The sequence below is a fragment of the Rutilus rutilus genome (assembly GCF_951802725.1).
Source record: "Rutilus rutilus genome assembly, chromosome: 24".
NCBI lineage: Eukaryota > Metazoa > Chordata > Actinopteri > Cypriniformes > Leuciscidae > Rutilus > Rutilus rutilus.
The window spans coordinates 11,001,456-11,123,351 of NC_140228.1; the positions used below are offsets into that span (position 1 = coordinate 11,001,456).

The 121,896-nt window shown below is 37.2% G+C and overlaps 4 protein-coding genes across 7 annotated transcripts; 1 reads left to right on the forward strand and 3 right to left on the reverse strand.

Annotated features, from left to right (window-relative positions):
- Positions 1 to 3,508: 3,508 nt before the first annotated feature.
- Positions 3,509 to 5,318, reverse strand: ccl20b (chemokine (C-C motif) ligand 20b). Its single transcript, XM_084399466.1, has 4 exons — positions 5,174 to 5,318; positions 4,589 to 4,691; positions 4,073 to 4,150; positions 3,509 to 3,970 (listed from the first exon to the last, which is right to left on the reverse strand). Exons 1-4 carry the CDS (start codon positions 5,238 to 5,240, stop codon positions 3,922 to 3,924), a joined length of 297 nt encoding a protein of 98 aa, XP_084255592.1. The 5' UTR covers positions 5,241 to 5,318; the 3' UTR covers positions 3,509 to 3,921.
- A 9,580-nt stretch (positions 5,319 to 14,898) lies between these two features.
- On the reverse strand, positions 14,899 to 48,010 carry map3k15 (mitogen-activated protein kinase kinase kinase 15). The gene is made up of 29 exons (XM_084399427.1): positions 47,236 to 48,010; positions 45,722 to 45,861; positions 43,297 to 43,320; positions 40,257 to 40,450; positions 37,872 to 38,040; positions 37,687 to 37,793; positions 37,389 to 37,559; positions 35,342 to 35,454; positions 35,057 to 35,216; positions 34,677 to 34,827; positions 34,475 to 34,582; positions 34,345 to 34,394; positions 34,014 to 34,109; positions 33,375 to 33,462; positions 33,135 to 33,268; positions 31,994 to 32,121; positions 31,782 to 31,912; positions 31,594 to 31,699; positions 29,970 to 30,127; positions 28,929 to 29,112; positions 26,506 to 26,683; positions 22,983 to 23,157; positions 22,720 to 22,905; positions 20,835 to 20,940; positions 20,510 to 20,741; positions 19,809 to 19,924; positions 16,730 to 16,839; positions 16,528 to 16,604; positions 14,899 to 16,304 (listed from the first exon to the last, which is right to left on the reverse strand). The coding sequence occupies exons 1-29, from the start codon at positions 47,540 to 47,542 to the stop codon at positions 16,208 to 16,210; spliced, it is 3,996 nt and encodes a 1,331-aa protein (XP_084255553.1). The 5' UTR covers positions 47,543 to 48,010; the 3' UTR covers positions 14,899 to 16,207.
- Positions 48,011 to 51,245: 3,235 nt separating this feature from the next.
- sh3kbp1 (SH3-domain kinase binding protein 1) lies at positions 51,246 to 104,196 on the reverse strand. 3 transcript variants are annotated; one of them, XM_084398370.1, is made up of 19 exons: positions 103,968 to 104,196; positions 90,561 to 90,718; positions 67,997 to 68,120; positions 67,185 to 67,226; positions 66,691 to 66,797; positions 66,422 to 66,551; positions 64,947 to 65,140; positions 61,381 to 61,456; positions 61,155 to 61,249; positions 60,802 to 60,903; positions 60,367 to 60,418; positions 57,884 to 57,955; positions 57,481 to 57,640; positions 55,902 to 55,966; positions 55,560 to 55,669; positions 54,590 to 54,739; positions 52,952 to 53,169; positions 52,527 to 52,590; positions 51,246 to 52,020 (listed from the first exon to the last, which is right to left on the reverse strand). In XM_084398370.1, the coding sequence occupies exons 1-19, from the start codon at positions 103,969 to 103,971 to the stop codon at positions 51,982 to 51,984; spliced, it is 1,962 nt and encodes a 653-aa protein (XP_084254496.1). In that variant the 5' UTR covers positions 103,972 to 104,196; the 3' UTR covers positions 51,246 to 51,981. The 3 variants fall into 3 exon arrangements, with proteins under 3 accessions (XP_084254496.1, XP_084254495.1, XP_084254497.1); XM_084398369.1 differs by having other exon boundaries at positions 55,902 to 55,969; XM_084398371.1 differs by lacking the exon at positions 67,185 to 67,226 and having other exon boundaries at positions 55,902 to 55,969.
- Positions 104,181 to 121,351, forward strand: klhl24b (kelch-like family member 24b). Of its 2 annotated transcripts, none has more exons than XM_084398382.1 (8): positions 104,181 to 104,420; positions 106,892 to 107,027; positions 108,066 to 109,044; positions 110,795 to 110,979; positions 113,029 to 113,147; positions 116,625 to 116,813; positions 118,803 to 118,991; positions 119,254 to 121,351. In XM_084398382.1, exons 3-8 carry the CDS (start codon positions 108,125 to 108,127, stop codon positions 119,452 to 119,454), a joined length of 1,803 nt encoding a protein of 600 aa, XP_084254508.1. In that variant the 5' UTR covers positions 104,181 to 104,420; positions 106,892 to 107,027; positions 108,066 to 108,124; the 3' UTR covers positions 119,455 to 121,351. The 2 variants fall into 2 exon arrangements, with proteins under 2 accessions (XP_084254508.1, XP_084254509.1); XM_084398383.1 differs by having other exon boundaries at positions 104,340 to 104,420; positions 108,097 to 109,044.
- The last annotated feature ends 545 nt before the right edge of the window (positions 121,352 to 121,896 follow it).

A 121,896-nucleotide genomic window follows, 5' to 3' on the forward strand; every position in this document is an offset into this window, starting at 1 on the left:
GAAGAGCAACTTTGACTGAAATAACCACTCGTTACTAGTGATGGCAAAATGAGGCTTCCTGAACCACTGAGACCTCACAGCCCATTGCTTCAGCCAAAGGTTCATTACTCGAAGCTTCATTCAGCATTGCTCACTAGTGACACCTAGCTACTGTGCAAAGAAATAGCAGACAAATTAATTCATTCTGAACCAGTGTCGCGGGCGCGCATTTATCATTAAATAATAATTTAATTTAATTTATCCCTCCCTCCCTCATTTATTTTATATAAAATTTATTTTTTTATAAAAAAAATTATATTTTATAAAAATACTTTTATAAATAAAAATATTTATTTGTAATGTAAATATACAAATAAATATGTATATTTATTTGTATATATATTTAAATGTATATTTTATAAAAATATTTTTTATAAATAAAAATATTTTTTTATTTTGTACTCACTGTTGATGTCTGTAACCTTTCATTTGCAATAATAAAAAGACATGATCAGACATTTGTCCATTACTGTGTATAATATAAAGTATCTTTCTCTGTCTGAATTTACTTGTCCAGAGTCACACACACAGTTAATTAATTATTCATAAATTGTTTGGATAGTGACAGTATGAACAACAACAGTGACACTGTGTTGAGTGCAGTGCTTATGTTAGAGGGAGTGTAATAAAGTACATTTATTCATTTAGCAGATTGTAGATAACAGATTAAAGTAAACTGCAACAGAATAGTCCAGAAGGAAGGATTACAATCGATTTTTTATTGAGAAACAGAATTATTTCAAGTGTGTTGGGGTTTAGACGATTCCTCTTCTTGGACAAAATCTCTCCAGCCTTGGAAAAGATCCTTTCACAAGGAACAGAGGATGCAGGGGAACGTAAAAATGGCAGTCGTACAAATGAGGACACTGATGTTTCTGTTGAGCCCAGACAGGGGAGGATTCCCTCTTTCTTGCTGTCTCCATTACCAGGAAAAAGGAAGAGTCACAAAAAGCAAACAAAACCAAAAGGGCAATCCAAATAAAAAAGCAATCCAGTCCAGGTCAAAAAATCTAGAGCAATCCAAATAATCTTATCTAATTAATATAACAAGACTATAATATAGCTAGGCCTACTATAATAATAATATAGGCTACTATAACTATTCTAACCTGATAATGTAATAATATACAGCCCTCACATATGACACAATAACGACAATGACAATGATAGTTTTCTAACTCTCTGACTCTCTGACACTACTACAACTCCTGACAACACCCACAAGGAGGCACGAGTTTCGAATCGCCTTTTATCCGGAAGCGACACTCAGACCGAACCGATGACGTATCCACGCAAACCGAGGCCTCGTTTGTCATTAGTCACGTGATTTTCACGTTAACAACACAAGCCTCGAATCGCGGCTTCATCTGGCACGCCCACTTTTTCTCGACACACGCTCCGACGCCTCGGTTCAAATGTCACATCACTACTCGTTACAACCGAGGTATGCAGCAAAGCATTTGTGAAGCCACAACACACACAACCTTGAGGCGGATGGGCTACAACAGCAGAAGACCCCACCGGGTACCACTCATCTCCACTACAAATAGGAAAAAGAGGCTACAATTTGCACGAGCTCACCAAAATTGGACAGTTGAAGACTGGAAAAATGTTGCCTGGTCTGATGAGTCTCGATTTCTGTTGAGACATTCAGATGGTAGAGTCAGAATTTGGCGTAAACAGAATGAGAATATGGATCCATCATGCCTTGTTACCACTGTGCAGGCTGGTGGTGGTGGTGTAATGGTGTGGGGGATGTTTTCTTGGCACACTTTAGGCCCCTTCGTGCCAATTGGGCATCGTTTAAATGCCACGGCCTACCTGAGCATTGTTTCTGACCATGTCCATCCCTTTATGACCACCATGTACCCATCCTCTGATGGCTACTTCCAGCAGGATAATGCACCATGTCACAAAGCTCGAATCATTTCAAATTGGTTTCTTGAACATGACAATGAGTTCACTGTACTAAAATGGCCCCCACAGTCACCAGATCTCAACCCAATAGAGCATCTTTGGGATGTGGTGGAACGGGAGCTTCGTGCCCTGGATGTGCATCCCACAAATCTCCATCAACTGCAAGATGCTATCCTATCAATATGGGCCAACATTTCTAAAGAATGCTTTCAGCACCTTGTTGAATCAATGCCACGTAGAATTAAGGCAGTTCTGAAGGCAAAAGGGGGTCAAACACAGTATTAGTATGGTGTTCCTAATAATCCTTTAGGTGAGTGTATATATATTTTGAAGAATGTTTGTAACCAGACAGTTGATGGACCCCATTGACTTCCATAGTATTTTATTTTTCCTACTATGGAAGTCAATGGCTACCGTCAACTGTCTGGTTACAAACATTCTTCAAAATATCTTATTTTGCGTTCAACAGAAGAAAGAAACTCATACAGGCTTGGAACAACATTGACGAGTAGTTCATTTTTGGGTGAACTTTCCCTTTAAGGAAAATAACAGTTGAGTGAAGTTTTGTTTAAATCCAGTGAAAAAAAAAAAAACACCTTTAGGTTGAAACCTAAAACTGGTGGCTGAGAAGGAAGTGGTAAATAAAATCCCCCTATTCTTTACTTGTGCTGTGCAAATCAGAGCATATTAGAGGCACTTTTAGATCCTTAAGTGCACAATAAAGAGCACATTTGTGTCTTAATGAAAACAGATCAGAAATGTTTTGCTGGCGTGCAACCTGTAACGACAACTCAACAAGGATGTGCTTTTACTAAACTACATTGAGCAACTGATCATTGTGAGATAAGCGACTAACAGGAACCCTAAAGCTGCACGTTGCAACTGAAATAAAAGAAGATCTGTAGAATTTCAGCAATCCAACACCGTCTGTAGTAAACTGGCTCGAAAAGGTTACCATTCTTGTTGGGCCGGTCTTGATTCTTGATCCAAACGTACATGAACTCTTTTAAACAACCATTCTTAACTTTTGCAAAATGTGCAGGTAAAGAATTATTAGACAAAATCCTATTTTTTATGCTCAAATCCTTTCACTTATAGATTGTCCAGTCTTTTACAGGACTGGATACGCTCATTTTAACTTGATGACATGCTTGGCGGTTTGTATTTGGTGTGTTATTTTATGGAAAGCCATATTATATAACCAGTCGAAGATTTTTAGGTATCCATTTCGGTGTTTTCACTCCATTGACATCTAAACCTTTTCAAAGACTGTTTGATTCCTTGATATTAATCGTGCATGTCATTTTTGAGCAAAATAATCGTGATTATCAGTTTAACCATTATCGTGCAGTCCTACAAAAATGTAATTGAATAATTAGTAACCATTCTCAATAAAATTAGCTCTAAAATATTTACTTTTTTCATTGTAGTGCTACTGTATTGCTGTGGTTCATCACAGAAATTGAGAGTGAAATAAAGGACCTTTATTTAAAAATACAGTATATACAGAAAATATAATTGAAATGTAACAGAAAACAAACAATTTATATATACAATTGCATAAAATGTTTATTTATTTTTATATTAAGTGGAAAACTAAATTTCCTACTTTGTCACAATGGCAAGACTTGAACAGAAGAGGGCAGCAATGAGTAACCGAAGGCAACATTCCAAAAATAAAGGTTCAAGAGACCATTTGTGAATGGTAGAATCTTATCAAATATATAATTCTTTTAAATATATTATTTCTTTATAAGAAACATTTAAATAGTATTTGAATTAGTAAAAAAAAACCCATAGTGAACTGAATTAGTGAGACAGTTATCAATACAAAAAGCTCTAAAAACACAAAAATACATAGCAAACTAGTTACATAGCTTGTATTCCGCCCTCTATAAATACAGAAAGTGCAATTAAGTAATGCCAATATATATATAGTACTGTAACTTTAAAAGTAACAAGTTCTTATAATGGATATCTAATGCCTGTGTCCTTCACTCTTGCTGCTTTCATCCTATAGGGGACAGAACATTTTTTCCATCAATTTATTTTTTTAAGGACACAATATAAGACTGCATTCTTTCATGTTAGTGATTGATAAGTCACTTTCTCTTACTTTAGGCACTTGACTCTGTTTTGCGTCCAATGTTGTGCAGGGTCAGCGCAGACTGATTTTCCTTTTTCGGTGTGGAAGCTGCAATGACATAACATGCCATGAACTCAAGCACCAGAGACAATATTATCCTTATTATGTCCACAAAATAAAGGACTACACAGTTTATTCATGGCATTGCAAATTCAACCCGCAAAATATACAAAGAAAGAATTTTTGCTAAATCAGAAAAAAAAAATCTGTTATAAACGCAAATGATAATGCTTTATATTTAAACTCAATATAACAAAGCTTAGGAATGCACATTCAATTTTTCTTATTTTTCCATATATTTTACAATACACAGACTTATTCTGTATTATTACTATTTGTCACAATTGGTGAAATAATCAAAACTATAATATAACACATTTTGCCTTTGTGCACTTTTTTTTGTAAAATTATATATACTCATTTATTATACAATTTCTAACTTACATAGAGTGCATCAAACATGTATGCAAAATAAAAAATACTTACATAATAGCTGCAAGATCACAGCCGCCAGTTATAGCTTGGATATCATAGCCTTTCAGAACTGCACAGCGTCTGGGTCTTTTAGTGTAACTGAGGCAGCAACTACCTGTGGTACAGAGGGGAAAGAGTTATTCACGTCTTTACACATCTACAGGCTGTGTCAAACTTTCCACTAATGTCCAAAATGACAAAACAACAGTAAACGGTATTGTAATGTAGTGTAGCATTAAGGACTTTAACATGCATTAGTTTAAAAGACAGCTACTGCAAGGGTTTCTAATTTAAATTCAGCTACAGGATAGGCCCGTAACTGAACAAGTAATGAGATCCATCTTGTTTTTGTACTACAATTGTACCCTTGATCATGAAACATAATCTTCATTTTAAAGTGATAGTAGTCCATGCAATCAATGGGTTATGTAATTAAAAAAAAAAATATATATTTTAAAGCAGTTGCTCAATATTTCATCAGCACATTTTTACAGTAAGAGTCAAATAACAACATGCTGGCGGATCATTAACGCATTCAATAGAGCGCATTCAATTTAAAAGATCTGTTGCATATTCCTTGAAAGAACTATCACTCACCTGCCTCTGTCTCCACCTGAAAAATGAGGAGTGTAACGAAGGCCAAAATCCAGATTTTTATTACCATCTTTGAACTTTGGAAGGTGTCCAGTATCTCATAAAGTATTAAAGTGTTGTTAAGAGAGTGGTAATCCACACAGAGAAAAGATCTGAAGAGCTTCTGTAAGAGTGATCCTCTTTATAAGCCCTTGATTTGGGTTTCCCCCACCTTTGGAATTTATGTTTAGGCTACTCCCCTTTGAAATTCCTCAGTGGATATGTACTGTATACGCCACTGAATGAGCAGGTGTGAGACAGTTGAATAGTAATCTACTTCCTGCTTACAAAAACCACATTCTCTGAATGGTCTGACATTAGGCTAAGTCTATGAAATAAATGTATTACATTATGCATTTCGTATACATTATGAAAATACACATTTGACTAATTTGAAGGCTAATTCACAAATAAATTAATTCCTTTAAAATCTGACTTTTTCCTGGAAAAACGTTCAGATGAAAAAACAAACAAAAAACTATTAACATTTTGTTCAAATTCTGTTTGTCCAAACCCTTTTTAAACAGGCCAATGAGGGATATTTTGTAACTGTGATGGATACTGAACCAACCAATTAATAGATTAGATAAAGATTCATAAACATTTGTATGCCTTTAAAGTTCGTGTATGATTTACATTTTAGATGCTGTCTATTCAAATTTAATTTAATTTATTTTTTTATTTGATCAGGGACAATGCACAAAAAAACATTAGTCTTAAAAAGAAGAGATGTCATGTGCCAGGTTATAGCAAAAAATGCTAATTTCCACCCGCAGTCCCTGGACAGGTTGATGTTACTTACAAAAGTTCATAAAATATATAATAATACAAAGCATTACTTCACTCACATCATAAAAACACTCTCCACTTCAGGAATCTACCCACTCACTCACTAACAGTTTACATCATTCATATCACAGTCATTCAGTGCGTACAGGTTTGATGTAGTATGTGATAGAACCACATGTGACGTAGTTAATACGTATCAGATTATCATGTTGCAACCTTGCAATCAGACAAAATTATTATTATAAACAGATTCAGTATTGCTCAAAATGAATAAAAATAGGAAACTGCAAACTCAGAATATTACGCAAACCAGCAATAATTAGATATATTTAAAAAATAAAACAAATATACTTTAAGTAGCCTATTTAATCATCTCACTTTATTAAACAATGACATTACCAAACTTACTTTAGATAAGCATCACATGTGTGTTAAATTTTGTATCGTTTTTATTGCTGAAGTATTATGGCTGCGTTTAACTTTTAACACTTTTAGACACACTCGTACCTAAGAACTTCCCCTCGAGGGAATATCCGGCGCCATTTTGAAGTGCATTCAACTTCGTTAAGTGGACGAGAAGTTTATTTGAACAGACCATCGACCCCTCTATTTTGACCAATGGAGCAATTCTCAACATGTACACTTCAGGCAGATCCATATAATTTTCGGGACAATTAGGGCCGGATTCGGGACAACAGCTTAGATTTCGGGACGTCTGGTCACCCTAGTTGGGAAGGATGCTGTAAAACAGGATAAAAGACTTAGCCTACCCTTTGGAAGAGCCATTTATAAAGCTACAAGAAGAAACGCCAGGGGCGATGAAGTGCACGTCTGCGGCGATGGTATCAGTTTGTTTCTTTCTGTTTCTATTTTTGTCATTCTCATTCACACTGCGCAGGTTTTAGAAAACTGATAAAATGTGTAAAATCAAGAGCCGAAGCATAAACCGTCCGGAATTTGGCTTAAACATGTAGATGCTCATTCATGTCACTTTTGGTGTGAAAGGGCATTTACATTTATCAAAAACATAACTTTTTTTGTTATTAAAAAAACAAACAAGCCCAGCCTAGATGAGAAAAAGTAACACAAAAGTAACGTAACACATTACTTTCCATAAAAAGTAACTAACGCAATATTGTAATGCATTAGGGCCAACACTGCATAAATGTATGAAGAGCAATCTTTTTTTCAACTATGTAGGCTATCATGAATGCAGCTGATGTTAGATAAATTTTGGATGATTTCTATTAGACACATTTTTTATATCAAAGACATAAAAAGTAAGAGCTGTTATGACTCATCTTAAATGCCTAAATCCAGAGTTACTCGACCCTTTAGACTAAAATAACGTAAGCATTTACAGTTGGTCACACCTTATTTCACTTACGAATTGGTTCATATTTTATCTTGACACCTACAAACTTCCATCAACAGTGTCAGCACTGACGTGCAGCAGATATGATCAAATATGCCGACTCAAATCAAAGATTAACTAATGGATAACAAAGTGAGTAAATAATGACAGAAATTTCACTTTTGGGTGAACTGTCTCTTTAAGGAACAGACCTATTATTAATTTGTGGTTTAACCTGGATTAACAAAACTTCGCAATAAGGCTCCGATTTCAATGGTTGCATGTGGTTTTAGTCCTTTTCACTCTTTTTGATCGACTCACATTATGCTGATTTTAAAGTGCTTCTAGTCTTACACTGAGACATTTCCATTGATTTGTGGTTCATTTTCTATAAAGCTACACTGTGTAGGATTTTCTCCCATCTAGCGGTGAAATTGTTTATGACTACCAACTGAATATTACTTTCTAGCCCCTCCCATTCCGAAGGCGTTTTAACTCCTACGGTGGCCGTATTATTTCAGATCTGCCGGCAGTCGTGAGTAATCTCCCCCATTCGTCACGGTGTCACTGAGTGTCAAAACGCGAAAGGCGAAGCTTGAATTGGTATGTCCCTCTTTGGCTAATGTATTTTCAAGATGGAGGCGCAACATGGCTGCCGCCGTTCGAGCGACTCGCTCGTATGTATTCTAAATGGCAGATTCTACGCTAACGAGAATACTTGATTAGTTGGTAGAAGTAATTACACATTAATGAGTACATATCATTTTGAAAGAACAAAGTGTTTTTTGCTAAGAATCAACTTAAAAAATTACACAGTGTAGCTTTAATGCAGTTCCTGCTGATTTGTGCAAGAAATCTCTAGTCATGCTAATTTCTTTAATTACTGAATTCTAGAAACTAAAAACAGAAAGCAGAGGACAGAGGTGATGATGCTGATGAAGCAGACATGATAGCTTTGACGATAGGCTATATTTTACTCCACAGCGTCACCAATTCCAATTACAGTTGAGGTAAAATCTTCAGAAATGAATGAATAACTTGTGAAGAAAATAGCACTGGCTAATTTTAGATGTAACCTTTTACTATTTTGAAATTATGGAAAATAATCAAATCAAAATGTGTACAGTTTTGGATTTGGGCTAAAGATATATTTCATTTGGTTTGTTTTCTCTCTTTATCTGTAGGCTATTTTGTACTTTGTTTATGCAGAAGTCTAAAAATAGCAAGGTGCTAAATATATGTCCTTCAGAACTATAAATAGCACCCAGGAAAAAATTTGAATACTGTTCTGCATATGAGAACAGCGATATGGTGAGATATATATGGAAATGTATTGTGGAAAAATTTATTTAAATACAAATACAAAATACTGTGTGAAATTTTTTATTTAAATACAAATACAGTATTTTATATTTTGAAAATACACAAAATACATGTGAAATTGGCCATCTTTCAAATACGTATTTTAAATACATGTATCTGAAATACTGCCCATCCCTAATTATATATTTATGGTAAAAATGTATTATGTATTATGGTAAATATATAATACACATTTAGTGCCATTAAATGTATTTTAGCCATTTAAAAAAAAAGTATAAACTGCTAGATTCATGCAATCAGTATAGATCATTCAAAAAAAAAAAAAAAAATATGTGTGTACATATATATATATGTGTGTGTGTGTGTGTTTGTGTGTGTGCGTGTGTATATATATATATATATTATTTTATTTTTTTAATGATCTATACTGATTGCATGAATCTAGCAGTTTATACTTTTCATATATATATGTGTGTGTGTATGTATGTGTATATGTATATGTATATATGTGTGTGTATATATATATATATATATATATGTAGGCTATATATGTATATATGTATGTATGTATATATGTATATATATATATATATATATATATGTGTGTGTATATATATATATATATATATATGTATATACAGTGCTATGCATAAGTGACTACACCCATGCTAAAGTTGACTAAAAAGAGGAAAAAAAATCATATTTTGGAAATTGAACTTAATGCCTTAATTTAAAAAATTAGGAAAAATCCAACCTTTAAGGACACCAATTTTCTTTGTGAATGAATAATGTATCGTAAATAAATAAATGTTCTTCCTTAAAATACATGGTGCATAAGTGTGTACACCCCTATGTTAAATTCCCATAGAGGCAGGCAGATTTTTATTTTTAACTATTTAAAAAAAAAAAAATTTAGGATACTATGCATCCTGATAAAGTTCCCTTGGCCTTTGGAATTAAAATAGCCCCACATCATCACATAGCCTTCACCATACCTAGAGATTGGCATGGGGTACTTTCCATAAGATCATCTCTCAATGCAAATCAAACTAGCTATTAGGCTAACTGAAATAAAACCATGCCAATCTCTAGGTATGGTGAAGGCTATGTGATGATGTGGGGCTATTTTAATTCCAAAGGCCAAGGGAACTTTATCAGGATGCATAGTATCCTAAATAAAAAAAATAAAAATAAAAACTTAAAAATAAAAATCTGCCTGCCTCTATGGGAATTTAACATAGGGGTGTCCAAACTTATGCACCCTGTATTTTAAGGAAGAACATTTATTTATTTACGATGCATTATTCATTCACAAAGAAAATTGGTGTCCTTAAAGGTTGGATTTTTCCTAATTTTTTAAATTAAGGCATTAAGTTCAGTTTCCAAAAGATGATTTTTTATTCCTCTTTTTAGTCAACTTTAGTATGGGTGTCTAAACTTATGCATAGCACTGTATATATAGAATGAAAGTCTGAATATATATAGAATGAAAGTCTGAATATATAAAACGAATGTCTGAATATATGGAATGAAAATCTGATGTTATCAGCGCCATCTTGTGTTATTCATCTACTATTTTTTATACACATTTTGAACAATGAAATTTAGTAGCAGCAATTTTAAGTAATGATCATCTAATTAACACCCTGGCGAATGCGTGTACGGGCCAAAATACTGGCAACCGTACTCAACATCGTTCTACTGGTGAAGAAATGAATTCGCTATTTCATCGCGGAAGAGTGAATGCAGTGAATTCATAAGATTCATAAATTCCTTCGAGAATGATGCATAATGTTCTTTCAGCAACTATTTGTTGAACATGACTGCCCATAAGCGCTAAGAATGTTGCAAGAATGGAAATATGATCCTCGAGATGACGTGATGTAGACTCCAAATTGTTTATGTTGTTTGGAGTATGACCAACTGTTGCAAAAAAGTCTTGTAGCTCACCAAAGTATTGGAAAATTTCAGGGAATGACATTTTTAAATAAATCACAATTCAAAAGGCTAAAACAAGCTACACATTATTCAGTGAGAATTGTCAAATGTACACTGTCTTTTCACATATTCACACTTTCACATACATTTAGACTTTCATTCTATATATATTCAGACTTTCATTCTATATATTCAGACTTTCATTCTATATATATATATATATATATGCAGAATTTCATTCTATATATTCAGACATTCATTTTATATATATTCAGACTTTCATTTTATATATTCAGACTTTCATTTTATATATTCAGACATTCATTCTATATATTCAGACTTTCATTCTATATATACATTCAGACTTTCATTCTATATATTCAGACATTCATTCTATATATATATTCAGACTTTCATTTTATATATTCAGACATTCATTCTATATATTCAGACTATCATTCTATATATATTCAGACTTTCATTCTATATATATATATTCAGACTTTCATTCTATATATTCAGACATTCATTCTATATATATTCAGACTTTCATTTTATATATTCAGACATTCATTCTATATATTCAGACTTTCATTCTATATATATATATATTCAGACTTTCATTCCATATATATTCAGACATTCGTTTTATATATTCAGACTTTCATTCTATATATTCAGACTTCATATTATAAATATAATTATTTCCTGAACGGCTTGCCATAGTATGTATATATATATAAATAATATGTATATGTATGTATGTATATATATATGATTATTCATCTTGATGCTCACCTAACCATTTGAGTGCTTGCAAAATCTTCGAAAATATCCTAAAATGCCTGCATGGTCAGCTAAATATTAACAATGACGTTATCATTTACCACCTGGATTACCATTAGAAATTTTCTACCATGAGATCATGGCTGTACAAAGTCTAGAGTCTTCTGAGGCTGGCCGGGCATGTTGTTAAACATTTGTTAAAGGCAAACGCTCTTACAAGGTTCTTTATTGGTATCTACGTTTCCATGAAGAACCTTTAACATCCATGGAACATTTCTATTGCACAAAAGGTTCTTTAGAAAATTAAAATGTTCTTCACACCAAGAAAAAACATCTCCTTTAAGAACTGTTCACTGAAATGTTCTTTGGCAAACCCAGAATGGTTCTTCTATGGATTCGCTGCATGTGAAACCCCCCTAGCTTTATCATGCAGACAAGAAGCCAGCAACACTATGAAGAAGGCACTTTGCAGGTCACTTCTTGGACATTGTTGGAGTTTGTGATGATATCTTTACATGTTTATCTTTGGTGGAAATAGCTTGCATACCAAGTTTATTTCCATGACCGTTGTTTAAATACCAGACATTTTTGTATCTTGGCTAACCTTTAAATTGATATCATAAAATGGACTGCATGCGTCACAAACAGATAACCTCCTCAGGTTTCTTTGCAACCTTCCTTCCTTCCCTCTAACTGGAACTTTATAAATTACATTTTTAAGAGTTTTGGTAAGAGTGAGCAATATTTTTCTTGGTGTTGCCTTCAAGATGCTGGGGGCCAACACAATGCATTCAGTACTGCATTCATATTTTGTTGTCTTCAGACACAAAAAACAGAAAGACTTCCAGTTATAGGCCAAGTTCTTCTGAATGCAATAGCCCATATAACTGGATGTTTGTGTATAGCACTTGTTTGATAAACATTGTGATGTTTTACATAGATATATCATATTTTTCAGTGCATGAATTCTGGCACTATCTGTGCACACGTGTTACATTGTTGCGTTTTTTTCTTTCCTCGAGTCTCTCTCCCTTTCTCTCTCTCACTTTCTTAGTGAAATTACTAAATCTCTCTCTCTCTGTCCTTACTTTTTACTTTTCACTTTCTTAAATTATACATGCATTATTCTCCGATGTATGGATTTTATGCTGCTTTATATTGCAAACTGGTACATGTTATCACATTATTCAATGCATTATAATAATCATAAACACACTGGTTTGTAGTGCAAATAGTTTTACTGTTTAATGCACTTTGTTGTTCTTCTGGAAGCCTATAGTGGAAAATGAATCGAAATTCTCAGACATTTAGATAAAATAGTTTAATTCCGTGTTGCAAAATAAGGTGGATATGAGCAGCTATAAGAGCGATTAGTATGGCTGTCAATTATAATGAAAACCTCTGTTTTAATAGTGAGCAAAAGTTCCTCCTACAGTAGTTCCCTAAAAACTAACCACCTCATTTGGATAGCTGAGTATAACATATGAGCTCATACACAAAAACAAGATGATTTCATTTCCAAATTTGATTCACTGAAAAGAAAGTTCGCATTGGTCACTCTCATTTACACGTGTTCCCTGCAGACTCAGGACATCAGTGTAACCTCAGGAAGACGTTGGACTCCAACTTTGTGCAGACGTCAAATTTTGGTTAAAAATGAAAATTGGGTTGACGTCTAAATCCAACGTTTGTTTGACATCAAGCTCCACCGTTGTGCAGACGTCAAATTTTGGTTGAAAATGAAAATCGTACTGATGTCTAAATCCAACGTTTGTTTGACGTCAAGCTCCAACGCTGGACAGACATCAAATTTTGGTTGAAAATTAAGATCGGGTTGACACCTAAATCCAATAGTTGTTTGACCTCAAGCTCCAACTTTGTGCAGACGTCAAATTTTGGTCGAAAATGAAAATCGGGTTGACGTCTAAATCCAATGTTTGTTTGACGTCAAGATCTAGCGTTGGACAGACATCAAATTTTGGTTTAATTTGAAAATGAAAATCGGGTTGACGTCTAAATCCAAAGTTTGTTTGATTGCAAGCTCTAACATTGTGCAAACGTCAAATTTTAGTTGAAAATGAAAATTGGGTTGGCGTCTAAACTCAGCATTTGTTTGCATCATGCTCCATCAAATTTTTGGTTGAAAATGAAAATTGGACCGACATCAATTGACGTCTAAACCCATTGTTTGTTTGACGTCACGCTCCGATGTTGAACAGATGTCAAAAACTAGTATTAATTCGATGTCAAAACCTAATGTTGACTTTACATCAAACAGAGTACCTAAAATTATTTGCATAAAATGTTCACATATGGAAATTTATCACTGATTAATTAGTAAATGGGTATTTTAGCATAAAGCAAAACTAAACAGCAAGGTAAAATGCAGCCTCTCTGATAAGGCAATAGCATGTTCATTGTTTTTTTGACTGATTAGTCAAGAGTTGAAAAACAAGATGAGCTGCAGGAAGTTTTTTTTCTACATCACTGATTTTATAGCTAACTACATTTTATATTTGTAGACAAAACTCTACATCATACTTATGTTAGTCTTGCGATGCAGCTAAGCATCACATTCCAAACACATATGGCTTTTAATCCGTTTCTGAAAAGTTACATGCCTATAATTTGCACATACATAGGCCTGTTTTCAAAACAGTGACACTATCTTAACCTCAAAGAAAGCCAAAACAACATTCAATCAAAAAAACAGCCAGAGGCTTCCAAGTCAAATTATAGCAGTGTGAGGCCAAGGCGGAAATGTAAGTCTTGTTTTTCCTTACTGAAAATATTTCTCTGTACATAGATCTGTTCAAGACCCACTATGAGAACCAGCGAATCAGTTTAAATCATGAACAAATCATTTAGACTATTTTCATAGTACTGTGGGTTTTTTTTTTTTAACAGACTATTGTTGAATGTAAAAGAAAAACTACGCAAGTAAATGACAGGACTGGGACTGAACTTAAGTCGAACTTGACTTAATTTGTTATCTTGTCCAATCTAATGCCAGTGAATGGTTGTGATGCTAACGATTAGTTTTTCCTTTAGCATCTGAAAAACAGATCATCTGAAGATTTTCAAATTTGATTCATTTTCCAAAACATGACGTGTTTCCAGAGAGCAGTTGAGGATGAATATATGCAAAATTATGCAAAAAGCGTATTTGTGTCACTGAGATAAAACAAACACCACTACAGGGATACCTGTTACTTTCCTTAAGTTTGCACGATCCAGAACGGGAAATCTTACAATAACAATGTTTCCGCTACTCATAAAATCAAACTTTCCATTTACCTTTTAACATTTTCTTCACATTTCATGATTTTAAATACATGTCTTTCTATCTCAGGAATGTTCCCATGATTGCAACATTTTCCATAGCTTAGTTTCCAAACTATGGCAAATATTTTGAACGCAGTTAAATGACTTGCTTATTCTAACAACTGTCATGTTACATTTAATGGAAAAACGATTTGCTGTGATCAGACAATTTAGGAACCCAGTTGCATGTCTGAACTTTATTCACCAGAAGAGTTTGGCAATCAGAGAAGCAAGTTGGCATTTTTTCTCAGACACAGCCTGAATATCCAGTTTACAAATCATTTTTAAAGTTAGAGAAAGGCATCGTCCATCATCACATCACTTTAGGCGCACACAGTAGAGAAATAATTTAAATAGCTTAGACGAAACAACCGTTTCCACTCAATGCAATGCATTAACATTGAAACACGACAGTTGAGATATAAAACAAAAGATGAACAATCAAATCAAACATAATAATCTGTGAATCCAAGACAAACACTTTTGGCGCTTTGAGTCATTGCATTTTCAGGTCATGGTTTTCAGCTCTGTATCAGACTTAATAAAGGCTGAATGAACCTGAATTAAAGCAATTACTGACACAACAGGTCTCATCATTCTTAAGAAATTGGATACATGTTTGTGGAACGTAAATTGCGGTGTAAGCCAAAGTTTTTTTTTTTGTTTTTTTGCAAGACTGGTCTTGCACATGTTTTTATAAAAAATGAAAGTTGTGCGTCGGTTAGGGTTGGGCCGATAGATTATGCCATCGTCCATCGCGATGGCTGACAGACGTCGATGTTTCACTGTAGGCATTGCCCAACCATAGCGACGGTTGAAGTACAGGTAAGTATCATAGTTCCATAGTTCCTAAAGTTGCAACTGAATGTTATGACAATGAGTTTATATTTATCTACGAACTGGGGTAATTGCATCCAAACTTATTATAATACATCTAAAAGAAGCTCCTTAGCCCTGGTCCAAGAGGTCTGTGGTCAATTTGTCCATACAGTGCCTCAAAAAAATATGTCACGTAATATTTTAAAATGAACTCAACGCATTTTCCAGACTTGTAATGCTAAAACAAACAGTAACCTATATAGACTTTCTATCATTTAAAATGGCATGATCTGAAGTCCTACATTAAGTAGGTATCACTCTCTCCTCGTCCATTGTAGGCCCAGTCCCAAGTCACTTGGAGAGGGTCATTCCTTTACAGGCAACACCTCTCTGTAAAAAGCGGAAAGTACGATCTTTCCTAGATTGAGCCGTTTCATCCGCATGGGTTTTCCAATTGAGATTCAATGGAAATTAGATGCAAATCTTGGAGAGGCTTAAAACATATACAAAAATACCACAAAAACATTAGGTCATAGCTGAAAGACAAGTAAACATGTCCAACCAGGAGAGAGCATGACATAATTACAAGTCTCTCATTATAGGGATGTGTGTGAGGATGCATTGTGCTGGCTCAGGTGTTTATTATCAGCAACTTCCTGCTGCTTTCATCCTTCTGAATTTCCCTCGTCATTATTGACCTTTCTAAGCCCTTTATTTCGGTGTCTCTGAATGGCTTTCCAGATACGACACAGCACTCCACCCCTATAGTATGCACAAAAACAAAACAAAAAATACGCATTGATCTACTACAAGTAGATAAGGTAAGTACACGTGAGGGCACGTACTGTAAAACAAAGTGCAACCTTATTATATTTATTGCATTTTAAATGTGGCTTGCGTGATCAAATAATTGAGGTCACTTTATGCAAATGAACAGCATTCACAATCAATCACTCAATTAAACGTATAAAAATAAAACCCTCACCTAAGCCTGAGACAGCGAAGGTCTTCTTTAGTCACATCGCTGAGAATGTCATTGAGCGTATAATCTTCTGCAACAAACTGTCAGAAACCACAAGCACTTGGCATGAATCTTCTGTTCGTTTATCAATGAAAACAGTGAGTCATAATTTTATATTGTGGGAAAGACACTATACACACAGCGTGATTCAGTGTTTAGTTTTCACCTTATCTATGGTCTCGGAGTCAACACCCTGCTCTTTCAGCCAGTCTGTGAGCTTTTTGTCAGGCTCGGGCTGTGCAGCAACGTGAAATATAGAAGGGGTGGAGGGTGTCTCTGATGAGGACAAAGGAAAGATGAAGGAATATTTAAGCACAGATACTAAGATCCTTCTAGACAGCATTTTAAGGCTCACAGAGTAAACAAGACTGCAGAGCATTCAAAATCAGTCACTTTGGTGCCATGGGCATTTCCTCAGATTATTTTCTCATCCAATTCTTTTAAAGGAGGCATTGCCTCCCTTACCTCTAGTGCAAATATGACAAAATATGACATTAATCACTTGTTTTTCTAAAGTAACACTGTCCAACAGTGACACCAGCAGGTAAAGTTACAGCGGGACAATGCGTCTCTCTATGATTGGCTATAATTGGTTAATCCGATAAATCCCACCTTTTGTTTTCTTGCGCTAATCAGCTGAAATTAAGCGTAGCGTCAAGCTCTCATCAGCTGACTCTCAGTTTATACACGTCTACCTATAGGAATACGATGCCTATCACTGTAGACATATACCCAGATAGCACACGTACGTAATTAAACACGCACAAATAAAAAAACCTGCATATTTTTTGAGTTATTAAACATTGTATCGTTAAAGTTGGTATTATACATTATATTGCTATCATATACTGTTGTATACCAACATTAACACAACATTTCCCAAAAATCATATTTAATCGGAGATACGAGATTTATGACTTGGGAGCAGGGAGATACGAGGTTACGCTGTCATTGATAAGAACGGTACGGACACAGACGTCGCTGCTGCCAGCAGTGTTCATCAAAGTCGGCGGTCGCGTTGAGCCTTTTGACGAGAAAAGGCTTCAATAGTTAACCAAAGCTAACGACTGTGGTTACATACATCTTCCTTAACTCCATTTTAAAGGTTTAAGAGCTACAGTATAAGTGAAGCAGAACAAAAAACGATGAGCTGACTAACGTTAGGCTGTCTAATAGGCGGAAATCTGCACGCATTACCTTCGTGGCTCACAGGCTTCCTTCTGCACCAAAGCATTACAGCTATCGATTTTTAACAAAACAAGCCTACTCAAATGTATCTAACCTAACTATTTTCACTCGTTATTGTCTAAAAAACAGACAGAGTTATCCAATGATAGACTTACTTGTCGCCAGTAGACAGACCTTTTTTTCTCCCATAAATAAAACCTGCTACTTGGGGTATTTTACATGCAAAGTGCCAACTTTGAGTCAGTGAAATAATAATAAAAACAATAATTTAATGCTGGTATCCAAAACATTTAATTCAATTCAAGTATTATATTAGATACATTTTAAAACTTCAATGCACACGTATAATAAGCCTAGTAATAATAAGCCTAGTAATAAGTAGACATTTAAAATACATCAATAACTGATATCATAGTTTAACACAGAAAAAAATCAGAGTTAAGGCTTTGCTTTACGTGTTGCTCGACGAGGATTTCTTAATCGAGACAAATTATTAAGGAGACTCCCGCCACGGAGTGAAGAAGAGGTGGAGTTACGAGGATTCTCAGGCAGTTGAAGTGTCCAATGGAGTTAAGAGATTTTCTCTCAAGCTATTTTCAACACTTTAGATTGGTTAATAATTTGTAAAAATAACAGAACCACGTGGGGACTGACCAATAGCATCGATTTGTGAAAAAATATGAAATTGATTTGGACATACGAGGTTTCAGCCCGACAGCGACTATCTGCTGTTTACTAACATCTGATAGACATCTTTAAGATGTCAGTTTAACATACATTCTAAATCATTACATCTTAAAGACATCTTCTAAACGTCTATTTGACATCTGACAGGAAACGTCCTATAGACGTATTGCAGATGAGCAAACACTCTTAAAAATACGTCTTCCATATGTAAACGCACATCAAATAGACGTCTCCGTGATGTACGTGTGCTATCTGGGTATAAGCTCCTTCAGTATTATCAGCAGCTATCGCGTTTCTCATGAGCTATTTACCCTCCTCCATCCCCAGCTCCTCCTCTCGCCAGTCAGTATGGCATTCTGATTCCCCTTGAATCAGAATAAAATCTCAAATCATGTTGTACTTTAAAATCTTGAATTAATGATATCTGCAATACATTCATGTTGGTTCTGTTCTGTTTACCCTAAGGGGGGTTATTGCTGCTCTCCCTGCTCCCCTCTTATCCATGCTAGGCTGCCATACCTCCAATCCTAACTGTATGCTAATTGTCAATCGTATTTGCCGACAGTGGTCCTGACAGAATTAATGGTATTAATGGGAAGAATAATTAAAAAGTAAGTAAACAACTCAGCCACTTAGACATCACTGTTTTATGTCCCATCAAACTCAAACTTGAAACAGCATTTTGCTTGGTGAAATTAAAGGTTCATCTTCGTGGCTGTGATCAGTGTTTACAGAGCTTGATGACTGATGAAAATAAGTTGACTATTTTAAAAAAACAGCTGAACATCAGTTCACAAGTAAAACATATTGTTTAAATTGTTACTGCCTTTATTTATTATTTTTGTAAAAAAAAAAAGATTTATAAATTATAAAACGATTTATACTTGGTTTTAATAAACAGAACATTAATTACACTAAATGTAAAAAAAAAAAAAAAAAATTGATGTTAGTAATATTTATTTAACCAGATGTCAAAAAATGTGACAACATTAAGTGTAACTAGGACATAAATTTACATTTGATTTATAAAAAACAAACATTAAAATGACTTTGAGGACTTTGCCTCCTCATTTCAGAAAACCACAGCACAACACTGTTGTGTTCTGTGATATTTAGGAGGTTGCCTATGTAGGCAGTAGACAGCATGGCGACTTGCACGTTTTTTTTTTAACAACTTGCTTTGTTCTATAAACTGGTTGTAAACAACTCCAGAGGTCAGAATGGGACATGGGAAATCAGACAGTGGTGAGTTGAACACTTTCTCTATTATCAGGCCTACGTATGATTTCAGTGTAAATAAAGACAAGAGTGAATGGCAAAATAAGCAAGTCTAAATCAATAAGTGTGTATGATTTGGTTACACAACGAACCTGCAGCAGACTGCTGTCTGATCCTGATAAGCTCGATGTCGTGTACCCGCTGTTGGAGAGTGTGTCTCAGTACCTGCTGATACTCCCTCTCTTTCTGTACCAGTTCTTCAAGCAGCCTGCAGAGGGAGGACGATGCAAGGAACACGATGATGGTTTTTCACAAATATGAAAAAAAAAGTAAATAATTAAATTGTCAATAACAATGGAATTAATTGGTAATATACTCAAAGTATATTTTTGAATATATAAAATACATAACCATTCAAAAGTCAGGGGTCAAGATTATTTATTTTTTTAAAGAAATTAAAACTTTTATTTAAGGATGCAATCTTTTTTTTTAATTGTAAACCTATTTAATTAAAAAAAAAGAAGCTATTTTAAATTATAAAATAAAAATAATAAAAAAAAACTTGTTTTTACTGTATTTTTGATCAAATAAATGCAGCCTTTGTGAGCAAAAGAGATTTCCTTTATTTAAAAAAGAAAGAAAAAATCTTACTGAGCCCAAACTTTTAAATGGCAGGGTATTTGAAGTCAAATAAAGATTTTTTTTTATGATAAGTATTTTTTATTTTAGTTCTATTTTGAGTTTTGTTTTTCAGTCCACTCGCATTCAAACTGATGTCAAAAATGTATTTTTACATTTATCTCCCTTCATCAGAATGATATTGAGTGTTTTATGAAGGAAATGCGGTGTGTACCTGCTAGTCTCCTGTTTGAGGCGTCCGAGTTGGGCTCCCAGCGGGTGCTGTGGCCGCTGAGCCTCATGGGATATGACTGAACTCAGGGTGCTGACTCCAGACGTGAGGGCTTGATCTTCCTGCGTCGTACGTGCCACTGAACCAAAATCCCCATCATCCTCTTCATCTACTTCATCTGCGTCCTTATCTGCACCCTCACTTTCCGATGCAGGCCCGAAATGTGTCTGTAGCTCTAGAGGAAAGAGAGAGAGAGATACTGTTGAAAAAGGTCTCAGTCCTCAGGTTTCTGATTTTCCTTGTTTTTCCTTGTCTCTCACTCACACACCTGGAATTAAAATTGTAACAGCTGCCTGCACAGCCCGTCTGATGATGTTGTCCATGGCAAACATCCAGTGTGGTTTAATGTGGTGGTTCCTCAACACTTTATTCACCTGAGACACAAACAGTGAGGAAAGATGGATATTAATGTCATCAAACTCAAACCAAACACAAGAGGGAGACACTGAGGCAACACAAAAATGAGGCACTAATAAGATTCTAACATTAAAGGAGTCATAATGTAGAAATTTCACTTTTCCACGAGAATCAATGTATGTTATGATTGCATAATGATTATACACTGGCCGGGAAGCCGATATTTAAAAGTGAAGCGTTTGTTTACCTCGGGGTTTGTAAAATAGGCCACGTGCACGCGCACGAAAAAACGAGATTTTGATTTCTTCCCCTTCTTGACGTCAAGACGGGGGAGGATATACCAAATATGGACACCGCAAACCTATGCCGCGGGAAGCCCGCCCCTCTCCCCCTCTCCCCCTCAGATTCAGTTTAGTTGACTCGAGAAAGATGGAGAAATCGAGTGCACACCTGAGATGCTCTGTGGGTGACTGCCACAAACAACATGCAAATGTGTTTTATCTACCAAAAACGGACGAAACTATCAGGGAACAGTGGATGAAATTCATTTTTAATGACGCTGTCCCAACAACTCTTTCAAGTGGCGTATCGTTAGGTGTGTGTGCTAAACATTTTACACCGGAATCTTTTACAAATTTGATACTATAAAATACTATAATAGAGCATTTGGGTATCCAAGGTAACACAACATTATGACTCCTTTAAGGGCTTTTGCATCGGAGGAACCTCTTCATAGTTCCTAGAACTACTGGTGAAGTTCCCGGATTATGGCGTGTTCGCACCGCAGGAACTAGGAACGATTTTAGTTCTAGGAACGCCTTTTGGAGGAACTAATTTAGCTCCTACTTCAGAGTAGGGTCTAAACCAGCACTATAGGAACTACCAGTGACGTAAGTCTACGCTGATTGGCCGAACGCATGCGAAACACCAGCACCCGCCATTTTTAAAAATGCTCTGTAAACACAGATTATAGCCTATATATATTTGCTCAAGAAACGAACATGGAAAACAGTGATAGATGGGCCTCTGAACCTTTACGCTGAGGAGAAAATACAATGCAACTTTGAGGGGACCAAGCCAAACATGATTAACTTATGAATCTCTGCTAAGCTACAATAGTAACACTGGACATCAACCACACGGCATATGCTAATAACTTTTCATTATTGTCTACTTTCTATAAGTATAACAGTTCTATCTAATAACGTATTAGACAGGACTGTTAGACACATCGTAAACTAATGAACACAGAGAACCCGAGCGCTGTATGCTGGTGTTCTCTGCGCCGAACGCCGTCAAAATGAAAGTCACAACAACAAGCGCGGCTTACGTCACTTTAGAGTTCCTACTGGCGGTGCGAATGCAACCAGGAAACCGTTGTGAACCATTAGTTCTCGGGGAACCACCCTGGCAGCTAGTTCCCAGAACTAACCGGTGCGAAAGCCCCTTCTTTATCATAAGACTTTATCTACTTTTTGAGGCAAAATATGCTCGAAGATGTTGATCACTATACAGAAAAGAAAAATCTCTTTGATGAATGAAGAAAGAGAAATCTCTTTGAAGAATGTATTTGGTCCCACATCATTTGATCAATGTATAGCTTTGTGCTGAGCTATTATGGAACACTGAAAATCCTCTGTTGGTGGCACATTGCAACAAAAACACGAGCAACAAACATATCTTCTAAGAGATAAATAGGATTTCATCAGTTGTGTATCATGCCTGGGAAGGACACTGAGATTGTATACTACAGCAGCATTAGAAAAATATACTATTTTGAGCCTAAATCCACTCACAGAATCCTGGAAACCAAACAGAACAAGCTGGATCTGGTTGATTGACGTGCTGTCAAAGTCCAGGTCCAATTTGAGTTTTGATATAGTGGTTGCCATGACGCGTCGCTCGGGGCAACGTATAAAGTCCCGTAAGATGCAGATGATCTGTTTGATGTGGTCCACCGACAACTTCAGCTCCTCCTGACCCTAAAAGACAAGGACACAATAATCAGTGCATGATTCAGACAATTCACACACTAACACACATTCACAGGGGTGCACACCTGAATGTGGTTCTCCATGAGGTTGGAGGTCACTTTATCTTGGTCCTCATTGAGGACCTTGTAGAGTATGGCGCGTCTCTCACTGTCTTTCTTCAGCAGGAAGAGGCCGGAGTCGCTGTTCTCAGAGGAAGCTGGAGAGCTGCGGTCTTCTGCTGTAGGACTCTCATCTGGAACACTGAATCACACACATTTAACACTGATTCAGTGAGAACATATTAATCCAAATAGTCCTCTACTTCAAAATATTTTAAAATGTCATTTATTCCTGTGATGGTAAAGCTGATTTTTCAGCATCATTACTCCAGTCTTCAATGTCACATGATCCTTCGGATCATTCTAAAAATGCTGATTTGCTGTTCAAGAAACATTTCTTATTATTATCAATGTTGAAAACAGTTGTGCTGCTTAATATTTTTGTGGGAAATGTGATTGAATAAATGTTTAAAAGAACAGCAAAAAACAACAGCAAAAACTTCTGAATGGCTGTATATACACTTACAAATGCCATGGTTCTTGACCACTGATTCTACTATGGTAATACAGTGTTTTTGGACATATACATGGTACTTTCAGAAGTACTTTCTAGTACCATATACAGATACGGCCATTGCAATTCGGAGGCCCATTTCAAAGAGAATGAGACAAAAAATTCTCAATGAGAAAAAAAGACAGACAGAAACAATGTGCAACTGTAATTACTTTATTATCTCTTATTTTACACTTGATAGTCTATTTATAAATGCATTTTATGTACCACTATCTCTTTAACCAGAATCACTGCTGAAATCACAACCATGACCAAAAACAGCATTCAATCTTCATCACTCTCTTAGCCCCTCAGCGAGCATATTGGAGCGCGAAATGACTAGGCATAGAGAAATAAAAATTAGAGAACAGGGACTGGATAAGGGGTTTAATGGAAATTACTTATACAATTTGAATATGAATAGAAGTTGGCTTTCCAATGACGTAGTCTTGCAAACTTGCCATGACAAGTTTGTCCTTATCCAGCAATCTCATAACATTGTGCTTGAATGACAGCAAGTGCAGACAGTTTTTTAAAGCAGAACTCGGCAACTCTAGCGAACTCTAGTCACTTCTTCGCTGATTTTCCCTTTTGTTGTCGCATGTTTTCCCCACGAGCTCCCCCTACAGCTGTGGGGCGTATATTTCACAACACTGTCGTAAAAAACTCACTTGCGGCGGCCTCCTCCCCCTCTCTACCGCTGCTCATGTGCGTTTTGTTATGATCGGAGCAAGCCAACTGTATCGTGTGGAGCTATGTCTACCGAGGTGGGTAATACATCATACACATTATATCATAGAACATTGACATGACGTAAAGCAATTCGTGTTTCGCGCTCGTTCTCGTTCTCGCTTCTCACGAGACTGCCGGGACGGTAGTCCCCAAGTTGCAAGGTTGGTTTTCCGCCTGGGAACGCTGGGGGGAGCAGGGAAAGTCACCAATATAACCAGAACAGGTTGTTTAACCATCCAAATGATTTCTAGACAGTTTTATTAAGTTAAAAAAGTTACCAAGTTCTGCTTTAATGCAGCATGGTGGATTTTATCGCAAGTGTGATTTTATCAGCCGCAGGCACGAGATATAAATATAGAAAAATAAAAAGATGGGAAAAAAAAAATGAAATAATACTTAAATACGAAGCTAAAACTGTCATTACGTGGCGGGAAATCATTGTTTTAACAGGCGAGTCATTGGGTGCATCCAAAATCGCATACTTCCCTAATATATAGTAGGCGAAAAACAGTATGTGACAAAAGAAGTATGTCCAAAAATTCACAGTTTTCATAAAAGAGGTAAAAAGTACACGGGATGACCTACTACTTCCGGTGAGATTTTGAAGTGTGCATACGATGGGCACTTTACTATCCCATGAGGCCACGGGAGAGGATTTGTGAATGCCAGTGAAGCGACGCAACTGATGCTGGTATGTCACATGATAAGGGCAACGTGGCAGATGTAGTACGTCCAGATTATATTCATACTACACACATTACTATAAAGAACATACTTTTTTTTAGCGGTCGTTAAGTAATTAATTATAAATAAGTATCTACTCAAGAGAGTATGCGATTTCGGACGCAGCCATTGAATCAAACAGTCAAATGTTTCGTTCAAAATGGCTGATCATTCAGAGATAAAGCAAGTAACTGTTGCTGAACTACATACTAGCATTCAACTCTTACAATTTCTGCCATAGATAGATATGATTAACGTAGTACAGGTAGTATACTAGTATACAGTTCTGTATTAAACGTGCCTTGTTGAGTCGTTCATTAGACCGATTAGTTCAATTACGAAATATCAGTGTGTTGCTCGGAGATGCGTAATGGCTCTACTGTGGATTTGTTTGGAACTATTTTCGTTTGCGAAATAGAGCAAAAACACAATATTCTGTTTACAAAAATAGTCTAAACTGTAAGTCATCTTATATTAACTTCTTGTTTATTGAACTGTTGTATAAAATCAATATCACATTTGCAATTGTGCTGACATTCAGGAAAAAGCAGCTCTTGCTCGTGTGCTATTGCTTAAATGGCATACTTTATTGTATTTATTGCCATACATGGACATCTTATATATTTTCATCATATCTTAAATTTTGTCAGCATTTAAATATTAATTGTATTAATTTGGCTATCAATAAATTAAAACAATTTAATCTTATGATTTTTACCAAATCTCAAATATGGATTTTGAAATGTTTTATAATTGTTATTAAAAATGACATTTTGTAATTAAAAATATATTAGGTATAAAAAAATGCATTAAATTTAGGACAGAAAAAAAAAAGTGTCACTAGTCAGCAGCAGAATGTTTATTACATTTTAGAAACAGTGTTTTGCTCATAGGGGATCTCATACTTTTTGAGCTTTCAAATATCAGTGAATTAACTGTGAATTTAATTTATCTGAAAAGTAAATGTTAACTTTGCCAGCCAAAGTATAAATTGATCTGGAGTGGTGATTAAAAACGTGATTTCGTTAGAGGAAAGAGGAAACGTGGTTAATGTGTGACAGCTCTGTGATTGGGTGTGTGCGTTGAAACCGAGGTGATGAAGTGGTCAGGAAAGTGTTCATGGGATTATTTTATGAGCAACCAGAGAGCACCTGTTGTAAAAGGCATTATCTCATTACACACACATACATACACCTGCCCAGAAACCGCGGCCCAGCACACCTGTCTCCTCATTCCTCCGTGTTAATTAAACAGCGTTTCCAAGGAGTCGACTAGCTGTCAGGACAGGCCTCAGCGCTTCATGCCCAGGAAGTTGATTTACTGTCGGGCTGAGAGCCGAAGCAGACGCGGGTACTCAAGCTCCGTAAACACAGTCACGTCATTAACATTCCAGACGCTAATCCAACGCTCACATAATCTCATACATATACACACTTAAGCAACTACAGCTATCGCTGACCAGTGCATGACCTAAACTCGTCTGGGCCGGTTTTCAGCTCTGCATTCACCTTAGTGCTCTGGCGAGGAATCTTCTGAGCTCACCTGAGGAAGTTTGAGTTGGGCGGTTTGATGAGGTTCTCGGAGCTAGAGCGTTTTTTCTTCTCGAAAAACACGTCTTGTTTGGAGTCGCAGTCTGGAGACACGGAGCCCGGTTCACTGCTGCTGCTCCCCGTGGCCTCCGTCTGTAGCTGTACTGGTAACGAAACGCTGCGGATGTAGTCTAATGGAATAAAACACACACACACACACACACACACACACACACACACACACACACACACACACACGGTTATACGTACACACACTCACATAATATAATTATATAATTATATACTACATATAATAATAATAATAAATATTTATAATAGCCTAGATAATAAAGTCAAGTGTTAGCCTATATTAGCCTAAGTATAGGAAAGTGTTAGCCTATATTTTTTATTAATTTTATAACAAAACATTTTATTGGGGCTGTCAATTCAACATGTTTTTTATATTGTTATTAACATCAATTAATTATGCCTCCTAAAGGCCATTAATAGACTAGCCTATACAATAGACATATAAATATACAATATAAATACCTACTGTATACAAATACTTAATAAACAAACAATTTATTTACGTGTAAAGACACGTTTTGTAATGCCTGTTAAATGATTAACTCATCTTCCACATTAATATAAATATATTTACATTAGGGTTTTTAAATCAGCAAATATGTGAGATTGACTGTAATTAATTAGATTTAATAATAAATAATAATAATTGACTGACAGCACCCAATTTAATTCAATTTAATTTTCCATTTGGGTTTCTATTACAATATAAAAGCACAACATTGTAACACTTTACAATAAGGTTTGATTTGTTAATAGTAGTTAACTACTACATTAGCTAACATAAACAATGAAAACATACTTACAAAGCATTTATTAATCTTACTTAATGTTAATGTAATTTCAACGTTTAGTAATACATTATTAAAATCAAAAGTTGCATCTGTTCATATTTTTTAATGGACCTGAGCTAAAATGAACTGTTGTATTTTTATTAACTAACATTATCAAAAATGAATAAATACTGTAACAAATGTTTTGCCCATTGTTAGTTAATGCATTTTAACTAACATTAACTAATGGAACCTAATTGTAAAGGGTATTTTTTTATTGTAAAATTCTAAATAGCTTCAATAGTAAGTTAAACCCCTAGAACCAAATCAACATTAAATCACTAAGAACAGAAAGGAAAAGAAAACTGAAGAGAATTAGGAAAAATATGTCACAAAGAACCAGAGCACACAAAGAACATGCACTCAATACAATCACCAGAAACCAGCAAAATATCAATGATTATGATTTCATGGTCCTCAGGAACACATAAGGACACGTAGATGGGAGACACAAACCTTGCCACACTGTTACACAGAGAATCCAAGCAGCCGATTGGATGGCGTGAAGGGAGAAGGAAATATTGAGTTGTTATCATCTGCGTGCTCCAGATGCAAAGTCTGTTCAAAATATACCTCCTCCTAGGAGGAAACTTTTTTTGACCAAACCTTAAGGGAACACGTAGCATGTATCCTTCACAGAAATGTAATTTACCAGAAACCATTCCAATAACCTTACTTGCAATAACAAATTCTTTCAAATCCATTTTTACAGACCCAAAACTTTTGAATGGTAATGTATTAACAAAAATAGTGTTTAAAAAAAAAGTTTAACCAAAAAAAAAAAAAAATGTCACCAAATATTTATGTAGGCTAGCCTATACATGTTTATGCTTAGAGTATCAAGCCATTAGCTTAGCAACATGCTAACACTAAACTATTAAAATCAACCAAGGCTTCTGTGCAAAAAGGTATTTAAGTTGTTCACTACATGGAGAGTTTTTTAAATGAGTCACTCATGAGGTTAAACGACAGACAACAGCAGGCAGCTCACTCGTATTTGGAAAAGAGCTTGTCTCTCACTAACATTGTTGTCTTCTGTCAATGTCAAAGAGAAATCTGAGTGGTTTGTAAGAAAGCAGTGTGCATGTTTGTGTGAAACACCACACTCTGAGAATGCTTTTCACGGACAGCGGGGTAGCTGACATGTGCGGCAGGATGGAAACAATTTGTGATGGTAGCGTGAGGCCGTACTGCGGGCTTTCCTCTGACCCCTCCCCTTTTCCAGGTCCTGTTGTTCCAACCCATCTCTTGTGCAAGTTCAATCTGGACCGCAATCGGCCGGCTGAGAGCAGTTCGGACCTGTTGCGAGGATCCCAGACAGCGCAGAGAACCAGGAATGCCGGGCTATGGGGGGGGTTTGGCAGCTCTGTGTGTTTGCCTGCGAGAAATGATCCATGTGCGCTCTCCCACAGACCCAAAATGCCTTACACACCATGGATATGACCAGAAGGGTCAACCCAGGTCACATTATTATCCCAGCTGTGGAAAGCACGTTAGACTTGGTAAGAGACGTTACCTGAGGGTTTGAAAGCGATCTTGCTCTTTTTGCCTTTGATGTTTTGACGCAGGAACAGATCCTTGAGCAGGTCCCCAGCCGTCGCTCGTTTATTTGGGTCCGGCTCGAAGCAGGAAAGGATGAAGGATTTGGCCTCTGACGAAAGAGACTCTGGGATCTCCGGATGGATCTTAAACATGCCCACCTGGTAGAAAAGAAAACAGAGATGAATGGAGGAGATGCTCTCAGATTAATAATTGCCTATTGAAAAGTATGAACAATACACAATATTTTACAAAAAAAACAATGCATCTCTACAATAAAAAAAAAAACATACTGCGATGATCCATATTTTTTATTCATCATTTTAAAAATAAATAAATAATTTAATATTATTATTATTATTATTATATTATATATTATTTACTGTATATATTATATTATATACATACAAATAAATCCTTTCTTGGTCGGTTACCTTCTGCTTTGAAACTAGATTATTAAACAAAATGATTTCTAAAAACAAATCTCTTAAAATAATGTTGTAATTATATATTACTTTAAAAAAATCCAATAAATTAATACATAAAAAAAAATATTACACACATATGCACACACACATTATATACTGCTTTATACAGTACCTTCAAGACACATATACATAAATAAATTATATATATAATTTCAATGTTATAATATGGTAAAGCTGAATTTTCAGCATCATTACTCCAGTCTTAAGTGTCACATGATCTTTCAGAAATCATACTAATATGATGATTTGTTTTCAGGGATTTTTTTCAGAATAAAAGTATTAATTTCTTTAATTTCTTTCCAAAAAAATAAATAAATTCTTACATATCCCAAACTTGTGTAGAATTTGCACTATTGATATATTTTAAAGTTTTTTTTTAACCAAAGTTGGCATTAACATGCTATAATTTCCATCTAACGATAGAAAAATTAGTGAAGATATATTTATTGGGAATACATATAAGTGTGAAGTATGCAAATGCACTAGAAGTATCAGCGCATTTCAATTTTTTTAATTAAATATATTTATACCTTGAACATGGCAGCCTGTGGCTCTCCCAGCTCATGGAAAGGTGGTTTGCCTGTCGCCATCTCTATGATGGTGCAGCCCAGGGACCAGATATCAGCAGGTGCCCCGTAACCTCTAGGGCCTTTATCGATGATCTCGGGGGCCATGTACTGCAACGTGCCTGGACAGAGGTTTACCAGAGAAGAGCAGAACTTCAGTAGATACGAATGTGCTGTGACAGGATGTTACACAAAATACAATAAATCAAGGAGAGAAGTTCAGAAGTGATGACGATGACAGTGGAAGGCGAGAGGGAGGACGGATGAGTGCACCTGCTCTGATGCTTCAGCAGTCACTAATGAAACACAAACACACTCCTGTCTCAGACGCTATGCTAATCTAATTACTCTCCCACAGGAGACATTCTCATGTTACCAGTGACCAGGTCTCAGAATCGCTCACCACACTAGAATAAACGCTGTCTATTTTGAGTCAGGAGATAAGAATTATCTAAGTCCTGGAAAGTCCACACCAGTGGTTTGGAAACGACCAACAGTCAAGTGTTTTTTTTTTGTTTGGTTTTTTTAAATATGGAGACCCTTTCTAAAATATAAAGGGAGTTATAAAGACTATTGTTTAAAAGTTTGGGGTCACTAAGATTTTTTTTTTTTTAAGAAATTAATTATTTTATTCAGCAAGGATGCATTACATTGATCAAACAACAGTAAGGACTTTATAATGCTACAACATATTTGTTTTTAACAAAAATATTAAGCAGCACAACTGTTTCCAATACTGATAATAACAACGTTTCTTGAAAATTAAGCTTTTCCATCACAGGAATAAATTACATTTCAAATAAAAATGTTATTTTAAACTGTAATAATATTTCACAATATTACAGTTTTTATTCTATTTTTGATCAAATAAATGCAATATGGGTGAGCATAAGAGACTTCTTTGGCAAATAATTTTTATGTCAAATTATTATAGTTAAATCAATTAATTATTAAATAAATATTTATTTTGAATGATTAATCAACTATTATTATTATTATTAATTAAATAGCAGCTATTTGTCACGTCTTGTTTTGGTCCATGTTTCATGTCAGTCATGTTTCATGTCTTGTCATGTGATTCCCTTGCCCTCATGTGATCCTGGCAGGGGAATGGTCTCCTGGAAACATATGTGGAGAAATTTTGTGGACTCTGATGACATAGGATCACAAGACTAGAAAAAGGAATCACATGACAAGACATGAAATATGGGCCAAAACAAGATGTGACGCATTGTTTTACAATTTTACACTATTTTTCTCTCAACCTTTTTCCATCGACCCCCGTTTGAAAACCCCTAATGTAGAGCATTAATACTGATATTGGAAATCGCATTCTAAAATGTATTAACGTATGCTGACAGTGTTGGGATGGAGGAGGTGCCCTGACACTGAAAGGGGAGGAATGAAATTCTCCCGGATCCTGTTTGGTGGGCTAATGATGGACTGAACTTTATGTCCAAAACCCTGACCTGGCAAGACCACCAGAATGTATGATGCGTGACACACAGCACGGGTCAAATGGAACAGGCGAGAGAGTCACACGGAGAGCACATTCTGTAACTAACAAAAGGCAATAAAGGCGAAATACCAGTAAACGTTTCTGTGCAGGGATTGACTCCAGCCAGCCTCTTGGACGTGCCGAAGTCTGAGATTTTCAACACGCCACTGTAGGTGTTGACTAAGACATTGTCTCCCTGTGGACAGATGAACGGGCATTGAACTTCTGGTTTTGATTGGCCGCAAATAAAGACCCAAAAGGTTTGTCACAGTTGTTACCTTGATGTCCCGATGAACGATTTGGTTCTCATGCAAATAACGAAGTCCTTCCAAGATCTGCCGAGTGTAGAAGATTATGGTGGCTTCTTTAAGAGGACCCCACTTTGAACGTAACAACGCTGACAGACTTCCTGTGGAGGAGAGATGATGAATCATTTTTTAAAGTAGAAAATACATATTTAATATTCTTTTTTCAGAAACCACACATGTACCTCCAGGGACCTGTTCCATGAAGATCTTGATATAGCCATCCTCTGACACAGAGCCCAGGTACTGAACAATGTTCCTGTGTTTCAGGTACTTGTGGAGGGCTATTTCCTCATGCAGTGGTTGGGAATACCTATAGTATTTAAATTTAAATATAAATATAGTATTTATTAATATTTCAAATGAGCTTTTATTTTTATATTTTAAGTTTTCTATTTAGTTTAAGTTTTAGTAATTTCTTTTGTCATTTTTACTACATTTTTAAAGCTTTAATTTCAGATTTTTCTTTTCTTTCGGTTATAGTAAGTTTAATACTTTAAATTTAAACTCATTTCATTTCAGTTAGTTGCTAAGGCAAAATTTGTCTAATTCATCTTATATTTTATTTCATCTTTATTTCAATTAACAAAAACTATTATTAGCTTTAGTTAACAATAACAACACTGTAGAGGTGATATCACTTATATGTATCTTATGGTTTAGTATTGTAGAACTACAATCAAAAAAAAAAAATATATATATATATAAATATAAAAAAATTCATCTTCCCTCCTGAAAAGACCATCTAAGACCTTTTCTCTGTCTGTCATACAGGGACCACTTTTCACAATCAAATCAATTCTAGATTGATCAAATTAAGTCCTTCCCAACATTTTTCATTTCAGTTGGAAATGCATCATATTGCTCAAAAAATCCAAAATACTGCAAAAAAATATTTTTAATAATTTAAAAAAGATGAATTAAGTGTACATTTTAAATTCATAAAAAAATATTATTTGTTAATTAAAGTTATTGTTAATCATTACATTATCATTTTTATAATTACTCCCACTCACTCACTCTTATGTCGTTAAAAACCTGTATGGCTTTCTTTGTAAGGTTGGGAACAAACAACATTGTAGCCCATTGACCTTCATTGTATGGAGATAAAAAAAAAAAACACTGAAACATTTTCCAAAATATCTTGCTTAATGTTCCACAGAAGGAAGTCAAACAGGTTTGGAACAACATGAGGGTAAATGATGACTGGATTTATTATTTTTTCCCTTTAAGACGCCTGATGGAAACACCAGCATCCATAAGCCAACATGCATGCTGAACATCCATACTGGCCTTTTCAAAAGGGTTATCATAAAAATGTCTCACCTGCTGTCTCTCTCTGGGATCTCTTTGATGGCAATGCGCACCTGGTTACTGAGGTCTCTCCCTGCGTAGACCACTCCATACGTTCCCCTACCTAGAACCACCCTGTCGCCATTTTCATTGTAGTCGTACTCGTACTATAGAACAATTCAGGAATTAAGTACATCAATCCACACAAATCCAACAAGAATCGACTAGTTTCTAGTCTAGTTAGACAAACTAGTTAGTCTTTGAAGCGTTCACCTCCAGGGTGTCCCCGTCTCCCTCTCCCTCCAGCTCGACAGCGTTTCCTGATCCGTCTGTGATCAACTCCTTCACCATGGAGCAGAACCTTCAAACAGGAGACAACCATTCCCACATCAGTTAGCAGATTACTTTTTTCAAATAACCAGTAAAGTAACTAATTTCTTTTAAATATCTTTTGTTACTTTTTCAAATAACATAAGTTATTTTGTTTTCTCATTTATTGACTGACACCTCTCCAATCCCCATGTTGAGAGAAACCGGGATTAAGTCCAGAGGCGTTGTGTGCGCTGTGTAAACATGATGGGTATTGTAGTTCTAGACTAAATGTGAGCATGCATTTACTCATCTCACTTGCACAATGATGGGTATTGTAGTTCTATACTAAATGTGAGCATGCATTTACTCATCTCACTTGCACAAAAACAGATTGAGTATTCCTCAAAATGGATAGAAAATAGTGAATTGCAAACTCAAATTTACTTTATGTATTTAATCTCACTTTATTAACCAATGTCTTTACTTCTGACCTTCAATGATCCAATTCAACCATACTAATAAGCCAACATGACTTTAGGTGAACATCACATTTGCGTTTCATTTTTATACATTTTATAGAAACTTGACCTGAACACCAACCTGCCACACTGTTCCTCTGTGGAGAAGTAGATCTGGAAGTCGTCCGAGTTATCGTGGACGTACAAAAAGCAGCAGCGCTCATCAAATTTTGAGATGCTAGAGAGTGGAAGGATGCAAGATTTGTTTCACATCTCTGAGATCATGAATAAATCACATTTAAATGGAAGAATTGCTGCTGAAACAACATATGTTCATGTTTTGGCCGATATTAAAATTGTATATTATATTACCTACAAAAACAAACACTAGAATTTTTTTTTTATAGTTTTTAAAAATACTATTGTTAATTTAACCTTAGACAAAAAGTAGAGACAGAGAGACAGAATCTCACCTAATGCCTTTGATGGATGATGCTGTGAAGTTCCACTCATGTATTCCCTTCTGTAACCAGTTCGGAAAATCAAACAATGATACACAAAATAAAAATTTTCAGCAAACATGACGTCACATAAAGCACTGACCGTCTCAGAAGGGGACACGTGCCATATTGAAACATTCTTCTCGTCAGCTTCACTGTTAATGGACACATACGAGGGCTGGTACACTTTAGTCGGCTCCAGAATCAACACCTGCGAAATGGAAAAAGGGACGAGTGTATTAAATGCCGTTCGGCCGATTCAGTTGTGGTCCTGGATAAGACACTGATGCCAGGCGGTTTAGTACCGGAAAACGGAGGCCATTTGTGGTTCCCTGTGTGGCCTCCACGATAATGTCCATCCAGAAGTTGAGTCTCTCTCTTTGAGGAGAATGCTCAGTGTTCTGCTTCTTAAAATGCTGAATCAACTGAAGGTTTTGGACGACTGATCGTAGGTACCTGAAAGATTCAATTAATGCGAATTGCATTCAAGCCCAATTTTGCCATTTTAGAAAGTTGAGCTATGAAAAGAAATTATGAGTAGAAGGAGGATGTGGCCAGATTCAAATTCATATTTCCAGCATTTTGGCGAAATGCATCTGGACACAACTGTTTGGCCACAGCTCCAAATCTATTTCTTAAACTTTACATATAGAATAAATATTCTACAGGTATATTGTATATGTACCATATGGGTGGTTTGAGTTTGAAGAGTTTCTCTGCGGCCTGGACAGCTTTGGGGATGTCATTGGCAAGCATGCCGACAGTAAAGAACTGCCCCACATCCCAGTAGTTATTCATCTTCTCCAGACTGCCTTTACGGCCCAGCAGACTGTTCAACCTCACACCTGAGAGAGAGAGAGAGAGAGAGAGAGAGAGAGAGAGAGAGAGAAGGTGATAAGGAGGGAGATGTGCTCTTAATGAAGTGAATGGACTGGGAGAAACAGGATACAGGAAGTGTGCTTCTCCTCACCGATCTTCCTGAGCTCTATGGAAGTCTCAAACTGCTGTCCGGACACTATAAGCAGCACTGCCAGATTAATGCCTGAATACAGAGTGGGCTGCAGCTCAAAGCCTTTTCTATACCTACAACACACACACACACACACACACATACACACACACACACACTACACATTAACATTTTCTAAAGAAATGTAAAGTCACCACCACAATAATACAGTGTCATAGGTGGACGCCAGTGCTTTGCTATGTACTGTAATTGCTACGGGTTTTTAGTAGATTTAATGTGGATGCTAGGTTGTTCTTGGTGTTTTAAGGCGAGACACGGCAGGCAAAAACATCGTTTTTTTTTACTGGTCAATTTTGAGATTTGGGGATATTTGTCTTCAATAACATGTCTTCTTTCAGACTTGTGTTGAAAAAAAGTCCGAAATACACATTTAGGTCTTTATTTTATTACACTTTGTCTGTTTGCGTCTGTAGATTTCTCATAAATTCAACAAAAGTTCCCGTTCTTAATCAACGTGCTGCTCCGCGATCTCTGCCGTCAGCCTGTCATCAGAAGCACCGTTAGGAAGCTCTCTCTCTTGTGTACAATCCTGTCGGATCCAAATATGGTCATTTCCTTTTTATCAGCAACCAATCGTGAAAGTAAAAGGGCTGAATGTGCAATCTCATTGGCTGATGAAAAATCTTTAAAGCCCGTTTTCTCAAAATGACTTTTCTCTCATACTCCAAGGACGAAATCTCCACTTCAGTAGCACCTATATACACCAAACTTTCCAGACTTGTACCTAGTTATATTATGAAGACATTTACAGAGGGATTTGTAAATATATTATTCCTAGCCTGATTTATATAACATTTTATTCCAAAAAACATGGCGAAATTTTTTTAAGGCTATTGACAGTATTTTCTGATTTACAGGATAACAAAAGTAGATATCCATAAATCCCTCTGTAATTTTTTTCCCATCTAATATGTGAACACAATGAAAAAATAAATTTTAACCTGGCTTTATCCAATACTCAGATATCGTTTTTTAAAATATATGCAAATTAGTGCATATTTGATTAGATATTAGCTGATTTGCATATTTAAACATTAAATTACAGAAAACTTGTAATACATTTTTTTCTCATCTTAATGTAGGTAATCAACTGGGAAAGTTTCATGGTGATATCTGCTAGTTAAAAAATTTACCCTATTCACCTGTAGAGTCTCGCCTTAACCCACTTAATGCAATTATTAGGGTGTTTTAGCACATTTAAGGCCCCGATATACTTCAAGCGAAATCGAAAAACTTATGCAACGTCATTTCGAAGTTTGTTTGGAGTCAGATGTCCGTGGGTAAAAACATGAACCCACTGGAGAGCCGCTTTGAATAGAAAATGAAGTTGTACTTCGGATGAAATGAGACACTGACACAGGTTTTCATGTTTAATTAGGCAAAGGCAAGCTGTTTGCTTTTAACAATCTACCCCTAAGCAAAGAACGAAAGAGAACTTCGGCTTGAGCATATTGAGGCCTTTAATGCGGCTGCTAGGGCGATCTAGGTATTTTGTATGCATTTTATGCAGAGGCAAGAGTCTTCTGGCTGTTTTTTGTGCATTTAATGTGTCTGCTCTCCTCAGTATTTTTAGCACATTCAGTGTTGTAACTAAGGTGTTTTTAGCACACTTAATGCGGTTGTTAGAGTGTTCTGTGTGTTTCAGTGCATTTCATGCACCTGCTAGGGTAATCTGGGTGTTATTAGCATATTCAATACACCTACTTGGGTGTTCTACCACATTTAATGCAGCTGCTAATGCATTCTGACAGTTGCTAGGGTGTTCTAGGGTTTTAGCACATTTAATGAGGTTGTCAGGGTGTTTTTTTTTTTGCATACTTAAATTGGGTGCTAGGATGTTCCGGGTGTTTTAGTGTAAAATAATGCAAATAATGCAGATATTTGTTCCAGAGGCCAACCTAAAGGATTTCCTTCATTAAAAAAAAAAAAAATAAAACAACATGAGTTTTGAAAAGTGAGCTTCGAGCAGCTTATTTCACACACTCACCACTGGATGGCGTTCTCTCTGTTCTTGGTGTCCTTGCAGTCAGAGTCGAGGAAGATGTCTTTATAGATGCGCCCACACAAGCAGAACATATCAGGTGCAGGGTGCTCACATGACTGAAGAACCTGCAACATCACACGCAAAGCCTGCTCTCGATCTCCAGGGCTGTTTCGTCTGCGTTCGCACACACACACAAATATAAATGTATTTGTTCCTGAGATCAAACGCTGTATAAGTTAAATGTCTGTTTGCCAAGCATATGAATAGGAGAATATACCACACAATGCAGATTTGTGGTCACCTATTGAGCGCAAAAGCATAGTGGAACTGAATCATGGGCTGGATGGCCAAGTCACAGGTGGGCAACATCTCAATGGTCTGTACCAATTTAACCATGGCATCATAGTCCTGAAAACACGAACCAATGACCATTAACCATCTGTAAAGTTTTTTAATGCTTAGATGTTTTTGGTTTATAGTATTTACCTGTATATCTCTGTAGGAGAAAAGCAGGTTCATTACAATGTCCTGAGTCAAAACCTCAGTGTTGTCGATGCGGAGTTTGATCCGGGTAAGCTCCTTAGCCAGCTCCTCACCCTGGTATTTATCTCGAGCTTTTCGGATGTCGTTCAGGAGAGTGTCTTTGTAAGAAGCACTGTCAGGGAAGAATTTACTAAAGGATTTAGTGTACACTGATAAATCTGCAGGTACTATAACCCTCAGATATACTTTTAAAGGGTTGCTTCACCCAAAAATTCATTAATTTCTCACCCTCATGTAGATCCAAACCCGTAAGAGTTTCGTTCATCTTCAGAACAAAAATGACGATTTTTTTTTGATGAAATCTGAGCACAAGAAGTTTGTTCTTGCACGTCAAGCAGGTTCGGTTGAGCTTCTGTTTATGTTCGCTGATCAATGTTTATATGTGAATAAAAGCTAAATCTGTTCATCATATAAAGCGATCGAGTCTCTTCAGAAAATCTGGACTAAACCGCTCAATTCATATGGATTAGTTTCTCTTTATGAACTTTTCAAGCTTCAAAGTGGTAGTTGCATAAAGCTTTCAATGGAGGGACAAAAAAGCTCTCAGATTTCATCAAAAAGATCGTCATTTGTGTTCCGAAGATGAGCGAAAGTCTTACGGGTTTGGAACTACATGAGGGTGAGAAATTAAAGGGATAGTTCACTTTGAAATAAAATTTTGGTATGTTTTAGCTTACCTCAAGGGCATCCAAGATGTAGGTGTCTTTTTTTCCGCAGTAGTTTCAATTTTGATATTTTTAGGTCAAACCGTTCTTGTCTGTCAGTCATATAATGCAGGTCGATGGTCACTGTCTCAAAACACAAGCACAGAGTCCAAATTAAAACAATTCCCCATCATAAGTACACATTGATGGCCTAAGACACGAAACGAGCGGTTTGTGTGAGAAAACGAACAGTATTTATATCGTTGTTATCTCTTGAACACAGCACACGTCCAAATGATCTGACGGCGCGGGCGGGTATAGATATATACATAGATGTCGCCTTGGCTACTGCAGTTCATTGGAACGAAACCGTAGCCAAGCGACATCTAGTGTATACATCTATACCCGCCCGCGGGCGGGTATAGATGTATACACTAGATGTCGCCTTCGCTACTGCAGTTCATTGGAACGAAACCGTAGCCAAGGCGACATCTATGTATATATCTATACCCGCCCGCGCCGTCAGATCATTTGGACGTGTGCTGTTTTCAAGAGATAACAACGATATAAATACTGTTCGTTTTCTCACACAAACCGCTCGTTTCGTGTCTTAGGCCATCAATGTGTACTTACGATGGGGAATTGTTTAATTTGGACGATGGGGAATTGTTTTAATTTGGACTCTGTGCTTGTGTTTTGAGACAGTGACCATCGACCTGCATTATATGACTGACAGACAAGAACGGTTTGACCTAAAAATATCAAAATTGAAACTACTGCGGAAACAAAGACACCTACATCTTGGATGCCCTTGAGGTAAGCTAAAACATATCAAAAATTAATTTCAAAGTGAACTATCCCTTTAATGATTTTTTGGGTGAGGCAACCCTTTAAAAGTAAAGATTCTTTATTGGCATCTATGGTTCCATAAAGAACCTTTAACATCCATGGAACTTTTTCATTCCACAAAAGATTCTTTATAGTGGAATAAGGTTATATAGATTATTAAATATTCTTCAAGTTAAGAAAAAAAATATTTTTAAGAACTGTTCACTGAAAGGTCCTTTGGGGAACCAAAAAAAGAATCTCCTCTGGCATCGCTGCGAAAACTACGGTGGCAGAGAGAGCTCTTTTTTTCAGTTGCAGCGCATTGAGCCCCCTGTAGAAAACACATTTTTGGAACCATCTGATGCATCTAAACATCATGCAACAACAATTAATTTGGTTCGTACCTTAAGTGTTCTTGGCCAGCTAAAAAGTGGGTTAGCAATAGTCAAAAATCTATTTACACGAGACTAGTGTACTTTATGTAACAGGGTGCTGAAATCATGGCGCTACAATCTGCGGGAGTTCTAAAATTTGATACCAGAGCTCTGGGTGAAATGACACCCCGATGCTTGTTAGAAGCTACTGTAGTTCCTAATAAATATTGCATGCACCTGTGCATGTCTGTCCTGATGATATTATCTGACTGCTACATCCCATTTGGGCTGAGTCCCATTTCTTCAATTCAGGGACAACGAGATGTGGTCAAAAAAAAAAAAGTTTAACAATCACAAATCACTTGATTTATGTTCAGCAAAAATGTCATGACATCGTTGCGTAACTCTGTAAAGGATCTTCTGAAAGCAAGACCGTAGAGTGGGCATCCTGCCAAGAGTGATCATAATGTGAGCAGTCATACCAAGACGTGACGTGAATGTCTTTGAGTAAGTTGACAAAGCGGTCCACCAACGGGACGCACAGAGGTCCAAGAAGGTTGTCCCAGTTGGGTTGCATGTACTCCGATGCTCTACGCTGAGCCACGTTCTCACAGCACAAGTACTCGTTGTTGGGCGTCATCAAGTAAGGGATGAAATAGTAGTTTCCACTGGAGGCCTAAGAAAGAGAAACAAATTCTAAATCTGTGAAAAAATGCAATATAGACCTATTCTTTGCAGGTAGGAGCAATTTAGAGACCACTGGAATATGAAGTCTGTACATCTGTAAAAGTACAAACTGTCTGTCAGAGGTGACTCTGTGTTAGTGATCTCAGCAGCTGCCAGCCAAGAGATGTGAAGTGCCAAAGGAAATCTTGTTGACACCTTTGTGATCATGTACTGTCCCAGATTTCCAGAGTGAAATGGAGGTGGCCGAAGCACATCTTAGCAATCTGCCACATCAACACCTCAAATGCAAGGGGTCACCTAAAGTCTCTTTCAAGTTAAATGGTCCCCTTACACTTCTAGACTATTTAAACTGTTAGGACTGTGTTCTAATCATAGCAACTGAGCACATTTTAAATTCTCAGACTCTTCAGCTAAAGCATTGTGATTTTTAAAATGGGGTCTAAGGGGCCATAAGGACATGGAGGTCCAAAAAACGACCAAACCTTTGGATCCACTTAATGAAAATGATGAAGCATTTAAAACAAAACAAGCTGTTTCTCAGCAAGACATAACTCACTGACTTTGATTCTTTTAGTGATAGAGACAGACATCAGTGGTCACTCTCATACCAATACATGAATATGGGATTTTCCCAGCATGCACTAGCACACTCGCAGTACCTACTTTGTTCCTTAGGCTGGAGCCCCTGTACTCAGGAGGCAACTGGACCCATGGGAAGCCTATTTTAACAGGCCTTGCAGCCTACTCCAGGTAACACACGAGATAGAGAGAAAGAAAGAAAAGGAGAGCAAACAGTGAAGGGAACTGAAAGGAAAAGAGAAAAAGAGAGTGACAGAGAAAGAATATACACTACACTGCACAGTATGAATTGAAGACAGGAAAATAAAGGCGGAGTAAGACAAAAGCAAAGTTCTTCCAAAAAATTCTGTCATTTACTCACCCTCATGTTGTTCCAACACTATTCACTCTTTTCCATGCATTTACACTGAATAGGGAGTTGACTTTTCAAGCTTTCAAAGAGATGTAAAAACTATAAAAATATTAAAGATGTGGTTCATACAACTCATGCTCTGTATGAGAAGCCATTTAGAAACCGCACAACACCTTTGTGTGAGGCACTATAACTATAACTACTAAAAAAAAAAATGTGTTAATCGAAATAAAGCTGAAATGAAATAAACTATAAATATTACATAAAAAACTTAAAGGGGACCTATTATGCCCCTTTTTACAAGATGTAATATAAGTCTCAGGTGTCCCCAGAATGTGTCTGTCAAGTTTCAGCTAAAATAACCCACAGATCATTTATTATACCATGTTGTAAATGCTCATTTTTGAGTGGAAGAAAAACCATGCTTTTCCGTGCATGTATCTTTAAATGCAAATGAGCTGCTGCTCCCCACCCCACTTTCCAGAAGAGGGCGGAGCTTGTGCCTCGGGCACTCTGCCAAAAACTAGAACATCTGTTTAGTTTTGATGATCATCTCTATCACGGTCACGTGACATTGCAGTTCTTCATCATTATGAAAGTTTATTATCTGCATTAGTTTGAAAGCCATGTCAGTCTAAACTTCTGATATATGGTTTTCTGAGCGCACACATCCGAAGCACTCGCACAGAAAGCTGTCTGTCAGACCCCGCGTCCCGTGAGTATTAAACTACGTTCTCTTTCATGTCTTATTGCGCTTAAACTGTCAAATACATACAAGGTTATGGCAAAGACACTCAAACTGATATAAAAATAATGCTAAATAAAAAATTTTTTTTTTTTAAAACATAACAAAATTAATAAAACTGAAATTAAAATAAAAACTGAAAATATAAAAATAAAAGCTAATACAAAATAATAAATACTATAAAAGTATGTAAATAATACTAAAATAACACTGGTGTGAGGAGCAAACATAACACACACGCAAATCCTAGCTTCATCCTTACTACGTTAATGAGTGGAAATTACTCTTTTCAATTAATTGGCTGATCCAATTCATTTGTCTTACTCTTTTTACAATTTACTCATGAATTATTATTCACACAGTGATCAAGTTACTGGAAGTTAATGTCATCCGAAAAGAATACAGATTTAAATTTCACCTTGTTCCTCACACAAAGCCATCACATGACACCAGAAGCCCATGAGACATATGGACCATTTTTAGAGTGTTTTTGCGGGTTTTTGAAGATTGAAAGCTTCACTCACCAATAGAAAACAGAGCAAAGAAAGTCACGTGAGTTTGGAACATGAGGTTGAGTAGATAATGTCAGAATTCTTGGGTTAACGATTCCTGAGAAAGATGCCTGAATAATTCCTAATGAATATCAAAGAGCAAACATTGAATTTCATTTGTGTTCACAAAACTGATGTTAAGAAGTTAACACACTTTTGCTTGTTTCTGGACCATTTCGGTGAATCGCATAGATATAAAATGCTGATATAAAAGATCAGATTCCGCTCTGTATCCAATAGAAGAGGTTTATATTTAAAGACTAACACTCAACGACCAATCTCCTTTTTCAAAACCACTAACTCAGAGTACCATGACACCTTGAGGGCCCTTATGGGTTCATCAGAATCCGCAATAGTCTTCACACCTGGACACGCCGACCCATCTGAACCTTGTGTCCACTCACATTAGTGTACTGTGTGTGCATAAAGAAGAGTTCAGGAAAAGATCTGCCCACCAAATGAAGTGGAGGATATATTTTCGAGCCCTGACACAGAAGAGCATGTAAACGTATGTCATAAGAGCTCCAAAAATAGTCTCATACACAAAGCTCTTGGCACACCAACAACGGACTCCAAACCTCATCAGATTACATCCTTTTGATACTTACTGTGTTTTTCTGTGCCACCATGTCCTATGCAAGAAAAAAAAGAAAAGAAAATAATTACTCCATTTCCAAAAATGCATGCATACTAAAGCCATAAGCCTCAAGAAACAGTGAATTTAGAACAGCTAAGGGGTGTTGTTAGGCACGACGCAGAGCAAATTCACTGTTCTAAATTCACTGTAAACCATAACTTCACAGGGCGTATTGTTTTATAAAACGGTTATTCTACATACCTGACAAGGTTTCATAAAATAAACACACAGAAAACTCTTCCGTTAAGCAATATAGTTCTTCAGAACAAGCAACACAGAGACAAAGTGGCGCAGTAATATTGATGTAATGCGGTCACAGGTGTATGTTTGTAGAGACATTTAAATGGCTTTGAATGTGGCTCAACCAATCATAATCAAGGACTAGGACTGTCCAGGACTATCCTATATAAGTCCCAAGTTTTGCAGTCATGTCATTTATTGTACTTATTCCATGACTGATGGGCATGTGTTGCAGTGAATGAAACCGGACTGAATCAGTTGGACACAGCAGCGTGACAGAACTTTAACAAATACACAAACAGATCGTGTGATGCTCCTCCCCACATGTGATTGTCATCATTTCAGTATGCTAGAACACATGCCTTCCAATGTCTCTGTGGCAACGTGGCTATGAGCAGCTGTCCCGGGCAGATAGCATTCCTGAGCTCGAATACAGACCGTGTTGTTCAGGCAGCGCTACTGTCCGGTGCCCAGAAAAGATAAACTCCTTCCTAAGCTGAGAATAGCAGGTCAGGCCCTGCAGCCTAGTAGTGGGCGGCCTCTTTGTTCAGATGACAGAGATACTAATGTAAGAGCCTGAGTTAACTAATGTTAACCTCCCATCAATCCTTGCTAGTATTTGTGTGGTGGCACTTAAGTTATGATGGGAATGTAATTCCTAAGCAACGCAGTCGGATCATTTCCACAATGACCAACTCAATCTACCAAGAGCAGTGCAAACTAGCGTCTGGTTTAAGACATGCTTTTTGGGCCATTATGCCATTATTTACCACCCCCCAACTTAGGAATTACATATTCCTGTCATAACTTTTTCTAAGTGCCACTACACAGATACTAGCAAGGATTGATGGGAGGTTAAACTTTCGAGCCCTCAGGCTCTTACATTCTCTTTTAGTATCTTTGTCATTTGAACAAAGAGGCCGCCCACTACTAGGCGACAGGGCCTGACCTGCTATTCTCAGCTTAAGAAGGAGTTTATCTGAAAGGGAAACTCATTTAAATGCATATGCAATACAGTCAGCCACAAAAATCCTGAAAGCAGTTTTTTAACGCCAAAAGAGGGTTTGCACTGGTGCAAGCTATTAGTAAATCTGTCCCAAAGTCTCTTTTTGTGGACATTTTTTAGGTGAAAAGTAGTTAATTAAGTTAATTTAATATATATATTTTCAAGAAATGAGCGAAATAAGACAAAGCCTCTTTTTGTGGATGTCTTAAAAGGGGAAATGTTTTTGTTTTTTTATTAATAAATAGGATTTTCTTTAGGGGTAAGATTGTGGTTTTGGATAATTCTTTGTCTAAAACATCCGTAGTAATTATAATTAGCTTGATTTAAAGGTATAGCACTTAATTTTTCTGCAATCAGCAGCACTAAACAATGGCAGAAATACTTACTGTTACCAAACAGGTTTCCAATCTTCCATTGTTTATACAAACATGTAGTCCTACCTCAGACTCAAACTATTAATGCAATCAATATTAATTAATCCAGTATTACTGGAAAATCAGACTACATATGGCTTTCTTAAAATCATTGAACATCAAAAAAAGTGACACACAGCACCTTTAAAGGTGATATATTATGATTTTTTATTTTTATTTTAGTGTGTAATGTTGCGGTGAGCATGAAAAAGGTCTGCAAAGTTATAAAGTCCACTCCAAATGGACTTATACTCTATATCAGTGTGTACTGTTTCTGAACCCCCTGAAACACCATGGTTATAGTCTTGAGTTTTCTTCCAGGAACGTACACTTCACAATATCCCTCATTTAAATAATTCCCACCAAGGCATATGCAAGATAAATGGGTGAAGCCTGGCAGAGTTGTGTTGAAACTTGCAGTAATGATAAGGGGAGTGGCATTTCCGAAACATGCTCGAAGCGGTTGACCAATCATAACACACTGGTTCAGCCGACCAATCAGAGCACATTGCACATTTTTGAAAGGAGGTGTTTCATAACGACCAAAACTAAACCAAAACTAAACTGACAGACTGTATTTTAAAACATGTGAAAAATAAGGTGTTTTTTGAACATTCAAGCATGAAACCCTATTCTAGTAGACCCTAAAAACAAAATCAAAACTTTGTTAAAGGGCATAATAGGTCAACAGAAGTCTAGGTAAACAAACTGATTGTGTGTGTGTTTAAGATTCTCACCTTAAGGGATTGTGCCGTGTCAGGGTCCGTGTCGTGGTAGAGGATGACATTGTTGGCCATGTCAAAGCTCTCACGCACACCGAGGTGATAAAACAGGGATGGCTGTCTGAACACATCGCTCATGTCCACAACTGCAATGTCTGCAATCAATCAGAGACACAGTAAGCCCTCTGGGAGACCATAATGCAGAATCCCACTATAGTACACTCTAGTTTTGCATACATTGGGCATCAATCTCAGTGCCTGTTATTTAAGAAACATTTTTATGAGCTTCTTTTTGTTTATTATGACTGTCCATGACAGCACACACTATAAACTCTTTAAATAACCTTTTGTCTGTTTAAAGTTAGTCCTAAGGGCATATTTGTTCTACTATATATGGTTATATTTGTTCATTTCCAGTCAAATAGTCTGTGCTTACTCTGTTGAAACTACTCAAACATCTGAAATCATGTTTAAAAGCCATGCACTAGTATAAGTTCAAAAATACAAGACCAGACTTGATGTAGCCTACTGTATGCATGACTCACATTCTTAGTAAAGAGGAGAAGAGGAAAATATAATAACAAGAAGACTACTCTATAGAACTGTATATATTTCTTCATTGAAAATTGCTGCAAATGCTGTAGTGAATTCTGCATGCACAAAAGGGCACGGCATCAAACATCCCCATTTTCTCACCCTCCTAAAGCTCATATGTAAACATATTTTGATCACCCAGAGTAATGTGTGCAGCCATGCCCACGAGAGAGAGAGAGAGAGAGAGAGAGAGAGAGAGAGAGAGAGAGAGAGAGAGAGAGAGAGAGAGAGAGAGAGAGAGAGAGACAGAGACAGAGAGAGAGAGAGATACTTCATACTAGACCTAGCGAGTGAATTCCAGGAAAGGAATGTGCTGGAGGCAGAAGATCCCAAATGCACACCTAATATCCCTTGAAAGAGATTGCCATGACCTTGCTTTTAGTAATAGCCTTCCCATAGGAAAGCCCATTGATCCCTAACCATAACATCACATTATATATATATATTAAAAAAAAAAATTCATGGTATTACTTATATTCACTTTTTAAAATTAATTTATGTAATGATTATAAGAGAGCAACTGCACGTTTTTGCATATGTACAGCACCACCATTTATTTATGTATTATTTATAATTTTACATATTTCTTTATATTGATGTTTTATGAAGTTTTGTTTATAACTTTTTCTTTTTGTTTATATAATATTATTTTATTTGCATGTATTTGCACCATTAGTACTATTCTTACAAATAATTTAATTCAATTGCACACCCATGCTCTAAATCTTACATGACCAATGCCAATGAGTTTCTATTCTTAGGTGCACCATCCTGCAGGGCTGAATGTTATCTATGGAAGTCATGGTCCAAGAGGCTCTCCAAGAACTGAACTGGGTGTGCCAGATAAGAGAGACACCCAAAGGGTAAAGTGTTGGGGGGCTCTAGAACTATAGCCTCGAGCACCCATGCCTTAAACCTGCCTTGCAGAGCCTCACCTGCGTCATAAAAGGTATCAAGCACTGTTGTCTCCCCAAAGTCTAATCGTCCAAAAGTCACTGTAGTTAATATGGCACTCTCCGCGTCGCAGGCGCGCTGGAGACACTGGAGCGCCCCGGATTCCGGGCTGTTCGCGGCCACTGCTTTCAGTCCATCATTCAGCACATAAACCGCTCGCAGGGACCTCTGTTTGGTCACCGGACTCGGGCTGGTCACATCAGTCCTCTCCACGCCTGCAGACATGGAAACCGCTGCGGTGTGGTCGCCACCAGTCTCTGATGTGGGTTGATTGGACATGATCTCCATACTGCGAGTAATTGTTTTGTCCCTCTGCGCGTTCCTCCTTTTCTTTGCGCCGTTAATCAATAATGAATAACCAAAGTGTTGTGCGCACCTGTGGCACGGAAAGGCGCGTGGCTGTGACGTCCAGCGTCTTGCGATTCATTAAAGCAGCGCGCATCACTAAATATTACAATCCGGTCCAGTTTTATCTCGTTTGCGCCAGCGGTTGTGCAATTATACAAAATGCAGCTCTTGTGAATTAACGCGGAAAGTGCAGATAGTCAGACTAACTTAAGGCGCACCGCGCACTCGATGTCTCCAAAGACAGGCATTGCCATCCTATTTGAGGAAGTCATTCCTCCTGCCCTCTCTGCAAACTGATCCGATCATTTCCTCAAACGTCTGTCCTTCCGTTCAGGCGTAGCCTAAGTATATTTCATAAGAGGAACGTCTCGCGGTTGTTGCTGCATGTACAGACTCTATTGAATCATCTGGAGCAGATGTCTAAATATAAAACTTGTCCGGGTTGATACGCGCATGGCAAACAGAGCACCGCCACCAGATCCATATAGCCCAGGGCTCCAGCTCGCCAAACTGGTTTACTTTCTGTTGTTTTCATTTCATTTCAGAATCGAGAAACTGGAAGTAAACAATTCCAATACATTGCAAGGCTTCATCAAAACTTTTCCCACGCTCACTTACATTCAAAAGAGTTTAGTAATTTTTCCTCAATTATGTCATTTCCATCACGTTTGAAGTGTCGAAATGATGAGGTGGAAATTGCATTTGACACATTTAAGCAATAAAGCGACCGACTGCTTTTGTTTCGCTATTTTAGCCTACACAGAATTAATATTTTAGTAATTCCAAAATTACGCACCATGAAAATATTCTGTAAAATATTCACAAATGATAGGCCTACCTTGGTTTTCTTTAAACGTCACAAATTTCACATTTTTCACATTTCACTTCAGTGACACGGATGCCTTCTTGGTAAACAAATAGACTACACGGTTTTAAACTTAATAGGCGCAAAACGGCAACGTGACGTCATAACCGTGGTGACAGCAGTAATTGATGTAGCCTAAATTATTTTCACACAATAAATATTGAGATGTTTTATTTTTTGTTTATTTCACCATCAATTTATTATATTTTTAAACATGATAATTTTTTTTTTTTTTAAATAGGCCTATTGAACAGCATACAATATGAATTGCTGTCAACTTATTTTCTAAACTCCAACCCAGCAACCCTTTTATTTTCAAATATGCATTTATTTGTATTGTCATATGTAGCCTACTGTCTTCCTTGTCTGTAAACAAATGAAATAGATGGTGTGTGGTATATGGTGTGTGTGTATATATATATATATATATAATCTGTGAGTGAACGTATTATAGTCAAACATAAGTTTGCAAATATATTTAATTCTTTGAATTATTATGATTTTATTTATTTTTTTAACAAGTTGGGTCATTTTACCTCAAACTTTGCCACTAAGTTAGTGGTCAAATTGTAAATGTCAAAGATTTTTAAGGGATTTGTTGATCTTGCCACTCATATGAGGGTCTAGAGCGGTTCAGTTTCATTTTCATTTGTTTACAGACAAATAGACAACACATCCGAGATCATGCAGAAGGGACATACTCAACATGATTAACATATCCTTTAAACAACCCCTTACCTGTCAGGGATCACTGGTGATCCCAGATTATTTTAGTTCAAAATATGTTTGAGCTTATATATCTCAATATTCTGGTTAATTTTGAGTCTTGAACTATAAACTCTCAAGTGTTGGCTTTCTAAATGTATGTGTGTTATGTTTCTATTCAGAATTACTTATGAGCAGTAACCTTTTTATTTTGGGCATTTCATGTATGCAGCACTTGCCAAAATTGGGGGTGATGGGGAAGGGGGCACACAAATAAAAAAAAAAAAAGAAAAAGACTTGAATTACAACACAGAATTGTTTCTTCACAAATGCTGTCAACATACATTGACAGAAATATACTTGGGAAAACTGGTGGTTGTGGCGAAATGCCGAACTACTAGTAGTTCCTCATTCATACAAACTTTACTCTTGTAGACAAACGGTGTGATGAGAGGGTTCAGAATGATGTATGTTTTGTTTATGAATAAAATCTGCATGCTTTCAATTATTCTACCTGCAAATGTACTGATATTGTATCTTTTATACATCTGCATTATCAAATAAATTAGAAGTATTAAAGAAATATAATGCATAATCAAATGCAAAATATATATTTTTTTTAAATGATTGACCCAAACAACAATTTACATACTGGATTCTAAAACATTTCTGAGGTGTGCTCACATCTCCTGGTTTTGTGCATCATTAGTGATGTGACCGTCCTTAGAGACACAGTTATCTGCAAGCCTCAGTGGCCAGCAACCAGGAGACCTGATCCTCAATTACCAGATCAAATACCATAAAGGGCAGCGGATGCCTATGGAATGATATCAGTGAATGTCTTAAATGTGTTTGAGAGAGGGGACCATATAGCTGCAGACGGTCAGCGCTTCTGAGGGCCGTCTGAGTGTTTGTTTGTATCTGAGCTGCTTGATGTGTGTGATCTTACCCTTAGCAGCCAAACTTAAAATAACCTTCATCTCATAAAACATCTCACATATACATGACAGTGACCCCTATCCAAAAAGATGTACAAGAATTTAAAATCTGATCACAGATCAGCTGTTTGATGCTTGGATGGAGGCTTCTGACTTATTCTAGAAAGGGAAATGAACTTTCCGGTCATTATATTTTCTATTGAATTATATTGGTGGGTATATTATATTTGGTGGGTTAACACAGATGACCAAGATGAGAAAAAGGTGTAAAGTAATGATTATAGCATTATATTTAGATTTATTCCCAACACATGAAAGGTTGCATTGATGAGCACTGAGCAGATGAAAGATCGTCTGTTGATCGCATGAATGAAGTGATCTCATCATTGCAATGCAATTTCTGCACTCTCATGAATGCTTTCACCAAATAACAATGCAAACACGATGTAAATACAGTAAGAGATTCGTTGTGCAGTGTAACAGCATCATTAATTTCATAACGAGTTTTGGCAAGTGTCCAGATAAACTCGTGCTGTATGATTGACAGCTTGGGCGATTAGAAAAGGGAGCGTTCTTTGATCGCTTTCTGTATATAATTTAATCAGTTTAAATAAGATTATTTTCATCCTACTAAGAGAAACGATGTGAAGTTGATCGCTTAGTCACTAGCTTCATTTGCTGATGCATAAACCGTATTGAACGATTTTGAGAGAAAGATAATCTATCTGAACTTGAATAAATTCTACATCAGAAATCACTGATCACAGGCATTAGAATAAACATGGTTACTTACATGTTTGTGGCGTTGCTGGCAGATCCATGTCGTAAGAGTCTGTTTGCAAAGCCTGCGTCGAAATTGTGACTACCAAATAATCCACAGTGAAATGCACCGAATACAAACAAATAATGCACTGCTGAGACATTCACATTGTTAAATTCTCAGTTCATAACCCCTTTAAAACATGTCCAAGTCACTGTCTATATGATTTGGAAATTATTTTTGTAAATTTTGTTTATATAAATTCTGAATAATAATTTTTTTATAAACCCAGGCAATAAGATTTACATAGGCAACTTGACCCTGGTGCACCACCTAGAGGACATAAGCATATATAATAAACAAAGAACCAGAAAATCACTTTTTTGAAGTATCTTTTTTTAATAAAATCTGCACACATTATTGTATTTAGTACATTAAAATATAAAAGTATATATAGAAGATTTCAAAGAAAACAACCGAGTCAAGAAAACAAAACGTGAGTTTTCTCATTGTCATCACCAACGTAAAAGAAATAGGAAAGACTACGCTCCAAATAAACAAGGCCTCAATGTGGGTTTGCTGCATGTGGAAACCGCAAGGGGTGTGAAATCAAACGCATCTTTGCATATAAAGAAAATAACAGAAGGCCTCCAAGTCAAAAGAAAAGAACTTAAAGTGAAGAGTATTTAAGTAAAACACACTGCTTTCTCCTTCATTTGATGTGTTCTTTGACTAGCGTTCAGAGGCAGTACTAGAGAGGGTGATGGGGTAACTGTGTCACAGTTGTGCAGGAGACCAGCTAATCCCCATGGCAACCGCAATCACCCGTCTCCAGGTGTGGGTCATCGGCACCCTTTAATCACATGACCCACCGTAAGGCCACACCCGGGCAACGGGTCTGTGAGTCAGCGCCCAGTCTGAGCATAACACGCAAAATAAGCTTCTTAAAACAACGAAAGCTGAAAGAGTACAAGTGATTTGGGGGGGTAAACAGTTGTTTTCTTTATGCAATTGTTCTGATACATTGTTCTTTTTTTTGGCACAATCTACTCGGACTGTGGTGTGGAACCTCAGCCGGATCCTTCATCTGATACATCCAGCATGCTTGAGTTCATTTGGACAGGGATTTCTTAATCTGCTCCACTTCCATCTAAAACAAAGCATAAAACAAAGAGGAGTCAGTTAAACAGAGCCATAGGAAATATAAACAACACTTCACATCTTAAGATTTAAGATTATTTTCCCCTGGTTTCACAGATCTTGTATTGAAAATGTTAAGCACTCTGTAAAGTCTACTCCAGCACATCCCAAAGACTTTCAATGAATTTAAGGTCTGGACTCAAAGGTGCCAACTCATGTGTGAAAATGATTCGTCATGCTCCCTCCCAACCATTCTTTCACAATTTGAGCCTGATGAATCTTGACATTGTCATCCTGGAATATGGCCATGATGTATCTTTCTACATGGTTGTTTAAGAAATGAAAATCTACTCAATTAGGGTTAGAAGAACTGTTGCCAAACATTTAACATGCTACTGTAGAAACATAACAATAATCACTGCAATACTTTTTTGTGGCCGGGCAGTGTATGTTAGGCTGGTTAATATTGCTTTATTGTGTTGCACCTGGTTAGTGACTGATCTAATATCCCCTCACCTGCAGTGAAATACGAATCCTCTTCTCCTCATCCAGTTCACTCACCAACTGCTTGATTTCTTGTCTGATAAAACAAGTTTGGGAATTACACACATTTCACATCCTTCTAAAAAGACATCAGTCAATCAACTCATTCATCCCACATGTCATCTCAAACATTTCCTTCCATACTTCCATACACTGATTAATAATTTCCTTCTCTTTATACTTTCCCTCTTTCACTACTTCACTCCATCTGTCTTCCATCAAACCAGGGTCCTGGAGGGCCACTGTCCTGCAAAGTTTAGCTCCAACTTGCCTCCCTGGAAGTGTCTAGATTGCCTAGTCAGACTTTGTTTGATTGGGGTTGGGGCTTAACTCTACAGGACAGTGGCCCGCCAAGAGCAGGACTGGACACCCCTGATCCCCATCCCGTTGGTTCATACTTGTGCTGGCTCTTCATGAGCTCCACGGTTCCTTTCAGGTCTCGTAATTGTGCTTTGAGCTCCTCCAGCGTGGAACCCTGTTCATTCTTCCCTCTCGCATCAACGGAAGGGGAATGGGGCCGCAAACCAGCGGCTCCCTGATGGAGAGAAGCCCCACTGGACCCAGAAGAGGATGGAGGGGCACTTGGTTTAGGGGGTAAAGACGATTTCTCAGGAGCCTGTGGAAAACCCCCATGAGATATCAGAAAAAGAGCTTATCAAACAATCACTCTTGGACGTTTGTCTTCCATTTCGGGCCTCAGTCTCTCTTTGTGTGTGTGTGTGAGTGGCACCTTAAAGTATTTGGACACTTGAAGGGATAGTTTACCCCAAAATTAAAATTTTATCATTATTTACTCACCCTCATGTCATTCCAAACCTGCATGACTATTTTTCATCTGTGAAGATATTTTTAAGAACAGTTTTTATCCATACAATGAAAGTCAATGGGGTCCAAAACAACAAATGGAGTGCTGCAGGACTGACATATTTTTGGAGGTGAAAACCTAGAAACGAGTTAGCATTTAAGCACTTCCGGCTCCATCATACAGTGGGTTTTTGCTTAAATGATTGAAATAAGGCCTATGGTGAACACAAGCTCAGGATATTTTCATGCTTTATTCTATAACATAAAATACATCAATAACAGCCTCTTATGATTTTTTTAAGTCTTGAAAAAGGCAGGTGTCTAAATGGGACTGCAGAAGTTACTGGGGACATTAAACATCATCACACCGAAAAGGTAAACTCATCTCTTCTCTATAATCTGCTTTTACAGACAGACTGTGTTTATAATTGTTCTCTTGCAAACTATTTTAACAAACTTTTTTTGTATAAAGACCGAAAGTGTTGTTGGAAGCTTAATATTGGTGGTCATGTGACCAGGGTGTAGTTTGTTTATAGCTTACGTTTTGTAATTAGGCTTCCAAGATTAGATTATCATTTAAGATCTTCAAAGATTGAAGATTATTATCATGATGAACAAAATGTGAAAGAATCATAAACTTTTGTTGGTCCCAAAGCTTATTTTCTGCAATAATGCAAATTCCAAATTCCCATAATGACATTTTTCATTTGGGGGGGAACTATCCCTCTAAGACACACTTCAAATGTAAGAATTTTTAAAGAAATCATTTAAAAGTGTGACTCAAGTATCCAAAAGTAATATTTTTGGTGTCTGTACATAAAAATGCTTGACAAGGGTGCTCCCTTGAGGTAGGACAGGGATGTGCATGCAAAAGGAGAGGTGGGTGTAAAGGCCTCATTATACTTCTGCGTCGGACATACGCCGGAGCCTATACGCCGTAGGCAACGTGTTGGTTTTAATTTATACTTCTGTGTCGTTGTCCGCGTTGACGCGCACCTGGGGAGCATGAAACCCCGAGGGAGGGGTTCTGGCAGACCAATCACAGCGCTTGTGTCCGCGTAGAATTGACGCGTTGTTACATTTTTGGAGAGGTGCACGTCAGGGTACGCCGAAGGGTACGCGCGCTACATACAGCCTACGACGTAGCTACGGCGGCAGTTCGACGCAGAAGTATAAAACAGGCTTTAGGGGGTGGATGACTGGGAGGAGGGGGGGGGGGGGGGGGGGCTTACTGTTATGACTGGCACTGCCTTGAGCATCTTCTTGGAGTTGTCAAAAGTTTTGGGAGTGAATGAGTCCTGCTCTTCCTTTCCCATCTCCTTGTCTCTCCTCTCCTCCTCTGGAGATGGGAAGTCCAGGAGGTCAGGACTAGAGAGAGAGGACTAGGAAGTAGAGAGATATTTAAGTGATCATGACCAGATAACCCATAGACAGGCAGAGCGGGGGGTAAGCCCATGTGACGTTCACACATAGCAAATGACACAATCATATCTTACGGATTAACACTGAACACCTGTAAAAGTCACAAATCTATGACACTTTGTCAGTTGATTGCATCTGATAGGCGTGAAAACCCCCCAAATGTAATTGACCTGACACTCTGATTAGTAAAAAATAACAACAAACAAGCGTGTGGCAGAGTTATTATAGTTAACAGAAACTAAAACCATAAAAAAAAATGTAATGTCCAATGCCCATGTCATTTTGATGTACTGTAGAATACTGACAACAGTTGAATTGATATTTTGGTGATTTTAAGTTGTGGTATTACTTAACAAAATTTCAATGTTTTCCAAACATCTAATGCCAACATCAAATTGACATCCAACACCAACATTTAGTCATGAGGTTCATGAGAGTCCTAGTGCTAATGTTGACACAATGTTAAATTATAACATCATTACACTTTGGTATTTTGTTGGTTATAAGTTATGGTTTTAAGCAACCAAAAGTCAACGGTGGTCCAGTGTTGGAGGCTGACAAAAAAACAATGTTGGATTTTGACGTCAACCCAATTTTCATTTTCATCCAAAATTTTACGTCAGTGCAACATTGTCCTTCGTCTTTCTGATGTTACATTGACTTCCGGTGCCCACTGGGTATATATAGATATAAAAAAATATAAAAAAATAAACACTAATAAAAATAACAAAAACACACAACATAATTACGGAAATGCACAAATAAAATCCGTGGACTCACAGACGTGAAGATTTGCGATCGTGGCCGCCGGTCCATCACACGGGGCCGTGATGCGGTCGGGTGGTTCAGCTTCTCTGTGGATAAGACGACGGAGTCGAAGTCTTCTACATCTTCAGTCGAGAGTCACACGAATACAAAGATAAACACACGGGACCACATATATATCACGTGTATATGCATCACGAACACAGGAAAAAAACGCCAGACCATCATCTCCAGAATGGAAACGAATGAAATGAGTTGGACAGAGAGCTGTTTTAATCTTATTAGATATAGATTATTATAAGTCTTATTAGTCATGAGTTATTCTGGATTGAATGGCAGCTCTGAACAGGGACTCACCGATATCTAGGGATTTGTCTGCAGAGCCTCGGTCAGCTGCCACACCGTCAGTCTTCGCACTGTCACTACTGTACAAAAGATATTTAAACCAGAATGAGCTTTAGTAAAAACACAAAAATAGCACGAATGTTCTTGGAAATGACAACAAAATGGAGTAATAATGTGATAAGAGATGAATTTCTAATACAGTATGTAGCATTGGAAGTCTGATTCATTCTAGTGAACTGGTTCATTTGGATGTTTCTAAATGAATACATTCAAAAAACGAAATGACTCACTGATTCACTACCAGAAGTAATTTAAATGGTTATAAATCAATCCATTGAAAAATGAAATGAGTTACTGATTCATTTGAATCACTGAACAGAATTAGTTTGGATGGTTTTAAATAAAATGAATCCATTCAAAAACGAAATGATTCACTCATTCATTGGAATCACTGCACAAAGTAATTTGGTTGATTCAAAATCAATCCATTCTAAAATGAAACGACTCACTGATTCATTGGAATCACTACATTTGGATGGTGCTAAATGAATCCGTTTAAAAATAAAATGTTTGAGTCTTGAGACTCAGTCATGTAAAATAGGGTATTTTTAATTGTATTATTTAGTGTAAATTCATCTGTTAAAAGATTAATGTTATCTGTTAATGTTTAATTGTGGCGCTAATTGAGTTCCATCTTTGTGCCAAATAAATAGTGTTCTTAGTGTAAAAATTAAGAATGTCATCTGATAGTCTGATACATGATAAGATATCATGATGCATTGGTTTTGGAATCGAAAATCTATTCCAGTTCTGGAATTGGATACTTAAAAGGCAGGAATCAGATACTTGTTATAAAATCTAAATTTAAATTCCTCTTATCGAAGATAATATATCGCACGATGAAGACTTACAAGAAGACTCGCACGCTTTTTTCTGTTATATCTTAAGTAAACGTAAACAGTTGACAAAGAAAACGCATGTGTAACAGTATATTGGATCCGTGCAGCTCTTAAAGTGACAGCAGCCTGATATTCCTGCTGCCGTCGCTATAATAACGTTAATAAAACAACAAAAGACAAAGAGAAAATGAACTTGCTGTTCTTGACTGAGTAACTTTTGTAAGTATATTTGCAATGTGTGCTTTATTTATAAAGTGCAGTGTTATTTTACATTTAATTTAGTTTTTGTACCAGAATCTTCTTAAAACACTGTTTATTTCAATTGTGTCTTTATTCAGTTGTGCGATTGCTAATTTGTTTATTTGCTCTTTTTTATATTAGTGAGTGTTTAATTGTCTTTAATGCTTGAAATTTATGTATGTATCTATGGTATTTCAAAAAGTTCCTTGTGTAAGTGTTCTTTATCCTGTCGATTTTTGTTCATGGTATTCAGCTACAATGAAAAGTTTTGCAATAACACTTAGAACAAATGTATTGGAATCAAAATTAGGAATCAATAAGAATCGGAATCGATAAGCAGAACCGGAATTGTTCAAATTAAAATGATTCAAATAATTCTAATGATGCATTAGGGTATGATTAATGTGACCATTTATGTGTTGGTGATGCTAGTATATGTGTGTGAGACTGACGGTATATTGGGTACAGCTGGTCTCTCAGGTCTGTCTGGGCGTTTGGGTGGCAGGGATGACGGTCGATTCGACATGTTGTTGTTCTTCGGAGGAAGAGGCTTCTTTGGGAGGAAAACCGGGAGGGACGGCTTTGGAATCTCACCCAACTTCGACTCTTCACCTACATGTAATAACCATCATCATCACTGACATCATCATTACTAAAGGGTATAAAATGTCATACAAGGATGTTTACAGGAAACTAAAAAGGGGATTGTCAAAGCAGAGATAGAAAATGTTATAACACAAGCACTATGTCTATCTAAACCTTTTAGAGGAAGGCAAGTTTCGCAGTAAAAGTTCTAAATAACAGAATTAGAATTGACCAAAGCAAATTAAAACAATTCTGAAAGACGCTACCAACCTTTTTCCTCAGCTCTCTGTGGGAGAGATTCGGGCCGTTCTGGTGGAACCTTTCTTGCCTCTGTCTTTTTGTCTGGGGATCAATACACACAATATGAGGGTTCAACAGCCGACTCACTAACATGCACAAATTGAACATCTAGGATTCGAAATCCAATTTAAACATGGAAATAAAAATAAATAAATAAATGAAACAAAGAAACGTTACAATGTAAAATGAAGAAATGCATAAGACTCTGCACTATTTCTAAGTCACTAATCATATAAACATATTTGTGACACTGATCATGTGACTCTTTGTACAGACAGTCAGATGTTCTTGCTTCCATTGAAGCAGAAGATGCTCTTTGGATCATTCTCAAATCATGAAGGAGAATATGATCATCAGGTTTTACACAAACCTGTGGAGTTCATGCAGCTTGAGTGCTGCTGTCACTGAAGCAAAAAGCACATAAAAGCAAAAGGGTAAAGTCAAGAGTATTGCATTGTGGTATACAGTTATCCCACAATGCAGTAGTCTTGACTTGACCTTCCATTTCCAGTGAGACAAATGTCAGATTTACTCATTTATTTCTGTCACAAAAATAACATGGTCATGTGAAGTCTTATTAAACAATGTAGCATGCAACAATTTAAAACAGGTTTTAAAATACTATCTATTATATTATGTTATATTATTATATTATGATTATATAACTATTTTACATGACTGAAACAGTGTGAAATCCATGTTAATATTTATAATTCAACTTTTTACTCGAATTGTTATGCTGATAATATAATTTGTGATGGAAAAATAAGTATTTTCATTAGCAGTTTCAAACTTTGGCACCCAATCAAATTTAATTGCTTAATGTAGGCCAGTAAGGCTGCGCGTGTAAACCTCACTCCCCTGGCCTCAAGAGGCGTATTAGCGACTGACACTAGATGCTGCAGTCTTTAGCGCCATTGTTAGCGAGCCCGCCTCCCACACCAGACACCCCAGTTCGAATCCCGCTTGGAGCGGGTCAGTAAGACTGGTTATACAAGCAAAGCACTGAAATTACATGAACACTCAATTTTAACAATATTGCTTGATATAAATTATAAATGATATAAAGACAGTACAATTCACATGGGATAATCTCACAGCATAACAAGCAGCTGTACAAAATATGATTCACCAGTGTTTTGCCAGTTTCTTTCTTTTAATTATTTTTATAAATGTATCCACTGTACATCCGACTGACTGCACTGTATTCTTCCTTTTGATTCTAAACTGAACTCAAATGGGACTGAGAACTGGGTAAGAGAGAAACATAAACCACTTAATTGGGGAACTTGAGAGATGAAACCAAGCTGATGGCCTGGGTCTGTGGTGGAGTAGTGAGTTTGACGTGATTAAACCCGAGGTTCTGTGGGGTGCGGACTGGATTGATTCCATTCCTAGAGCTTCCGAACAAATGGTTTTTTGGGGTGCGGACTGAAGGGGCAGTGAACCCGAGGTTATCCCGTGAGTCAGTCCTAGAGCTCCTCCTGTCCGATTTTAGGGAAAAATCGGGTCCATTGGAGACGTCCAATAGATAATTGGATAGATAATAGATAATCACAGTAAAACTGGGAGTTGTGAAAAATTATACACCGGTGTTTTGCCAGATGAGAAGTTTATCTATGTATCATCTTTTTACTCTTTTAATTGATTTTATAACTGTATCATATATCTCTTTTAATTTCTTTTATAACTGTTTTAATTTTCCTTGCTTTTATTTTGTGATTATTTTAATTCCTTTCTGTAAAGCACTTTGAATTGCCATAGTGTATGAAATGTGCTATATAAATAAACTTGCCTTGCCTAAATTGGTTGATAATGCAAAAATAGTCAAATATCTGTCTATCACTCTTCCATATACTAGTGTTGGAAATATAACTACTGCATCATTTCTGTGTTCCCTCTAGACTTAGCCTTTGTTTCTCCCTCCAATTTCATGGTACGTTAATACAAAGATTACGTGGGCCGAGTTTCAAAACCTCTGAAGAGAAGCTATAGGGAACTCTTGCCTATTTATATTTTAAGTGATTTCTGAGTAAGCTGGTATATATACTGTACATAATGTATATACATTCTATATATCCATGAACACGTGAACAATATTATGACAGAGAAGATCATTATGATAGATCATAATGAAAGATTCCAATGATCATTAAATAGACAGCTGATAATATAATATAATATAATATAATGGATTTTTTTTAATCCATTTTAAACTGATACATTGTTTTCATGACTTCATAGGACCACGTTGCATGTTTAATTTAGTGACAGAAATAAATTATTTTTGAATCCTTCTTGCTTACATTTGTTACACAAGAAATGGAAAAGGGTGAAGTCGAGAGTAATGCATAGTGGGATACAGTACCCCATGTAGAGCACTCTGCCTGTATACTACACATTTTTACATCTGCAGAAAAAAATGCAGAAAGAAAAGGAAAGGAGTTTGTTACCTGTGACCTGTTTAGTGGTTGGTGCTGCAGGAGGAGGTGGTTTCTTAGGTCTCTGTAAGCACACACACAGTTAAAACACACAGTACACCTATTAAAACACACATGTGTACTCATTAACACACTGATCGCCCCTTTTAAAACTCATACTAAAACACAAGCATTAAACATACACATTTGTTCTATTAAAAACACAATCCCTTCAGGCCATACAGCAAACATCAAAGGACATGCTGCTCAATCAGGCAAAGGGTAAGGAGGTAGGCAAAAATACAGGGCAGAGGGCAGCGTGTGTGTGTGTGTGTGTGTGTGTGTGTGTGTTTATTCCACCACAGCTCTCCTTTCGCACAGAGACTGAGGCCCGTTGACATACAGGACGGGAGCTCACCGTTGAAAACGGCAAAAGTGTGTCAAAGAGAGACAAAAATAAGATCTCACCTCTTTTTCTACCTCAGGAATGAATAACTTCACAAAGTTGTCTGGAAACACTCCCTGTTTGCCGTTCAGCTCTCCAACCCACCAACCAGCGTCTGCACAATCCTACACACAACAACAAACAAGGAAAGCACACATTTCAGCAGTCTATCTGTGTTCCAATCAAGCCTGACATGATGTCAGTAACAATTTGTCAACCACAACGAAAGCAGAAATGTCAATCTGAACATACACTATAGTTATCTGGAGAGGAATTTTGAACCAATGAGATTAAAATGAATAACTATTATATATATCTCATTAGTAGCTCATTTTATTGGTTTTAGAACAATTTTGTGTTCAATCACCATACTCACCTTATTGACAATCGCAACAATATCTCCTTCTTTGATTGAGAGCTCATCTTCGTTCTGAGCTTCATACGGGAAAATTACTTTGCAAAACTCCTTTGCTGTAATTTAAATGTTCACAGCCACAAGTCACATCAAGAAACAATTATGTCGTATTTGCATACAATTTGAGTATATGGACAATCTAGTCATTGAAATAATCCACAGAACAGCTATGATCTAATCCTGTTACCTTTGGCCTTGTTTTCAGGCTCCGCCTTCATGGTTTCCTGGGCAACAGCTGGAGCGACTTTCTTCACCATCGGAGGCTGAGGAGAATCAAATACTTAAATTAAATACTACTTCGAATATGCCATTCAAAAGTTTAGGGTCGGTAAGATAAAAATAAGATAAAACATTTATTACAAGTCGAAAAGGTAATATTGTGAAATATTACAATTTAAAATAACTGTTTTCTATTTAAATATATTTTAAAATGCATTTATTACTGTCACGACAAAGTAGCCATTTTTCAGCATTATAACTCCAGTCTTCAGTGTCACATGATCCTTCAGAAATCATTCCAATACGCTGATTTGGTGCTCAAGAAACATTTCTTTTTATCATCAATGTTGAAAATAGCTGTACTGATTCATATTTTTGTGGAAACTGTGATACTTTTATCAGGATGATTAGAAAGTTCAAAAGAACAGCATTTATTTGAAATAGAAATATTTTGGCAGCATTATAATGTCTGGACTGTCCCTTTTTGATCAATTGAACGTGTCCTTGCTGAATAATTAGTTTAAAAAAAGTCTGTATTTTAAAAAATATATAAATATAGATTTGTGTAGTATATTATACATCTTTATACATGTATGCTAAAGTTAATACATGTTAAAGTAATTTAATATCAATATTAATTCATATTAAAAACAATAATGCTGTTGAGTATGCATGGCAGTCAATGAGGGCAACTAGAGCATTGTTCCAACAGTCTCAAAAAAATAAAATAAACTGAATACTGAAACTGAAAAGCAGAATTAATCAAAAGCTATTGTATATTATATTATATTATATTATATTATATTATATTATATTATATTATATTATATTATATTATATTATATCTATTGGGAGGCCATAAGGAAGTTGTCAGGGGCCCAGTGAATTCAAACATACGTGTGTGAATAGCATACTGTCCAATTGACTCTGTTTATCTGGCCTCTTTCCCACAGGGAAGCCACAATCCTTCCACAAACATGGCAGGGAATCAATCCAACCTGACACACAACAAGCTCTTTAACATCCTGCACTCCCAATGTGGCCTTAACACACACATTTGCTGTTCACTCAGAAAAAAAAAAAACCCCTACCCACTCTTCCTCCTTCTCCCTCTCTTCCTTTTCCTCTCATTTAGAGCAGTCATGATGGAGTCGGACTAACAAGTTCCATGTGGCACCCAAATGTTTAAACGACATAAGAACATCATTACAACATCTGGCTGCACTCCTCTTCTCAAAGGCCACATATCATCTCTGTGAAGACCCTATGTTGACTTCCACCCCGGAACACCCATAATGCCCTGTCTTGAAGCCCAAATCACGCCACATGAAACGAAACACATCTCGGCGGTCGTATTTAACAGCTCACTTCTAGCGAGGAAGCCACAGTTTTAGCATCGTTAACATACTGTAGAAAGACGGACAGATTAAGAAAGAGTTGCAGAGAAAAATATGCCTTATTTACCTTCGTCTTTGCTCAAAATGACAAAAACAATCCTTCAGAAATATCCGGCGTGCATACGTAGGACTGTGCGCGCAAGTCCTGCCTGCAACAGGAACCTACAACAAGCTTTCAGTCTAACCACGGTTCACTCCCCCCTGAGTCATGACAGTCTCTTACAGTCTTACAAGCCCTACTTCTGCTTTACAACAGCCCTTCAGTCAGGAAACCACTCAGAGAGAGAGAGGAAGAGAGGAGGATAGGGGTGGACATGGAAAGAGAGCCGTGTCAGGGTGTGGTAAATTTGTATGTGGGCAAACCTTCAGCTTATAAACGACACTGCATTTCCATATTGCAATAATCACTTGCCTTGCAAAGAAGAAAATTGTCTCTGTATGTAACAGGTGGAAGAGTTAAGCACTGGAATGTATAATAATAGATCTGAAGAGATTTCCTTTTCTTTAGGACTAAACAAAGTGAGTCTGAGAGACACAAAGTGCGGAAGACGTCCCATAAACGCTTCTTTGACAATAACTTCCTTTCTTAGTGACAGAGAATACCGGCCCAGCTCACACACACACACACTATATATATATATATATATATATATATATATATATATATTTATATATATATATTTATATATACACATACACACACACGCACACATCACATGACCTCATATTTATATATACATACATACATACATATATATATATATATATATATATATATATATATATATATATATATATATATATATATATATATACACACATACACACACACGCACACATCACATGACCTCATGTTGCATGTTTAATTCAGTTAAATTAATTTTAACTATAATTATATAATAATAATAATAATAATAATTAATTATTTGAAATTTAAATTATTAAATTATTATTTTGTATTGTTTATCTAAGTTTGTGTAATAATGTGTGGCAGTGTAAAATTCGGTCATAGGAAAAAGAAGATCGAGTTGAACACATTGCTTTATGGGTACAATAATAAGGGCAGATTACAGTGTTGTTAACCAATAAATAATTATTTTATATACATTAAAGTTTTATAAGAAATAATTTTTTGTTTTAATTAATTAATTTATGAAGCAATTTAAAAAACAATGTAATGCTACTAGTGAATTTAGTTAAAGATTACCATTACATGGGTGTTAGATAATTGCAAAAATAATGTAAATGTGAAAATATGGGAAATTATCATGCATAATTAAATATTTAATACCGGGCAATAATCAATATGTTACTGATATGTTGCGCATAGTATTAAATCAATACACACTACTGTTCAAAAAGAAAATAATTATTTTAATTAGCAAGGATGCATGAAGTGATCAAAAGTGACTAAGGACATTTAGGTAAAATTTCTTTTGAATCAGCATATTATAAAGATTGGGAAATGTATTATTATCATGCATAATTAAATATTTAATATTGGACGATAATAAATATGGTACATATACACACACACACACACACACACACACACACACACACACACATATATATATATATATATATATATATATATATATATATATATATATATATATATATATATATATATATATCCCTAGAGTACTCTAAGCATATAGAAAGTTCACATGAATATGGTACATACTATGTACTGCAGAAATATTATGCATTGAATGGTAGTATGCTATTTCACACATAACTATTAACTTCTTAACTACACAGACTCACACTTCTGAGCAAGAACTTGGCAGAGAGAGACAAACACACAAAATAATCAGTTTCCACAATAACACAAACCCCCCCAAAAAAGAAACGAAAGGCATAAATTAAATGTGGGACTAATAAAGAGAGCCAACGATGGGTAGAGGAAATGAGGAAATGAGCAAAGGAATACATGCCACTCTCAGTGGGACAGGAAGGCAGGAAGGTTTTAATGAACAAGAGACTGTGGGGCCGAAGGCTGAGTGAACGCAGGGGACCGAGATAGAGACGGCCTGACTGTAATTACTGAGGAAGAGAGTCGTAAAATCTGAGAGTCGCACATCCACTTTTCTTTTGCTTCATTAAAACAAAGATACCAATATTCCAAACTCACCTTCTCCACCTCATTGTCCATATCCACGGATCGTGGGCGGAGCCTGATCGGCTGGTCTTTGAAAATGTCCCCGAAGCCGAACCCCCGAACCTTTTTGGGCTGAATCTCAGAACTGGAGGACACACTGCCAGTGTCAGACCGTAAACTACTGGAGTCGCCGCCATCACTCTCTGAGCCGGTGCTATCCTTTATACCTGCAAATACACAAACACGTTTCAAAGGAGAACTGAAAGCATTTGCATGCAGCTTTGAATACAGCATTCTTCACAGCTGGACTGTTAGAGTAGATCGGTCCAGGAATCCTTGCTGATAGTGCTGTGCACGCTTGTGCATTTCAGTAGGTGAATTTTGGTAAATGAATCCTGACATTTCGCTGATATAGGTATTATATGTAAATGTTACAGCTAAAACGAATGTTAATGAACACAATTTATTTATAAAGTTTAATTTTACTATAGAAATATACACTACTGTTAAAAAGTATTTTTTAAAGAAAATAATACTTTTATTTAGCAAGAATGCATTAAAGTGATCAAATGTCACAATAAGGATAAATAACTGTTTACAGATTTCTTGAGCACCAAATCAGTATATTATAAAGATTTCTGAAGGATCATGTGACACTGAAGACTGGAGTAATGATTCTGAAAATTCAGCCCATCACAGGAATATGTATATATATTTTTAAATGTATTTAAATTGTAATTATGTTTCACAAAAAAATCTGTGAACTTAAAACAGCAACATTTGCGCATTCATTTATTAGGCCAGGGATTCCTAAACTTTTTTTTTGCCAGCCGAACCCCTTTAAAATAAAATGTTTCGTTTAAGTACCCCTGAGATTTTAAATGAATAGTTCAATAAGTAAACAACACATTTGCATGTTCACAGTTCTCTGATGCTGGCTTATGGTCACATGGCATGCAGCTAAACAAATAAAATAAACTTCTTCTAGTAAGTGATTTATCTTAATTGTTTTTTTTTATTATTTTATTATTTGTGATTGGTTAAAAGCAGAGAAGTAAGTGAATGCTAAGATGCATGTAACATGATTGATTAGATGTGGCTGGATATTTTGTAAAACTTATTTTATTCTTCCATGTGTTACAAATGTTTCACCACTTATCTAAGTGACTTCATCAGCTGTTGGGAGGAGGTGGAGGTGGAGATTTCCCCACACTTAACCTCATTACATTCTGTAACATCACAAGCCTCACAAATCACTGTGGGAGTCGCTTGCTTAATGATGTGAATCATGACCGTCATGTTTCAAGTTCATCATCTGCTTGTTTGCTGGAAAATCGTCACTTCAATAAGCCAATATGTCTTCAATAATAAGAAAAACATGCTCCAAAATATATTCCATTCTTTTCTATCATGACCTGGATCCCTGGGAATTTTCACAGACATTGGGTTGGTAAGATGAGGAAGCATTTTCAGATGTGGTCAAGAGAGTATGTGGTGTAGAGACTGACTGGTTCGTGTGCTGCGCGTGTCTTCCTGTGGGGTCAGATCCTCAGCATCGCCCAACAGCTCCTTGGTGAAGTTAGAAGGGAACATCCCAGTTTTGCCGCTGAGAGATCCCTCCCACCATCCCTCCTCCACCTGAGCAAGAAAACACACACAAAGGTAGTTTTAAGAATTAGAGACTCCATATTCGGTAGAAACGATCTGTGACATGAAATATATTTATAATGTGATGGTCATGTATTTGTTTTAAACTACAGTCTTGTACATTACTCACTTCTCCCAGAATCTCAATAACATCTCCGATCTTCAGTTCCAGTTCATCTTCATTCTGCGGAGTGTAGCTAAAGGTAGCTTTGCAGCGCCTTTTTCGGATTGCCTCACCTGTTTACATGACATACATGTGGATAAATTATGTGTGAGTTGCCTATCTACCTATCTATCTATCTATCATCCATCCATCCATCAACAAATAACAAAACAGAGCAGCACTTACACATTCTAGCACTAGGTGTCGCTCTTCTCTTAATTTATGCTAGACAGTTAGCAACACATTTTACTCCAGTGCTGATCACTATACATACAGACTTGTATGTAGCTCATGAATCAGCAGCCTCTGACAATACTGTAGATACTCAAAGTTTTAGTTCTCTACAGAATGGAGAAACTGGGCATCCCAACTCTGACCTATCGATATCAATATCTTGATGCCATAATGCCGAAATATTTCAATACTTTATACTCTGGGGAAAACCAATGAGACACACATACTGTATTTTGGTTCACGTTTTCTTTGGAAACCAACATCTCTATCTGAAAAACAAATTCAAGTCACATGAACCAACACTAGTGCTGTTGTCTGAAAATCAGGTGATATACGTACATTGAGGACTCTTAACAGAATGTTTCTTTGTTTCAGAAACCAGATATCACATTTAAATAGAAAACAGTGAAAATAATATCCAGTAGATATATTTTTTTAAATATATCTCTATGACCCAAATTATTTACTTAAGTAAATAATAGAAAGTGTACTATTTTGATGGTTATATTTTCATCCATCTTTTTTAATTAAGCATTTTATCCAAACTGATCTCTGACCACTCAGAGGATTCACAGTGGCACAATTAAGACTATATGTGATGTTTATGTAATTGTGTCTGTGTAAAGGTCATTTAATAATGTATAATTGTGTGCCGTCACACGCACACACAGGAAGTGGTAGGAGTAAATGGTTTCTGGTCTGAGGAGGGTAATACTGTACTTACTCTCAAAGGCCCAATCAAACACACACACACACACACACACACACACACACAACAACTGGTCTGATGGACAGATTCTGGACCCATATGGGTGACTTGGCACATTTAAGAAGGATAAAAGTCTTTTTTATACATTTAACTGTCTCTCTTTTCATCTGCGAGAAGCAAATCTGAGCCAGATCTCTGTTTAATTGAATCTTTGATCCACAGAAACTTTGACCAGCCCCCAAATCCTGTCCTGTGAGACATGAGGGTGTGTTTGTGTGGGTGTATTGTGCTGAATAAGCACTGGTCTACTTTTCAGATCAGATGTGCTACCTTTCTTAGCGGGTCTGAGGATGGGTTCTGATTTCGGGCTGGCGCTGCCATTGGACAGGTCTGATCTCGATCCGGCCAAACTGGACTCCTTCTTCACCTCCTTTTTCGAGTCTTTCTTTATCTCCTAAAATAGAAAAAGGGCATTTAATGCAGAGAAACCATAGGGGGAGCACTGGTCCATTCTCATTCACTGTGTGTGTATATGAGTGTGCAAGACAGAGACAGGCAGACAGAGAGGCGGTGATAGGCTTCAGTGCAGCAGAGCGGGGCTCATTTCCTGGATGGGCCGTAGAGTGACTCAGTCAACCCCTAACACACACACACAGCTTTAAAACACTTCTCCATCTGTCTGTACACGTCTGTTAGCAGAAGTAGCAGCTCTGTCTGTACTGCACTTCTCTCTCCCTCCACTAGGGCTGTCAATGTTGTGAAAACATGGTTTTATGAATTATACAATTCAAATAATTGTGACTAAGTATTTAATTGTCTATTTAGTTCAGTGAAGCTCACATTAAACTTGTAAAACTAAACTATGATTTAGGTGATCAAGGTAGAATTACTACTGATATTAAATGAAAAAATATATAAATGTTAAATATTAGTATATATTTTAAATACAATTTTAAGTGTTTGTTTTATTACATGTATAATAATAATAATAATAATAATATTATTCTGGAATCAAGCTCACCTGGATATTATAATATTTTATCATAATTATTTGTGGTGTTATTATTATTGCATTGAAATCATATTATTTTACAACAATATGGCCTGGTTTCACAGACAGGGCTTAGATTAAAGGGATAGTTCACTTTGAAATTAATTTTTGATATGTTTTAGCTTACCTCAAGGGCATCCAAGATGTAGATGTCTTTGTTTCCGCAGTAGTTTCAATTTTGATATTTTTAGGTCAAACCGTTCTTGTCTGTCAGTCATATAATGCAGGTCGATGGTCACTGGCTCAAAACACAAGCACAGAGTCCAACTTAAAACAATTCCCCATCGTCCAAATTAAACAATTCCCCATCATAAGTACACATTGATGGCCTAAGACACGAAACGAGCGGTTTGTGTGAGAAAACGAACAGTATTTATATCGTTGTTATCTCTTGAAAACAGCACACGTCCAAATGATCTGACGGCGCGGGCGGGTATAGATATATACATAGATGTCCTTGGCTACTGCAGTTCATTGGAACGAAACCGTAGCCAAGCGACATCTAGTGTATATATCTATACCCGCCCGCTGGCGGGTATAGATGTATACACTAGATGTCGCCTTCGCTACTGCAGTTCATTGGAACGAAACCGTAGCCAAGGCGACATCTATGTATATATCTATACCCGCCCGCGCCGTCAGATCATTTGGACGTGTGCTGTTTTCAAGAGATAACAACGATATAAATACTGTTCGTTTTCTCACACAAACCGCTCGTTTCGTGTCTTAGGCCATCAATGTGTACTTATGATGGGGAATTGTTTCATTTGGACGATGGGGAATTGTTTTAATTTGGACTCTGTGCTTGTGTTTTGAGCCAGTGACCATCGACCTGCATTATATGACTGACAGACAAGAACGGTTTGACCTAAAAATATCAAAATTGAAACTACTGCGGAAACAAAGACGCCTACATCTTGGATGCCCTTGAGGTAAGCTAAAACATATCAAAAATTAATTTCAAAGTGAACTATCCCTTTAAGCCAGTATTAGGCCTTAGGTCAATTAGGACATTTAAGTAGCTTTTATAAATGTGCTTTAGAAAAAAAACATTACTGGTGTGCATCTTGAGACAAAACAATGGCACTTGACATATTTTAAGATATATCAGTGCAAGTTGCTTTCAGTTAAAACAGCTCAAACATGCATTTTAGTCTGGGACTAGGCTTAAGCCTCGTCGGATACCGGGGTATATGTCTCTGCCTTGAATTCTTCACTTTCACACAGCGTTTAACAGAAAGGTAGTCTGAAAAAGCCGTTGCTTTAAGGAGGATGACCTAGTTGAACTTGATAGTAGTTTTTAATATACTCCTCATTCCAAATGTGCTCATCTTCCCTGAACTCGGCAAACTGTAATGGTCAAAAAGGTCATTACCTGTGCTGATGTAAAAATAAAGTGAACCCACAGTGTGCTGCGTTTGTAATGGAGGATATGAAAATTACACTGCAAACTGAACATTGACTGAGTTGGTCATAAAACAATATATGATTGGCAATATGCGATAGTAATTTAAAGAGCACAATGATTGCTCTAGCCTCCTCATTCTCTCGTTCTGCACATAGGAATTGTGAATGTAAGGTATCTGACTTCATGGCCTGTGTAAAGGTTAAGAGAACTGCTGAGAAAGATCTCAAGCATCTCTTGGCTCACAAAGCTGTCATCCTTTCTCAATTTCCTGCATGTTATCTTTCTCTGCTCTCGCTGCAAGTTCTTTCTGCGTGTTTTACTCTCTCGCTCACTCTGACATGGTTATTTATTTAGAGGAATAAGACTATCTGCTCGCTGGATGCTTCATACTTCATCAAATTGTCATTCTGCAGGTGGACAACATCATTAATCTCAACTATATTTTCAAGAGCACATCTTACATTTTTTAAATCTGACTCATGTCTCTACACATATCTCTGGCTCTTATTAAAGACCAAATTGGTTTAATATATGCAATTCTTTTTTCTGTGGTGACATATTTCCTTCTGAAACAAAAAGGTTAAGCCAGAACATATCAAAAGATATATCAGGACATAGCCTAATAAATAATATAATATATAGCCAGGTCATATCCAAGGATAATCAATATTTTTGTTGAATTTGATCAACTTTTAGGTATAAACACATATAGATGGCTGGATTCATGGTCTTTCATTCATGGATCTCATTAAACTCTTCATTAGTAGAACAAAAAAATAAAAATAAAAAAGTCTCTCCCATCAAAATTAATTCAAAACATCATTAACTCCAAGTAAACGCAAAGGTGCTATATTTTTCAGCTAGTTTATGTTTCAAAACTAATAGATGTGTTTTAAAAAGCTAATAAATTGTTTTATAAAATGGGAAGACGCATCAGAATTTATCATGATACACAAACAGGAAGTGTCTCTCACAAAGGAAAATGCGATTTTATTTTCTGAATAATGTGCAGAAATATTCAATTTAAAAGTTATCAGCCACAGAATGAAATAAGGTTACAGTAGTTAGCTTTCTTTATGTCGACTGCATGATTGCGTGAGAAAGAGATGGAGAGAGAGCGGTGAGCAGTCTAGGCGTGAAACGAGAAGGTATCAGAGAAAATGCTGTATAAGAGATATCCAATCATAAAAATCATGCATTTAACATCCATGCGCACAGACCACAAGATTTTCCTGACATCACACAATTTAGATGTCAATTTATATCTCTATACAATGTTCCCTGATGAAATCCAGCTGATATTTTTGCAATGTTTATGGTTTATGAAAATATACTCCTTTTACATTAGATGTTGCCCACAAATATGATGCTTAAAATAGAACGGAATCAATATTTTTGGTCTGTTTTCATGGAAGAGAAAGAATGGAAATTTTAAATGCATGTGATGTATTGGTAAAAGCTTTAAATTTGTCCCTAGAAATATGAGGAATATAGGTAAGACAGAATGCTATGAGAGCTAAAAAGAATATTTACACGTACACACACACACACACACACACACACACACACACACACACACACACTTGCTGAAAAGTCAGGGGATAACCAGACAGATCGAAAGGACAGAGCCCTCAACAGCAAATAAGAGTTGACCTTGAGCAGCACATCACACTGGATCCTGTAAATGTCCGTATTGTGTTACTTGTGTGTGTGTGTGTGTGTGTGTGTGTGTGTGTGTGTGTGTGTGTGTGTGTGTGTGTGTGTGCGCGTGTGTGTGTGTGTGTATAGACACATCTGTGTGTATACCAGAAACATTCTTTCCAAGAAAAAACCCTGAAAACAAAATTCCATTCACTCTGCCATAACTGCCTTATCAAGTTATTTATGATGAGAAGAACACACTTGCAACCGTCCTGCTGAAAAGACCAGAAGGATTTCATGCTAGTTCAGACTGGTTTATGATGATTAGTGCTGGTTTGGTGTGAGTTTAGCTGGACTATAAAATGTTTAATATTTGTGTATGCATGCATATCAATCAAATGGAGCTCAACAAAGAAACTGAATGGAATCATTCATCATACTATCTATGGACATCAAATGTAGGCATTAACAACTTTTTATATTAACTTGCTTATATTCTAATCACTATATTTTAAGCTATTCTTGAACACAAATGTTTAGCATACACTATATAGAATTTAATCTGCCCTGTTAGCATTGGGTTGTAGCCCTAGCATTAACTATTAGTATGCTAAGTTCTCTCAGTCACTGTGATAGCACTGCAGACAGGCGAGCTCATTGATTGATGGGTTGTCTCCAAACTCCACATCTCACAAAGTCCTACTGTTCGAATCGGATCAGCCGGTGCCAGCCATCAGCATGGAGCTGATGAACTCTGAAAACATCTGAATACGTCACAGTGTTCAGAAGCAAAGCGAGTGTTGCTGCAAGTACTGTTGAGTGTTAAAAGTACAATCATCATTAAAACAGAAATGCGTTTCTGGATAGAAACTGTTTTTTTTGTGGCTGTTGGAGCTTCTCCCCAAATAGGTTGACCTGATTCTAACCAATACCACACTTGGTTTTGGTTAGAGATTGGTAAACAAGTTATTACAATGTAGATGCAGCTCCATCCAAACTGATAAAAGCATGGATGGAATGGCATGGCATATGTTTAATGGTCTACCTGCATACCTTATGGTGTCGCTTCCATGGCAACTTATTAAAGCCAGGCCCCTAGGGGCCGAAGTACAGCTGGAGATCACATAGTGGGTCAAACACTGAAACTTGAGCAAGAAGAATAGGGACGATCATGCAGACCCATAAACACATTAGGAATGGGTCACAATGGCCGACTAGTCGCCCAAAAAAAACAGTTTGTCTAGATTATTTTGGTAAAACTTAAAAAAAAAATTTTTTATTAACTTTAGTTAGTGTATTATGCATCACAAGTGCATAAAGGTATACATTACATTTTAAAATATATTAAAACAGTTATTTTGAATTGTTATAATATTTTACAATATTACCGTTTTTTACTATATTTTAATCAAATAGATGCAGCCTTGGTGAGTCTTCTTTAAAAAAAAAAACAGTAGAATATGCACAATTTAACATGAAACTCTGCTGCCAAATGATGTAAAAGTATTGTTCATTGTTACTTCATGTTACAGCTAGGGGTGTGAATCGTCACTGGTCTCACGATTCAATTCGATTACGATTATCATATCAACGATTCGATTCAACATCACGATGCATTGCATCCTCACTTTTCAATATTACTGCACATGCCTACATTTTCATCAATGAATACAAGCAGTCAGATATATGAACTCCCTTTTTATTTATCTGCTCCAAGAAAGTACAATTCCTGAATGTAGAAAACATCGAAACACAACTTAAGTCTGAACACAGCAGACGACAGGACCATTCAGAACAAACACTTGTAAATACTAAAAGCGCATGAAACTGTCAAGTGTACTTAAGTTACAATAACGCTAACACACACTCAAACACCCACACACTCGACTCACGTAGCCGCGCACACGTGCACACACACACACACTTGTGCTAATGTACATGATCTTGGAAAAGTTGTATACTTAAATTCATCCTCTTTAATGCACCGCTGATGCAGCCAAACACATGCAAAGAAATCTTTGGCCACTGCATCACATCTCGTGCTGTTTTTTGTGGGTTCAGGTCAAGTAAGTGTTGCGTTGCTCTATTGTGTGATATTTGAATGCAAAGAAACCTGTTTGATCAGGGTCAAGTGACTCCAAACTAGCTTGTTACACAAGGCCTCCTAAAGATAGATTAATCGACTGGTCGTTTAGGCAATCCACTAACTTGTTGATTTTTGAAAATACATAGTTTAACACATCACTAACATGCTAACAAGCTGCGTTTTTGCTCAATGATACCTTTGGATAGCTATATTAAAACCATATTCATGTTTAGTTAAAACTTTCTTTGCACATAAAACAAGATGGTGACTTTTTGGTAAATGGTAACCATTTAAGATGGTAACTGTGGTGTTTGTAGAGGGGACAATCACAACTCGTTGTTTTTCGCTCATCTCGCTTTACGGCACGCAGCTGCAAGGCTCATTTTTAATATACACTTCCTGCCAAACTCAAAGGCTTCAACTGAGCTAAAGTCAAACCACAGTTTGTAGTTGCAAACTTCTGCAGTGCGCTCCATCAAACGATACTGTATGCACAAACACAGACATACAGACCAGACAAGACGAAACCTTTTCCTTTTAAGCTGTAAAAATAAACTTGCCAGCAGAAACAGCAGTTTTGCAATGCATCGTGGGAATAGCAGATGCCTAATCAGACTCACCTGACAGAGAGAGTCTGGGTTTATCAAAGTAAGAGATTAGAAGCGGGCGTTCACATACTTGCATACTTCAGGCCACAAAGAATTCAACTTCCACCACATACTGACTGACTAGTTGTGTATGAATCTCAAACATGGTTATTCTTTTAATACACTGACACACACACACATTGACCTCATACTCGGGGCTGTCACGAGACTCCCTTTCACCAACTTCCTGTTCGCAAGAGCATTAACAGAGCTCTGAAAGTGTGTGTGTGATCTACATTCCTCCCTCCCCCCCGCTCATTGGTCTGCTCCAGATGGTCAATGGTAGCTGGTTTCCACAGCGTCCCATCATTCCTTGGTCTTCCACTACACAGGGAGGAGGGAAAAAAAGTCATCATGTGCTTCAGGGAATGACAGGCTCTCTCATACACAACAGTGTAGACGACCTTGGTAAGCTAGCGCTGCTCTTTGATCAATGCCACGGGCCTACTCATGCTGAGAACCAGGCTGCACGATGTACGAAAAATGTATTTATTCCCATAAAAACTAATTTCACGTTGGAAGACAGAGGAGGTGAATAATGGAAATGTCTCCCGTGCACCACCAAAAAATATCTGAACAGCTGTTTTAACAATGTTTATTCCATAAAGTCTGTTATTCGCGCTGGTTTGAACAACACAGAATACATAAGTAGCAACAACAATAGGGTCAGATACTGTACTTTAAAAAAAAAGTACCTTAGACTGATGTTAAATTGAAGCATCTAACATGTTTAAATGACTTGCGCCCTGGGCTTGGCAAAAAGGGAACGAAGATTCAACAGCGGCTATAAAAAGATGCAAGATCACGTCCACATCAACTGCGGCATTAGGAAAGGGTCAAATGTATATTTCAGCTAGCAAGCTAACTTGCAGATACAATGTGCAGTCTTATATAGGTACAGGTAAATTGATCCAATACTTGGATCTTTAAAGATACAGACACTTCACATATAAATAACAAGGTCATGGCTAAGATGGTTGACTTGTTTTAGTTGATTTAGTTAGCATGCTAACAGTGTGCTATACTTTAACTGTTAGACAGTTGGCAGTGTAAAATCCTCTTGAAAAAGTTGTTTAATTGTTGGCTCAACTGCTTTTGATGCTCCTCTTTCTTTTCCTTTCCGTTCTATTCAGAATATAGGTATACATATGGGACATTTACCAACGTTCTGCAAATTTTCATAGGTGAAATCCAGATATTTCAATAGAAATACATGCAGACAGGACTTTCATGTGAGGGCGAAAGATTTCCCTGCACAGATTTCACAATAGGTTCAATAAGACACAATAGGTTAAATTTGCTATGTTGATCAAAAAAAAGTTGCTTGGTTTGAAAGTGACTTCTGTGCGAGCTGTGCTGTATACATTGCTGAACTATTGACTAGAGACAATGGATCTTTTTTGCCTGCGAAATTTCCCCCAAAATAATGTGACCGAAAGGTCCTTAGCAACCAGTATGGTGGGTTGGAATTCGTCAGTATCATGACGAGACTGCAGTGAAGTGCAATTCTGACTAGAATAGAAGAATGGAGCAAGAACAATGAATGATGTAAAATTCCACAATCCAGCACACCACCTAAACCTCCCTCTTATTTTAAGATGTTAAATGCTCAACAAACAAGTTACATCAGCAAGTGCTTCAGGATGCCAGGATACAGAATTCAACGTTTCAGGGTGAAACGCTTCATTGGCTGTGACACAGTTTCATGAGCTGCTGCCCCCAATGGATTATTAGTGCAGTGGAGCGAGAACAGAGACCCACGCTGAGACCCACTCATACAAAAGTACAGATAGGTAGAAATGACAATCACACATAAAAAAACTATATGCACATACATGTAGACACATACACACATGATTTTAAAGGATTTAGTTTAGACAGCTCAGGCACCAAGTAAAATGTAAAGCACCTCTATGGAGATAATGAAGATCCATCCATCCATCTGGCAACCTTCCAATGGGACAGTGAGGATATACAACTTTGAAATGAATATTGCTACAATAATATTAACAATAAATAATGCCAACTGTCTTTGTGAAAAGTTGCAAAGACAACAACATAGAAATTAAGAGACTCATTTAGCTCATCCTCTTGAATATATTCCAAATACTCAATGCCATGAATCATGCAAAGTTTGGCAAATCCAGTGATTAGTTGTTCTGCGTTGTGGACCATCTGACACAATATCTGAGCAGATTGAGCCTGTTCTGCTGAATCATAAATGTTCTGGAGATGCTGGACTAATGGCAGTTACAATTGAATGATAAACGTTAATATATATTAACGTTACCCTTGTTCAAACCCCTAGCTGATGAAAACAAAACACAATTTTTTTTTAAATGCATAAACAAAAAACTATTTATGTTCAACAAGCACTATTTATGCCATTTATGCGATATGATGCAATCCAAAATATAAAATGAAAATAAAATCTAGTAATATAACAACCAAGAAGGAGAGGGCAAAAGTGAGATAGGAAAATGAAAGGTTAAAAAGTAATTTATGACAGAACATAATCTCCTTTTTTCAATTCAGAGAATAGCAGATTATCTGATCTTAATTAAAAACGTGATACTGAAACAATCCTTACCAGCTGTGTCGAATTGAATCAGAGAGAAAAAAAAAAAAGAGGGAATGAAAAGCAGGATGGCATGAGTTCATCATTGAGCGCTTGTAATGCCTGTCTATTCAAAATTACATCGCTCATTTAATCACAAGAGGCTAAATTATCGGCCCATTATCACATCACCAAAACAGGAAGCTGGGATGCACGAGTGACTGAACCAATCTGCCAGAAAGGAAGCCCCCCGTACAAGAACTGACCGGCCCACTGGTGTGCTTGCAACTGTTATTTATCAGCACTCAGAGATCATGGTAGAGCACAAATCGACAGACAAACAGGATAAGGGTGAGATTTACTTGTGGCAGACCTCAAACAGGAAACACCTGTAGATGCCAACATGCTTTCTTGTGTCTCTTTCTCTTAAAGATAAATGCACACTTCCACTTATACATCACACGAGAATGAGTCAGATGGTCCACTGCTTGTCTTTGACTAGTTAAGTTGTTGATTAAGCGTGGTTGAGTTGAACGTTTAGCGTGCTTTAGAGACATAACTTATCTGAGAGGGTTTTAGCACACTATGATTTAGCATGCTGAAACTGAAAGAGAAGTTCAAAAACAAACTAAAAGTAAGGTTAAAACAAAGCTAAAAGGATTCCTTTTAAAGCACATCCTAAAACAAATTGACAAAAAGACATTTAAACCAAATGTAAACAATACATTAACTAATGTACATGAGATGCCCAAGAGCTAAGAACTGCACTTTGTTTTCAAAAGTCTGGTTTGTAAGTCACAGCTGCTCAACTGCATTTTTGCCCAAAGTTGACCATCCAATGCTCTGATAAGAGATTACGTAAGATTATGAACTTCTCAAGTAAACAGGGTGTCTGGGAATGAAGCTAGACAAAATTCAACACATTTTTCAGATGCTTATTTCCTGACACACTATGAGTGTCTGAATGTTCATGCTCACTTTGTCACAAACCCTGCGGGAAGAAAAGTCATTACAGAGATGCTCAATTGTTTCTCCTGGAAGATTAAGTAAAGGGAATCGAGTTTCTTGTTTCTCAGATTTTTCTCCTGACAAAAATAAAATAATATATATATACAGTATATATATGTAAGACTGGAAAAACTGGAAGAAAATTCACCCAAAAATCTATATGGTTTAATGTGAATAATTAATTTATCATACAGTATTATACATGTTTGGTATAATTTGAAATGTCTCAGTGCGACTGGTACAAATGTCTCATCCCCAAAGAAGTAAATCAAAAGGTAATAAAGTTCTTAAGAGTTTAGAGACAACTTGCACACAGAGGAGGGTGTGTCTTCCAGGCAAATGGCATTCTGCTCCCAAAAGGTGTAAACTCTGAATGCAAATGTTTCCATGTGAAAGAAGTTTCTGTCTATATAAAGAAATGCAACAAGAGGTTCAGGGTGATTCTGTAACTCAGATCAGCCCATAATGTTTAAGGATCTCAAAGACTTCACCATTATGTATTTTTCAAAATGTTGTGTTTAACCTACATCTTTTGCGACTGTAGGGGGCTAAATGGTTACTTTTTAACAATAGCAAGCGTGTATGCGGCATTGTTGAATTGCTTTAGCCATAACCTCTGGTTATCTATCAGACTGGCGAGATAGGAAACGGCCGGCGCGAGACTCTCTGAGCGACATAGATTCCTAATGAACGAGTAAAATATGAACGTGTAAAATATAAAGTAAAGAGTTAAATGGAATAATCATTGCTAAACTATTATATAATTGACCAAATACCAATTGGGCAATCTAAACTAAATTCGAGGTTGTGATAAAAATGGAGTCAGATAAAAGCTAAATGGAATTAAATGACTTTGCCGTGCGGATATAGCCTATATATAAAGACAGAGACCTTGAAACGTTCTATCATAAACCGCCATTGGGCCGATTTGCTAAAATCAATTTTTTCCTCATTATTGTACACACAGCACCCCATATTGACAGAAAAACACTGAATTGTTGACATTTTTGCACATTTATTAAAAAAGAAAAACTGAAATATCACGTGGTCCTAAGTATTCAGACCCTTTGCTGTGACACTCATATATTTAACTCAGGTGCTGTCCATTTCTTCTGATCATCCTTGAGATGGTTCTATACCTTCATTTGAGTCCAGCTGTGTTTTTTTATACTGATTGGACTTGATTAGGAAAGCCACACACCTGTCTATATAAGACCTTACAGCTCACAGTGCATGTCAGAGCAAATGAGAATCATGAGGTCAAAGGAACTGCCTGAAGCGCTCAGAGACAGAATTGTGGCAAGGCACAGATCTGGCCAAGGTTACAAAAAAAATTCTGCTGCACTTAAGGTTCCTAAGAGCACAGTGGCCTCCATAATCCTTAAATGGAAGACGTTTGGGACGACCAGAACCCTTCCTAGAGCTGGCCGTCCAGCCAAACTGAGCTATCGGGGGAGAAGAGCCTTGGTGAGAGAGGTAAAGAAGAACCCAAAGATCACTGTGGCTGAGCTCCAGAGATGCAGTCGGGAGATGGGAGAAAGTTGTAGTAAGTCAACCATCACTGCAGCCATCCACCAGTCGGGGCTTTATGGCAGAGTGGCCCGACGGAAGCCTCTCCTCAGTGCAAGACACATGAAAGCACACCTGAAGGACTCCAAGATGGTGATAAATAAGATTCTCTGGTCTGATGAGACCAAGATAGAACTTTTTGGCCTTAATTCTAAGCGGTATGTGTGGAGAAAACCAGGCACTGCTCATCACCTGTCCAATACAGTCTCAACAGTGAAGCATGGTGGTGGCAGCATCATGCAGTGGGGGTGTTTTTCAGCTGCAGGGACAGGACGACTGGTTGCAATCGAGGGAAAGATGAATGCGGCCAAGTACAGGGATATCCTGGATGAAAACCTTCTCCAGAGTGCTCTGGACCTCAGACTGGGCCGAAGGTTCACCTTCCAACAAGACAATGACCCTAAGCACACAGCTAAAATAACGAAGGAGTGGCTTCACAACAACTCCGTGACTGTTCTTGAATGGCCCAGCCAGAGCCCTGACTTAAACCCAATTGAGCATCTCTGGAGAGACCTGAAAATGGCTGTCCACCAACATTTACCATCCAACCTGACAGAACTGGAGAGGATCTGCAAGGAGGAATGGCAGAGGATACCCAAATCCAGGTGTGAAAAACTTGTTGCATCTTTCCCAAAAAGACTCATGGCTGTATTAGATCAAAAGGGTGCTTCTACTAAATACTGAGCAAAGGGTCTGAATACTTAGGACCATGTGATATTTCAATTTTTCTTTTTTAATAAATGTGCAAAAATGTCAACAATGGGGTCAATATGGGGTGCTGTGTGTACAATAATGAGGAAAAAAAAAGAACTTAAATGATTTTAGCAAATGGCTGCAATATAACAGAGTGAAAAATTTAAGGGGGTCTGAATACTTTCCGTACCCACTGTACACTGTAAAAAATCCAACTCACAAAAAGTTAAACTAATGATTATCTTTTAGTTAACTGGACAATTAAATGCAAAAAAGTTGTCTTAACCAGTGAAAATAAGTTGTTTCAACAATTGTTGGACTATCTTAGTATTAATTGTAAATTCGATTTGTAAATGCAAGTTAACAAGCATGCAAGTTGGGTTGGAGGTTGGAGCATGCGCATTGTAACGACCACGAAGTTGGCGCATGTGCAATGAAGCGCGCCAACAACGAACAGACTGGACGAAGGAGCCATTTTAAGCATCTGCGTGCGAGACCGTAACGGACCTACTCACAGCCAACGTGTTTCTTCTTTCTTCAGCTTATTTACAACGCGAAAGCCATCGTGTTATGTAAGTATATGTATTTATATTGAAGTCGTTTGTAAAAGAACATGTATCCACTTGACCGCAGAGCCCTGGTTATGGCTATTCATTTTTTCACGAGCAAGCTTAACTCTTAACTAACGTTAAGTCTCCTAACTTAAGTAACGTTAACGCTATTCAGCATGTAAACTGTTTAGAATATAACCTGTGTAATCGTAGTAAGTTAGGAACAAGTTCGAAATCGCCACTTATTATTTTAAACTAGCTTTGACGTTATAATGCACTATGTAACATTTGTGCAATACACCAAATAAATATTTTAAAGTCGACTCTTCATCTTAAATTTAAATTCACACACCCTTTACAGTGGTCTAATATTTGAATTTCATGTTTCAGACTGAGCTCAAAGTGAAAATCTGCAAAAAAAAATTATATGTGCCCTTCCGGCTTTCTCACGTGTTTCCAGACTAACTTAACGTTACTCGACCGAGTCGACAAGACTGCAAACGTCTAATTTAAAGTAAGTATAATTTTATGGAGTTGATTTAGATTTGATATTATTAACAAATACATGCAGAAAAATCTATAAATTTGATCGAATTTGCAAATGTATTTTGCAATCCACAAACATGCATTGATTTCAACTTGTGTCTGCAATGAATTTGATCTAATTCAAAGTACCACAAATTGTGATACATTTATACAAAATAGAATATTTCTATTCACAAACATGCCAATGTTTGTACAAATCTCTGCACATTTATTTAATTCTGAATTTCACAGACACAAGTTGAAATGCTTTTGTTTGTGGATTGCAAAATAAATGTGCAAATCCAGTCAAGCTCAAAGTATTTGTATTTGTAATGTATTTTTTTCAACAGGAAAAGAGGAGGATTAGGGTTAGGGTTAGAGTTAGGGTTAGGGTTAGCATCCCTAAAGGCCAGTCTGATTATTCTCTGGAAGAGGAATGGCTCATCTTGGTTGAGGAAATGAAGAAGAAAATCACAAATAAAGTGTTCATCAATCAGAAAATGAGCTTGACTTTCTCCCTCTGACAATTGTGGAAGTAGTACCAATGGTATCTGAAGTGCTTGAACGATGGCCTGCCCCATTTCTTCCAAATGAGGTAAAATAAAGAAGATTGAAATTAAATTAATTGGCTGTAGATTATCTTTAATACAGGTTATTGTTGTGTTGCTTGTAAATGTCTGTTGTAAGCCATGTGAAGCCAGTTAAACAATGTTACAACCAAGACCTGTTTCATTTCTATCACCAGTTATTGTGGACCTCCTCGAGACATTCAGAGCATCAACACACTAGGACACTACACAACTCCTCGAGCTACGCAGAGCAAGAAAGGGGGCATTTGGAACAGACATGGAAGATCATCTCAACAAGCTTGTTCAGCAGGTAACTTGTTGATAAACATCATGTGTCAAAGATAGTTTTAAAAACAGATTTATCAGAGCCGTTTGCTATTATATAAAGAACACTTTCTGAAGATATTTTTGAAGGAATATGACAATGTATGCCAAGTGTACACTGGCTGATTAGACTGATTTTGGTCCTGAACTTAGAATACTGCATACAATACTGATTTCCTATTCAACACATCTAATTTTATTAGGTGGTTCATTAGCAGAGGCTCTATGACTTCAAACATACATGCAAACTCATAAAAAATTTAAATTAATAACAGCGCATTAAAGAAATTTGGTGTTGTTTTGTACCCATTTTTTTTTTAGACCACAAATATTGTGACTCAGAAAGCAACTGTCCTGGAAGGTCTCCCATGTTTCTCAGTGAAGATTCCTCTGCACTTTTTAAAAACATGCCTGGTGAGTATTTTTCATTACTTCAACAGATATACAACATCTTACCACATGACCATGAGTGACTAAAAGGAATGTGAATTTTTGTGTTAACAGCAAACAGATTGTTTTGATGATTCATTGATTTGATTCAAAGTATTTTTTTGCAAGTACAACATGATTTAGTCAATGATTGGGTATGCAATTTATTTCAATTAACATGTTTTAAATTATAGGCCAGATCATTATCATTTACTTAGATTTATACCATCTTATAGTTTTTATTAGCCTGGTTGACACCAAAACCTTCTATTGAACAAAATGAGCAAACGACTGAATGAACAAACAAACAACTGGATCAATGAATAAATCAATGAACAGTAACAGATAGTATAATATTTGCTAGCCCATTGTAAACCTTCGTTGTATCTGAGAGTGGGTCTGGGGAAGGTTCATTCACAGCCCTTTTCCAAAGGGGCGTCACCAACGGACGTCGCTCAAATGCCTCTGGACGCAACTGGATAGACCTAAAACCAATCAGAGCGATCGTCATTGTGTAAAGCCCGCTTCAACATTTGTGATTGGTGCCTCTATTTGGAAAAATTGGAAATGGGCTTGAATGGGCTCTTGGCCAGACTGACTTGCAGAGCAAATCTCAAAGTTCGTCAAGGTTTTCCCAGGCTAAGTTTTTATTCTTCTATGTGAAATAGCTTATTCAGGGCAGTACTAAATTGAAAACGAGACAATTGTTATTTGTGCGTATTTGAGTGCATTTACTTGGAGATTCTGCAAGTGGGATGCAAACTTATGAGCACATTGTATAGGATTACTTTATGGTTCCTTAATATATCTTTTTTGTTGTTTGTTTTTGAGGTTAGTGTCAAGTGATATTGATTTATTCTTTATTATTAGGACAAGACTCCAGAGGACAGACAGACCAGAGGGATGAAGGTGGGAATCCTTGTGGTGATTGAAGATGATGTCCCCCCCCCAGCACACTGCCTAGTGTCACAACATTTGCTGTTGTGTTGGAGGAGGTGATTGTACTGAGAGATGCTCCAGACTTGCAGTCTGCACTTGCATACCTGTTTGGCCTTTTGTTTGCCTTGGACTTTGAGTACCCAAAGCAACTGAAATACATTTTGAGAAGGTGTTCATGAAGATGGCTACTCATTGCTCTGCTAGGATACAGTCCCTAAAAACTAAGCTATTACATAAGCATTTAATGTTTTTGTTTAAACTGTCAACTTGAGGCTATGATAAACATTGTGCAACTGTTTCAGCACTTTCAACACAAACGTTAACTTGCACTTATAAATCTGCTCATTTTGTAACATTTTCAGTGTTAATTTAAAATGTTAAACATTTAAAAGATATAACTTAAAGTATTTAGGACCATTTGAATGTGAGAACATGTGTTTTATTCTTCTGCCTACTCTTTGCATTACTTTTTTAATGATAATGAGTATGGCTTAAGTGTTAAACATTGTTTCCATTTCCAGACCAATGTGTTGCTGCTGATTTAAAATAAAACCTGGACCAAAATATCAAGCCTGTAGGTTTAGCTTTATTTTTTAACCTTGTAATAATGTTGATTAAAACATTTTTAGTCAACCGAACATACTTTATTAAGTAATGTGAAAATAACATTAAAAGTTGAAATTTTATCATTTTCTAAGTTTTTTTAACTATACAAACTCAATCAGCTGAACAAAAGATCTTAAGTTGGGAGACATGTGACCTTACTCAGTGAATTGAGTTAAGTGAACTACTTTGTTTAAAAGTTGAGTAAACTCAAAAAAGCTGTGCAGCAAGTTGCCTTACAATTTTAAGTTATGTCAACTTTTCTTTTTTTACAGTGTATGTATGTATGTATGTATGTATGTATATATATACAGTGAGGAAAATAAGTATTTGAACACCCTGCTATTTTGCAAGTTCTCCCACTTGGAAATCATGGAGGGGTCTGAAATTGTCATCGTAGGTGCATGTCCACTGTGAGAGACATAATCAAAAAAAAAAATCCAGAAATCACAATATATGATTTTTTAACTATTTATTTGTATGATACAGCTGCAAATAAGTATTTGAACACCTGTCTATCAGCTAGAATTCTGACACTCAAAGACCTGTTAGTCTGCCTTTAAAATGTCCACCTCCACTCCATTTATTATCCTAAATTAGATGCACCTGTTTGAGGTCGTTAGCTGCATAAAGACACCTGTCCACCCCATACAATCAGTAAGAATCCAACTACTAACATGGCTAAGATCAAAGAGCTGTCCAAAGACACTAGAGACAAAATTGTACACCTCCACAAGGCTGGAAAGGGCTATGGGGAAATTGCCAAGCAGCTTGGTGAAAAAGGTCCACTGTTGGAGCAATCATTAGAAAATGGAAGAAGCTAAACATGACTGTCAATCTACCTCGGACTGGGGCTCCATGCAAGATCTCACCTCGTGGGGTCTCAATGATCCTAAGAAAGGTGAGAAATCAGCCCAGAACTACACGGGAGGAGCTGGTCAATGACCTGAAAAGAGCTGGGACCACCGTTTCCAAGGTTACTGTTGGTAATACACTAAGACGTCATGGTTTGAAATCGTGCATGGCACGGAAGGTTCCCCTGCTTAAACCAGCACATGTCAAGGCCCGTCTTAAGTTTGCCAATGACCATTTGGATGATCCAGAGGAGTCATGGGAGAAAGTCATGTGGTCAGATGAGACCAAAATAGAACTTTTTGGTCATAATTCCACTAAATCACATTGTGATTTCCGGATTTTTTTTTTTTTTTAGATTATGTCTCTCACAGTGGACATGCACCTACGATGACAATTTCATCTTCTAGAATACGTTTTAATAAGTTTTGGGAGATCACGTTTTAATAAGTTTTGGGAGATCATTTTTAGTCCATCTCTGCAAAACGGACTTCAGGGTTGGAGATGGACTAAACTCCAAAAACTTAAAACGTATTCTAGAAGATGAATTCTTCAAATAGTGGTAGAAGAGGATGTGGTGCTGGTCCTTCAAGAGTCACTCTCAATCTGTCGGTCTATAAAGCCTATAAAAAAAAACAGTCTTCATGTATTTCACAACACTTCAGCTTGTGATTCTTATTAAGAGGGGGTCATTTTTTAGGATTCTTTACCTAACCTAAGTCTCTGAGACCCTGACACCTTGCACTTCTGGAGACTCCAGGTAGGCTGCAGTTCTGGAAAATGGTGGCGCTGGAGACTAAAGGGTTCCTGATGGTTTCACACTTAATTCTTCACCATAATTCTTCATTCTTTTGCAGTTAACGTGTCTTTTCTTCTCCACCTGTTTTTGTCTGACCCTGCTGACCCAATGAGCATTTCACTGTCCAATGGTCATGCCTTAACTGCAATCTCTAATATTGCATTAGTATTGCATTCTTCTCATGGGGATTTAATAATTTTTGACTTTTCAGTCTTTGTTAAATCTCTTTTTTTGGCTTATTTTATCTGTAATAGAAAACTTGCCTAATAATTCTGCACCCCTGAAAATAAGAATTTTTTCATTTCCAGCCTTCATGAACAATTATATATCACTTATAAATGATTAAATACAAAATTAATAGTAGTTATTAAGATTAATATGGTTTGGAATTGGCAAAATATTCCTGGAAATAAAATATGATCAGAAAATCAGCGTGCCTAATAATTTTGCACGCACTGTATATATATATATATATATATATATATGTGTGTGTGTGTGTGTGTCAGTAAGTGTGTGTATGTGTGTGTGTGTGTGTGTGTGTATGTATGTATATGTAATTACTTTTCACATTTATCAAATAGATGTAGTCTTGGTGAGCATAAGAGTATTATCTTATCTAAGAATATTTTCTTATAAAAACAATTAAAAAAATCTCACAGACCCCAAACATTTGAATTAGCTATCCTCCTGAGATATTAAAGAAAATATTAAAGATGACGTGCTCACACAATGTGTTTTAAATTATCAGATAGCTAGTGGAAAAGCCCTCCAGATTGCCATCCATCTTGAACTAAAAAGCAACTGTCATATGAGGTGAAGAAAATGTACAACAGAAAATGTCGCTACCTGGGATTAGCGCCATCATGGAACAAACTCTGGAATGTTTGCATAAAGTGCGTGAAAATTGAAGATCGGATTTATATATATATTTTTTGAAACATATGTATGAGGTCAAAAATAGATCGGATAGCAATCATTAATGTAAACAGACCAAAAGAGCAACCTTTGAGCAATAAAACAGTCCTCAAGAAAGAGCCTAAAAAAAACCCAGCATGTTGGCTCATCTTGCTTTTGCTCAAAATGTTTAAGGTCATCAAGGTGCTGAACTCTGAACACGGTGGATGAATTAAGTTAGCGTAGACACAAATATGTACAAATGTTCCAACCTCGCTCAGCTGCTTTAAGACCACTGCGAGCTGTATGATGTGCGTGTGCTCTGAGCTGTTCAGGTGGAAATCTGACTCCCACACCGTTTTTACTGATACCCCAACTCAGCACAATCCAAACCCACAGAGAGAACATAACAAAACTGGCCCTGCTTTAGTATGAAGGGACCATGAATCGCTTCTGAAACACTCCACTGCAGCCAAGATCTGCTGTTTGCGTTAGTGTTTTTGTTCTGAAAATGGGCTTGGATGTGACGTGTAGATACAGTTGATCATCCATATGTGGGTGTATGGTTACTATGCAAACCATTCTGAGAATGGAAATTTCCCTCTAGCTTATTTAATGGCCATTTATTTGGCAAACTCCATTTTAGCATGCTAAGAGAATACAACACATATATGCTAGCAGTAAACAAGCTTAGCTAACATATGTGATGCAATGTGATAGTGATAAATAAAAGCTAGCAGGCAGATTAAATGAGAGTAACATTAATCTAACACTCACATTCAAATGTTTTCTCATTAAATATACAACAAAATCACATGAAAATGATCTTAAATGTGAAGTACATTTGGGTATGAGATATTTTAAAGAACTGTTTTTGTCTATATACTGAAAGTCAATGCAACACTGGACACTGCTGACTTTCATTTTATGAAAAAAATATTTTCTGTGTTCCACAAAAGGAAGAAAGACAAATTTAGAAAGACGTGAGGGTAAGTTTTCCTTTTTGAGTGAACTATCTCTGCATAATTTTTATAATCAGCTTCCAGTGTGTGAAGAGAATCTTTTTGTCTGTAAGGAATGACTTCTATGATGATTGTTTTAGTGTCTTTAGAGTGACTGCTTGTCTGATACGCTCATTGGTCATGCTCAAGCTGAGAAAAGCGTGTTAAAATTGCACCCGTAGACTTTCTCGCGTCTCACTGCACCTACCCTCCCCAGTGCCATCAGAGGAAGTCTATACTTCCCTCTAACCATAGAAGAGGAAGTGACCTCACAAAGCTGCAGTCTCACTGCATAAACTGCATAGTTTATAGTCCTAAAGTACAGACAAGCTAAAGGTTGTGGGATCTGAATAAAACTAATCTACAGTATCTTGTGCTTTTTAATCAATATAAAACATAAAAAAAAAAAGGTCTCAATTCAAGACTATGAATTTAGATGAATCATATATAAAATGACTCAAAAGACTCAAACAACAAGTTTTTGAGGACAGACAGAAAGAAAAAAAAAACTTTCCTAAAATAGTATGGTGCTTTTAAAAAAAAGAAAAGAAAGGTTCTTTCCATGCCAAATTTGATTTACGTAAAACTTTCAAAACGAACTAATAAACAAACACTAAAAGAAGACATTAGTCTTAAGGCCTCATTATACTTCTGCGTCGGACCTACGCCGGAGCCTATACGCCGTAGGCAACGTGTTGGTTTTAATTTATACTTCTGTGTCGTTGTCCGCGTTGACGCGCACCTAGGGAGCGTGTGAAACCCCGAGGGAGGGGTTCTGGCAGACCAATCACAGCGCTTGTGTCCGCGTCGAATTGACGCGTTGTTACATTTTTGGAGAGGTGCACGTCAGGGTACGCCGTAGGGTACGCGCGCTACACACAGCCTACGACGTAGCTACGGCGGCAGTTCGACGCAGAAGCATAAAACAGGCTTTAGGCCATTTAGTTTCCAAAATCTTTAGTTTCTTTTTTTAACTACTTTGCAATCTTTTCTTTTCATACAACAGAAAAGCAGCAAATATGTTGTTTGCGTTTTTAAGCTCAATTCATTAATTTAAAACTCGGATTTAACGATTCATTTGTATCATCAATTAAACATATTTTTGCATTAGGAATTGTGATTTGAGACTAAATTTAGACTCATACACAACTGACTTGATTCAGACTTCAAATGACTCAAAGACTTAGCCAACTTTGATTAGAGTAAAACTTCACGTTTTCATTTACATGTGCATATCATATGAACAAATAAAGACTAAAAGAAGAAAACTCTGCATCTTGCAATAGGATTAAAAAACTAACCTGCATAAACATAAAAAAAAAAAAAACCTGTTAAACTGTTAACATTTCTGCCAACCACATGATTTACACTAATGTTCACACCGACATCTGTGGTATTACTTGTTGAAAAGTAGTGTGTTTACAGTAAGGAATTAACAAAACCAACGTACAATAAGAACTGTACTATGAAAATACTGATAATTCTACTAGCGTGATTAGAAAGAGCCTCATTTCTCGCCTTGTGAAATGGAGTTAAAGCTACACTGTGACATTTTTTAAGTTGATTCTTAGCAAAAAACACTTTTTCAAAATGATATCCGCTCATTAATGTGTAATTACTTCTACCAACTAATCAAGTATTCTCGTGCGCGTAGAATCTGCCATTTAGAATACATACGAGCGAGTCGCTCAAATGGCGGCAGCCATGTTGCGCCTCCATCTTGAAAATACATTAGCCAAAGAGGGACATACCTGGAAATTCAAGCTTCGCCTTTCGCGTTTTTACACTCAGTGGCACCGTGACGAATGCGAGAGGGAGATTACTCGCGACTGCCAGCAGATTTGAAATAATACGGCCACCGTAGGAGTTAAAACGCCTTCGGAATGGGAGGGGCTAGAAAGTAATATTCAGTTGGTAGTCATAAACAATTTCACCGCTAAGATGGGAGAAAATCCTACACAGTGTAGCTTTAACAGGTATGTAGTGCTAGTAAGCTAACAAGCTTTCATGGACTCTCACACCTGAGCTCATGACAACCTGCTAGTGGAGTTCACAGGTTTCCTGCTGTAATACGCCCCTAATGTATTGATGTCACTGGAGAGAAGGAGAGAGAGAGAGAGAGAGAGAAAGAGAGAAAGTGCGCACAAGTCACAGAGATGCTCTCTCTGTCTCTCCAAATCAACACTAGCATCCTGTTCGTCTCCAGTGCTGCTCAGTTTGACCAATACTCTTCCAGTTAGCACACACACACTGACACTAACAACCTTCACCAGAAAAATCTGACATTTTTAATGATTTCACATCTAAGTGGTCTACTTAAAAGTAATGGCTTATAACTCTACAAAAATAAAGGTATCATCAAGCACATGGTCTCATTTGATAAAAAAACCTTTCAGATTTCGAAGAAAACTCCCTTTGAGAATGTTTGGAGATTCTTGTGTTACAACACTGCCGAGAAAACCCAGAAAAAGTGATGCAATTTATTGATTTATTTTGTTCTTCATGCTTGACATGATGACAAATTTTGTGCATCAGTTGTGAAAAAACAGTAGTTTATTTGGTTGTAATTGGTGTTTGATTGAAAAATGGTTGCACTGAATAAACATTTTCAGAACATTACACACGCATTACATGTTAATAGCTTGGTCATGCTAAACTAAGGAAAATGTGGTGAGAGTGTAGTGTGAATTCATCCACTACCTCCCGCAGTGAAAGGTCAAAAGTGCAAACGCTGAGTTCAGCACTTACCCTGACAAAGTTGTCGGGGAAGAGCCCTCTCCGACCGTCCAACTCTCCCTCCCACCAGCCCCCCTCATCCTTCCTGATGTTACTGATGATGTCACCGACAGCTATGGTCAACTCGTCATCATGCTGGGCCTGGTAATCAAACTCCACAATGGCTTCCACTGAGAGAGAGGAAAGCAAACAGAGAGATTTAGCACTCATAGTTACACACAGGAAGCAGGATATACAGTATTACTGTACGAGACTTACGTAGACAGACTTTCTCCATTCAGTGAAAAAGAAAACTCAACCAACAGGAGATCCATATATATTTCTCAAAGTATCAATATGTAATTTTAATCATCATTACATTTGACCTTATAGGAGATGCAAACATTTTTTATATGTGACTTTTGTAATTCAACATACATAACCCACAAAGATCCTGTTTTTGGTACTGTTGCCGTTTTATCTTACTCTTATGAAGTAAAGTTAAACTAAATGTTTTTAGTGGTGCTTGCCTAAGTTGCTGCAGCAACTCCAAGCTGTTGTGGGTGGTTGCCAGGCCATTGCTATGCGTGTAATAATATGTTTGGAGTGTTTGTATCATGTTGCTATGCTGGGTTATCATGTGTCCTGGGTTGTTTCTAAGGTGTTGCTAGGGTAGACGGTTTGAAGTGCATAGATAGGTGATAATAGGGTGTTCTCAATGTTTTCTAGGGTGTTGCGGGGTGATTCTAGGGCATACTGGATGGTTTCTAGGGCATTGATTAGTGTTCTTGATTTAGTGAGTGTTTAGTGTTCTTGATGTTTTCTAGGGTGTTGCTAGTTGATTCAAGGGTGTTCTGTGTAGTTGCCAGGGCATTGCTATGTTGATACTGAGGTGTTTGGAATGTTTTTGAGTGTGCTGCTATGCTGCTATCCATGTTCTGGTTGTATCAAGGTGATTCTATTGTATTCTGGATGGTTTCTAGGGTGTTGCTAAGTTATTTTAGGGTTATTTTAGAGCAATTCAAATGGTGATGCTTACCATAAAAACTACTTTGTCGTGTGTTCTGACAACATCATAACTTCATTTCTTTTATCGCATAATCATATATATATTTATATATACACAGTAATAAAACATTAACTGAGATAGAGAGAGAAAGATATGAGTCCTTCTGAAAGGATAAGAGCTGACAGGCCCCTGGAGCATCAGAAGGCATCATGTTTTCACTGCAGATAGGAGGATTCCTCTAGGTGAGATCAAGGCAGGAGCGAAAGCAACAAAACAAGGAACCGAGAAATTAAAGTGACAAGATATTTTTATGTTATAGTTTGTAATATTTAAAGGAAGCTTTTTGAACTCTGCTGAACTACAAAGGTGCCATTTTTGTTAGGGATGTGCAGGATGAGCATGTCATCCTCCCAGCTTTGTGACTCTGCGGGTTTGAATTGAATTGTTGGCTGTGTTTGCATGAGGTCATGATGGTGGGAAGGGGTTACCGTCAGGATGGGTATGAGAGATGGAGATAGAACATCACAATGATGCGTTTATATGAGTCATCAAGCCATGCCACACAAGACGAGATCACACCCACGCTTCGCTTCAATGCAACGCATGTTGCACAGACACAAACACACACAGCAGGACACTGCAAACATCCTTTGTGACTTCTATACCATTTTTGCTCTATATAACAACTCTTACTACAGGTTTCGTAAATGATCACAGAAGTTTCCTTTTTTGGGTGAACTAACCCTTTAAGCTTTTTTAAACCAAATTCTACAGTTTTTCCAACAAAGCAATGGAGGAAAGGCAAGAAAAGTCTGAAGAGATTCTGTCTGGGCCTGATCAGCCATTAGAGATGATAGATCTCCATATAACAACACAGTCTGTTGCATTTCTGCAGTTATATTGTGTGTGTGGGTTTGTGCGGGTTTGTGCCGGTAGTTTTTTTATATCTGTGCATATGCGTAGGCGCGTTCCACCAGATGTTTGGAAGTATTCGGTACCTTTGTGTTTGTTATGGCTGCGGGCTGACCGATTTCTTTTATACAACCTCATGCTTTTCTCCCTGCACAGCTCAGCAGAATGTTCCAGAATGTTCTGCAGGGTCATCTGAGGGATCATATAGACCAGGGGTTTTCAAACTTTTTGGACCACTATTTGTAATCAAGAATTTTCGCGGACCACCTCATAATACACATAATAAAATATGTCTACACACACCTGAATTAATCCGCACCTCTAAATAGGCTTACTAGCACTAAAAATATATCTGGTCATCACATCAGTATATACGGCTTGTTAAAAGAAAGTTTACTGCTCACAACAGTTGCCACATATTTTATTTATTTATTTATTTACTCAAGCGCCCGAGGGCATAATCAGGTTCATTTGAACAGGCTTATTTCCATAGCAATGGAGTATGAAATATATACAGTAGTAATAAGAACACTTGGATATAGTCAACATTTCAAAACCTTTGGCGATTTTAGGGTTTTACAAGTCCTCAAAAAGTAATGTTAGGCTTGAGTTTGTTCACTTAACAAGCACATCCGCAAAACATTTCAGAAACGCGAGGTCAAGAAACTAACTGGAAATTAAAATAATAACAGGCCTTATTCATTCCATTTATAAACATTTCGTTTCATAAACTGCCTATAAACTAAAGGCTATGTGTGTGATATGATAATGAGAACATATCTGCCTCTGCCACTTTTCTCTTCTTGCTACTCACCGATCCATGTTGTGGTTCTAACGGCACTGAACTTGAACGTCACGGCCGAGCGCCACTAGCCTATTTTAGTAATCACACAATAACTTGACAAGTTAATTTAAATTGTATATCAATATAGGCCTACATATTCTTTTTACTTTTTTAATGGGAATTAATATCGTAGTTTTTGACCAACTCCACTGACTTGTATTAGATGAGCTGTGTGAGGTACGGTATTACTCCGCCGCTTCTTCTGCTTCTTCTGTGTATTCAATCAGAGAATGTCTAATATGGCGAGAAGTTTCACTCTCACTACACTTCCGGCTTCTGAACTGGTTGCAGTTCCACTCTGATTCCATATGAGGGCGCTCACAGGACGAGTGCAGAATGAATGGAGGTCAATGGCGGTATACCCCTCAAAATCCACTTTTCTCAGGATATAATTTTTTGTCTAGTAATTTGAATGTTGTATTCGAAAGGAGATGCAAAGAAATTACACATTGCTGGGTGTTAGATTTTTTAGAGTCACTTATTTGCTTTAAAAAAGTCTTTCAAAATGTCAATGACGTCAGAATGCTGACGTCATTAGCAGAATGCTAGCGTGTTATGGGCAACAACAACTCAACCTGTAAGAAATCAAAACGACATAAGTACTCGTTCATTCAACTTTCGACCTAAAACCCATGTTGAACTTGCAAAATCTACAATCACATCTGAGATTTCTCAACGGCAATCGGGTGAAAGAGACAAATTTAGCCGTCTAGCCCCATTGACTCCCATTCATTTTGCACTCATGGCGAGCGCCCCCAGTGGAACTCTGGTGGTACTACAACCAAAATTCGGTACAATAGGGCTTAATAGGGAGTGGGCAGGCTCTCCGTAGACGGGCTCTGATTCAATTAAATGCCAGTGGTTTGCTTGCAATTGGCAAAGGTGCATTATCGCCACCAACTGGGCTGGAGTGTCTATTATTCAAGCTCTCAACGGAAGAATCTACGGGTGTGAGACGTTTGGAAAAATAGATCCACAGTTTTACAACGAATGGTAAAACACCTGTTGGAAAGCATCTTTTGCAGCAATTTTTGTGTGAGCATATCAGTGAACACCCCTGACCACTCGGTAAGTTTCACGTCTTTGTAAACGAAAGTTTAATGCGTTTTATGAAGAATTGTTCCAGTGCCCATAGGATGCCATTGTGTAGGTGGGGGGGGGAAAGCAAAATAAACCTAAAATTCTCGGGACAGCAGCATGTGTCCAAATTTTAATCTTAACCGTTCTATTTCATCAGAAACGATCTGTAAACAGGGCTTTAAGTGTAAAATACCGAACTTGTCCTTTAACATGCGAGAACAAAGCTCATTGGTTCTTGAGGAAGCTCAAACGTGCTGCGTAACACAAGAATGAACCTGATTGGTTCTTGCACATCAAGCGAACACGCTTGAGCTTCCGTTTAAATTAACCATTTTCCACGTTTCATACCGTAACCGTACATTATAATGCTGTGATGCCTAAATTATTTTAAGTATCACAACATTGCTTTGATCATTGGAAAAATAGTATAATTAAAAAATATATAGGCTTAACAGTATCAGCCAGAGTTTATATACAAATTTATTAAGGAATTTATATATTACATTTATATAAAACATTTGATATTTAAAAATAAAAATGTAACGTATACAATTAATATATATAAACATATTTATTTATATAATAAACCAAAATACAAGGATCAGGAAATGCGCACAATGAATGAGTGACACTCCATTTAAGCGATAATCAGCGGCGCTTCCTGTGGAGATCTGACGGCATAGATTCTATACGTAGGTGGATCATAACATGACCTCAATCACAACAATTCATACTTGACCTTTCTACAGGCCTTGAACTTTTGGATCTTTTATTCTTTAAAGGAACTGTTATGCTAGACTTTGATGACATCCTGAATGACCACCATCAAGTCGGCCCATCTCTCTCACTCTCCAGCTGTTTGAATTTTGGATTAGAAATAAAGATGTGACAAAGCACAGCTGTCATGGTTAGGGTAATACATCTTCCAAAAAAAACCTCCCTCACACACTTACACCAAGAATACTTGCGTTTGTCTCGAATGTCTGTCATACCCACAAATGTCAGTCTCTGTCTGACTTTTTAGCACAGCCTTTCTACAACTGACCAACACAAACACACTCACACACAACAACACACTAGAATTACAGACATAAAACAACAAAGCTGTTTCCTGTTGATTCTTGTCTTTCTTTTCATTGGCCACAAGAAAGTCTGAATCAGGATCCAGTTATTAGTGACACATCCAGGGTATGAAATCATGATATCAATATATGAGGGTGAAAACTGATTTTTGTTGATTTAATATGATCTGTAAGAGGAAATGCATTCTTAAAATAATTACAAGAAATGGTGTTAATGAATTGATTATATTCAAGTATTTGACATGAAGGATAACAGAATATTTTTTTTAATAAAATGAAATATATTACTTAAACTATATTTGTAATAATTTATATAATATATATATTATTAATAAAATATTTTTAAATAATAATATTCCCATAAAGAAAACTTTATTTAAAAAATGTCCTTTGATTTTTGTTGATTTAATTTGATCTGTAAGAGGAAACTAATTCTCAATCTATTTATTGAGAACGTGTTAATGAATTGATTAAAGTATTTGATGAAGTATAACAATTATTTTAAAACATATATTCTTTCAAATATATTTTACATATAATATATAAAATATTTTTAAATAAAATATTTTACAAAAAAGTCCCCATGAATCACAAATGATTTGTGACATATATATTACAATGTGCATTATATCAAGAGGTAGTTGCCAAATCCAGGCCATATATTCTAGGCAATTGGACAATTATCATGTGGTGATTTAAAAAAATATTACATAGACCCACGTAATATCTAATATAACAGACACTTGAGCCAGCAACAACCAAGCAACCACATAGTAATGTCCTAGTAATCAACCACCTAAAACAACTTAGCAACCACCTCAGCAACTGCATGCATAGCAAGCACTAAAAACAACTCTGCACCACGTGTGTGCATTGAAGATTAGAGGTATTATTCTTTTTTACCAGCGTCATGGCGTGCTGGTCATCTCCCTGAGCAGCTATAAATAGGCCTACTCCTCTTCTTAGTAGCTCCTTTAGCCTGTGTGTCTGGACTCAGCTGATTTGCGCTGATGTGAGTCAAGTGTTTGTCTGCTTTAGAGGACCTCAGTGAAATCATGTGATGCGCTTTTCACGCCAGCACAACTCTCTGAGCTTATGCATTAAACATCAACACAGTCGATGTGTAATACTCACTGAATTCATGTATGCCTGATCCATTCCCTGTCATAAGCATTGCACCCATAATCCACTGCACAGCATTTGCATAAATCTTGGAAGTTAAGACATACACGCATTATTGTTATGTTGCATTGATTCAGAACAAGATCGATAATGTTCCAGCGTTGTACGAACAACCTTTTTGGCTAATGATGTGATTGAACTGAACTAAAATCCCTCATTGTTTCCCGTCTAAGGGGAACTTGTGACTTACATTTTAATTGGTAATTCTCGCATACTGACTCAGGCCATGTACTCCCTAAAGGTTAATCAAATTTACGGTATTAGATTGCATTAAATGGAACGGACAGGAATTAAATTAATTACACTGGCAAAAGTATTTTTATACAGCAAAGAGCTCATGCTTAAGTCTGACTGGTTGAGCAGCATTAGCCTAGATGCGAATGGCTCAAAATGACTCCAATGAGTCAGTGAAATGAACAGCAGATATCCTTCACAGCCAAACCATTTCATGCCACCCTGACTTATTACACACCTCCGAATGTAGATTGAAGGAACTGCAGGCCTAATATAACTGCAGATAAAAAAATAACCACTTACGAAATGTGGTGGGCCCTAACACAAACATACAACATTCAGAGCAGTGCTGTGATCACAGGCGTAGTCCTGACCCATTTCACCAAATGCACTCTGCTGTGGTCTGGTTAGCACTTAGAAGACACATCATTGTCCTTTCGTACAAGCTTTAGTCAGATCTGTTGCCAGGGCAACAGAAGAAGTAACACTGACATGAATATACATTAATCAGCTGATTCGACGTGGGTGGGTTGGTTGTCACAACAGCCTTCTATCAGGGAAACCCTGTGCTTAAAGGGTTAGTTGACCTAAAACGTAATTTTCTGCCATTAATTTCTCACCCTCATGTCGTTCCAAACCCTTAAGACCTTCGTTCATCTTTGGAACACAAATCAAGCTATTTTTGATGAAATCTGAGAGCTTTCTGACCCCCTATAGACACCAACATCATAACCACTTTCAAGGCCCAGAAAGGTAGTAAAGACATCGTTAAAATAGTCAATGTGACTACAGTGGGTCAACCTTAGGGCCCTATTTTAATGATCTAAGCGCATGGTCTAAAGCGCAGAGCGCAAGTGCTCTTAGGGCATGTCCGAATCCACTTTTGCTAGTTTAACGACGGGGAAAATGGTTGGCGCGCCCAGCGCATGGTCTAAAAGGGTTGTCTCTATTCTCTTAATGGGTGTGTTTTGGGCGTAACGTGCAAAAAAAAAATCAGAGCGTAATTTCCCAATCCCTTTAAAAGCCAGTTGCGCTCGTGCCATGGCGGATTCGCTATTTACATGGCGCAATTTGCAAACGTAAAGACTGAACGTGTCTCCAGAGCAAACGCGCAAGCAGACCATCTACGGGACAAGCCGGATTTCACCATATATTTATGTACACAATAAAAACCTTTTATTTTCATTTGGCATGTTTGTGTGCTGCTGCACGTCCCTGTGTGTAATAAGCAGAGTGTAAGCGTGTTGTGGACCCACCTATAGGCGCACATTACTAATGCGCTAAAAATATTGCGCTATTGACTTGCGTCAGGCTGAAACTAGCAAAAAACACTTGCGTCGCGCTTGGCGCTGCATTGCGCCGGGTGTATGAAAGGGCCCTTAAAGCAACACTAAGGAAAAAATTTTACCTTAAAATAATGTTTCCAAGATCGTATCAGTGGTTCATCAAGTCGTAACAGGGTGAAAGGCACTTCTGGATTCGCTTTGCAGCCCTATATCTGCTATAACCACACCATGCAAGTTTGCCAAACCGGGTCGCGTTACATAAGAAAACTACAAATTTGACTTGCTTTACGTCAAGCTTTACAATAGTCATTATTTCGTTTTCCTTCGTTTCTGATGTCGCAATACATCATACTTTCATGAAATCATGCAACATACTCTACCTTGTCAGTGGACATCGTTCATTCCAAAGCCGGTGCTAGATAAACAGCGAGTGTGCGTGCGACAGTAGGCTGCGGGCGGCGAAATTATTTACGACAGCGGTAATTCCGCTTCCAACCTGTAGGGCGACCGAAGAGGAAAGTGTTGCTTCCTTAGTGTTGCTTTAATGTTATGAAGCGACGAGAATACTTTGTGCACAATTTTTTTTTAACAACTTTATTCAACAATTTCTTCTCTTCCGAGTCAGTCTCTTCCGAACAGCGTCAGATGGTAATTGAAATGTTCATGCTCATTTAATCTATTTTTACAATTAAATATCCAATGACTAATATACTAAATCAGTTAAATCTGTAATACCATCTTATAACTGATAAGGTACCACATTCCTAAAATTTTAGTAAGACAGGTGGGATATTTCTGAACACTCTGTGATGACAAACGAATCAATGTTTAAGCAATTCACTGAAATGAACTTGCTTGAAAGAATTGAATCTCAAAAATTAATCAAACTTCCTATCACACTTTTTGCTACTGAGATTAAACTTATGTTAAACAGTCAATAAACTATTTAAATCACTGCAATATTCTTAATGATGCTTAAATTTATATTCCCTATAAATCATAAAAAAAAATCTGTGTGTGTGTGTGTAATATATATATATTATTATTTTTAGTTTTTTTGTTTAGAGGACCTTTATATAGTAGAAGGTAATCTTAAACACATTACCACATGTGGCTCATCATGTGTCCTGGCTTCCCAAATTGTATCAGCCAAGCCACTTATTATGTGGGTTAGATGTTGAACTTGGGTCATGTGCAGAAATTCAGAAAAAAAAACTAACATACGATTGGTGAAAGACACAAAATGACACACAGAAGCATAAAACATGCCGTTAACATGCCATTAAATGATGTAGTATGTAGGACAAACACTCTTGTGCTCAATGCTGGAGAGTAAAGTGCAAGACAACTTCCTTAAAGCTAACAAACAACAATTTTACAACTCTTCTTTAAAGTTACTGCTCCAAAGTCAAACACGTTAATAAATCATGAAGTTGCTTGTGATTGCAAAGCACTTGGTTGTTTGGATGTCCTAATGCAGATCTATAAGAGCACACTGCAGAGACAACGTTTCATTATAGCTTAAATGCATGATTTAAAAGTGAAATGTTCAGCGAGTGTAGCAAAACTTAAATTATTAATCTCCAAAAGCTCTTTCAGCAGATGTTTTCGACTGTATGTGATGAATAAATCTGGAGCTATTGCACAATATTGTACAAAACTCTTACACTGGACATGGTGGATCTACTCTAGTACCGCATGACACTTTAAGTCTGTCTTGCACTTTAACACTTGGAGCAATCTCCTGTAGACTTAAGAAATCAATGACTACTCGTGCTCAAAAACACATAACTCTTTCTTCCTTCTGTTTTTACGAGGAAAACTTTATTATTTTTCCATCTGATACAAAGCCTTATGGTTTTTATTACTGCATATTGTGCATTTCCCCTCCAGTAATATGCACAGGAAACTTTTTCGTCTATCCCATACAAAACAACTCTCTTCTGAATTATTTTATTAGGATCTATGAATACTATTATTTAACATAGGCATGCCCAGAAGGCATCTGCAGAAAATTAGCATTTTCTGTCCTGCTTTTGGGGGAAAATCAGCAGTAATGGTTTTAAACACGGTAAGATGTGTTAAATTGGAAGCTTAAAGAATAGGCTAATCAAATTAGCTAAAATATTTAGTAACCAAAAAACAAAAGCAGCTGGAGATGTGTAGGTCTTCCAAACCAGTCACCATAGGCAGAAAAGTGTGATATATAAACAACTACGACTGGTTCCCCTACAATGTTTCCACTGACAATAAAAAAGCAACTATAACATGGAGGAACTTGTGGTAGATGTGTAAATGCAATATAACGGGAACTCGTCATACTGTACACAGAAACATGCTTCTCTCACCACTTCCCTGTTTTCTGCCAAAGGGCAATGAATGAGCATGACATAGCAGCCATGACAGTAAAGAGACCGGAGTACAGTGCAACACTTCCCAGAATCCAAAGCGCACCACATCACTGGGGAGGAAAAGCAAAGCTGGAGCTTGCGGCGAAAACAGTAACAGAGGAAGCCAGGGCTTCATTAACTTGCATGCGATATGAGGATTCACAGGGAGCCCTTGATCACTATGAATTCACTTACTGAAAGCATGTTTAATTCAAAACAGAGGAAAATAAATTCCTACACTTGAAAATAAAGGTTCTCTATTGTCATTGACGGTACCATGAAGAACCTTAAATATCAATGAAAGCTTTTCCTTACACAAAAGGTACTTCAGATTATTCAAATGTTCTTCAGGCAAAAAAAGGTTATTTTAAGAACTGCTCACTGAGAGGTTCTTTGGCGATGCAGAAACAAGCGATCTTATATATAATAATAATACATAAATAATGCGATCATCAACATTAAACAGCATACAAATCAAAACTGCCTGCTGCTATACTGAATGAAATGTCGACCCAGGACAAGCTATAGGACTGTGCAAGCTTTGGGGGTGTTGATGGACTCGATCTACTCCATGTGTGTTTTGATAATCATTCTGAATCTGATCCAGACGTAGTCTTTGACAAAAACGCGATTTATTTATTTTTTGCTCAAAATGTAGCTTTTTTATGAAACTTACCCATATTCAAGTGTTGATAAAAAGACAGATTTGTTTGTCTAAAAGCAGTGGGTCTGTTTTCTTTTTATGTATTGCATGTTCAGCTATTCATAAAACTAAATATTCTGGGGGCCATGAAACTTCAAAATCTGATCAAAAACGCTGGCGGTGGCTGGCAACTCTTATTTATATTTTAAACGCTGGTGGGGAAAGGGGTGCATGTTGGGATCAACAAATTTACCCTCAAGTCATTCAAAACCTGCATATATGTTTTGAAAGACGTCTCAGTGTATTTTTATCCCTATACAATGAACGTCAATGTTTTTTTGGACCTCACTGACTTCCACTGTACAGACAAACCAGTGAAATATTCTTCAACATATCTTCTTTTACGTTCCACAGAAGAAAGAAAGTCGTATAGATTCAGAACGACATAAAGGTGAGTAAATAATAACAGAAAATTCATTTTTGAGTGAACTACTGTATCCCTTAAGGTACTAATATATTATGCACCACTTAGGGGTTGATAAGGTACAAACATCTTGCATGTTTTATATTTTGTCCATATTTAGCGCAGAGCATGGATCATTTGTCAGATTGATTTTTAAATCATATCAGTCCTGTTTGTGTCATTGATTTATGTTTTGAAATAGTTGGTACACACAGCTGGCCCTGGGTCGTTAATATCCGTTACCGTTTATGTTTAGACAGAAATGAACAAACCTAACAAACACTCCGGTGGGTTTGTACACGGATGGCTTTAGTCACTAAAGAATGTAACCAAATGTGATGTGCAATGTGCTCAAAAACCGGATTGTGCCGTTCAACACGAATGCCTATTGATCTAAACGCTTTGATGAATCTTGCCAAGAGATCAGAGACACGTGTGTGACTGTCTCACGCTGGTGTTTTGTCAAACAAAACACCCCCTTTTTGATGAGCTCATCACGGGAGAGTGCTTAGAACATAAGAGGATTGTACATCTGTTTGCGCTTCATTCAATAAGAAGTTGCTTTTAGTTTGTTAAATATAAACCATAAAAGATTGTAATCCAATGCCAATGATAGGCTCAGTACGACAGTCTTACATATGAGATTACTCTACAGTGATGACTCTGCAGATATGACTATCTCATTTCACAACGGTGTGGCATTCCTCAAAAATGTCTGTCATCCTGTTTTATCATCAGTGTAGTATAAGAAAAGAAAACAACACCCATGACCTTTTTTTTTTTTTTTTGGACTGAGATGCTAAAAACAGTTTTGGCTGCAGCCGCCCAGTTACTGACTGTGGATGAGCTTGTGGGCATAAAAACAAACAAACAAAAAAAACCGTACAAACAAGTCAACTTTATTTAAAGCACATAGTGTGATGTTACCCGATACAAACTAATGTAAGAAGCATTTGTGGCCTGTTTTGTTCTGTTTGACCAATATCATTTGCCGATATTCACACTTTTCTACCTAAATTCGCAATGAAACGGAAGAAGTGTGATCTTTTCTTCTGTATTGTGATGTACATCTGAGTGAAACAGATTATCAATGCAAAAATGTAGGGGAGGGACTCAGTTCTAACTGTAACATTTAGACCCTAGGTGAATCGTCTCAAAACCATTTTGACCACAAAGAAACGTTTCCTTTTTGGAAACATTGCACTGAATTTAAATGAACACTTATTAAAGTTAAAATAGGCTATATATAAATATAGAAAAATTAGCATTTTCCATTAACAACACTGAAGGCCCTTCACACCAAGGACGATAACTTTAACGATAAAGATATCGTTTAAAAATAATAGCAGACTCCACATCACAACTTAAGGACACAGTTGAATGATATTGTTGGAATTACTTTAAAAACATGTCTTTTTCCAGCTGATGAAAGATAAAAACATTGACAGCCAATCAGAATCCATCCTCCTCAAAGAGCTTGAGCATTTAAAGCTGCAGACAGCATGTTTATAATGAACAGAATGCTATCTGCGTTGGTGTGGACGCTAATACAGTAGTTCTTTGTGTGAATGGGCCTTAATAGTTATTATTATCTTTCTTGGTGTGAACGGACCGTGACGCTTAGCAGAAAGAACAGGTATATTAATCAGCCAATCGGGTACAGTTAATGCCCGATACTGTCAATCTAAGAATATCAACCAATACAATTTATAAATTAATATAAGCCCGTCAGCCCATTTTTTGCAAACTATTTTGTATTTATCATTGTGTGGAAACTAATAATTAGCCAATTAACAGACATTTCAACGTAATCAGTCGTAAAGAAACAATATCGGTCGATATGTAGCCTATTCAGAACTATTCAAGGTAGGTAGGCTAATCCATAAAGGGAAACAGATCAAATGTGATGAGCAGTTTATGTTGCATTGTTAAGTCATAATAAAATAATATGCATAATGAAAAGAGCGTTCCTGCACATCTTTATGAAACAATGTAGCAAAAGCCACATCTGTAAAGAGAAACATAACGGACAGCTGGAGGAGAGCAGGAAACCTCAGAGGGAAATGAAATTCAGCTTTTAACTCTTCATGACATTTGAGCAGCAGAGAAGAGGGGGGAAAAACCATGCAAACGTGTCCACATCTTGAAATGATCAGATCTTCTTTCTATAGTTATAATAGTGCGACGGACGCATCATACAATAACTATCAATGATATCAGTTTCATTTTATGTTTTACATGACACATCAATTGCACAATGAGGTCAAGATCTAGCGTAAAAATGAACGGACTTATCCCAAATGTGTTGTACTCACCCATTTATGAACTTGTATACGCGGCGTGTTTGTCTAGGATGTTTTCAATGTAGAGAAGAAAAAAAGAAATCCGCTACTTTCGGAGATGCAGCACACTGGGTCGGAAATACCTCAAATAATCACTTAAAATGAAAGCGCAACGCGGCTTTTAAGCATATTTCGTACAAATGATCCTGCCCCTCATTAAAAAGAGCAAAAAAAGGCAGGGGCAACAATGCAAGAGGGGGGAAGAGATGATGTGAATGTTGCCCCAGCCGTAAGGCGCTTCACTACAGTTTTGCCTCCGTCGCTTAACGAACTCCAGCTTGCCATCACTGCGCTCACTCAGTGGCGCTCGTGAACCGAAAGTTCTCGCGAGAACTGGAAGGATGCGCTGTAATGGTCGAGGCCATTGAACGGGATTTTCCGCTTTTATACAAATAAATAGGCCTACCTGGGGCCTGCAAGTCGCAGGTAATTGTTTCTAAAAACATGTTTTTGTTTACTCAATACATATCATTATAGAGCGTAATCACTGGGGTGTGACATATTTGGTTACTTTTAAAGAACTTTAAGTGTTTGAAACGAATGTAAACTGTTTGGTTTAAACGTCAGAAAACGTAACTTAGGCCTATGCCAGGTTTTAATGTAATATTCTCATATTTGTCAACTAAATAGCCTACTTATTCTTAAACGGTGTAAGTTCATGTCAAATAGAGGGCTGTTGTTTCAACCTGTAAGACTTAAAGCAAACATGGACATTGGATTTATTTTTTAAATTATACTTACCTCAAAATGATTGTATCTCAAAAACTCACTTCTAGGCCTATATAAAATGTTGTGCTATATGAACTGATGAGACCTTAACCATGTTAAATCAATATTTACAGATATGGTATATTATAGCATGGATTTAATTGTAAAATATAAGCCTACAAATGAGCCCTAAATGACTATTTTAAACCAATAAATCCAAATACCCATTTGTTATCCTGCATGCGCTTGCAAATTCCCTGTTGTGCTGATTCTAAAGTCACTACTGCCACCCTGTGGCCAGTATAGGATACAACCCGCAGTGCACTTATGAATTATTATTTTTTTTGGCCATGCATCCTTAATTAATATTCAAATATAAAATAGTACTTTCCCCCCATAGTTCTTGTCTTATATTCTGCTTGGCTTAAGTCAGTAAATTTGCTTTGGACTTTCTCCTGTTGTGCAGTAATGAGGCTTAACTGAGTGGATCTTTATAATAGCACTATTAATGCTGGAATGACTACTGATCACATAAACACACAGAGACAGAGGAATGTGCTTTAGACAGCAGAAAGTGCAGTCGGCTGCTGTGCAGTAATGGTGGAAACCAAGAGAGAACAGAGACACATGATAGCAACAGAACACAAATAAGGCAGAGAGAGATAGCAGGTGAATGCATTGAAAGAGAAAGGAAAAGGTCTGCCATCAGAATGCTTTAGGCCTCAACACTTTTTTCTTTTTTTTGCCACAATGTGCAAACTATGGAACCTTGTTTCTGCCAAGGAATGTAAAAAAAAGTTCTGATACAAACTCGCAATTCTGACTTTTCTCACTTGCACTTGCGAGTTTATAAGTATATGACTTTTCTCAGAAGTTATAAAGTCTGAAATGTGCGATAAAAAAAGTTGTAATTTTGGAAAAAAAGGTCTCAATTGTGAGAAAAATTTGCAATGACCTTTTTTTATTACATGACGGAAACAAGTTTCCATTGCAAACTAAAGTAGACTTTAGTTGGATATATTTTGTTTATCTAAGAGAACTTCACAGTCCAAATTTAGTATTGAAGCAAAGCGGTTTAGTCCTAAATGGGTGCATTTTTTTTTAACCAATGCAAATAAAAGTGTGTGGGAAAAGTGTTGTTGGTGTGTGAAGAACACAGGATGAATTATTCTACAGTAGTTCTGAGTCAGACTCATTTGAACCTGTAGCTTTCTGATACCTTCTGCTTACTGCCTCATTTATGCATGTAAGTTCAGTTTCCTGAACATGTCATGATTCAGTAGCTATGTTTACGTTTAGCGTTCGGCACTCAGAGGAGTGATGAGTGATGACTATAGAAATAGATATGCATAGCCTTTAGTCTATTATTAGGCCTATAACCGTTTAGCCTCCAGGCATTCAGAAGAAGAGAGGAAGTTAAACCGCCTCACCTGCTTTCCAAATGAGCCAGACGTCACTTGTTTAAATGGTGCCTTTTGGTGTTGAAAGGATTGCGAGAGAAGGAAATCTTTGTCTTGAACCTCAATACAATGGAAAGGAAAGAGAGAAACATTGTTAATGTACAACGCTCCCTAAATTAAACATAGCCTACGTGTCTTGGTTTCACATATAAGTTAGTAGGCTATATTATAGAAGTAAAAATGTTTTTAAAATGTAGGAAAAACTGAAATCTGCTACCGTGTTCTTTCATCTCAGTTCAGACTGTTAAATAAGGATACTAAGCAATGTCTTAATGAAAATGTAAAAATACTCTTGTGATTACGGTCGTTATAGATCGAAAATATCATCAGCGCAGTACAAAAACAAAAAGACGTCCATTTAAAGTCATGTGTGCGTGTTGTTTATGATTGTTTACTAAAATGTACTAAAACTTTTTTTTGCATATGAATGTGTTTTATAACCTTCTTTCAAACTCTTAAGAGGAAAAAAAAAGTAGTTGACAATCTTTCCGACATGAGATTCACCTCCGCCACTCTTGTGACTGTTGAAACGTTTACAAACAATCTGTGGCCATGTGGCGTTTTGAGCACTCTGGTACTTGTAGTCACATGAGCTTCTGCCGTCATTTGGTCAGCCTATATGAAGACTACATTTCCCAGAACTCCCTGCGTCATCAGCTGATTGCCGCTCGTGTTTTTCGGATGTGATGATGGCAATAAAGCACCCAGCGGACCGTTTTTTTTCTTCAGACGTTCTTTTGGATTCATTGCTGGAACAGAGATGACCGCCGAGGGGTAGACGAGCAGAGTTTTCATGCACTGATTTTCTGACTTTAAGTAGGCTACTTAAGAGACTTCCACAACAAAGTCTTCACTTTTTAAACTGGTGAGTTTATGCTTGTTATAATATTATAGGCCTAAAGTTGATTCTATTCTGTTCTGTTCTATTCTATTCTGTAACAGTTTTGTATCTACGATAATTTAAATGATATAGGTATGAAACATATTTTGTGACAATTAATTGTAAAATGTATGTATTAATAATGCATGTATTTATATAGCCTAAGTCCTACGTAACCAATGCAAAAAATAAAAATAATAAAAAAAAAAATATATATATATATACTATTTGTCTATTTTTATCTACAATTCTTAATACCGCGGTAGCCTATCTGTTTTTAACCGTGTTGAAAAAAAGGCATAACTGCGACACAAGAATTATGTAATTTTACTAAGTTTACAGCCTGCTATAAATATGTTTTAAATGCATATAAGTTGATATAATTTAACTTAATAATTTCATTTAATTCCGATTGAATTTAATCACAAATTTGAATGATTCATTTTGTCAGTCAACACGTGGTGGCAGGTCAATTTGTGAAGTATATTTTGTTGACGTTCCCCAAGTTCTTTGTTTTGATCCGATAGTTGAATACGGAAGTGACCGCTAGGCGGCTGCAGTACCAGAAAAGCAGCATTCTGTTGTCTAAGGTGAATTCACCTGGGGCAATGAGAGGCCATTGTGAGACAAACAAAAGGTTGTCATGACAATGTCATTTTTGTAAATTAGGCATAGATAAGTACTTTTCTGATATATAAAAAGTTAAATGTCATTTAACTGTTATTAAAAAAGGTTTAATACTTAATGTCTGCCATATGTTTGTCACATAACATTTGCCAGCAACATGGCAACACTTTGTGTATGTTACTGCTTGGTTGATCAGCTGCTCCTTTACCTTTTATAAATTGAGCCTGAAAAGCTGTATAGGTTATAGTGTTAAGCTTATTTTCAGTTAATACAGCATATTTTTATATTAGGTTACAAAAGCAATGACTCAGAAATGTGTCTCGTTGTAATTTTTATATGCTTTTAACAAGTTAATGGATTTCCTGATTAAAATAATATTTATCTTTTTCATTTCAGCTGAGGCATCATTTTCTTCTGTTGTCTACAGGGCCTCTGGCCTCACTGGTCTAATAGCAATGGTACTTATTCTGGGCAGAAGGCTGAACCGGGAGGACTCTGGAGTCCGTGAGTCTCCAGCAGTTAAGAGAAAGGTTCTGGAAATGGACAACAAGTCCGCCGGTAATCATGATGTGTTCGATTTCACCTCTGGCCCGTGCCACCCCGAGAGCATTCTGCAGATGTTTAATGAGTTCCGTGATGGCCGACTGTTCACGGACGTGGTGATCAGTGTGGAGGGTCGTGAGTTCCCATGCCACCGCGCCGTGTTGTCAGCTTGCAGCAGCTATTTCCGTGCAATGTTCTGCAACGACCTCCGTGAGAGCCGTGAGATGTTGGTGGAGATCAACGGCATCCGTGTCGAAGCCATGGACACCTTCCTACAGTACGTCTACACTGGACGTGCCCGCATCACCACAGACAATGTGCAATTCCTCTTTGAGACCTCCTGCCTCTTCCAGATCAGCACTCTCCGTGATGCTTGTGCCAAGTTCTTGGAGGACCAACTTGATCCCTGCAACTGCCTGGGCATCCAGCGTTTTGCCGACGCCCACTCCCTCAAGCAACTGGCCAGCCGCTGCCGTTCTTACGCGCTGCAGAGATTTGCCGACGTGGCCCAGCATGAAGAATTCTTGGACTTGCGTAAAGAAGAACTGGAGGAGTACATCGCTAGTGACGAGCTAGTCATTGGAAAGGAGGAGACGGTGTTTGAAGCAGTGGTTCGTTGGGTGTACTACGATGTGGACCACCGCAGAATCGTGCTCAAAGACCTTCTCAACCACGTCCGCCTGCCCCTGCTGCATCCGAATTATTTCGTACAGACGGTAGAAGGTGACCAGTTGATCCAAAATGCACCGGAGTGCTATCAGCTTCTGCACGAAGCTAGACGCTATCATGTGTTGGGCAACGAAATGATGTCGCCTAGAACCCGTCCTCGCAGGTATTTCTAGCAACATTTCTTGTGCTTATAATGTACACCATATTAATCCAAGACTCAGTCTTTACACACTAAATGCACCAAGCAGTTTAAACTGTGTAAAATGGACCAGTGATTGCAGGAGAGAGAAGAGTCTTTTATACCTCGCTTGAACTGTTTGTCTAGTTAACTCAAGTCACTATCAAAGAGTTTGTTTACTATGACTTGACTTCAAATTATTGGCTACCCAAAAACATCAAGCAAATTGCAGTTTACTAGTTATTTGTAGTTGTCTAGCTTGGTTAAAAGTAAAACACGTTCTGCTATGTCCTTAAAGATCCCAGAGACTTCTGGAACCCTTTTCAGAAAGGCTACATTATAGATTCAGTCATCCTCGAAACACGAAGGCATGATTCAACAAGTAACTTGAAGGCTTGTTTTTTTATAGCTTCGCACTCCATAGTTGATCATTGGAAACCCAATGCTCAAATTTATGGATATGGAACAACCCGAGCCAAATTGTAAGCACAGTGAGATGGAGCAAGAAGAGACGGTCCCTTCAGGCCTACTGCATTGCAGCGCAAGCAAAAAAAAAACTCTCAGCAGGGCTTGCCCGTACACATTCTTCCTTCACAAGCTTCATAACACATAAACACCTGAGTTTCAAAACATGTTCCTGTTGACCTGATCCTGCTTGCAGTGTGCGCTCTGTTTTTGTTATGTCTGGAGGAGCATGGGGTGAGAGAGCAGGGGGAGGGGAAATGCACAGTTCTGTTTTTCTCAGAGCCAAATGTATAGTGACCTGGAATCTGCCTGAACGTGATTCGCTGGAGGAACCACCAAAGTTACCGGGCTTATTTATTAACAGTCTTATTTAACTGCTTGAAGAAAGGTGTAGCACAGTCATTAGGATAAATGAAGCCCAAGTCTCACGCAACCACCTTAAACTGACAAAAGTGTGCTAAACGTCCATGCAAGACAATGCAAGGGTGCTTTGTTTTTTCAACTCCATGTACCTTTGTTATTCCTTGGTTTGATGAAAAAAGTTATAGCGTACTGTGTTAGAGTTTTCAGACGGGTGTCAGCTTACAGTTGGCAGAAAGTTGTAGTTCCACCTTCTGTTTCCAGGCAGATTTGCGATAGTTCTTAAATTTGAATTATGAGATAGGGCCTAGCTGACCTCCGCCAGTTATTCTCAGGGAATTATGTGGGTGCGGCAGATTTAAAGTAATTACATCACGCATGAAAGACTGATCAGATTTTTCCATGTTTGCATGAATTGACTGAGCGACTTGCTCTATTCGTTCTAAGCTCTTTCCCCCAGAGAGGGTATTCAAAGTTCAACTCTAACTTTAGCATCTTCACTTGAGCTTTCTCCAACCCCATGATCATTTACACAGAGAGCACAGTCTTCTAGGCAGAGGATTTCAGGGGAAAAATGGGGGAAGTTGGTTCTGGATAAAAATGTGTTTGCCTGCCGATTGGTTCTTTGAACAGAGAATGCATGTTGTGCTCTGGGCACTAGTAGACAGTGATATTTACTGCTATTCTTAGAAATGGTTCTGTACTTTTCTCATTTCAGTGTCATTCAGTGAACAAATAGACTGAAAATGACAAGAAAACAAAATGTAAACAATGAGTTGTGCAGTACTAATAGTATGACAAAATATGTGCTTGCCATGTGAACACTTTCTATTTTCTGTAACGTTACCAGGACTAAATGATTTACATTTGTCCATGTGTCCAAGTTTGACATCCTGTCATGTCCCTGCAGGTCTACAGGATTCTCTGAGGTCATTGTGGTAGTCGGAGGATGTGAGAGAATGGGAGGTTTTAACTTGCCGTACACTGAGTGCTATGATCCTGTAACTGGGGAATGGAAATCCTTAGCCAAACTCCCGGAATTCACCAAGTCAGAGTATGCTGTGTGTGCCCTCAGGAACGACATTCTGGTCTCAGGTAATCACGTATATTTGTAATAACATTCTTGAGCTCTAAATTGTTTTGTAGGCAATTGTTGTTAGACTTGACTTGGTTTTCTTCAAGTCTATCAAAAGCCTTGTTCCTTTTTCAATGCCAATAGCCTTTTGTTTACATCACATTCATGAAGATTGCTAATGCTAGCATTATAGAGAGGGACATTCTCATTCTATCATTTGGTTGGATAAAATGTTTTCTAAATTTTAAATAAGTAAATCTTGTAAGTGCAAGATGAGCTATTAATATTTTTGGTCTAACATAGAAAAACTATACATTTTGAATGCATATATCTGCTAATTTTGTCAGTTTTTAGTGGTACATTAGCATATAGATCACATTAAAGCTAACAGACATGGACAACAACTCACAAAACTTGATTTTTGTTTTTGTGAGGTCTTTAATATATGGATTACTAACTGTAAAATGAAAGACATTATTTAGAAATGTTTAATTGCTGTATTGTGGTCTTTTTATTTCTAAGGGTTGTTTTTATACGCCCTCCATCTGTCAATTATCCATATCCTCTGTCTTAATTTCTCATTTATTGTCAGTTTGATGGTTTAGTCTGCAGGGGTTTGTCAGACACAGCAGGGCGCCACGCATTACAGAGCAGCTCACTTTGAACAGCGAGCAGGTTCAGCAAAAAAAGACTGTGAGACATGATTAAAAGAGATCAGCTATCTCATGAGAAAATAGTGTTAGAGAGAGAGTGAGAGTGAGGGTGAGTGAGAGGGCTAGAATCCTGAGCGATCAGTTTACATTCTGCATGTGCCAAGCGCTCACGTGTTTCTAAGAGAACAGATCTGCTAGTTAGCTCTCTCTCTCTCTCTCTCTCTCTCTCTCTCTCTCTCTCTCCCTCCCTCCCTCTCTCTCTCTCTCTCTCTCTCTCTCTCTCACTCTCTCTCTCCAACCTCCTTTTAAGTTCAATCCTTCCCCAAACATTTTGTTCTACTCCTCCTTTGAAGTTTGTTTAGTAAGCCAGGGCCAGGCAGGCTTTTCCAAGGCACGAAGCCTGTGTGTTTGTCAAACTATACCTGTATATATGTCAAACTCAAGACTAGAGATATGCAAGTCAGAAAATATTGGAAACTGATAGAAAGATGAGCTTCATGTTGAGCAGCTTTGCTGAGTCCAGTGTGTTCTTTCCACGTGCTTCCTGAAGAACTGGAACAGTTTTGTAGATTACTACCTTCTGTTAGCACAATCACACAGATGCGCACGTTAACCGATACACTAGCGGTCAAATGTTTGGTCAAACCTACCTGCTCAGTCTTTATTACAATTTTTACTTTGTGTAATTGTAGTAAAGTCACTCAAATTATGAAATGACACAAATGGAATTATGTAGTGACTAAATGAATGTTTCACGAATCAAAGCTACTTTTTTAGTTCTTCAATGTAGCCACACGTTGTCTAGATTACTGCTCAGGGCTGAGGTTCCCAAAAGCATTGTGAGCCAAGTTGATCTTCGAGACCATTGGTGGCAATAGTTCTACGATCTACTTACTATGATTTTGCAAAACGCAGCCCTGGGCAGTTTCTCAACTAACTTCATGAGGTGCATCCTAAGATGCTTTTTAAACAGTAGCATACGGGATGCTTGTTGGCGGATTTTTCTTCACTATCTGGTGTAAGAAGAGATGCATTTATTTTATACAAAACCCATTTCAAGCTTTAAGTATTAAGATGATGAGAAACATAAATTCATTCACGGTCAAACTTGTGACTGGTAGTGTATATGCAAAAAATGAATTGCGGTTGCATTGTAAATTTGTTTTCATAAATATATGACTCTGGTTCATCTGGTCTAATTATGTTGCTTCACCAGAATTTTCTCAGAACTGGAATATTTTCAATTGTGGTTTTTATTATGTACATAATGTGTTTATATGAGATAAGATAAGAAACAAGGAACATTCACAAAGTGTGTCATGGGTTATTTACTTTTTCACATTGTTGAAAGGATTATAATCAGTGTGTGACGGCACATGCAAGAATGGTGGTGACCAATTGGTGCTGCAATTTCAGGGGGTAGAATCAACAGCAGGGATGTCTGGATGTACAACTCCCAGCTCAACATCTGGATCAGGGTTGCCTCCTTAAACAAGGGTCGCTGGAGACACAAAATGGCTGTTTTGTTAGGAAAGGTGAGTTGAACGACTTCCACATTCATACTATAACCAATAGCCCGCTAGATGCCCCTAACTGGAAACATGTGATGTGGGGAACACTCTTCTGATAGATAACATGGACAGGTTGCTTCACATGCCCTCAACTATGAACAAAAATATACAAGTACTCAAATGAAGATAAACTTGAACAAGACTAGATTTATTACCAGTTGACTTGTAGCAGGGATAAACATTGTTTGCGCCAACCACAATGTCTTGTGTTTTGTGAATTATTGGCTGCTGAGAGCATGACACCATCAAGCCATTCAAGAGACATTTAGAAACCAATAATAAATCAATACATTCCAGTGTTTAACTTTTAAGGGCATTTCGTTGGCTTTTGCTGCCTTTTCAATGAGTCCCATGAATTAAAGTCTTGGCTCTAGTCATGCCACAGGATGAAGACATTGATATCCTATTTTGATGATGGCCTGTGGGTTACATACCTCTAACCATGATGAATATTTCCCACATATAGAAATGGGTGTTGGAGTATCTTTATCCATATTTAGTTTTCAAACATGTTCCCACCCTTATAATTTATTGCCTGCTTGTCATTTATTGCTCTTTGTCTTGTAGTCAGTTCCACTTTCAAAGCCTCGATTTGTCCTTCTTTTCCTGCTTGAAACTTGTTTGCATTAAACATTGGTTTCATTAAACAATGACATAATTCATTTTTAACTTCTCCCTTGTAACTGGTTAGCTTACACTGCATTTTTTTTTAATAATCAGTACCTGACTTTGAACTGATCAGTCATATGAACCATTAAATAAGGGCGCTGTCAAAAGAGTGTGGATCTGTATACGTCACTTGATATTGCATCACTCATGAGGCTGTTTTCAACATTTATTAACGAACGGAATCAGCTCCAGAAATCTGATTTACTTTGGCAGGGGGTTAAATAGCTTTGTTCTGTCCTGTTTGCAAAATATCTGATTCATTTTATGTAATCGGTGAGGAAACGGCTCAAAAGTGTCTTGTTGTTATCGAATGGAATGAGCCAACAAAAGCTACTTGTGCAATCACTAATTAACATGCACTGCAAGTTATAGCCAGCTGTCTGCATGAACGCCTTTTTCTCTTGCTTTGTTGGTTTCGATGATTTGTATTGTGGCTTGTTCAGATATTTCCCCCCAGCTTCCTGTCTCTGAGTGTCTGCTATAGTCTCCCCAACTCTTTGTGTTTCAGGCCCATGCTGGTTTTGGACTCAAAACTCATTTGACCCCAAAAGATCATTTGGGTTTGTTTTTGAGCAGCAACTCCTTCAGACATATGGATTGTTTGACTGCAGTTGGATTTATTGGTTGTGAAAGATTCATGACTGACAGATAGAATCTAATCAACTGAAGTCACAACACTGAGGCTTGAAAAATGAAATGCATGACTACAGGGTTAAGCTGTAATAATCTGATGTGAGCCATGCTGACACTGATTAGATATACTCTATGTGATTATTGTGTATGCAAGTGTGTGATATAGAATTATGATTAACATTTAAATGAGAAAGAATGACTCGCATTCTCACACCCTGTCAGCATATATTAGCCTTTTGCTTACGCACACACTGAACAGGAAATCTAATTCCTCTGAAGACATTGTATAATTCCTTATAGCTGTTTGTTGATATACATCTTATCAGTTCCAGGGATGATAGCACCGTCTCAATAATATCTGAGTCTGAACAAAGAGCTCATCAGAAAGCACATTGCTTTGTTTTTCGTAAGTTGCCCCTTTGTTCGACCACGTTCATGTGCCAACACTGGTTCAACCGGTTTTCATGGTTGTTCCATTAAGGGAAACATGTTTACCTTCTTCTTTTTAACAGTATTGAGTCACGAGACAGGAGAAGGAGACAAACTCTTCAGGGGTTTTTGCGTTCCACGTGTTCATTTGAGAGTGAGCGAGAAATTCCTCAATCTCTTCAGGGACTTAAACAAACAAGAGTGATTGAGTGATGCGTTACAACACAGAACTGTCAACGATTTGCACTCAGAGAGGTCATGTTTTTGCAGCGGAGATGTTTTGATCGCCTTTGTTGGATGCTGTCAATAAGTCTTACATTGATTGTGATTAATTACCAGGTTATGCAAAACCGGTGGTTTTAAACGGTCTTAAATGATTTAAGTTGAACCTGATTTGCACACATCAATTTCCACCCGTTACCCCTAATTTGCATGTAATGCCTTTAGTGTTTCTGCCAACTTATTCGATAAGGGCATGTCTGTTTATGTTTTGATATCAAAACAAGAGAAACCCTTGAAGTGTAAAGTTGCATTTTCAGGTTTTTGTAATGAGCTGATTTTTGTGGCTGAAAATCTTGGAAGGAAAAAATAAATGCAAATTATATATATACATACTTATGGAAAGGTTAATTTAGGTTTTTAAATGTCAAATGGTATAACCCCATAAATATTCAATTAATAATTACATTCAGTATATTTGTTTAAAAAAATACCTTTTACCTTAAATATTTGAATTCCTTTTTTTTTTTAAATAATGAACAAACTTACAATCACTGAATCATCAAAGTTGTAGTTTCATTCAAAATCGCACACTGTCCAATGAGGAACAAACTTCACGACCGTTGAGAAGTATGTTCTGTATGGCATGAATGTGTTTAGTTTGAATGAAATTCGGATGAACTTCAACTACACGTGATTCAGTTGTTTCGCTTCACTGTCATTCACGACTTCTTTCGTGATTCCTTTGGATGCGCACTTAAGGATCTCGGCTGAAGAAGTAGGTCATCTGGGTATTTTCCACTGATTTACAAATACTATGAATTCAGACGTACTACTCGTTTCTTGTACTGCTTTTCACCTACTAGAAAGTAGGCATAAATAGGATGCACTGGATTTCTTGGAAGTTGACATTCAGAACTTTTACATTTGTGTTTTTTAAGACTGTCTTATCTTCATCTCTGACATCCATATTTGTCATTGACCCTGCTAGGAAAAGATACTTAAAGTAAACCTGCCTCTGGCTACTCAAGAGTAAACCACGAGATTCTAACCGCTGGCACAGTCAGAAGTGATATGTTCACCTCATGACTATTTTTTAATGTGAACTCAGTTAAATTTCCTGCAAATGGATATTTGTTGTCATTGTTTCTGGACCAGGTTTGTTTAGTCCACTTGTGCAATAAAACGTAGGCATAATCAGATTTGTCATGTTTCTAATGCAGTGGTAGCCTCGAGGCTTGTGCGTGTGTCAGTAACGATCCATTTGTCACTAAATCAATTTGAGAATCATGAAATGAAAGGGTAAACAGTAGTTCTTGTTTGGCAAGATCCACACGGTTTGGTTTTGGCTCAGTTTTCATCTTTCATCATTTCAAAACTAACAAAAACAGTTTGAGCTTACCTACATTATGCAACACTGTAATGGTGTATTGTGTACAGTGTCATCACTTAAATGTAACGTCTCGTTGTGTTTTTTTTTTTTTTCTACAGGTGTATGCCGTTGGTGGATATGACGGTCAGTCACGTCTCAGCAGCGTCGAATGCTATGACTCTTTCTCAAACCGGTGGACAGAAGTGGCACCCATGAAGGAGGCTGTCAGCTCGCCAGCCGTCATCAGCTGTGTCAATAAACTGTTTGTGATTGGAGGAGGACCCGATGACAACACATGCTCAGATAAGGTTTGTAGAAGAGTCTGACGCATGTTTTTGAGGAGTAGGGACTCTTTTGAAACCACCCTGTTGTTATCTCTGCATGTCATTGTGTATTTACTGCATATAAACATGACGTTTATTTTTGGGTCACGCACGGGTGTGACATGCCTTGTTTTCCAGTGTCGTGATGTTGGCATTTCTCTGAACAGTGCAGTGGACCATAAACCCAGCCGCTGTAAATAAAACAACTCTGATTATATAGTTTTACTTGAGAAATGGGGCGATGTCTTTATTTGTATTCCAGTGCTGTTACTATAGTAAATCCTTATAATTCATGTCTCATTGAAGACTGTTAGTTATCACTTGGGACAGTTAAAGGGACAGTTCGCACAAAAATGGAAATTATGTCATAATTTACTTGTACTCATGTCATTCAAGACCGGAATGACTAGATATTTTGAGACTTTCTTTTGTCCAAATTTTATTGAGTGGACAAAAACAACATTCTTAATTAAGTTGCTTATCTTATTTGGTGTTCCACTGGAAAAAGAAAAGACATACAGGTTTGTCATATAGCTTTTATTTTTATATTATTTTAGTATTTTAGTTTAAGTTTTATTATTTATTATTATTAATCATTTTTATACCTTTAATTCATTTTTATTTCAGTTTAAGTTTGTAATTTTAGTACTTTAACTTCAACTTTTATTTTAATTTTGTTTTAATCTAATATTTTTTTTTGTTGTATTTTATTTCAGCTTTATTTCAATTAATAAAAAGGATTTTTAATAGTTTTAGGGTTTAGTTTAACAATAACAACACTGCTTTAAACTCAAGCTGAATAACTTAATATATATAATTGAGTTGAACCAGAGGTCATTCTACGTTTAAATACGTTCTGCTCACGAATGACAGGATGTTTAAGTATACAAAGCCCCTACAATGGTAACTACGACATTGTGTGTGATCAAAATGGCATCAATCGCCTAAACCTTGAGTTTACCAGCTGTTAGATTCCCCCTTTGTTTCATGATGGCAGCTTGTTTACTCTTACACTGTAGTTAGAAAGAGTTTGTCCTTCATCACGGCCTGACTTTGCCTTAGCTGAACAATGGATGGAAGATGCATTGAATGTGCTGCCCGCTGCCCCCTAATGGAGATCAACAGTTACGACCATCTGACCTGGATCTGTCAGCCCGCTCTGATACATTCTCCAGGTGTCTCTTTGGAGAGAAACACTCAGCCGCAGATATTTTCTTGGATTTCCTTAATGTATTTCACTGCGATTCAGTGCAGGTCATATGATTAGTTCTGAACTAGCTGACCTTTAATTCCCAAATAAAACTTCTTTGGACCCTTAATTCCATAATTGTACAGCTTGACGCTGTGTTTCTTAAAATTGTTGTGATGGTTGATTTGTATATTGAAGGAAACGTCCTCAGAGAACGTCCTGCTTCCTTACAAGGAAGTTCTGATGATAACTAATGTTGCCGCATATCTCAACTCTGATTGGTCAAAGCATTATATGTCATGTTGTGTGTTTAATTTGACTACTATCGTTGTCATAGTCCCGTTTCTATCCTATTAGTCTTCCAGAACATTTGTGCCCAGAGCATTCTCTTGCACAAGTGTCTGCTATTTCTAAAATGTGTGAAGCCCCTATAATACCTTCCCGTCCACTATTACATACTCCACACAGAGAGGGAGATAGAAATTCACCCAGGCTTTTCTCAGGAGTTATTGTGTCTGTGCGCGATTGTTTCCTTTTTATCAGGACACAAGATCAATGTTTTTGTGAGTTCGTATCCCTCCAGGGTGGTTTCATAATTTTAAGTTGTTATCAACACCCTCCTTTCAAGGATGACGGGGGATTGATGTATGTTTGCGGTTGCGACTGTTTTGCAGCCTGAGGAGGCAGGCTTGAATAAGGCTGTTGAATAGTAAATTACCAGTTGTATAGTTCATTCCTTAAGTGAATTAAAAACATTTATCGTCACTGTGTGTGTTTGCCCTCAGGTTCAGTGCTATGACCCTGAGTCCGACTCCTGGTTGCTAAGGGCCAACATCCCCATCGCTAAGCGCTGCATCACAGCCGTATCACTGAACAATCTCATCTATGTTGCTGGAGGCCTGACCAAATCCATCTACTGCTATGACCCCAGTGAAGATTACTGGATGCATGTGGTCCACACTTTCAGCAAACAGGTACTGACTGCAATGAAGTTACGATTTTAAATGCTGCAGAGCACAAAAGTGACTAAGTAGTGTAGTTATTCATCGGGAAAACAGTCAATTTAAAAATACTGAAATCACACTGACTTACGTAGGTCCATTAACCACCTTACATCTTGTCTTGAAATGTTTGCACTAAAAATGTTTCTCTGTGGAGAAAATGCACTATTGAAACCCATCTGTTGCACTCAGTTGACACATTGTGTAAACAGACCTGCATGTTTATGTTTTTCAGGAAAGTTGCGGTATGTCGGTATGTAACGGCAAGATCTATATCCTGGGTGGGCGTGGTGAAAACGGCGAGGCGTCAGACACCATCCTGTGCTACGACCCGTCCACGGGCATCATCACGGGCGTGGCCGCCATGCCCCGCCCCATTTCTTACCACGGCTGCGTCACCATTCACCGCTACAATGAGAAGTTCTACCAGTCATGATACTAAAAAGCTCACTCACAACAGGGACGCAGATAAACTGAGCCTTATTATAGAAAACGGATCATTACGACAGGTAAGGTAGAGATGTACGGTTTGTCCCAACCCCCTCCCTCAGTTCACAAGCTTTGAGAGCTGTCCGTTAAACTGACAAATACAAAACCCTAAATGTTTTACATTCTACCATCAGGAATCAGTTTGACTGAATTGATTCACGGCTGTGAATTCTAGCTAGTCTCTGATCTCCCGTTCTCTGTGATCTGGGTCTTCCCCTCGGGTTAAACTCCTCCATTGGTGATTTACTTTTTCCACTTTATTATTATTAATATTGAATTTTCTTTTGTATTTTAATGTATGGTGTCAGTGGTTGTTTAAAATGGGTGAATGGTGTGATTATGTGCGACTGGTCGAGAGAGTGTTCAGTTGTGATGGATTTGTGTATATATAAGTGTGTTTGAAAAGATTCAGCCAGATGTTTGTGAGACACAGAATATGCAGGAACCACTTTTTGTTAAGCTCCCATGTCTAATGGGTATATAGTAAACAAAAATCCATCAGGCACCAAAAAGTATAGGGTTTCTTTTAATATTGCTTTATGTATGCATGTTTTCTGGTGATTATTAATTATTTTCTGTATTTTGTAGTAGAAATTGCGGCAATCATGACATTTATTGAAAAAAAAAAAAAACATGTTTAGAAATATTCTGTCTAAACTTTTCTAGTAATGCCAGCCATATGAAGCATTACAATGTGAGTCGATTAGCCTATGTTTATTCTGTTTCATTTAGTCTAAGGGAAAATATGATTTCTTGCATATAATGTAGAATACAATCAGGAATGTCTTGTTTATAAGTGAATCATTATGTGCTTTCACTTTGTAAGTTATTTATTCTTGATCGAAGTTCAAAAGCCCCAACCAGGCACTTAAGTTTTAATATTTCTCAGTGTCCCGGATGTAAATATGATCCTTCTTCAGGTTTACTGTATCAGTAAGTGTTTGCAATGTTGATGCATCAGGCCAAAAGGCCAGTTCACACTCTCAGCTCCTATAAAACTCTTCCTTTTTTTTGTTCTTACAGTAATCTGAGCTCAGTATTTGTGCATGCAGTTCAGTGATGTAGCAGCAAAAGAATTGTGTGTTTGTGTGCCAGGGATTCTAAGACTAGTGATGTCAGCTTTGTTGCCTGCTTTTGGTTAGAAGTATTGTTTAGATTTGTCAGCTGCAAGACCAGAACAACACATTGTTCATTTTACTCTGGGAATTTTACAATGCAACTGAAAGACAGAGTTGAAACCCTGCGCACAAATGCGACAACACGTGGCCTTTCTTTAACCTTTTTTGGTGTGTAGTTTCACGACTTTGTGTAAATAAAAGAATAGACTAGTTGATGTGAGTTTGGTGTCTTTTGGTGAGTGCTATATAGGCTTGCTTTTTCTGATAACTTTCAGTTGCTAAAAGCCATAGACAGAATGAGTGTTTTTTATTATTATTATTTTGCAAATGTTTCTTTTTGAATGAGTCATTATAGGGTATTGAATTATATGTGCATGCCAAAAACTTGTATGTCAAAAAAAATAAAAATATGGCAAGAATGTGGCTTAAGCGCTGATTACCGCTATGGTTCTGCAGAAAAAAAATGCCAATTTAAGAAGATATTACTTATAAGTGTGTTAAAAGAAATTACAATTTTGTGCCTTTGTGGCGGAATGATATACATTTGACAACTCGCCAAAGATGTGTGATTGGTTTTGTCTGTTAATTCCAGCACAATATTGTAGAAATGTTTAAAACTGTCGCTAAAATTTTCTTGTTCTAAGTAACTGAAATATACAAGAGCTTAATGTGGTGTATATGCATAAGTTTTCCTTAATAAAGCAATTTTTAGTATGGATTTGTAAACTATATTTGTTTTGTTTTTTCTTTATTGGACCTTGAATTTCTATGAAACCACCATCTCACACTACTAACATTGTAATTAAAATTATTCAACCCCCATTGCAAATCAGGTTTATTGGCTAAATGTACAGACTTCCAGCTGTTTGCAATGAACAAATCAAACAAAAGTAATTGAAATAGCTCAACACAACAAATGTTTCAAGTGGTTTCCCCAAATTTTAATGACTTCTGCAGTCTCAAAATTATTCAACCCCCTGAATAGAATCCCTCACACCAGCACAAATCTGCAAAACAGATGTTTCACACACACCTGATGCAACTGATCAAGGGCTTCATTAGTTGCACCAGGTGTTCTTGAGCTAGAACACATGAAATATCTAAACTGGCTAGGTTTGTTGAGTGTTACTTTGACTGAATGTTAGAAATATGGCTCAGTCAAAAGAATTGTCCACAAAGTTAAGATATCATCACTAACAAACAAGGAACGGGATACAATAAGATAGCGAAGGCACTAAATATTCTTAGAGACACCTTTGGAAGCATAGTTT

Excerpts from the sequence above, each read along its gene's own strand:
- map3k15 (XM_084399427.1), bottom strand. The coding sequence starts at position 47,542 with ATGGAGATCATGTCCAATCAACCCACATCAGAGACTGGTGGCGACCAC. Across the intron at positions 34,110-34,344 it reads TCATCCATCAAAGGCATTAG|CATCTCAAAATTTGATGAGC; the intron begins GTGAGATTCTGT and ends TCCACTCTCTAG. Across the intron at positions 20,742-20,834 it reads TGTTACAATTTTAATTCCAG|AGCTACAGACACATTTCGGG; the intron begins GTGTGTGAGTGA and ends TCTTTCCTCTAG.
- ccl20b (XM_084399466.1), bottom strand. The coding sequence starts at position 5,240 with ATGGTAATAAAAATCTGGATTTTGGCCTTCGTTACACTCCTCATTTTT. Across the intron at positions 4,151-4,588 it reads TGTGATCTTGCAGCTATTAT|CTTCCACACCGAAAAAGGAA; the intron begins GTAAGTATTTTT and ends ATGTCATTGCAG. Across the intron at positions 3,971-4,072 it reads AACAGAGTCAAGTGCCTAAA|GATGAAAGCAGCAAGAGTGA; the intron begins GTAAGAGAAAGT and ends TGTCCCCTATAG.
- sh3kbp1 (XM_084398369.1), bottom strand. Across the intron at positions 66,798-67,184 it reads AAAACGTGAACCAAAATACA|GTGAGGCAATCCGAAAAAGG; the intron begins GTATGTGTGTCT and ends TCATGTAAACAG. Across the intron at positions 65,141-66,421 it reads CACGCGCAGCACACGAACCA|GTATAAAGGATAGCACCGGC; the intron begins GTCAGTCTCTAC and ends GTGTATTTGCAG.
- klhl24b (XM_084398382.1), top strand. The coding sequence starts at position 108,125 with ATGGTACTTATTCTGGGCAGAAGGCTGAACCGGGAGGACTCTGGAGTC. Across the intron at positions 109,045-110,794 it reads CCTAGAACCCGTCCTCGCAG|GTCTACAGGATTCTCTGAGG; the intron begins GTATTTCTAGCA and ends ATGTCCCTGCAG. Across the intron at positions 113,148-116,624 it reads TGGCTGTTTTGTTAGGAAAG|GTGTATGCCGTTGGTGGATA; the intron begins GTGAGTTGAACG and ends TTTTTTCTACAG.